The sequence below is a fragment of the Girardinichthys multiradiatus genome, chromosome 20, assembly GCF_021462225.1.
Source record: "Girardinichthys multiradiatus isolate DD_20200921_A chromosome 20, DD_fGirMul_XY1, whole genome shotgun sequence".
Classification (NCBI taxonomy): Eukaryota; Metazoa; Chordata; class Actinopteri; order Cyprinodontiformes; family Goodeidae; genus Girardinichthys; species Girardinichthys multiradiatus.
The window spans coordinates 51,944,155-52,083,340 of record NC_061812.1 but is presented as its reverse complement, the minus strand read 5'-3'; the positions used below and the strand labels follow the sequence as shown (position 1 = coordinate 52,083,340).

The 139,186-nt window shown below is 40.4% G+C and overlaps 1 protein-coding gene across 1 annotated transcript; it reads right to left on the bottom strand.

Moving 5' to 3' along the window:
* Window positions 1-27,234: 27,234 nt before the first annotated feature.
* On the bottom strand, window positions 27,235-120,572 carry klhdc8a (kelch domain containing 8A). Its single transcript, XM_047346645.1, has 9 exons — window positions 120,215-120,572; window positions 113,188-113,242; window positions 72,802-72,999; window positions 70,503-70,713; window positions 63,695-63,859; window positions 63,382-63,600; window positions 34,940-35,041; window positions 31,770-31,918; window positions 27,235-27,934 (listed from the first exon to the last, which is right to left on the bottom strand). Exons 3-9 carry the CDS (start codon window positions 72,964-72,966, stop codon window positions 27,881-27,883), a joined length of 1,065 nt encoding a protein of 354 aa, XP_047202601.1. The 5' UTR covers window positions 72,967-72,999; window positions 113,188-113,242; window positions 120,215-120,572; the 3' UTR covers window positions 27,235-27,880.
* Between the last annotated feature and the right edge of the window lie 18,614 nt (window positions 120,573-139,186).

The window sequence follows — 139,186 nt, the reverse complement described above, 5'->3', positions numbered from 1 at the left end:
AATGTGATGAGGCAGGGAAACCTAAATACAGGGCATAATTTAAAGAGTAAGTTCTTAAAAAGAAATCAAATGGCTGGAGGTTTTATAGGACAACAAAAGTACTCATGGCTCATTGAACTTTTGAACATTTTGTCATGATACAACCAAGCTTTGGACATCTTACGGAGCACTGTTCAATCCATCATCTGAAGATGGAAAGAGTGTGGTACAACTGCAAATCTACATAGATAATACTGCATCATCCCCACAGTGAAATGTGGTGGTGGCAGCATAATGCTGTAGTCATCTCATTGAGCACTGTTTAACTGAGAAATAGGAAATAAAAAGTTATCAGCAAATCTACCAATACGTGGCAATCTACCTAAACTGACAGACAGGAGTTCTACTCTTTGCAATGGTTGTGTAGGTGTTAAGCCCGCGACCATGTGCAGAGACAATAGTCCTCGATGCGACTGTCCCAGGTTCAGGTCCTGGACCCAGTGACCTCTGCCAAATGTCTCTCCCCCCCTTTCCTGTTTACGTACTGTCGAAAAATAAAGGCCTCTAGTGCTGCAAAAAAAAAAAAATCTTGCTTCAATAGTAATCTTTGATGGCACATTTCATTATCTGCACCCTACTTGTGCGTTCCTAAGACCTGCTGTAACAAGAGCTGCTGTAACAAGTTAATTTCTCCATCCCGTAGCTTATCTCATCTTAATGTCAATGGTATGGAAGCAATAGTTCAGTAAAAACTCTTAAGAATTCCAATGTGATGTTTGCCACAAGCTTTGTAGAGAAAATAGCAAATATCTCTGAAAACTTGCTCTGCTCAGATGAGACTAGATATTACTTTTGTTGACCTACATATTAATTTGTAGACATCATCTGGACTGTGTTGATAAGAAGACGGATGGACCCTACTACAGGGAAATCCTGGAAGAAAACCTTGACGCAGTGAACGACTTGAGACTGGGCCAGAGGTTCACCTTTCAGTGAACCTCTGGTGAACCTCATGAACCTTCAACATACAGCCAGAGCTATAATGGCTGAAAGTATATTAGTGTTAGAGCAGCTCAGTCAAAGTCCAGACTTAATTGGCATTAAAATAGGTAAAAATGAGATCAACAAGACTTGAAAGCATTCACACATTCTCTTCAACCAGTCTGACTGAGCTTGAGCTATTTTGCAAAGACAAATGTGGAAAAAACTTCAGATTAAAAATGTGAAAAGCTGGTGGGTCCACGCCACAAGAAAACAGCTCAAACTGCAGCAAAACATGGGTCTACAAAGTTCTGACACCAGGGAGACAGGAAAGAGGGGTAGACATTCGGCAAATGTCACCGGGTCCGGGACTCAAACCCAGGACAGCCACTTCAAGGACTGTAGCTTCTGTATATGGTCACCCGCTTAACCCCTAAACCATCAGCACTGTGCCCAAAACCATGTTTCATGTTGATATACTTATGCACTATTTTGTGTTGGTGTGTTACATAAAATCTAAAAAAAAAAAAAAGACATCAATGCTTATGTTTCTAACGTGACAAAATGTGAAAAAGTTTAGGTTTGGAAGGCTCTGTAAAGTTCAAATGTGACTCATCCCTCTTTTACTCTACTCTGACTCTCACTGGATTTCATTGCCTGGTGTTGTGTATCCTTTGCTGTTCCTTGGAGAGCATCTTTAATTGCTTCGTCCTCAGGGGACCAGTATCTTTCTGTTTGCTTGTTGCTACACAGCAGCCTCTTACTCAGTCTTAGCAGCTCCAACTTTACCCAGCAGGCACAGCATGCAAATCCATCCATCTCAGCCATCTGAGCTGAGCATCTGTGCACACAGCACTGACATCAGGTAAACAGTGGGGGAATAAGAGTCCACTTCTGAGGCTGGATGCGTCGTTATGGGTTTACCCAGAATCCGAGGGGAACAGGAAGCTGTAACTGACTTGCTCTCTGTAGTTTAGTACAGAATATGGCCTTTTTTAAGCTCTGCATGTTTTTCGGACTTCTTTATAGAAAACATTTATTGGAGAACAATGTGATTTAAATAATAATGTCTGGAAAAATTTCTTCAACCAAAACAAAAAATCTATTAAGACCAGGACTGAAGACCCAAAATTTAAGCACAAAGCACAAAGTTAAACGATTTATTATGGTCTTGGAAACAGGAACACTGACAACCACCAATCAGATTGCCGACAGACCCAAACTCACCGACCAGTGAGTTGATGCGGGGGCAAGAACCAGAAATGCCGGGACAGGCCACTTCACAGGGGACTGGGTGAGGACAGGGAGTCCGGGCAGGAAGGAAAGGCAGGTAGGCTCAGGCAGATAAAACCAGAGACTGGGCATAGACAAAAATCCAGGAACAGAAACAGGGTCAAGATCCAGAGCTAGAGACATCCAACAAGGGCCAGGCAAGAAGGGGAAATCCAAGAGACAAAAACTGTGGTCAGATAACGTGATCAGGCAGGAAGAAATGCTGAATCTCTACTCACTCAAATGGCTTTCAAAAATCTGGCACAGTCTGCCTGCCAGAGGCTGAATATAACTGCTGGTGCACAGGTGACAATGTAGAATGTATTTTTTATCAGTTACTGAACTTTGAATTTATAGAAATCAAACTGAATGGAATTTTAAAAGATCGTTTTTATAATCTGAGCCGATGCTCTGATAATTCATGACCCAAAACTTACAGACAGCTGAACTCAACCTTGTTATTAAGTTATTTTCTGTGAGCCACTTGTCTATAAGAATATTTAAAGAATATTTGCTGTAAGTCTAATTTCCGAATGAAAGAAAGTATTCTCTGACTGTGAATATGCCACCATTTATTTTAGCATAAAATTTCCATATGCAATAAACAGTTGCAAGGATCTCCTTACATCAGACAACTGCAAAATAAAACCAAGTGAGACTTGGAGCCTACCACTTTATGTAAGACCATGTTTTAGATTTGAGAGAATGTCTATATCATCTGAAACAAAATATACTTTATTCAATATTTCTCAAGTCTTCACATTACTTCCCACTTTAATTGATTAATCTATTTCCAGATGACACTTATGACACTTGGGGCTGCACGGTGGCGCAGTTGGTAGCACTGTTGCCTTGCTGCAAGAAGGTCCTGGGTTTGATTCCCAGCCAGGGGTCTTTCTGCATGGAGTTTGCATGTTCACCCTGTGCATGCGTGGGTTCTCACCAGGTACTCTGGCTTCCTCCAACAGTCCATAGACATGCCTGTTAGGTTAATTGGTCAATCTAAGTTGCCCTTAGGTGTATGAATGAGTGTGTGCATGGTTGTTTGTGTGTTGCCCTGCGATGGACTGGCAACCTGTCCAGGGTGTACCCTGCCTCTCGCCCATAGACTGCTGGAGATAGGCACCAGCTCCCCTGCAACCCACTATGGAATAAGCGGTAGAAAATGACCGACTTATTAAATATTTAATTTATGACATATTTATAATGTAATGTATTTCACTTTTATGAAATATGAACCCTGATTAAACAATAAAAACTATGAGTGACTTCCTGCTGGTAGGCGTTGTTAATTAATGGAGTCTTCTAACCACATTTCCCTTACACTCAGCTATGAGTCCATTGTAGAAAGTTGCTTCAAATCATTGGCTATCAACCAAGGTATGAAACATCCCTATGACATGCACGATTTGACACTCTGGCAGTAAGAAACGTCCAGTTGCAAATGGCTCTGTTTTGTTCCCGAATAATTTCGGTAAAAATAGGGGCACAAGGGCCCATAGCTTCCTGGAAGAAATATTAAGGCCACAGATTGTTTGCTCAAATGTCTGTAGAGATTTTGACACTATAACATATTGCAGCTATCCTGAATGTCATTTACTCTAGCCACAATCATACTTTTTATATCTTAAACATGATTCTTCCTACAATTAATCACATCAATACTCTAATTCATGTGCATCTGGCCATCAACCCTAGATATTCAGAAGTAATTATTTTCCTATTGGAATGAAAACTTTAAACAATATAAACCCTGTCCTGAATGGACACACAGGTATAGAAAATGGATGGTTGGATAAAATCCCAACTTAGAGACACCCTAATATACAACTGCTTCAGAATTTCCACAAAGAATAGTCAAATGTTAATTGTTAAATAATTATATGCTATGCAGACTCTCTGCCCGCACTGATGAAAATTCACCCACCTCAGCATGTCCAATGCTTGAGGTGATACCTCAAGCATTGGATATGTAATGATAGCCTTACCCCCATTCTGATTAATTTGGTTAATAATTATTTGACCAGCTGGTGGCGCTACATGCAGACTGTTTATAGAGCTTTGAACTTTCATCTCAGATGGTCAGGGGATCATGAAGGTTGTAAAATAAATAAAAGATATGTAATGGTAAAAACACCTTGTCCAGATTCAGCTGCAGACTTTTACTTTTAGAATTGTACATTCTTCATCCCCGAACACATGACAGGACAGGGCTTTCACAAAATGCTCTTCATTTATTCTTATTTAGGTCTACGTAAATTAACATTTTTAGATGCACCAACGTGGTATTCACATTTTTGAGATCTCCAAATTACCGATACTAATCATATGTTTCACTTTATATATCCAATAAGATAACCAATTTTAAATAAGAATAAAATATTTTTAATATCCAAAAATTGTTGTGACTGGTAAATAGTCATCAGGGATATTACGATAAATCTAGTACAAAGCTAGTATATTGATAATTCATATGTCAATGTGCCCCTGGGCATGGCACTTAACCTCAAGTTGCCTACCGATCTGCGTATCGGTGTATGAATGTGTGAGCGTTAGTGAGTGCAATTGCGTGAATGTGGCTCTAGTGTAAAACGCTTTGAGTGGTCTGTATCTCTGGAAAAGCGCTATATAAGTTCAGTCCATTTATCTTCAAAGAAAACGGTGAATGGAACTATGAGACCTAAAATGTTCATGATGATTTGGAAACCTCCTATGGATGTTTGAAATCTTGATTTTACCCAGAAATAATTCAATTACATGCAATGCAAATAATTCTGTTGAAAATGTGCGGAGCATTATTAGGAAGAGATTCCTAAGAATGTGTCCACTGTTGAGTGGCAAAGTTATTATATTTAGACCAGCAGTCCCCAATTGGTCAATTGGTACCAGGCTGCATAAAATAAATACAAACATACGTTTTATTTAATATCTGATTCTGAATGATTTATTATTTTGAAAAATTACCGGATTCTCTCTGCCACATGACTCACTCTTGACACATGTCAAGATTCTTGCATCGTCACATGGCTACCTTCTTAAAGGGGCTGCTCCTGCTGGTAACACATAATCCATTACCCCTCAAGCTAGCAAAATTAACAAAACAAACGTCTTTGGAAAGTTTCTTTGCACATGGTTAAAGAGCCAGTGAGGAGACAGAAGAAGAAAAAGAAATCTGCATTTAACAGACAATACCAGGAGTCCTACTTGAAATATGGCTTTATTGCGACAGGTTGTTCCCACGCACCAAGCCTGCTCTGCATAATATGCGGCTCTCTAATGAGGCAATGAAACTTACCAAAATTGCTTTGCCACTTGAAGACCAAGCATTCTGCATTAAAAGACAAGCCTTTGAAGTATTTTAATAGAAAAAAGCGTGAACAAGAAGGACAAAAGCAATTACTGAGGACCGCCACATCAACAAATTCAAGTGCACTGAGAGCATCATTCTTGGTGGCTAACCGTATTGCTAAGGCTAAGAAGCCATTCACTGTTGGTGAAAAATTTATCCTTGCCGCCACTAAAGGCATTTGCTGTGAAATTCTAGGAGAGGCTGTGGTAAAAAAGATAGCACAGGTGCTTCTTTCGGCTAGCACCGTTACTCTGCGCATTGGGGAAAGAGCAGAGGACATTGAGACACAATTGTTGGAGAAGATTAATACATCACTGTGGTACACACTCCAGGTTGACGAGGCTACGGATATTAACAACAAAGCAATACTCCTTGTTTATGTGAGATATGTTTATCAGGAGGATGTCCATGAGGATATGCCATGTGCACTATCGTTGACAACCAGAACCACAGTCACAGAACTATTCAAGTCGTTGGATGATTATATATCAGGAAAACTGAAATGGTCATTTTGTGTCGGCATATGCGCAGATGCAGCTGCTGCCATGACCTGACAGCTGTCTAAATTTAGTGCTTGGATTAGGGAAGTTGCAACTGTATGTGAGTCTACGCATTGTGTCATTCGCAGGGAAATGCTGGCTTGCAGAAAAATGCTATTGGAACTTTGAAGTGTATTGGATGATGTATTTAAGTTATTAACTACATCAAATCACATGCCCTTAACTCACGCCTATTTAAGCAGCTTTGTGAGGAGATGGACACGGAAGACCGACGCCTTCTCTTATACACAGAAATAAAATGGTTATCCCGAGGGAGATCGCTGGCTTCACATTTCATTGATGAGGAATGGGTCACAAAACTCGTTTACTTGTATAACATTAAACTTCCTTCTCTCTGCCTGCTCAGACGCTTTTCTCCTAAGCTCCATGCTTGCTCGCATTGTTTTACTCCTAACTTTTTATCTCTTAGCCAAAATTACGGAAATATTGGACTAAAACTACTTCTTACCAGCAACTCCCAAGGATTATTATTATTTAAAAAATTTTTTCTAAAGGATTTTGATGTTTTTCTAATCGAACTCGAAAGCAGGACAAGTTGACGCCGGCTAATCAGCACAAAATGCCTCCCTTCACCACAGAGGACTTCGACAAACCTTTACAGAAATTGGCTGTTTTGGAGATGAAAATCCATGGACTAGAAGTGAATGTGGAGGTGAATATGGGGTACAACGATGATTCAACTCTGCCTGTGAGAAAAGGAGACTTCGACAGCGAGCTGCTGTCACAACAACTGATAGGAGCGAGACAGCTGGAAATAATGGAGTTCCCTCCAAAACAGATTTGCTCCACTACTGAATGAAAACCAGGAAAATTATCCATCTTCTGAGAACAATAAAAGGTTTGAGAACAACCTTCATTCTAAACAGTCTTCTAAACAGCTGCCAGAGAAAAAGCGCCTCACCAGACCAAGAACCCTAATAGTGGACAACACAGCTGTGGATGGGATTAAAAACGTCTGCAACAAGAAAAACACAGAAGTTCTGATTGGTACCAGTAACGTGGTCTCTGATATCTCAGAGAATATTCTTGCAGTAACAGAAAAGCGCCCGCCTCTAGAAAACCTTATTATACACTGTGGAGCCATGGATGACGTAGCTAAGAAAAAATCAGAAGGACTGCAGGAGGATTTCACTTGTCTTCTGAATATTGTTGGAGGTCTCAATATCAAGGTGTTTCTCAGTGGACCCTTTGCACCGATTTTCTGTGGAGATGAGGTTTTTTCCAGACTTCTGATGATTAATAAATGGTTGAAAAAAACATGTGCCACCACACCTGTGAACTTCATCGACAATTTTAATATTTTTGGGGAAAAAAGCACACTCTTCAAGCAAGATGGTTTCTGCTTGAACAAGCCAGGAGCCAGACGTCTCACATCTAATCTCTTCTATTCAGTAAATGATCCGCCAGCTGCTTCGACCTTCAGCAGAGAACATGGAGTATCACCAACAATGATAACGCTGCCTCCAACAGCTCCAGCAGAGACAATCGGCCAGTTGGCTGAGAAAGAGAGGTCATCACAAATGGTCTCCCCGTCAAAATCCACAGGAGAAGTGGACCCCCACATTATACCCCCATCCCCCAAAACCCAGACCCAGATCGACACCCCCGGTAAACCCCCCTCACCCCAAACCCCAACCCAGACCACACAGAACTCTCCCATCTCCCCACTGAGCCCGCTTTTTGCTTTACTGGATTCTGATAACATGAAAGGAGCTCTTAAAATCGGGACCCAAATGGTTTTGACATCTTCTCCATTCAACACCCCCCGTGGCCGAGGACCTGCTACTAAACCAACATCTTCCAAATGCCACAGACCTCCACCACCTCCTAATCTATCTCCTCCTAATCAGGACCTTCAGTAAAGTCCCTAGTAAAGAGCCACCAATTCCATACTCCTGGAGCACCCCCCACAGGGCATCACGAGGGACACAGTCGAATGCTTTCTCCAGGTCCACAAAACACATGTGGACCGGTTGGGCAAACTCCCATGAACCCTCGAGTACCCTGTAGAGGGCATAGAGCTGGTCCAGTGTCCCACGGCCAGGACGAAATCCACACTGCTCCTCCTGAAGCCGGGGTTCGACTATCGGCCGGACTCTCCTCTCCAATACCCTGGTGTAGGCCTTACCAGGGAGGCTGAGGAGTGTGATCCCCCTGTAGTTGGAACACACCCTCCGGTCACCCTTCTTATGTAGGGGGACCACCACCCCAGTCTGCCAATCCAAAGGCACTGTCCCCGACCGCCACGCAATGTTGAAGAGGCGTGTCAACCATGACAGTCCCACAACATCCAAAGACTTGAGGTACTCAGGGCGGATCTCATCCAACCCCGAAGCCCTGCCACTGCGGAGCTTTTTAAGCACCTCAGTGACTTCAGCCTGGGTGATGAAAGAGTCCAACCCCGAGTCCCCAGCCTCTGTTTCCACCAGGGAATGCGTGATGGCAGGATTGAGGAGATCCTCGAAGTACTCCTTCCACCGGCCGATAATGTCCTCAGTCAAGGTCAGCAGTCTCCCTCCCCCACTATAAACAGTGTTGGCGAAGCACTGCTTCCCCCTCCTGAGGCGCCGGACGGTTTGCCAGAATCGCTTCGGGGCCAACCGGTAGTCCTTCTCCATGGCCTCACCGAACTCCTCCCAGGTCCGTGTTTTTGCCTCTGCCACAGCCTGGGCACGCTTGGCCCCACGGTACCCGTCAGCCACCTCAGGAGTCCCACAAGTCAACCACATCCGATAGGACTCCTTCTTCAGCTTGACAGCATCCCTTACTGCCGGTGTCCACCACCAGGTTCGGGGATTGCCGCCGTGACAGGCACCGCAGACCTTACGGCCGCAGCTACGGGCAGCAGCATTGACAATAGATGTGGAGAACATGGTCCATTCGGACTCTATGTCTCCAACATCCCTCGGAATCTGGTCAAAGCTCTCCCGGAGGTGAGAGTTGAATACATCCCTGGCCGAGGGCTCCGCCAGGCATTCCCAGCAGACCCTCACTATGCGCTTGGGCCTGCCAAGTCTGTCCGGCTTTTTCCTCCTCCAGCGGATCCAACTCACCACCGGCTGAGCTGGGGGGCAACAAGCAAACCCACCCCAGCACGCCGCCTCTCCCCGTGGGCCACTCCAGAGTAGAAGAGAGTCCAGCCCCTCTCGAGGAGATGGGTTCCAGAGCCCACGCTGTGCGTGGAGGCGAGCCCGACTATTTCTAGTCGATATCTCTCCACCTCCCGCACAAGCTCAGGCTCCTTCCCCCCCAGCGAGGTGACATTCCACGTCCCTAGAGCCAGCCTAAGCATCGGGCCTGTGTCTGTATCTGTCTTTATTTTCTTTGTGATTGTATTGTAATTGTATGTACAGTGCTTTCAGTGTCTCGTTGCTGAAAAGCGCTATATACATAAACTTACCTTACCTTACGTAAACCTGCTCAATGAACTCAGTCTGTCACTTCAGGGGAAAATGACAACTGTCTTCAAGTTAGAAGATAAAGTAGCTGCATTTAAAGCCAAACTAGATTTGTGGGGACGGCACATGAACAGAGGTATATATGACATGTTTCAAACAATAGTGAGCATTTTGGAAGAGACTGAGCCGGAGCCTTCATTCTCTCAGCTGATGCACGATCGCTTGTCTTTGCTTTTAAAAGAGTTCGAGCGCTACTTCCCAATCACAAAAGACCCACGAACTGCCAAGGAATGGATCCGCGACCCATTTGCCAACAAACCAGGGGAATCCAGTGTGTCTCTGCAAGAAGAAGATCAACTGCTGGAGATCGCAAATGACCTAAAAGTATAATTGAGACAACAACTCTGTTTGTGTTCTGGATTATTGTCATGGCAGAATACCCTGAGATAGCCACAACAGCACTGAAAATCCTGTTGCCATTTCCAACATCCTATCTGTTTGAAGCAGGGTTTTCTGCAGTGACAGCAACCAAAACAAATTTACAGAGCAGACTGGACATAAGCAACACACTTCGGGTGTCATTGTCTTCCATTACCCCTAGATGGGACCGTTTTTATAAAGACGCTACTAATAAAGTTGCATACACAGTGGATTCACGTTTATTATTATATTTACATTCTAGTTTTTATGCCGGTTGTATCAGTTTATTTAGTTGTATTTATCCGCCACACTTTAAAGGCAGGTCCGTGAAAATGTTGTCTGATATTAAACCGGTCCATGGTGCCAAAAAGGTTGGAGACCATTGGGGACTGATTTAGACTATACATAAAATAGAGGAAAAGCTGAAGAAATACATTTTTAAACCGCTATTTCTAGTGTGTCTCATGGGACGATGCAACGGAGGCGCACATCTGGAGAAACGAAAGCTCACAGGCGAACCTTTCCTCCATACGGCCATTCACAGAAGAGCTTGAAAGCTGGAAATCTGTCTGATACAAGAAGGTCAGAAGATTCATATACCGATCGAAGACCCTGCCAACACTCCGGCGCAGGTGAAAACACACAAGGGTTTGTTTCCAAGGAGATGAGTTTCCTCCTTGTTGATTCAGTCGACTGCAATGGTTTTTCATATTTTTCCCGTTTTAGGCGGATGAGAAGTTTACCATTTTTGAGTTAATCATAGACGCGTGTCCCTCTGGTCCCACCGAATCCCCGCTGTCTTTCTTCAGACCAGCGACCCATCCTCAACCGGTGAAGAGAAGAAATCATTGTCAAAGTAATTTCATTCTTTTTTTATATTAAATTGGATATGTGCATCTAGAGGTCTGGGCAGGATGAGGCATAGTTAAGGTGATTTAGAATCACCCGTAGTTAATCCAAAGTATCAACGTGTTGCATGCAATACTGATTGAAGTGTTTAATGCTGAGTGTTTGATTTGCTGTGCAAGGTGTGTGTTATTGTGTGTGTGTTGTCCAGCTGGTCCCAAATGAGCCAGGAGTTAGAAGTTGGGCTTTAAAAGTTTTCCATTCAAAGCAGCTGCAGTCTGGGCCTCGTGGCCTGATCACTCCTTTGTCCCAGTTTTATTACTGGCATTTCTTCACTAAGGTTCCCGCCTCAGAATTTTATGACCCTTTGTTCAACAGTTGAAGCAATCAGTTGCTAGTGGCTAAGGGCTCAGCCCACCACTACCCGCTGATCGCCGGAAATTGAGACATCAGCACACCATGAGGGCTTTTCCTTCCCAGTTGCACACTGTGTCCACAAAACTGCTGGTTTGATCTTCATAGACACTCAATGTGCATATATTTTATTCTATTATTGTTGTTGGGTAGTCATTTTATCCCCTTTGTGTAGAATAGTGCTTTGAGCTAGTTAGGTGAAGCTTTTTGGACCAGTGTAGTAATTATATCAGGGCTATATGGTTTCAATAAATGTTCACATATATAAAGAAGAAGCGTTTGTGTTTATTTCGTGCAAAAGGGATTTATCTGTCAAAATAAGGTCAAAGTTCCCCCACCTTCAGTGAAGCGGTTGATTAAACAGTGACATTTAGTGTGGTCTTGGTTAATAATTATTAATGATAATTAACCAATTGCAATTATTAAGCACTTTGAGACAATAATCACAACAAGAGATGACATCTCTGACTTCTATTCGTATCTAAGAAATTATTTTTCAGAATGGTGATTTTTAATTATAATTTCTGATCAATATTAATTAATCAATAATCATAATCCTGACAGTAGTAGGAAATTTTGCGATTTATATCCTGATCTGTTTCCTCAATCCATGTTTTCATGCTGAGTTCAAATTTCAATAAGTATTATTCATTGTCATTTTGAATTCTGCCTGGGATGTGGGGTTATGGTTACAATTCATTGTTGCAACTTGGAAATAAGCAGTCCTTACTTCAGAGGTCAAGGTGTACAATACATGGGCACAATATGCAATATGGTTGCTTTTGACAGTCTACACATACTATGCATGTACAGAGAAACTTTGTTCCTTTGTTTGAGGTGGCAAGAACAAAAACAAAGTTCTTTCATTTCATACTTCACAAGATCTCAAGTGGAGAACCGCTGGAAAGACTTTATGGGTCCCCCCCTGGAGCAGCTGTCAGTGTAGTAGCCATGCCTACCTCAAATTTCTGATCAATCACGCAGTATTTGTAAGACACATTCTGTCCATAATACGTGTCAAGAAAAAGCTGCAAGAGCTTCCCTGCCAGGGCTGTGAGAGCAGAATGGTGTTATTAGGCCCAAGCAGCGAAAGCGCTACAAAGGTCTGTTGTATTTCAAATGTTTATTATTCTTCTCCGAAATGAAGCGGCTTTTTGGAGGCTTTTACATATTCAAAAACTCACCAAACTTGAAAGTTGTTAACCATGTACAATTTTTGTATTTTAATGGAATTGAAAATGGGCGCTGCCAAACAGCTTTACAGCGCCCCCCATACTGAGAGAGGTCAACTGGTAAGTTGTAGAGATCCGAAATTTGAGGCATAGGTGGATCCCTCCAAACCATGAAAAAAGGGTCTTAGAGGTATGCTCTGAAACCAACAGGAAGTTGGTGATTTTGGGTCAAATGGTCATATTTGGATGTTTTGTCGAACTTTGATAAACTCCTATTTTGAGCTGTCGGCTTGAAAATTGTCAATTTGGAGCATGCTGAAGGGGCGGGGCCAGACCTCAATTTTTGCTATCTCGCCAAACAATTCGAACAGCTATAACTTTCATATAGAAAGGCTGAATTAAATCAAACTTGGTATGATGGATGCCTCTCAGGTGACCAACGATCTAATATGGTCAAATGCTGACATCAATAAAGCCACGCCCCCTGAGAACAGCAAGTCACTTTTTTTGCTTGGAGAGGTCATTCTTTGACCCTCTTGATCCAGTTAACTTGAAATTGTGTCACAAGACAAATAACAAATTGGTCTCACTTGGTTTGGCACACAGAGACTGTACACTGGAGGGTGTGGTGAACACCAATGTCATGCCATGCCCATATGTTTGCCTCTAATTTCCACATTTTTCATCCGATGTGCACCATCAATATGATAGATATTAATCCAGCCCCTTGAAGATATCCAGTCAAATAATTGGTGGGTGTGGCCTAATGCCGCCACAGAATCCCCTAGAAGCAACTAACAACCAGGCCCAACCCATGCATTGAGCGAGGATTATGAAATTTGGTACACATATGAAACTTCTCAAGACCCACAAAAAAGGATTTTGGAGCATTGGTCCACACCCCACAGGAAACCCCACAGGACAATTGCACACATTGTATCTGAGTGAACTCCTTACAGACTTCAAAATCTGACTTCTTGCCATACAAATACGAAACTGCAATAACTTCAACACACAAGCTCACAGCTGCACCAAACTTTCTGTGTCTTCTGAGACCAGCACTGATCATAAACACACGGTCATTTCCTGACATCAGTTTAGCCCTGCCCACTTAGAACAGGAAGTCACCTGCTTTACTGGTGGATCTCCTTTTACTCTCTGACTCTTACAAGTTTCAGGCATCCTACTGGGAAAATTTACTGTTGGTTGGACTGTGGGCGTTATGGCATGGCGAATTATTATATCTCGTCATTCGCATACGTTAAATTACACACGCATGGTCTGATTTACTCCAAACTAATATGGTTGATCTTTGTCAACCCCCAAACAGCTCTGTTGGATTATATTGGAATTTAGATCAACAGCGTCTCCTAGAACATTTCAAATGCTTTATCTCCCTCATACAGTACATCATCAGATCCAGATAAACTTTTGCGTGAATCATCGTGGATGAATGCTGAATACATTGGCATGGTCAATTGATGATAGCACTTTAGCCCTGCCAACTGACAACCAGTTTCATAGGTGATTGACCGTACTTGACAGTCTCCAGGAGTTTCAAACTTTGTCAATTGATACATAATAATTTTAGATGACATTTTCATAGCACAACAAGAAGTCTATATCAATCCTTAGCCACCAAACAGGAAGTGAGCGCAGCTTCCATTAGGAAGGTTGGATTTGGGCCAAATTTTGAACACTTCTCACCGGAGCAGAACTTGGCCTAACCGAAGACAACATGAAAACTTACTCACAGTACCACCTAGTGGTGACGTGCAAAATCGAGTGCCGGGCTCGTCAGTGTTGTGATGCAAGACTCCAGCAGTCCCGACACAGCGCTGCTAAGCTGTGAGGGCAACCCTATGCTGCTTACAGCTTCAATTTATACTTGCAACCCTAAGAAGGCAAACACATTTATCTTGCCTCTTGCAGATCATAGTTCCACAATAAACATGTAACCATGAAAACTACCTATGTTTTATAATATCTGGGAGTCAGATGTTCTTGATTTAGTTTTTGTGTCTTTTCCTTTTTTCTTCTATTTTACAAGAAGTTCTTGACCCTCTTTTTTCTTGTAATTATGCTGCCATCTTGCCAAGGACTCTGAGTGGGACATCCCTGCTTACATAAAAGCGAGATAAGTAAAACAAATGGATTTACTGACTGATAGCCTTCCCAAACTCAAACACACAGTACAGTAGACATCAACTGCAGTTATTTATTACCCAGGCTTCCAGAATAGGCTTTTCTAAGAAGTACCCAGATAAAAATGGACTTTTATCCCACCTGGAATAAAGAGACCTGATTTGTAACCCATTCTGGTCTACATTTGGCTTATAGACAGGGAGTATACTAATTATCAACACAAATGTCAGCTACAGGGTATAAATGAGGTTCAGACATTTTTTAAAATCACTTTTAGAAATTATAATGTAAGATGGCAAAGAGTTGCCTTACATACTAACAGGTCTTGCCTGTTCTGACTCATACAGCAATAAATGCTGCACTCCAGATGCAGTACAGCCAGGCTTGCTAAGGATCCATCATACCCTTTAGGTAACATTTCTTCTCTGCTACAGAGATTTCCTATGTGAGACTTTTTTGCTGCCATCAAAATTCAAATTTTGCACTACAAAGCACACATACACCTGTTTTAGACACAGAGTCTAAAAATGGCTGATTGCATTCAGGAAATGGTGGCTAAGTGTTTAACACCTTCATCCCTCGCTGTGCTTTTTCCACATTAACACAGTAAAAGTAATTACCCTGGCACTGCAGCAGAGAAACGTACAAGGGCACCTGAAATAGTTACACCTGTTTAACTGTTTAGGTAAGATTAACATTTTTAATGTACCTGACAAACGTAAATATAATTATTTATTTCAAACAAATGCATTCTCACTCCTGGGGCCAACTTTGAATCTCTGACAAGAGTAGAATAGAAAAGAATGCATGTGCTCTCCTCATGGAAAATCCTGCTTGTCGGGGAAGGACTGTGAGTCGGACCAAAGCGCAGACAAGAGCTCGGTAGCCGCATCATAATTTATTCCACACTCCAGGTAGTATGGCAAAACGTAGCATGAAACAAAACATAGTCATGGTACACGTAGCTTAAACGAAGCATAGACATAGAAACGTAGCGTAGCATAAACGAAGCATAGACATCACCGACATAGAAACAAGGAACCAGCGAAGAACTAAACAAACAGAACAACTAATATACACAGAGCACAGAGAGGGGAACAAAAGGCAGGTAATCAAAGAAACAGGGAACAGGTGAAACAAATACAAAGGCTGAGGAAGAGTGAAAGGACAGAAAACACAAACTAAGCAAGAGAATAAATCAGAGGAGGAAATAAAGAACTAGAATAACTATGAACTAAAGTAAACAGAGAAACTAGAGGGAAACATAGAAACAATAACTTAAGAAATAAACAAAGAGCCATAAGGAGAATCAAAATTACAAAATAAACCAACAAGTCCAAAATGTCACTCCATGACATGCTCCCAAGTTCAGTTTCTTGCTGTTGCAATTTTATACAGATCCATTTGGTTTGGTAAAAAAACCCACATCTGATAAGATGCTAACTGCTACCTATTTGTAAGTCACAAGCATTCAGCATGGTTACATCACAGTTCCTGAGTGCAACTTCAAAGGTCTTTTTATTTCTTCTTTTTATTTCTTTTTATTTGTCTGCAAAAGGTCATGTTTGATTTGAATTCAAGGTTTTTCAACATGTTTCATAATTTGTGGAGGCATGTCTGTTTGCACAATCAATGAAGTACCACAGTTATGTCAGTTCTAGTCTGTGAAAAGCATCAGGATGCTATAACATCATCGTGTACTGCTTATTTTCAAAAGACAGAGTTTGAGTATTTATCTATTTTAATTTCAATGTTTTTCATTGGGATTTTGTGTAATAGACCAACACAATGTAGCACATATTTTTGAAGATGAAGCCTAATGGCCATTATGCTGAGATCCATAGCTCAGTTTGAAGAATCTTTTAGGTGGACAGCTTTATGGAAGAGTGGCAACAAGAAAGGAATTGTTGAAAGAAAGCGGAAGTTCCATTTTTGGCTTCCCACAGCCCATGAAGGGTACACTGCAATCACGTTGATGAAGTTCCTCCGGTCATATCAGAATTAAATGTAATTTTTTGGTTTTCATGCAACCATATGTGTGGGGGGAAAATGACACTACCCATCATTCTGACATATCATTCCCACATTAAACTTAAGACTTTCATACAAGTAAGATGTTATCCTGTAAAAATACTATAACAAGATGCTTATTCAAAACAGTAAAATAAGACTTTAAAAAAAATAAGAAATAATGCATTAAAGGTACTGAGCAGTGTAACCAGTGTTTACATATTTGTATCTATTTGAGACATTTTTTCCACATCAGATGTAAAAGTTTTGTTTGATTACTGGTGGCAAGCTATTCTGAACCTGGAGTCCTTTAAATGAGAAAGATGATTATCCAAGGGATACTCCGCCTCTTACTGAATTGCAATCTCTATGTACAGTTATCCTCGTTATGACTGCTGCTGTGGTTGGCTTTGAAATCAATTGACTAATTACATCTAGGACATGGTTATTAACACATACATTTTAAGTTCAAGTTAATTTCAATTCATTTTATTTATATAGTTTCAATTCACAACACATACCATCTCAAGGCGCTTTCCAAAAAAAAGTCAGTCCAATTGAATCATTCCAAGTCTATTACATAGATTCCAAATTGATCTTTATTATCAAACAAAGCAGTCAAGTTAAGTTTAAATTGGTTTAAACGTTTTATTTTTCCTCATAAACATGACAAGAAATAACTGGTAAAGAGAGAATATATACACAGGTAATTAATCATAAAATGGAGGACACATGTGGATAGAAATCATGACCAGGTGAAAGCAGAGCAAAGAACAGACTGTTCAAACAAAATTGAAAGTAAAGATTGAAAAACAAAATCAAAAGTACATGGTTATAACATATGAAAGCACAACCCTAAAGGGTAAAACCCACAGATCGTGAGAGTAAACCCACCACTGTACCCTTGGTAACACAAAAATATTATCCAAGTTTTATTTTGATGGGTTGTAATGTTATGGATCAGTTGGAATTTCAAGCTACACAGTCAGGTCACCTGATGGACTGAACCCATTCAGTTTGGCTTAAGTTGGCCCAGGTCAGCTCGGCTCTAAGACATGGAGAAGCTCTAAGGCTGTGAGTGAAGGGACATGATGATCAGAGATGGTTACTTCTAAGTAGGTACTGAGCTCGTGAGACTTAAGGATGAACAAAGTGCTGAAGGTGCTGAAACTGAGTCATGGCTGGGATCTGGTGCTGGGCTGAAAGACCTGAGGGGTGTGTCTGCCACTCCTTTGGTAAATTCAGCTTGACACAAAGAGCATAAATAGCTTAAAAGGTAAAATTCCCTCAGTAGGATTGAGCTGTAAGATACTATTAAAGTCCCATGAGTCAGTCATAACCCTCAGGGTTTAACACAGTGCAATTTCTTAGGTACGCAGAGATCAGCCATGTGGTTGGAAACAATTCATCTTAACAAATCAGCAGCACTGCCTGCAGTTTGCAACACAAATAGGCCCTTCCTCTACAGTTTCATTGACAACTGCTTGACAAGTCTCTTTAAACACATTATGAACAGGGTAAAGGACAGAATGCAGGCTACCTGGAGGTTCCTCAACCTCTGCCAGGCAAGGCATCATTTCAGCTTTCTGCCGAATACGCCACCTAGAGGAAAATAAATTTACCCGCAAACTACATAGCCGGTTGCATCTTTCTGTCATAATTACTGTACTGTAGCAAGTACTAGATTTAATGTAATTTTAATAACACTTAGGCCTACTTGTGCAAGTTTAACAGACAGTTGCATTTACGCAGGAGTTTCCTTGCATTTTGGTAGGATTGGCAATAGTAAATAAAAGCTGCATGTGATTAATCCAAATTCATCCGCAGTGCCAGCAAAAGCTTCTAAGATGATTTGGCGAATACAGAAAATATAAAACAGACACTTCTATTAGTAGAAACAGAAGAACCTGCAGAAGAAGTAGAACATTTTCTCTGTTTTTCTTCATAAAGTATATTTTGTTTAATGGGTGAACTATGTGCTGCCTGCAGTAGGTTGCACCCATACAACCCTCCCACATCTGTACACATGGAAGTACAAGGCAGTTAATGGGTACAGCTGTTAGGTTTTTCTTCCACTTACTCCAAGATTATATTGCTTATGGCTAACAAACTCTAGAAATCATCGGACAGCTCCTCCCATGTTTAACATTAATTTGTTTCAACCCTTAACTGTGGCTCTGTGTTTTACTTTACTGCTGGAAGTTTAGCTCGTTCATTACCAGTTAGGGTTCGCAGGTCAGGACAAACACTTTCCATTCATCCTCAGCAGCTTGAGTCAGATTATTAATAACTAGCAGTAAAATGCTCTTATTAAATCTTTCAATATATTAAATATTTCACCTCCTGGCTTATTGGACATTGCTAGATTTAAGCCTGTTTCCGTTTTTTTTTAATTCTGCACAATTAAAAAAACATAATTACAACATTTCTAAACAAAATATAAGGATTAAAATGTACTGGGATAGGCAGTTGCTATCTATAGCAACTTTGATTCCAAACTTGGGTTCATAGCAATGATCAGGAAATAAAATAACACATATTTGTGTTCCAGCTGATAGACATGAATTGAATACATTTTTGGCAACATAGTAAAAATAAAAAGTTTAAAATTCAAATTTATTTTCAGGGTTTTGAAAGATAAATGTTTTGATAAATTGTACACCTTCATGTTACTAACAATAATCATCTGCAGCAGTGATTCATATTTTCTTCAGTGCCTGAGCTAAATGAAGAAACAACATGATGTTCTGCTCAAACTCAATAGAATTTGAGTTATGGAGTTTATAGTTGTAGTTAGTGAGTTCAGGACCCACCAGCAGGCCTTACTGAGATGCCAAGATACAAGTCAGGGAATTTCTTTGGTCATTTTAAATTCATCTACTTATTTAAGCATTGATTATAAGACTGGCATGACAGTAAGAGTAATCAGCAACAGCAAATTTGCACAACTGATAGATTTACCTCCCTGTACTATGTAATATGTAAGATGTACTTTTGTGTCACAATATAGTCTTCTTCTATAATAGGTTTCAGACCATAACACCACATTACAGGACATTTTAAAACCTGCTGTAAGGAATGTGAAAGGATGAGCCTCCACTGATTATTTTCTTGGCATATTTTGCCAAAAGACCTACAACCTACTGAAAATGGACTTTTGGGTTGGGACCCACCAGTTGAGATAGAGTGGTTTAAATGATGTGAACTACAGTGCAGGTAAACCCACTATGAGAAAAACAAAAAAACAAAGACAGATTAGAAAGTACTATGGTGAAATAATTGTTTGGAGAAAAGGGAGAAACGTTGTTACACTAATACTAATCACAACCAAATCCAAAATTAAAACAAATTGTAAAATAATTTTAGTTTTTTAAATAAATCTTCTGTCACAAGCAGCCAATCATCACTGCACTTATTGGAAGATTTTTCTGAAGTTACAAAATTACTTGCAGAGTACCGAATAACTATTGCAAGGGTAGCTATTAACGTGTAATATTAATAATAATACATTTCGTCTTATTATTACTATTTTATTATTTTCATTATAAAATCACAAGTAATTCACACGATTCTTAAGACTGTTTTAAAGCTTGAATGTTTGTTCCTCCGATCAATCGAATGGTGCAAAACGATTGGATGATGACTGCTGCACTTTTAGATGTAGCGGAGTGAAAACTCCAACCAACCACAGTTTTTTGTTGCTTCTCTGTGTGTAGATGAGGATACTTGGAGAGTTTGGGAGAAATTGCTGGGGACAGCCATTCATCCTGAGCTCAGGGACGGTTTCCAAATCTGCCCCCCTGACATTCTTCTGGGCTCAAAAGAGCCGTAGGATATAAGTGGCCCAAAACTGGCACAGACCGCCTTAGTGTTGCCAAGGGCAGCCACTCTGTTGAGGCGTTACTGGGGCCTAGATCTGATTTGCCTTTTTTTTCCTCACCTCACTTCCTGGTTTGGAAGAGGAGGCTAAGGGATCATTAACCTCCAGAGGCTCCAAATGGCCACATCCATGTCCAGTTTTGTATTTCTGTGTCACTAGACCTTAGTATTGTTTCCTATATTCATATTTGGCATATTTTATATTTATATGCTAATATTTAAAATGTATCATCATTCTATTGTATTGATGGAGAACAGCTGTGAGTAGAGTTACAATGCGGCATGTCCATGCTCTTCCTTGGCAGCTTATAATATAACTTTAAAATTGAACATGTTACATGTTCTTTTCCTAATGAAATCCACTGAAACAAAGATTGACTGATATTAATATCAAATGTTCTGCAGCATGTTGTGATCAGCTTTCTAATTGTTGCTAGGGAACATTTACCTGTTCAAACAACCATGAACATGAGTTTCTTGTGTAACATACCTCAGTGGTTCAATGATACACAGTCATGGAAAGCCAAAATTAACTGTACATATATATTTACAGGAAAAACGTAAGTACCTTGAAGAAGTACCTTCAGTCTCTCACATTGTTGTTAAGGAATTTTGGTTCAAACTTTTTTTGACAATAATGCTTCTGTTCATAGATGTTTGCAGATTTTTAAGCACACCACAACATTTCAGTCAGGTTGAGGTCTGGGCCATGACTAAGTCATTACAAGATCTTCATTCTTTATTTCCTGTTACATCTGGTGTGTCTCATGGCTCTGTCCTAGGAACCCTACTCGTCATTGGTTGCCTTCTTCTTCTTGGCAGTATTTTCCGTAGCTTTAACATTAATTTCTATTGCTAGGTGGATGACACCCAGCTCTACTTAAACCCAATTTTATACTCCAACTCACTTGCCTCACCCCCTGTTTGTCTGAAATAAATGCTTGGTTCACTTCAAAGTTCCTAAAATTAAATATTGATAAAACTGAGCTTCTTCTCATAGGAACGAACCAAATCATAATTATCCAGAGCAGACAGTTTTTCTCTCTTTATTGCAGCTCTACAGTCTCCTCAGCACCTCTGGTTAAAAGTCTGTCTGTCATCCTTGATAGCTCCCAGTCTTTCACCAGTCGGTCGTGGCAGATGGCCGCTCACACTGAGCCTGGTTCTGCTGGAGGTTTCTTCCTGTTAAAAGGGAGTTTTTCCTCTCCACTGTCGTTACATGCATGCTCAGTATGAGGGATTGCTGCAAAGTCAACACCATTGACTGTCCACTGTCTCTACATGTTCATACAGGAGGAGTGAATGCTGCAAGTCACTGACTGGATGCAATCTGCTGGGTTTCCTTAGATAGAAAAACTTTTTATCCAATTTGAATAAATAACTGAATCTGACTGAACTGTTCAATGATTAGGATTAATTGGAATGTATGAACCTGACTTTGTGAAGAACCTTGAGACGACATGTGTTGTGAATTGGCGCTATATAAATAAAACTGAATTGAATTGAATTTATAACCTCAACCTGTCTGCATATTTTCATCCAAGCAAAATTAACCATCTCAGTCCCTTCCTTTCCTCTCACTCCACCTTAATTCTTGTTCACAGCCTTGTCACCTCCTGTAAGTAGACATGTAGACATCCGTAACATCAACACTCTATCCCTGTTCAAATCCGAACTTAAAACTCACCGGTTCAAGACTGCTTACTCCTTGTAATTGTACTGATCCATAACATGTTTTGATGTTTTTTTAAATCTGGTTTTATTGTTGTTTTAGTTTTACTTTGTACAGAGACCTTGAGTGTTATGAAAGGCACCTTTAAACAAAAGGTATTATTTTGTTTAGCATACTGGCTAGGATGTCTTCTTCTTTATCAAACCAGATTCAGTGTGTTATAGTAGTAAATGTATGATACAGTCATACAAAATGTGTTATGGTTCTCCTCAAAAATTGGTATTAGGCCCCTTTAATATATAGTCTTTATAATAATGATCCCCCTAAAGACTGTCTTGATGCAATTGTGTAAATGTTTAAAGAGGACATGGTGCACAGGTAAAACTCTTCTTATAACGACTGACCAGCTTTTTGCATGTTTTCACTGGTACTTTTATGATTTGTCTTTGGTGATGAGCTACAAGTTTTGAATTTGGAAAGTCTCCTTGCCTTTTCCTTAATTTTTCAGGTCTCTGGATGGGTCACTTCAAAACTTTAATATTACTTCCAGTCCAAAGAAACATAAAAATAAAAAAGATGACTTTCAACATATGTGCCAGGAGTAAAAAAAATGGTGTAATGCAACTACATTTAAGGAAGATTGCTTACTGAACCAGGTCAGGTAATTATGAGTTAGAAAAACACTTATAGTAAAACAGGAACAGGAAGACACTGCAGGAAACTGACAGAATAGCTGGAAAAATATAAAGCTAACTGAGAAATTCAGAGATGATCATAAACCAACACAATAATGCTCCAAAATACAAAATCAAACATGAATAGAAAGCCAACACTGTCCAAGCCAAAATTGCTACTTGAATCTTTATTTAGGCATTGGTGGTACATGGACCATCTAGACTAATGAGACTTGACAGATGTAAAGATGATGACTGTGATGTCTTGCTTGGATCCGTTGCTACTGTTTAGAGCAGGGAGCAGGGCTGTGTTTTGGGTGGGGTTGAAAGAGGCATTAAACTCCAGCGTAGGGGTAGGAAAGGTGTTGAGCTCACAAGACAAGTGGTGCATGGAGGGATTTGGGGCCTGTGAAGAGCTGTGAATGTGTGAGGATGAATGTGGAACACTGACATGGAGAGTCATTGGGCTCAGTCATGCAGCATGGAGAGATGTACTATTTTGATGTGCACCATTGGAAGCTGTGGAGCACTGGGGTGTGTGGTGGAGAGGCATGGAGCTTGGAAGAAGAGGTTTGGGAGGGGCAGAACAGGGCTAAAAACAATGCTAGCTGGTCATAGTCTGAAGTTGTTGAATGCAGTTTGGTCACTTGAGTCGTGCCTCTTCGGCTAAATAGCCTCTCCTCATCCTCAAAGATAGATCCTGCTCCTCTTCCGACATTGGTCTAAAACTCTCCACATCTTTGTGTGGGATTCTTTGAGCCTACCACAACATACTCTACAGTGGAAGTGGATGTTCTCAGCTTGGTCTGATCCTAATGTCATTAAGGGAGTAAAGCACCCAAAGGCAGGCAGGAATGAGATTTAAAACAGTACATTTAGTATTTTAATAAAACTGAAAGTCAAAAATTCTATTAAATTAAGAAAACTGGAGAAAAATTAAGAAATAACTAAAACATAGGTAAGGGACAAGACGTGGTGACAACAGGAGGATCTGGCAAGGAAAACTAGTAGGGATTATTAAATGGTAACCAGACGAGTTGATTAACAGCTGTGAGGAAATCTAACTGGAGAGAATGGCTGAACAAGATAAACTCAACAAGGAAACACAGAAAGCAGAAAAAATCCGAACAGACGTTAAACCACCCAAACACAACACAAGATGTTGTCAGGCAGCTGCTAGAGCATCCCGCAAGTAATGATTGAATGTTTGGACACAGAGGAGGCTTTGTAGTGTTATCGGACCAAATCCTCAGCACTTGCAGGAGTTTAATTAAGGTTTGAATAGGATTACGGGTCTGTGTGCTGGAAAGAAGTCATGGTGGTCCGATTATGAAAACAATGAATACTGTACACACAATATGGCATCCACATGTTTTAGAGGCTCTGGTCTGTCAAGACAAAACTTCACCACAGTGCTGTTGTGTTGTCTTTTCAATTAATGTCACCTTCCTGTTGGATGCTTCGGGTACTGCCTGTAACACGATCACTTTGCTCATACAGCCACCATTTAGAAGACCCAATTAGTTTCTACTGTCTATGCCAGTTGACATACAGTCCCATCCTATGAACTCTGCTTAGATCAGAATATCTTTAGGCAAGGATTTCAGTGACCTATTTAGCCATAAATGTCAAAAGTTCCTCCAGGTTAAGACCTGGACATTGTTGTTGGTTAAAATATTGGCTTGTAAACACTTCAAAAACAATTTGATAGCCAGAAAAACTAACAAAAAAAAAAACCACAAAATGTTTTCAACAATGCATTATGTTTGAAAATATATTAAGGCTGTAAATGGATTCTGCACACAGTTGTGTTCATTCATCCCATTTAATTATTTATTGCTGTATGTTTCTCATGATTGTGAACTGCGCTTGAAGGTGCTTGCGACACAATTTGACAGATCCAACCTATGTTAGTTCTTTAGCTGAGATCTGAAATTCTAGTCAAGCTTAAATCATTGACACTGATTGTATAACATTTTGGTGAGGCTGTGAATCTTTGCTGATCATCTACCAAACTGACATCCAGTCTGATCAATCACTGACACAGATGCTCTGCTCAAATGTTAACTTTTATGTGGACTGAGAAGGAGAGGAAAGGTGCATCCACAAGCTTTTAACATCTCAATGAGCACTGTTGGACAGACTGCTGCACAACTGCAAACCTACAAATACATGACCGTCCATCAAAACCAGGGGTCAGCAACCTTTGCAATCCAAAGAAGCATTTTTGGCTCTTTATTCTTCTAAAACATATTTCGTATTGAACAGCAAAAACTGTTTTTGCAGTTTATAAAAATTACTATTTTTTTGGAATGTAAATTTCCATACTCATACTCGTTGTCTTCCGCTTATCCGGGACCGGGTCGCGGGGGCAGCAGACACAGCAGAGACGCAAAGACGTCCCTCTCTCCAGACACCTCCTCCAGGTCGAGCCCAAGGCGTTCCCAGGCCAGCCGAGAGACATAGTCCCTCCAGCGTGTCCTGGGCCTCCTCCCTAAATTTCCATATTTGTGAAGAATTAAGGGAAAAGGCATATAGGCTGAGGTATAAAGAAAAACAAATGACATGACAAAAAGTTATATTTTACTGTTAGTCATTCTGTTGTTTTAATTCTGTTGAATTTTAAGCTGATTTTGTATGAATCAGGTTTGTTTGTCCAGTAAATGCCATTGATGGCTGACTGGATTAAGAGGTTGGGAATTCTGAGGCATTTTCTGGAGGAGAGCTCAGAACATCCACATTGTCCATCCCGATAACACAAATGTAAACGTAATTCTTCAGACCAGGCCACCTTATTTCTCTGTGCTCCAGTTCGCATGTTCATTGTCGGTTCTTTCAGTGGTGGACAGGGTCAGTATGGGCTCCCTAAATGGTGTACAACCCCACATGCAACAAACTATGATGCACTGCGTGTTTTGACACTTATCAGAACCAGCAATAACTTCTTGATCCAATTGAGCTACATTTATTTGTGTATTGATGTGACCACTTTGTATGTGGATTTCTCCCTACATGCATCAGTGAGCCCATGACCTTGTCTCTATGCCTTCCATGCAACACTGTTGATAGCTTCTGACCCCTGCAGAATGGAATTCAGCAGTCGTTTTGGAGATTCTCTGACTGAGGTTTCATAAAATAAATGTTTCCTGCTTGTAACTCACCAACTTTGGGGGGAAAAACATCATTTGGTGCGTTACATATCCCACATATTAGCAGATTGCACAATAAAGAGAGGAAGATACCTGACAGATGTCATAATATAATGCCTGCTTGGTGTATGTACCAGTAGTCAGATGTATTACTTCAATGTGTACAGCCAGTGTGTGTTGGGGAGTCAACAAGAGCAGTTAGGACTTATATGTCTAACTGCTGCCATCTAGTGGAAGCTGAGTGCAATAAGAAACTTTAGTGTTGTATGACTGTGTAACAGAAGAAAAGATGGCTTTTTTGCCACACAAATGACGTTTCAGGATAATACATATACAACTAAAAATTCTAATTGTTTTTCTTTTTTAACAGCTGTATGGGCTAAAGGCATACACATTTGGCAGCAGACATTATGCCATTCAGTGGGAAAGTTATAAAGTTCCGAACAAATGGAAAACCCTGCAGTAATTTCCCACATCAATTTTTGCACAAAAGAAATTGCAAATAGTGTTGCACCCAAAGAACAGTGATTGTATTGCTGTGGGTTGAAAGCTGACCTGGAAATCGAAGTTTGCGCTTTCACATTTTGTCACATTACAAATACAGACTTTTTATTGGAATTTTATGAGATAGACCAACACAAAGTAGTTCAAAATGATGAACTAGAAGGAAAAGGTTGTCTGATTTTCAAGATTTCTACAAATACAAATCTGCACAGTATGGTGTGGAATATCGTTCTAATTTCTCAGATGCCCCTAAATAAAATTCCATGCAGTTAGTTCTCTTCACTGCTACCCCAACAGATGTCACTCCAGTGACTCTTCATAAAACGATGAACATAAAGTACTATCCTGAGCATCCTCTTCTTAGGACTGTAAAACAACAACAGAGTGTCTTCCACTATTATAAAGACTGCTACAGAAGATCCTTCCTGCCCACAGCCATCACCATCTTTAATGACTCTGAGGAAAACTGAAGGGATGGAGTTACTACAACAATTCATTTCCCTTTGGGATTAATATATTGTTTTAATTCAACTTAAACCGATTTGAGTTGAAAGGCAAACTATTCAGTCTCTAGATGTGCATAGATAGAAGAGACATACCCCAAGAGACTTGTAGCTGAAGCTGTAGCAAAATGTGGTTTCACAAAGTATTAACTCAGGGAGGATAAATGCAAATGCACACCACACTTTTCAGATTTATCCAAGTAAAAGATAATAAAGAGCATGCTTAGCTTTCCTTCTACCTCACAATTATCCACTGATTTGTTTGGGTTTAAGCACATTGAATTTCATGCTATAACATTAAAACAAATTTAAAATGGACAAAGCATTTTATTTCAGGCAAGGTTTTCTTTTTGTCTGCAAACATCATGTAAATGATCATACTCACAAACAGCCACTGCTACACCACAGAGGAGTCATATTATGGTTTTTCCAAATCCCATTATAACAAAACATTATCTTAAAAAAAATGAGACCATAATACTACAGTTAACAGTACTTGGCTGTGAGATAAAAAACCTGGATTATCTAGATGATTAAATAATCTACAAATATTGCTAGAACATCTTCACACTAAGATAAAAAAATCCACCTTCTCTACTGTTCCTAAATCCCATAAAATAAACACAAGGACACAAATGAAAAGATGAAATACATATATGCCATAGAACAGGACTTGCATGTCGGGTTGTCTGTAATACCAGGCATGACAGCTAGAAAACAGTCCACTTCTGTAAATATGCACTAAAATGCAGAGTAACTCAATCTCAATCCAAAGTGTCAGTTGTTCCATAACGTCCAGCAGGGGGCAGTGTTACCTGTTACATCGCATGCTGTAGCTTAAGTCAAATGTTTTCAGTGCTTTAAAAACACTGCACTAGAGTCTGCTGCAGGAGGGCCATCCAGGCAGGAAGAGGTTGAATCTGCAGCAATCACCTGCTGTCAGTCACGTCGGGCTACAGATACTCTTCTTCTTTGACGTAGAGGATCTCATGGGCTGAGCTGGGAACCTGAAGGCAGAAATGAGGAAAAAGACGGGAAGTGAGAGGCTGTGCATATTTCCCCACAGACACCAGAATCAATACTGGTGCTTTATAATGAATGAAAACTCGCACTAAGTCCCCAACAGCTGTTCAAACTGAAGTTAAAGGTTATGTGCTGTTGCGGCCAAAACGTTTGGTAGTGACACAAATATTTTGCTGCTATTTTTTTTAAAGTTTCTATGATATGCTGGAGAACAAATAGAAATGTTCACACATAAACATTACAATATCATTTATATAAAATATGTCAATATTTACAGTGCTGACCCTATATTACACATGACCCTTGTTGACCCTTGTAAGAGTAATTATACCTAACAAACTTCCACAATTGAATGTATTTTGTTAGGATTTTATATGCTAGGTTAACACAACATTATGCATAACAGCTCAAGCTCAGTCAGATCAGATCTGTGTACATCGCTTTGCAACAGATTCTCAATGAAATTTAGAAAAAACTATGCTTTGATCTATGCTATCCCATTGTAGCTTTGGCTGCGTGTGTAGGACTGTTGTGCCAGGGGTCTGCAACCTGCGGCTCTGGAGCTGCAAGTGGACCTTCCACAATGGCTCTTAATACCTTTGGCTAAAAATGATAAAGAACCAACAAATGTTTTTAAATATAAATTTAATAATAAATGCAGATTTTAGCAGTTTCTAATTTTTCCATGGAATAATTTCATTAAATTTCCAAACAGAATGACACTAAAAATACCACCATTTGTTTAGATCTATTTTTTTTTGCCATAAGTTAAAAACTATGTGCTTTGTTGTTTTTATTTTTTTATTTGACCTTTTTCTACATGACATCCACAAATATCAACATCCCATAGAAGAAAATGTATCCCTCCTCTTTTTGCAAAACGTCTGTTTCTCTTTATTTTAAATCGTAAATATAGAAATATAATAATGGCTCTTTAAAAATGGCAAATTTCCTATAGTAAATCAAAACTTGTAAGTTGTCTTTCTACAGACGCTAATTTATACAAGTTTTAAAAATGGCTCTTTTAATTATAAAGGTTGCAGACCCTGGTGTAAGATGGTGAATCTCTCTATAGTTTTTTGACCAGGATTGTTCTACCGTGTTTAGCTCCAAATATCTTCCCATCAACTTTGACCAGTTTCCCTGTCCCTGCTGAAGAAAAGCAGCCCCACAACATGATAACCATTGTGCCATATACCTGTCCTCACCTTCCTGCAGGCGTTGCTTGGTTTTTAAGATGCTGTTTGTTCATTAATGCTCTCTAACACACCTCTCAGGCCTTCACTGAACAGATTTATTTATTAATTAGGCAAATGTCTCGGATAAGGGACTGAAAACAATAACCACCACCCTTCAGATTTTTATTTAAAGAATAACATTTAACCTGTTTTAAAGGTTAAGCCAGCAGTCTTTAAACCTGCATGGAAAATCCTTTATCATTAAGCTTTCTAAAAAGTAAAAATAAAAAAAAATTACCAATAACCAAATATTCAATAAAATATTATATATAGCCAGAATAATATGTTTTAACATTTCATTTCTTTAAAAACAAGTCATCCTATTTAATTTTGAAGTAGCTTCAAAATGGCCATATTGGCACCTTTATGGGGAGGGGCTGATTAAGCATGATAAAAAAAAACACTCAAATATTATTTGCAAATATGAATTTATTTATGTAAAAAATGAAATCGAACCTGTAGTTTTTCATTGTGGTATTTTCTGGGGTTATTGCTGTTTGCCTGCTGATTTCTATTTTTTCACTCCCTTGCTGTAAATGAAAATGAAACCTCCCTAAACAAGCATTAAACATTGAGCAATCTGTCCTCTTGGAGCAATGTCTACCTCCTTTAAAACTCCACTAACACAAGTGGAGTAAAATGAATCACAGCAGCATTATTCTGCTGAATTTCTACAGCAGTTCTACTAGCAAGGATGACTTAATAGGACAAAATGCAAAAAGGTAACAAAGAGTTGGTGAAATTGACTGGAATGAGCTTCAAGTAGAAATATTTAAATTCTGTGTGTAGCAGTAGCAGGTTACATAGTGCTGGAAATGATACATGCACACAGCAACCGCAGGATAAATTCAGAAATCCAGAATTATAGTCAGAAAAGCCCAAAGCAGCAGACACCATCTGATCTGACCTCGGTGTGTGTCTCCTGTTAGGAGCAAAACCCGCAAATCAGGATATGAAAGCTTCTTTGTGCTTCAGTTGGGCTCAGAGAAATATTTGTATTCATCAGTGATTCTGTCAATTTTACTAGTTGTTCTTATATATACAAAATTTAGCAGCTATATTTAGATTACCTTTATTTAGAAAGCCTTTTTTACAATAACCAGGGTTGATCAATGTGATAAACAAGGCATCACCTTATAGGAAAAAGCAAACAAACATTAAATCATCTGGAAATGATAGAATATTACTACTACCAATAATAATAATAATAACAAATGAATGTTGCTATTCTCCAACCAAACATATGAAATTTGACAGAAAAATATCACTAAATATCAACATTTTAAACAGAATAAAAGTTCAGGCAACTGAAATAAATTTGGCTCGCTGATAATATCACAGCCGCCATCAAATAAAAGGCAAATACTTGTTTCTCATAAAGGATAAAAGTTGTAAATACAGCGGTCAATAATCTGAAAATTTACTGCTAAATAAAAACGTTTATGGGACATTTAACTTACTATTTGATCATAAATACATGAACTACAATACAATCCCCAGACTTAAATACATACCTTCTCCCTGGTGGCTTACTGGGGTTATCATGATGTGGATTTCATGCTTTGTTGGGAGAAAGTAGAAGTTTTCCATTGAATCTGTTAGAATCTGATGTTGAATAATGATGGAACATTTCTTTATTGTTATGATGTATTATCCCAACAGTCTGTTTGCCTAAATGTATTTGGTCCCAGAACAAGACAAGTTTATTTCTTTAGCACATTTCAGCAACAAGATAATTCAAAGTGCTTTACATGATGAAAAAAGTACTTTGGATTGACAAAAAAAATAAAAAGTACATTGCAGTGGATAAAGGAAAGTAAAGAAAAGTTGGACCACACATTAAAATTATTGTCCTCAACTTTTTTGTGAAATCGTAAGACTAAACAAACCCCTGCAGAAAAAAGTCAATTTTTAACCCATTCATTGATGCACATTGTTGAACAAAGCTCAGCTCAGATGAGCTCAACATCTACAGTACGTTAAATAAAAATTACACAATTCTCACTGCAGCTGCAAAAGCTGCCTGAGTCTCAAAATGAGCTGAAAGAAACCGGAACTTCGAGTGAGCACACAGAACTCGTCATGGCTGGACCTCATCACCACGCGTGGACATTTAAAGAAATCACACATGTTGAAGTATTTTTAGAATCGACGACATTCATTTTTCTTCAGTTAACACCTGTCTTTAGTTCATACTATTAAATATACTCCATCTGGTGAAATAAAGGTCTGCTGTTCTTGTTGGATATTAATGACATTTGTTCATTTACTATTTGGCTGGAGTCCACAGTCTGCAAACAGATAAAAAAGATAAAACTGACAGGTACCAGTCAGCCAAAGGGTCTAAGAAGATTTTCAGTCTGAGTTGCATTAAATTTTTTTATCCAGCTAAAAACCATACCACTGTCCAATTAGCTGCCAGCCTTCCACTGCTCTGTGGCTTTCTTCCCTTTTCCAAAAGAGTTTTCAACTACATGTAAGGGAACTATTACTCATAAAAACTTCACAGAACCTCAATAAAAAAAAAAAAATCCCAACCATCCCTTTAACACAAAAAATACTAAGTGCACATACACCTTACCTGGTTAACTCCTCCCACCACTAGGAGGCGGTCTCTGATGACAATGGACGATGCAGAACATCTGGGGAAGTTCATGGGAGCCAATCGTTCCCACTTCTTTTTATGAGGATTAAACGCCTCAACTGTGTCCAAAGCTGAGGGCTCATGACCTAAACGTGGCATTTTAGAGACAAGTCCACACACACACACACACACACACACACACACACACACACACACACACACACACACACACACTTATTAACTTGTCCAAGAATTATGTCAGTTTATTGCAGTTACTTGTAGGGGAGGGTTTTTCACAGCAACGTAACAAAATCATCACAATTTTACATAAAACATATTGGTCTTAAAGAAAATGGCCAAAAAACAGATTGCTTAATTATGCCAGTTTGTGTCGAGCATAATTAACATTTAACAGGTACATAATAACACTTTAAGTACACTCTGTCCAAAATATTATTTCAAAAAGTAAAAACAACGGCACCACTATAGCAACCTAACAGGAATGTCACAGTATAAATATATTGTATCATGAGTTTGTGTGTGAATGCATGACGGTTATCAGTTTACGAGAGGATTCAGTAAGCTATTTAGATTAGCGTTCAAATCTGCTATTCGAAGTTCCGAGTGCATTACATATACTTAAGGCTCTTATTGTGAAAGTCTGAAAGGAAGCTGTGTCATTTGCTGTATTGACTATCCACCTTATTCCCTGGAGAAATGATGCAATGTGTAAATTCTGTTGGAAGTTTTCCATGTTAACAAACGTACTCCTGAAAAGCAAATCACATTTCTGTTCAGTTCAGTTTAATTCGAAAAGACTTTAGAAAATGTTATAACTCAAACTACCCAAGTGTCTTCCAAGTCATTGTAGCTGGTAATTGCTGTGGGCAGTACATTCCACTCAATTCATTCCTATAGACAGCTTCTCTGTTGTTTCTCAAGTCCAGTCTGTTGTTTAGGTGAACACCGAGGTATTTATACCCTCCACCACCTTCTCCCATAAACGCAATGGTGCTCAGCATATTCCTCTTCTCCTGGAATCTAATATCATCTTCATTGTTTTGTTCACATTCAAAATGAGATGTCTCCACACCATGCCACAAAGTGGTCCACCGCCTTCCTGTACTCATCTTCTTGTCCATCTCTGATCCACCCCACGACTGCAGAATCATCTGAGTATTTCTGCAGATGACAGGAGTCTGTCTTGTACTGGAAGTCTGAGGTGTACAGAGTGAAGAGGAATGGTGAGAGTACAGTCCCCTGTGGTGCTCCTGTGCTGCTGACTACCTGGTTAGACTCACAACCCTTCAGTCTCACAAACTGTGGTCTGTTTGTCAGGTAGTCTTTGATCCAGGAGATTGTTGAGGCCTCCACCTGAGTCTTCTGGAGTTTCTGACAAAGCAAATCAGGTTGGATTGTATTAAATGTTCTGGAGAAATCAAAGAACATGATCCTCACAGTGCTGCTGGCTCTGTCCAGATGACAGCTGGTTTGCAGGAATATGATGGTGTCTTCAAATCCAACTCTATAGCAGTAAGGACACTAAAAGGGTCCTGAAAAAAGCTTGTTTGCTTACTCAGGTGGGCCAACAGGAGTCTCTACCGGACCTATATGATATGTGAAGTCAGGGAAACTGGTATGTAGTCATTGACTGATGGATGAACTTTCTTAGGTACTGCAACAAGGCAGGATTTCTTCCTTAGTACTTTTGTCTTTTGTTTCAGGCGAAGGTTAAAGAGGTGCTGCAGAATCTCACAGAGGTGCTCTGCAGGTCCTCAGGACTTCAGTCTCTCCAGTTGCCTCTTCACCTGACTTCTAGAGATGAAGGTACCACGACCTTCTAATTTCCATATTAATCTGCGTGGTCAACTACACTCCTCATAGATGAAGAACGGAGGTAAAACTATATGGTGATTTAATTCAGCATTAATTTGATGTTTTATGCTTTTAAAACACCAGAGCAGATTAGTTGTTGATTTGACTATTTTTAGGAGTTAATTATCATTAGGTTGAGAATATGAGCTGGGGAGAAGACACCAGGATGTCATGCACTAATGAATTATTACCAATCATAAAAGGACATAACAATGGTATGAGTTGCATCAAATTGTCTGTTATTTCTGAAACTTGATGCGCTCTCATCAAACCTGTTAATCCTTTACAGAAGCTAATGTGTCTTCTCTGGAGGTCTGTAACAGCTCAAGCACAACATTAGGATTTTCCTGCATTGTGGTCTTTGGTTTTTTTTAAAGAAGAAACAACTGCTGGGCTTTCAGTGGTCGCTTTTAACGTAGGGTCATCAGTCACAATCGACTGGATTCCTCATCTGTTGCTAACCGATGGAAAACAATCTAAACTGCAGAAATTGCAGAAATTACCCAGTTTTCAGGGCAATTAAGTGAATGTTAAACATTCACTCTCCTAACTGTGTAGCAGCAAACAGAGCAACAGGCAGTCATGTTTGGACTTTTCTGAGCGTCAAAAGGACTGGAGTCTGTAGGTGTGTGATTTTTGTAACAGAGAAAAGAAGAATCTTAGCCAGACTGCAAACAAGTTACTTCAAAAATAAAGCTCCTCACATATATTTCGGTACCAAACAAACTGCTTTAGTGCAGCTGGCGGTACCATACCGGAAGCAAGCAATAAAATCAATCCCACGGCAGTACCGCCAGGAATAAAGTGAATAAAGTAAACACGCATCTAATAGTTTCAGTCAATAAGCCTTGTGTCTTTATTTTGGTTGTCCTTAAATAAATAATAAATAAACATAAATACTAACTTAGCAGTCACTGTTTCATCTCTACTACATAAATGCATATAATGCTGAACTGTTAGATCTGAGCAAGAACATAGAACATAATTACATAGAATGAACCTTTAGGATTCTTCGGCTTTAGCAGATATTCAGCACATTCTAATCGTTCTCAACTCAAGAAAGTGGCAGAGAGGGGGGGGGGGGCGCAAGACATGGAGTAGAGGTCCCAAGTTTGGGAATCTAACCCCAGACTCTACCTCTACTCCACATGGCGCGCCCCTGCTTCTGCCTCTTCTAACTGGAATTCTTCTGCTTTACACGTGTGTCACTTGCTTTCATTAATTATGTTGCTGTGTTTCAAATGTGCTGCCATGATACTGAGTTGAGCTGCAGAACTTTGTTTCCAGCTTACCAAGCCCACCTGCGACCACCATCCTGCCGCGCAAGGAGGCGGCAGCAAAGTCTGCTCTCTTTGTTTTCAAAGCCACCGTCTCCTCGGACTTTAGCCAGTTGCCTGAAATGGAACAAAGAGAAAAAAAGACAGCTGGAGTGAACAAACATGAGGCAAACTGAGGCCACCTTCAGTCAGACAGAACGCTGCTGAGTTTTCTGAGTTTGACCTGCACAAACAGGTCGCCCATGAGGCAGCTGTAGTTAGAAGACGTATACACATTCTCTTTCTCCCACACACACACACACACACACAAGCACCTGTCAAGGACAAAGAAAGGTCACATCCAACACAGGCGAGGGAGGAAGCAGGTCAAGACAGAGATGGCGATGTTGTGTTGAAGCTGATGTTTGGCAGCCTGTTGACAGCTTCCTGAATATGTCAGAAGTCTCCTGGAGGAGCAACAACATCGAATAAAACCAGTGTGGTTTGTAAAGTCTTTCTTAAAGCATATGAGCTAGAAAATGTGACAGAAATGTAGGTAGTCCTATACACCATGCTACAATGTGGGCAGCTTTACTTTGTTATCATAACCTGTAGGCTTTGGTTTGGTTTTAGTCCTTAGTGGGAGCAAAATGAAAGGTTTCCATTCCACTGAATTTGACTAGAGGGATGTGTTCTGAAGAATGATTTTATTTAACTCTACAGGAAACAAACTGCAGAATTAAAAAAAGAAAGATCTTTGTCCTTTGACCCGAGTGTCTCTAAATCCTTACTGGGTCCGTGTAGCTCTATCATATTTCACATAGTTTCTCTGCTCAGCTCAACATGAGTATATTCAAAAGGCCAGAAACAACTTTTGTTGAAATCTTTCTTTCTGAAACCTGAAGAACCACCACTCTGCAATTTATCATCTGAGAATTAGGTGTTTTTTAAATTTTTTATAATTGTAACCCATTCAAATGTCATTGACTTAAAGAGATTTTATAACAGGATATTTCCTCTTTTCTCTTTTCCCCAAGAAGACAAAATTTGCTTTCTTAAGTAGGAACAACTCAAACTCCGTAAAAAAAAAAAAAGCAACATTATCTCTTTAGTTTCTCCATCAGACTATTGTTTATCTGCCCTGCATCTATTTGTCAGGATTTGCAAAGTTTCTTTGTCTGTTTCTCTGCAGTTCCGTTTATGTTCTTTAGTTGCTATTTTTCTACTTCATTCATCATAGATTAGGTTCTTAGTTCATTCTTGTGTTTAGATATTTCTGTTACTTCCCTAGACTTCTCTGTGTTCCTGCTCATCTCCGTATTCTCCCTGCCTCCAGCTGCTCCACTCATTTGATAAGCTCCTTTTGTTCATTGGTTATTTCTCCACCCTGCCTTTGTATTTATACTCTCTGGTTTTCATTGCTCGCCACTGGATCCTACTGTTTACTACCTCCTCCAGGTTCGTTACCTTGATTTCTTTGTTCCCTGCGTCTTCCCTTAAGATTTTCAGTTTTAATTCTACTCACTATGCGGCTCCCTCGCTCCTATCTACATGTTAGTCCTACAAAACCCGAGCTTCATATGACACTATTTGGTGTAAGAAGATAATCTGCTTTAAATGAACAATGCCCCTGCACTGTCATTTTCTATATCATTTACTATAGCGTAAGAAATGTGATCCCCCAGCTAAGCCAGGGTGACAGATTTGTTTTAGCGTGTCCAAATCTTCCATGGCTTCAACATTAGAGTCAAAGTCTTTTTATTTGTCTCTCTTGGGAGAAATTTGCTTTGGACAGAGGGGGTTTCACTGCACAGACACATGACACTCTTCCATACATCACGAAGATAATAAATACATAAATGAATGAATAATAACGGTGCAACTTAACACGTTTCCTCCAGAACTTTTTGTTTTCTCTTTATTCTGACAGAAATGTACTTGTCCATTTTGGGGTCCAAAACTGTTATTGTTATTACATCTCTTGATGCTGAGCTGCTGCAAGATTGTTGCTGCTTCAGTGTCAGTGATAGCCGCCCACCAAAATAACTGAATCAAGGATGTGATTAAAAACTGGGACATCAGACCAACGCAGGGTGATTTCAGATCTCAAGTTCATCCATCCATCCATCCATCCATTCCTGCTTATCCTTGCAGGGTGATGGGGGGACAGGTCACCAGTCCATGATAGGGTATATTAAAACTATACGATTATTTTTTCACAGTAATTACACTGTATACTTTTTGTAGAGTCACTCCAAATTCTTTGGAGAGGTTTAACTGTTAAAATGTTCATTAATTTTGCAGACTTTACTTGGCTTTGAAGCGAGAGGGATGGAGGAGATCCCTCCAGTCAACTACAATGTGTCTGTTAAATCAAATAGAAAGCCGGTTATTAATACACAATCCAAGAGAGTTGTGATTTAACTCTGTAAAATATTATATTTAAGTCCGTATAAAAAGACTTACTCCCTCAGTCTCAACAGATGCAGCAAGCGGAAGTCCTCACTATATTTAATTCGTATTTATACTAAGGTTAGCTGATAACATTAACAGACTCATTGCCGGGACTTTCAACCATTACCCAGGATTTTGAAACCCCTCTGTGCGTTTCGACGCAATTTTCCGATTTTATACTTTCCCGAATAAAATAACCTGGTCTTTTTAGATTATCCCAGGATAGTTAAAGGGGTTCTGTGCAGCAAGATATCCCACCACGCATTGCGCCACCAGGTGCTATAAATGAAGAAGGTGACTGCAAAAATGTATTTTTTTTTTACCATTACTTTGTCATCAAAAATAGTTTTAAAATGTTTTTAAACAAGAACGTAAACCTCAAAACTTTATCTGTGATGTCAGTTTATGCAGAATGTGCCTGCATTTAAAAATGTGCCTTATGTTTGGAGCAGCAGACTGTGTTTTTCCCCTTTAAGCGCAGCCTGACCTTGGCATGTCACCCTGTCATTTTACGCTACCTGTTATCTGTTTGTGGCACCTGAAGGTGGACCTAATCTGTTTATATCTCGAAAAAGAATATTCAATCATCTTCTATACCGCTTATTCCATAGTGGGTCATGGGGGAGCTGGCGTCTATCTCCAGCAGTGTACAGGCGAGACGCAGAGTACACCCTGGACCGGTCACCAGTCCATCGCAGGGCAACACAGAGACATACAGAACAAACAACCATGCTCACACTCATTCACACCTATGGGCAATTTAGAGAGACCAATTCACCTAACAGTCATATTTTAGGACTGTGGGAGGAAGCCGGAGTACCCGGAGAGAACCCATGCATGCACGGGGAGAACATGCAAACTCCATGCAGAAAGAAAGTTGAACCAAGGACCTTCTTGCTGCAAGGCAACAGTGCTACCAACGCGTCACCGTGCAGCCACCATAAAAGAATATTAAATATATTTTTAGAAATTGTTTTGATTTTATATTAATGTAGGTATTTCATAAATTGTGTCGCCACAGTTTTTTCTTACAATACCAATTAATTTTATTTGTCTTTCTGGTATGTGATCCTCTTCACCCTTGTGTCCTTCATCCTCGTCATCCTCTGCTCCACTGTCTATGCATCTTCTACTAAATATTTCCTGCTGATTAGAGAGTCAAGGCATCAATTCCCTGTACTTCTGGACTGATTATGTGTTTTTGTATTCTAATAAATATTTCTTTTACTAAAAACATTGTGTCTCTGTGCTGCATTTGATATGAGTCTACCTAATTATTATAATAATAAAAGAAAATAATCAGTGTTTAGTAGTTATTGTAAACAAATCATGCTGTTGTAAATCAACAACTATGGCCAGATGCAGATTGGTAAAACATTTAATGTAAAATAATGATATAAACTTTTCCTGCTCAAGGATCCAGAGTAATTTAAGGAATAATGGAATGAATGAATCAACTGTAAACTGCTAAACCTGCTCATCATCTATTATTATTTATCAGTAGTTAGAAAAAAATTATTTATTAGCTAATAGTCTTTTAAAGAGAGTGAAGCCAGTTGTGCATTCTCCATCTTGTTTTGTGAACAAATGATGGGATTTCACTTTCACATTTTATTGCTCATCATATTTATCCTTGTTTGGTCAAACAGATATTGTCAGTAAACTCAATTCTAACTTTTATGTTTTCGACGTTCCACTTATACTGTCTACTTTCTACTGGTGACACTTCAGCTGTATGGACCGGTCTGAGAAACCTGACTGCCTACAAGAGCCCCTCCACCCATCCTGAACAGAGTCGTCTCCTGGCCAACCGTCTGAATGGCTTCTACTGCAGACATGACAAGAAGCCATTCACACCTAAAACCATCTCCTCTACATCCCATTCAGGAACAAATTTGACACGTAAAACAACCAACCCCCTACCTTCAGATCCTCTACCTGCACTAAAGATCTCCGAGGAAGATGTAAACAGGCTCTTTCAGCGCATGAAAACAAAGAAAGCTGGAGGACCTGATAACGTCTCCCCATCATGCCTGAAAGCCTGCGGAAATCAACTCGCTCCGATCTTCACAAGGATCTTCAACAAGTCACTGGAGAAATGTGAGGTCCCCTCCTGCCTCAAACGATCCACCATCATCCCGGTTCCCAAGAAACCCACCATCCTAGGATTAAATGACTACAGGCCTGTAGCCCTGACGTCTGTGGTCATGAAATCCTTTGAGCGGCTGGTGTTGAAGCACCTGAAAGACATCACAGGCCCCCTGCTGGACCTCCTGCACTTTACTTACCGAGCAAACAGGTCGGCAGATGATGCTGTTAACTTAGGTCTACACTTCATCCTGCAACACCTCGACCACCCAGGGACGTACGCCAGGATCCTGTTTTAGACTTCAGCTCGGCCTTCAACACCATCATACCAGACATCCTCCACCAGAAGCTCACACAGCTCAAAGTCCCAGCCTCCACCTGTCAGTGGATCAACAGCTTCCTGACGGACCGACAGCAGCAGGTGAGACTGAGGAGCATCTTCTCCCGATCCAGATCAATAGGTACTGGTGCCCCCCAGGGGTGTGTTCTATCCCCACTCCTCTTCTCTCTGTACACAAATGACTGCACCTCATCGGACTCGTCCGTGAAACTCCTTAAGTTTGCAGATGACACCACTGTCATTGGACTGATCCAGGACGGTGGTGAGTCTGCATACAGACAGCAGGTGGATCAGCTGGTACACTGGTGCAGTCAGAACTACCTTGAACTGAACCCACTCAAGACTGTGGAAATGGTGGTGGACCTTCGGAGAACATCACCCCCATACACCCCCCTCACCATCCTCAACAACACTGTATCGGCCGTGGACCACTTCAGGTTCTTAGGAACCACCATCTCTGAGGACCTGAGATGGTCTTCACACATAGATACTGTTCAAAAGAAGGTCCAGCAGAGACTGTACTTCCTGAGGCAACTCAAGAAGTTCAACCTTCCACAGGAGCTGTTGGTCATCTTCTACACTGCCATCATTCAGTCTGTCCTGTCTTCATCCATCTCAGTGTGGTTTGGATCATCCACCAAACAGGACAGGTCCAGACTGCAACGAATAATCAGGACTGTAGAGAGAATAATCAGAGCTGACCTTCCCTCCATCCAGGACTTATACAGGTCTAGGGTCAGGAAAAGAGCTGCTAAAATCTCTGCAGACCCCACACACCCTGCACATAAACTGTTCAGAGTTTTACCTTCAGGTGGCGCTACAGAGCACTGTTCACTAAAACCAGCCACCATAGAGACAGTTTCTTCCCCCAGGCTGTTTCTCTGTTGAACATTTAATAGAGTACAAAACAACAGCATACAGATGTTGCAAATGCACCTTTTTATTATTATATATGTGTATATTGTAAATTGTAAATTTGTATATTCTGTAATGCAAAAACAGAACAAAAGAGCAAAGTGTACCGGAGTCAAATTCCTTGTTTGTATGTACGAACTTGGCAATAAAGCTGATTCTGACTCTAAATTCTCTATATTCATAAATCCAAGTACTCCTGTTGTAACCCAAATTTCTCTGGATGAGTTTTGTATATAAAACACTGTATTTTATCAATAACGGGTGGCAAGAATAAAAAAAAGCCTTAAAACCACGTTTTTAAACAATTTAATATTTTTTAAATAGTCAAAAGTTGTATCGTTTTCTGTTTTTTTTTCTTCGTATACCTTTCTGTGCTCGTTTTGTCAACTTGATGTGTGCTATGTTCTATTTTGTCGTTCTTAATAAAGTTTGAAAAAAAAAAGTTCTTCGTGATCGGCCTTTGCCTATTTGGCCTTTGGTTTTCTTATTATCGCCACCCGCTGGACAAGAGGTTTAGTGCAGTTATCTTCACAACTTCCCCAAACGTCACTGGAAACAGAAGGCACACAAACTACCTGGGATTCTTTAAAAAAAAAAATCCCAGGTATTTAAATCCTGGGACTTTCAGTGGAAAGGGGCAAATGCACTGTATATAAAATGCAACCTCTGGGGTGGATGGATATCCATTATAAAGGTCAGATTTGTCCCTGGTTCCTGTAGAGAAAGGCCCCAGAAAACTACAATAGTTTCTGCAAAAGCTTTTTGCAGCAACTATTCTGAACGCATGGAGTGGCTGACATGGCAGGGGAGGTAGATTTTCTGATTAATAATAATTTTCAGATCACCTTGGGACACTCATAGGCTGTGCATAGACCATTTAACTTTCAACTTAAGGTTTTCAAATAATAATTATTGAAAAAAGAAAAAAAAAACAAGGGTGAGGTCATAGTACACTGTAAATAACCCAATCTTCATTAAGTTGCATATTCTAACACCTTTTACTCCAATACTCTTTATATTAAAGGGGGTGCATCATTACCAAAATAACACATACTACATATACAAGACAGGTCTTGATGTTTCACACAAAGCATTTCATTTCTTCACATTTTAACTCATACAAACCACATTTTTATGACATTTTGTTATGACATACAGGGGTTGGACAATGAAACACCTGGTTTTAGACCACAATAATTTATTAGGATGGTGTAGGGCCTCCTTTTGCAGCCAATACAGCGTCAATTCGTCTTGGGAATGACATATACAAGTCCTGCACAGTGGTCAGAGGGATTTTAAGTCATTCTTCTTGCAGGATAGTGACCAGGTCACTACGTGATACTGGTGGAGGAAAACGTTTCCTGACTCGCTCCTCCAAAACACCCCAAAGTGGCTCAATAATATTTAGATCTGGTGACTGTGCAGGCCATGGGAGATGTTCAACTTCACTTTCATGTTCATCAAATCAATCTTTCACCAGTTTCATTGTCCAACCCCTGTATATCACCTCTTTTGAAGATGGGACTAAAAAGGTGGAATATTAGTCCTTAGTTATGTTTTCAGATGCCAGTTTCATAGACAGATATTACTTTTTAAATACCAACTATATATCTTAACTGGACATATGTGGTGGTATCATCCACCACAACTACAGTACCAAGAATGATTGGCAAGCAGACAGACCCACAATGGTCCAATTGAACCAGCTAACTTCAGCATGACGGCACATGAAACATGCCCCAAGGTACATTAATTACAGCATGAAGGCCGAGTAGTATTGTAGCAACTTAATGAATGAACATTATTATACAAGCACCCAATTCAGATCTGCAGAAGAAAGAAGTGTTTGTGCACTTTGTAGAGTGTTTAATGTAGACAATGCATTTAAAAGTCAGCTGTGTGAATGCTGTGCTGGCACATCACAAAATCAAGGTGATAACAGCACAATGTGAGGTTTACAGAAGGCAATTATGTGTAGAAATCAATTAAATAATAAAAAAAAGACATTAAAAAGGAATGTGAACAGATCAATCTCTATGTCCATGACAACTCATGTAGAATTTCTTGCAGTAGGATCTTTTCCTTCATTAGAGCTGTATTACTGTATTTGGAATGTGTCAAAGGTTTCTCAATCAGCAAAATGTTTATTGAAGATATGAATTCAGCCGGAAAGGAGAATTGTTTGTGTCATGCTTAGTTGCACTCACCAACCTTACACCCCTGTATGACATCTGACAATCCACATGTTCACTACAGAAACACTACTTTCTGAAAATTAGGTGAAATTCTACATCGGAGATTCAAATTTGTTGTCTCAAATGTACTGTTGTTGAAAAAGAAAAACACCTCTGGTGATTTTTGACTTAGTGCATGCAACTATGCATTTTCAGATTTCATCATCCCTGCTCAGGCATCCTGTAAAACCAGCTGAAGCAGCTACCATAGTGATTCTCATACGAACTTTGACCAGCTTTTTTGGTACACTGCCACAGCCCCACCAAAGTCACACTGATGGGAACAAAACGCAGGGGCAGTCATAAGAATGGGCAAATTCTGTCTTATACTCAAACAGCTATTGAAAGTTAAAATCTCAACATACCTTTAATCCCATTAAAATATTGAACCGAGCGACAAGTGTGGAAAATATTACACCTATTATTTAATCTCCTTAAATCTCAAACATTTAACAATGACAGAACATTCCATCTATGGCCACCTAAAATGGTCCAGATGAAAACGTACTGGATAGTTAGTGAAATGAGAATGTAGCCATAACAAGTACTCTTTTTCATAGGAGATTTATCAGAAAGTTTTTCTATCTACTTTCAGGCTTAGCTGCCAAATCTTGTTTATCTGAAGGAAAGTCAGGCAGGAGAAAATCATGACAAAGGAAGACAGATAACTTTATTAAGGATGTAGGGAGTCAGTGAAAATTAGAATGATGGAGCGATAGAGCAAGAGTGAAAAAGAATATTTTACACTGGGTGCAGTTGTCTTTCTTCTTTATCTTACTCATGGTTCCCAGTCCTTGTTTTTCTTCTAACCTCTTTCTGCTATCCTTTCCTTTTTTCTTTTGATTAATTTCTAGTCTACTCCTGAAGCAAGTCTACAAGAGCAGAAAACAAGTGTGGAGAAAATGAAAAAGAGATAAGAGACCAGATGGGGAGTCGTCTCTGGGATTTTTCCAGCAATTTCCTTTTCCAGTCTGCTTCAGTTACACTGAGAAGAACCAGGAGAAATCACAGCTGGCTGTCCTCTCTGCTTGGTTCTCATCTCAGGGGAAAAGCTGCTTCTCTTTGTGATGTCACATGCAATCAGTGTGTACATTTTAACAAATAGCAGCACTTATTAACTGCAGCACTGGAAGATGCTTTAATTTAATACATCTAAAGTTGGCAAACATTGTTTTAACTTTCTACCTCCATAATGCAGTTAGATTTGTTGATAGATATACAGACTGAAAAATAAGATACGGCAGGTGAAATAAATTACATTTCTCGCAGTTAAAATATTTCTTATTGTTCTGCCTTTTTTCATGTGTTCTGTCACAGCATGTCAGCGCTTACAACATGGAGAAGCTCGTTCCCTACATGTGCCAGGGCAGCTTTGCTCTGCAAAATGGGTCTCTGGACATGGTACCCTAATTGCTTGAGTAAAAATATTTCTAATAGATTCACTGACATGAAATTCACACCAGATGTACCAGAGGTAATCCACACTTCACATAGAAATGAAAGCAAATAAGTCCACAAACACAGTTATGAGTAAAATAAATTAGTGAAACAGGGGATATTAACACATGTATTAATGAATTAAACACTTTGTACAAATGCCTGCTTTATGGAGAAACTAGCGAATGTTCTGGGATTCTTCCGATGTACTGATGTACTCTGATATTGAGTTATTTCCTTATTAATTGGATACCAGTCAGCTGCAGGAATGTGGGCCATCCTAGCAGTTTCTTTATCTGAAATTTATTAAGAGTTTACTTGGCTCTGTGTTTTGGACTTCTGTCTTGCTTAGAAATCCACACTGGTTTTATATTCAGATTCTTAACAATAATCTTCCAGTAGATTTCCTCATTCCACCAAACTCCTGCAGTCTGCCAGTACCCAATGATATTCAACAGCCCACACCATGATGTTTCCACCTGCAAACCTCACTTTTGACATAGTGTTTTTGAGGTAATTTGAAGTAACCATTATTTTCCTAATATGTGTAATGACATTCAAAGAGTTTAGCTTTGCCCAGACTATGTTCTCCCAGTATTTTACAAGCTTGTTTAAATGATCTGCAGCAAAACATGCTTCATCGTTTTTTTTTTCTTCAGCAGTGGAGTCTTGCACAGTATGCATGCTAGGAGACCATTGCAACTGAATGCTTTAATAACCGTTCTCATGAGAAAACTGTACCTGCTATTTCCTGTTCTTTCTGAACATCCAGGAGTTTAGAAATGACTGTAGTTGAGGAGCAACAGGCAGAGACAGGCGAGGAACCAATTTAGATCACTCATTTTTAAACCAGGCTTGTAACACAACTGTGGTTAATAATTAATATGCAAAAGTAACCTAAGCTTATGGAATTTGTAATCATGTAGCCTATTAGTGGATGTGGAGGGTCTATTAATGGGTCTTAATAAAATTTTTCCTGAAGTTGTTCACTCGCAAAGCAGAATCTGCGGAGTACTTTGGTGAGGTCCAGGCTATCAGTCAAGTCTTTGTGAATGTGCAGGAAGAGGAGGTGATCATAACCACAGTTTACTGGATTGATCCAGAATCCAAAAGTTACTCTGCCATGTCTGTGGCTACAAGTCATCGTATAGGCGATAGGTCCTGGGACCTCATTCATAAAAGAGTGCGAAGCTTGTATACTAAATGTTTGCGGAGGATGATTTGGACCAAAAATAATTTTAATAAAATGGAAAAAGATTTTTGCGGTAGGGACAAAACTCGTGCGCACACATGCCACTGTACACTTTTCCTTCATATATCCCACTTTGCATGGAATTGGGCACCTTAAAGGCACCCACCACATGTCCAAATAACCATGGCAACTGTATTGTGGCCTTTACAGAGAGACATTGTCTACACACCATGAGACAATATTTTTGTGAATTACAGCTAACCAATAACTTCTTGAATGACATCAGCGACTCAAACCTGACGATAAAGCGTTTGTCGGCTCATATCAGTTTTGTTCTATAAAAAAGGAAGACTGTCACCACACACACTCTAAACTGGCCAACAAGCCAAGCATCATCATGCGGCAAGTTTTCGGGGTCTCATGACACAATGTTTGCTTCCCCTAGACCCAAAAAAAACAACTTCATTTTCATCAGTCCACGAAATGTTGCTGCATTTCTCTATAGACCAGTAAGGGCTTTCTTTGGCAAACTGCATGTAAACTCTTCAGCACGTCATTTGTTACACAGTGAGACTTCAAGGGGGCTTCTTACCAGTAGCTTGGTTTAATATTGGAATCTTCTTTTTGTTACAGTAATGACCTTCTTTGATCAACCTGGAGCTTAACATTGGCTAAACATTTGCCATTCTGGTTATTCCTACATGTGATGGTTGATAACTTTCTGTTTTCTTCCACAATTGTCAGGTTTAGGTTTTCATTTTAGAGTATTTGAGATCAGTTTAGCTTAGCATTATTTCTGTACTTCTTTATATGTCTTTGACTCCCTAATCAGCCTGTTGTCTTTAATGACACATTTTGCTCATTATTACAGAGGAATGCTCTACAACCTGCATGCACAACAGTTGTCACTTTCTGTGTTAACTAAGTGCCACCTGTTTTTTTACAGAATGAATGAGCTCACTGAATGTTATACACACTGCTTTTATTTTGAACATGCCCCTTTCCAGCTTGCAGCTTACATTCGAGGACTGTTGAGTGTTTTGGGGTTCTGTTACTCTACTGCATGGTAAAGTACTTACCATGTAGAAATACAATTTCTACCGAAAACAGTGATTGAGAACATAGGAGATTGTTGTTACATGAGCGTAGGTTAGTATTTGCCAGAAATTCCTGCAGCTCCTTCAGGCCTCTTGGCATCCTCCCTGACCAGTTTTAGTATAATCTTTTTATTAATTCTGAGGAAACGTTTCTGAAATCTCACTGTTGTTCAATATTTTCCCTCTTTTTAATATTTAATATTCACAGCCCCACAATATACATAAACAATTACTGGCCACTTTATAAGGAACACTATGTTAGTAGTGGGTTCATTTTTGCCATTAGAGCATCTGTAGGGGGTATAGTTTCAACAAGGTGTTAGAAACATTACCCTGAGATTTTGGCCCATATTGACATGATAGCGTTACACAGTTGATGCAGATTGGTCAACTTCTCCATTTCACCACGTCCCAAAGCTGCTGTATTTGAATTGAAATTTGGTGACTGTGGAGGCCACTGGAGTACAGTGAACCCACTGCATGTTAAAGAAACCATTTTGGGAGGATTAGGCTTCTGTTACATTATGGATTATTCTGATGAAAACAGTCGTCAGAAGATGAGTACCCTGAGGACGTAAAGGAGTGCACATGGTCAACAACAATACTCAGAGAGGCTGTGGTGTTTAAACAACGCTCAGCTGGTCCTTCGGGACCTAAAGTGTGCCAAGAAAATATTTCACACACCAATGCCACCCGCCTAAACCATTAATATAAGGCAGGACATAGCTGTGCTCTCATTTTGGTTATGCCAAACGTTGACTTCATGTTACCAGGCAATGATTTTCTAATTTTTTATTATCCAATTCTGATATGCCTGTGTGAATTGTAGCCTCACTTTTCTGTTCCTAAGTAACAGCAGTGGTCCCTGAAGTGGTCTTTTGCTTTTGTAGCCGATGTGCTGTAAGGTTCCACATACTGTGTGTTCAGAAATAGCATTCTGTATACTTTGGTGGTAGCAAGTGGTTATTTGAGCTATTGTTCTTTTTCTAAAATCTTAAATCAGTCCGCCCCTTTCTCATATGACATCAACAAGACTGTTCTCTATAAACCCAAGAGACCAGTTAAATGAAAGGTTTTTGACATCACAGAAATCTGCCGTTTCAACATGGAAAACCTTTACATCCTATTGAATATTTGTAATTTTCCAATGCAAACGCAAATATTGTATAGAGCATCCATGGGTAAAACTACTTTTGTGTGAATATATAGAACTACAGACTAATGGCCCTATCCTCTAAAACAAAGCAACTAAGCTCAACATGCCTGATTCCAAATTGCTAGCAGGATCAAGCATCACGCAAGTCTTCACATTAAAATCTTCTTTGTGGGATGCAGGACAAATAGAAAATATGCATTATTCTATTCTGACAGGAGACGACAGAGGAGAATAAAGAGATAGAGATAAAACCCAGAAAAAGGGGATGATGGCATAGAGAAGGTAAGACAAAAGCATGAAGGAGATGAGGGATTCTCTGAAGACTGGGCTTTGTAGTCTGTGTGGTGGTAATTTCATCCACAGCTCTCCTCTATAATTGTCCCTTGTGATTAAAACTAGAGAAGGATGGTGATTAGTTCTTGGGCTTTGATGGATTGTGTCTGTCACATGTGTAATTTCAAATACCTCTGACTGCAGAGAAGGTTCTCTTGGACAGAATGTATCTTACTTTGATTCTGCAGAGTTTTTATAAAGGACATAACGGTATTAGAGTGCAGACTATTTTACATCTGATTTAGATTGATTTTCCTGTCAAATTGCTGTTATCAGAGTTGCAAGTTGTTTTTGGATTAATTGTTTAGTTTTGAAGGTAGGGCTTGAGAAAGCAGACAAAAAAAACCCCCATCTGCACTCAAACAGAAAACCTGGGGGATCATTTTTGTCATCTGTACTGCTAGGGTGCCTCTTTTGGGAAGAAACGTGTGCCATCAGAAACTGAATTTGAATTGCTCAGACTGCATCTGTACTTGAGCAATTTGAAATTAAATTGCTCATTAACTGAATTTAATGGCCAGTCAGTCAGTCATTTTCTACCGCTTATTCCATAGTGGGTCGCAGGGAGTCTCCAGCAGTCTATGGGCAAGAGGCAGGGTACACCCTGGACAGATCACCCGTCCATCACAGGGCAACACACAAACAACCTTGCACACACCTAAGGGCAATTTAGAGAGACCAATTAACCTAACAGGTATGTCTTTGGACTGTGGGAGGAAGCCGGAGTACCTGGTGAGAACCCACGCATGCACGGGGAGGACATGCAAACTTCATGCAGAAAGACTCCCAGCCAGGTATTAAACCCAGGACCTTCTTGCTGCAAGGCAACAGAGCTACCAACTGCACCACCATGCAGCCCGTTTTTCATGGTTTGAAACTGAATTTGTAGCATTGGATAGCTTTGTTGTGTATTGAAAATTCAGTTTGATTACTTTCACTTTCAGTTCTGAAACTCAATTTTAGTTTCAAAACTCAGTTTTTTGTCACACATCCGTGTCCTTGAAGCCACACATTAATCAAATATACAAGTCCTTCTCAAAATATTAGCATATTGTGATAAAGTTCATTATTTTCCATAATGTCGTGATGGAAATTTAACATTCATATATTTTAGATTCATTGCACACTAACTGAAATATTTCAGGTCTTTTATTGTCTTAATACGGATGATTTTGGCATACAGCTCATGAAAACCCAAAATTCCTATCTCACAAAATTAGCATATCATTAAAAGGGTCTCTAAACGAGCTATGAACCTAATCATCTGAATCAACGAGTTAACTCTAAACACCTGCAAAAGATTCCTGAGGCCTTTAAAACTCCCAGCCTGGTTCATCACTCAAAACCCCAATCATGGGTAAGACTGCCGACCTGACTGCTGTCCAGAAGGCCACTATTGACACCCTCAAGCAAGAGGGTAAGACACAGAAAGACATTTCTGAACGAATAGGCTGTTCCCAGAGTGCTGTATCAAGGCACCTCAGTGGGAAGTCTGTGGGAAGGAAAAAGTGTGTCAGAAAACGCTGCACAACGAGAAGAGGTGACCGGACCCTGAGGAAGATTGTGGAGAAGGGCCGATTCCAGACCTTGGGGGACCTGCGGAAGCAGTGGACTGAGTCTGGAGTAGAAACATCCAGAGCCACCGTGCACAGGCGTGTGCAGGAAATGGGCTACAGGTGCCGCATTCCCCAGGTCAAGCCACTTTTGAACCAGAAACAGCGGCAGAAGCGCCTGACCTGGGCTACAGAGAAGCAGCACTGGACTGTTGCTCAGTGGTCCAAAGTACTTTTTTCGGATGAAAGCAAATTCTGCATGTCATTCGGAAATCAAGGTGCCAGAGTCTGGAGGAAGACTGGGGAGAAGGAAATGCCAAAATGTCAGAAGTCTAGTACCCACAGTCAGTGATGGTCTGGGGTGCCGTGTCAGCTGCTGGTGTTGGTCCACTGTGTTTTATCAAGGGCAGGGTCAATGCAGCTAGCTATCAGGAGATTTTGGAGCACTTCATGCTTCCATCTGCTGAAAAGCTTTATGGAGATGAAGATTTCATTTTTCAGCACGACCTGGCACCTGCTCACAGTGCCAAAACCACTGGTAAATGGTTTACTGACCATGGTATCACTGTGCTCAATTGGCCTGCCAACTCCCCTGACCTGAACCCCATAGAGAATCTGTGGGATATTGTGAAGAGAACGTTGAGAGACTCAAGACCCAACACTCTGGATGAGCTAAAGGCCGCTATCGAAGCATCCTGGGCCTCCATAAGACCTCAGCAGTGCCACAGGCTGATTGCCTCCATGCCACGCCGCATTGAAGCAGTCATTTCTGCAAAAGGATTCCCGACCAAGTATTGAGTGCATAACTGTACATGATTATTTGAAGGTTGATGTTTTTTGTATTAAAAACACTTTTCTTTTATTGGTCGGATGAAATATGCTAATTTTGTGAGATAGTAATTTTGGGTTTTCATGAGCTGTATGTCAAAATCATCCGTATTAAGACAATAAAAGACCTGAAATATTTCAGTTAGTGTGCAATGAATCTAAAATATATGAATGTTAAATTTTCATCATGACATTATGGAAAATAATGAACTTTATCACAATATGCTAATATTTTGAGAAGGACCTGTAGTGTGTCCTCCGTGGCCTACCCTATCCCATGATTCATTGCGGGTCAAAGTAGATTGTTCATATTGAAGCAGAAAAGGCCGGAGGAGAGAAAAAAGCTGTGAATGACATTGGATAGATTGCGCATTCTGTGAAACAAAATGAATGTTTACAATATTTATAGACGATAATGTAGTTGTGTAAACCTGAAATACCTGATCGGTTTATCAAGATAATTGCACTAGTGTGCTGACGTGTTCGGAAATGTCCGCTGCCCTAACAACAGGTGTTCTGTCCAGCCAGCTGCATACGCATACCACAAACCTACAGCTAAATCTGTCTAACAAGCATGCCCTGTCAGACCAGCATACACTTAGTGTTATCGGCCGTATGCATCCAGAAGTAGCCTAGTTCTGAAAGTGCTGACCCGACTCTCAGTGATACTAAACGGGATGGCCTATTTACATTTTTCCACTATCAACTACCAAAAGCAACTTGCATTTCTAACCTATTGCATATTTTGGTTTAATCGCCGACTATGTCCTCAATATCAGTTATGCTTTAAAAGTTCATTTATGTGTCTGACAGTTCCTACTTTCTTGAAATAACAGTACAGACAAAACATGCATTTAAATCTACACGCCTGGAAAAAAGCAGATCTACAACGGAGTATTAGGGCCATACTAAGACCTTTTTTTAATTAGGATTATAAAGTTGTAACATTACGAAAATAAAGTTGTAATATTACGAGAATAGAGTTGTAATAATATGAGAGGAAAGTTGTAATATTTTCAGGGTGAAGCTTTCTCTTTGTGTACATTAAAGTAGGCTACTTCTTTGATCTCGTAATATTATGGTATTATTCTTGAATATATATATATATATTTTTTTTCTTGACGCATGTGCACGCATGCACATTAACGCAAGGCATGCCAATCTGATTTGTATGCTGTTCGGACAGAACACTGGCTCGCCTCGCCAGCTGTCAGCTGACCGGGTGGTTGAGATGCGCTAAACCCAGAGAGGACAGCTGACTCCCGGCACATTGTTTTCAAACTCCCGCTGGGTTTCCCCAATGGGTGGAAGTTAAACAGATAGAATTCAGTGGGATGATATCTAATATTGTTTTGTTTGTGTATTATTATTATTATTATTATGTTCTAAAAATAAACAGATTTAAACTTTGTTCCAAAAAATAATATGTTAGTGTTTAAGTTGTTAAAAGCTTTACAAATAAATTGAACAAATGGTATTTGTCCTGCGATGGACTGGTGACCTGTCCAGGGTGTACCCAGCCTCCTGCCCATAGACGGCTGGAGATAGGCACCAGCTTCCCAGCGACCCACTATGGAAGGAGCGGTATAGAAAATGACTGACTGACTGGTATTGTCATTATTTTCGTAATAGATCTGACCCACATACAGAAGAACACTCCGGAGAAACAGAATAGGTAAAATGATGTTTTATTGTTCCACAAATAAAACATGAACGGACGAATCTCCAACTGTACGGGAAGAGGGGAAGAGAACCGGATGAAAACAGGGAACTAAATGAAACTGAGCAAACGACAAGTAATAATGATAATCAAGTGAACGGCTTACTAAGTAGGTGCGGTCAGGTCGCCAGGAGTAGAGGGATTCGGGATCCAGGTTGTTGAAGCAGTTTGTTCAGATGATTTCTTAGGTGCTGTTTGTGTGAACCTGGAGATATCTGGAGTAAGTTTGTTGTGCAGATATTTGCGTTGGAGGGTGGACAGGGTACGTTTATGCCTTGGTCCAGGAGATGGTAGAAGCAGGAAATTGCCAGCTTGGTCTGAGTCCAGATGGAAACAGTAGTTAGGAAACGAAGTCCTCAGAACTTAGATAATCTTGATCATCCAGAAACGTCCGGTCACGAAGTCTGTGTTCAATGATATGAATCCAAGGTTCAGGTTCTCAGCCAGCGAAGGGACATAAACAAAGTTACTCAAGACAAGATCGAAGGACAAAGCATTGACTTAGAGTTGGCTGAGCTTGTTACCACAGAAGGCAAACACTCTGGCGTCGAAGTGCTGGCAGCCTCCTGCTTAAGTACTCCTCCGTGCAATCAGCAGAATAAGTCGCAACTGTCACCCAGCACACCTGAGAACCTCAGCACCATCTGAAACACTGAGACAATGTTGCAAGCACAATATACACACACACAACCCAGATCCTGACAGGTATTGGTCATCAATGTATTTTAGGTACAGAGTTATTAGCCAGTGGCGGCTCCTGAAAAATTTCTTGGGGGGCAAATGTTATGAAGATGGCTAAGATGACCCGTTCAGTGGGTACAATATTAATAAATAAAAGTCAGATAGCTAACTTTTCAGTGTAACATTGCAATGTTTAATTTGGTTTCTTGTTCAACCACTAAATGGCAACAAAGCACATGAATTGTACATACTGTTCAGTATTTCTGTACAACTAACAAGTTGAATTCTTAAATACAATAAATTTGCTTCCACAACAGAAGAGTTACACTGTGGCCATGAAACAGATACAATTGTTATCTACTATTCTGGCCAAGAATTTACTGTTAGTACAGTCTGCAATACATAGCCATCACAGATGCCATAGCGATAATCAAATCAGACTATACTAAAACTATCATTATTTAAAATGTTTATATTCATTACATATTTGGCTGAAAAAATACAATCAACTATTTACAGTTTAACATTTGGAGAGTAGAGAATAACACAACTCACCATTTAAAAACAAACTCACTCATCACTTGTACTGAAGTTTTGCTCGTCTCTCTTTCAGAGTGATCAATAACCCTCTCATTAAAATCAGGCATGTTTTTGACAAGTGCTCTCTTCATGGAAAGCATGGCCAATGCATTCAGACGTTCCTGCCCCATTGTATTTCTCAGGAAGGTCTTGATTCTATTTATGGTGGAGAAACACCTCCCAGCTCCAGTTGTTGTCATTGGAGTGGTTATAAGGATGTTTAACAGCACCACACTCTCAGAGGTTTCTTGGAGGTTGTAGCTCTGTAGAATCTGGTACAGAGTCAGTGCACTGCAGCAGCCCCAGAAGACTGGACTTTCATATATGAGAGAAAGCTCAGTTCTGAGCTTCTCCTTGTGTAGCATAGGGTATGCCCTCAGAGTGTTTTTCAGAGTCTCTTCAGGGAATGCTTCCTGATGCCGGTCAAACAGTTCTCCATCTAGCAGCACAGCACTCAAAAGGTGGCTGGTGAAGGATAACCTGTCTTTGGCATGGCTCAGGATTGTGTCACAGGTCTGTTAAATAAAAAGGTATAATGAGTAACACACGACAGTAAACAAAAACACATTCTACTGCTGTTGGCATGAATGTGGCCATGGTTTACCGTATCTACTGTTTCAAAGTTCCAAAGTATGAATTTGGTTATTCATGCAGACACACTAAATTATTCTGATTTTAAAGGATAATTGTTGGGTGAGTAACATATGGACTACCATCCATTATTGAATCAAACTCAAAAAACAGAGCTGGAGATTTTTTAATCACTGAGTTTGCCTACATCATTGGTCAGTACTGAATACAGATACCTCTTCTGACAGCCTCTGCTCCTCTTATTCTCCTAAGGCCCTCCTTGATTTTGTGCTAGCTGGTGCTTCTTGCTGCTGCTGTTGAGAGGGGCTTTGGGCTCTGAAGAGAGACAGATCAAAAGTGTTTGAATATGATTGGGACAGTACCTCATCATCATTATCAATAATTCCTGTCTTAAAACCAGTGTTATTAGTAACAAAAAGGGTCTGTGTTGCATAACTTTCAGGATATGGCTGGAAAAATAAGACTGGATGTGATTAACGTACTGATGCACATAAATGCAGATGACTAAATTTGTTTATTACTTTTAAATTCCTATTCATTAATCCCATCATAACATGCAAACATTTATGAGTGAAAATGTGCATAATTATTATTATAATATCTATATTGTGTTATCTCACCTAATGGCCTGAACACTGTTGGTGAAGTTCTGCAGGGTGTGTTTGATGAACGCCATGGCAGTGTCCCTCTTCTGCAGTCGTTGGCACATCATGTCAACATGAGGCATGATTTGATGAAACAACTGCAGGAAAAAACAAATGGCAGATACCTTCCTCACAGTCGTGTATTCAAATGAGCTGTCTGAGGTGATGGTCTCAAAACACCGTATGAGGTCATCCAGGTTCTCATAGACATTACTTACAATCCTGCTGTTAAAGTTCCATCTTGTGAGTGATGATCTTGGCAGTCTTGCTCACCTCATCATTTGGATGACGAACAGCTATCCTGTAGCTCTCATCCAACTGTGTTGCGATTTTTACTCTTCCAAAGGCGGACAGTTTTAGGCAACTGTCCACATGCATCTTCGATCCTTCGTGTTTCTTTACCTTTTCCGAAAGATGGTGCATATCAATGACACCTGTCTTTGTCCAGGCGGTCTCTGTTTTGGGCGCCCGCACACCCTGCTAGCCATCTTTTCTGCTCGTACCAGCTCCGGGAAAATCCGCGACTATGTTTTCAAAGCTTTTGTCGACACCTGCTTGATATTTACATTTGATCTTGGTGGTCTCAATTCTTTAATAGCTAATTTATCAAACTCACTTTGGTGACTGAACGATAATTCCCTCAAAGAGACGATGGCGTTGCAGTTGCCGGCCATGTTGAACTTGTGGTCTCCCGAATTGTGCTCTGACTGTACGTATCGACCAAGTACGCAACACTGCGTGTGACGAGCGAAAAATAGACTCCTAACATGATAGTGTAAAGGAGCACCTGGGGTGACTTTAAACTCAACTGAAATTGGCCCAATTGTTCTGGTTGGAAGTGGCAGTCAGGCTGCTGATTGGACAATATTATTAAGATTTAGAACAGCAAAATAAACTCCTTTCTCTCTCTTTTTGTTCATGTGGCTTAGGGAGGGCGGTACACTATCGCCCACAATGGGCCGGCCGCCCCTGGTGTTATAAAAACACAAACTTTATTTTGAACATTTTAAATGGCTGAATAATGAACAAGGTCATAAAACAAGAACATTTTAAACAAATAGGATTATAAGCGATCAAAAATATGTGAAGGGGTAAAAAAAACAAACATGTAGTTATACACAGTGGAGACAGCAATATTAACCTTCAGGCTCTATTTTTTCAGTTCTGTACTTCACGCTAACACGGTTGCTAAGCAACAGAAGTTACTCTGAGGCAAGGGCAGGAGAAATGCAGACCGACGTAACATTGGCAGCACACTATGCTAATCTGGCATTTTTAGCTAATAGCTACAGATCGCATAAGTGTTACTGTCTGAACATCATTTGTTTCCATGACGCTTCTTATAGAAGCTCATTTGACCTGGTGATTAACATCCGCCAAGCTCATGTAGCTGTACTGCTCCAGCTCAACATGCCATAAAGGAAGTTTAACCTGATGTGAAACATAATTCGACAGACATTTTCAAAGCAAATTAATCCAGTTTTAAACCATTAAATTCAGTTTCAGTTTGGTGAAATTCATTTTCAAACCAATGCATTTAATTTCAAATTAAACAATTACAAATTCAGTCTGAGCAATTCAAATTCAGTTTCTGATGGCACATGTTTCTATCCTTATCCTCTGCAGCTGTGCAGCCCAGATTTGACTCATTACACAGAATATTTTAACTTCATACCATAATATATATTATAGAGTAAGACACCTAATATTAGCTGGGTATTAAGCCAGACTATTGACTCGATTAGCCAGTTTACACTTTGCTTCTTAATACAACTTAAATTCTAGCCTCTTCGCAAAATAACTGCACTTTAACAAAGCATTACCTCAATAACAGTAATGGGAGAAAAACCATAACATTCTAAACTGACAAATTTGTGTCTTGTAAACAACATAAATGTGTAGAAGAGACTAGCAGTGTGCAGAAACAGGCAAGGGAGGGGCGGCATGGAGAGGTCAGGCTCAATACACTCAGAGAAAACTTCACTTACTCCAAAACTTTCTCTAATGTTTTATGAAAGGGATATCTTTAAGATATCATAATATAATATAGACATTGTTGATGACATGTATCTACAATGTGTTCATTGTTTTTTCAGCTGATAGATAAGAGAAAGCAGTTTAGTCTCTGAATTGCTCAGCTATACCTGGCTGAATTTTCAGATTTTGTTTAAGCTTAACTAATTAAACTTTCAAGTTTAAGGTTCCAGGTTGGCAAGTTAAACATGTGTTGTGTCCCTGAAAAGTTGCTGTAGAAAAAATGAGCAAACTTTGCAACATGTTTATAGTTTATTATAACTTGTCTGAGTCGGGAGATACCCATCTCCTTCAACATTTTTCATCTTTAACTTCGGTCTTAAAAGCTAAAAAATCCTTCTCTGGCAATTTTCTTTAAACAAATATATTTTGGGTATTTTGGTGTAAGTCAGAATACAACTTCCGTTAACAGGTGTGCGTCTTAATACTGGAGAGATGGAACAGTAATACAATATCAATGTGTCATGGCAGATTGCATGACTATGTGGCTGTGTGGAGAAATATTGCTGCAGATGAATAATAAAGCAATCTGTTTCTGGATCTTGTAATTTGAAGCGCTCTTCATCCCCAGCCCTCCCTCAGCAGCACATCTCCCATCTCATCTCAAGCAGAATTAGATTGGAGAAACTGAGAACGACCTCCTTCTCCATATGTGTGATTGTGTGTGTGTCTGTTAATGTGTGTCCAGTTACGTTTCTGTGTGTTGGAAAGCATTTCCCTTTACGTTTTTCTCTCTTTCAAACACACAAGTCAATCTCTCCTCCTATTATCATATATTAACGTTATCGCCATCATGTTCTGCTTTATTTGGCTTCCATGCGAACGATCCCAAAGTGTGACTGCATGCCCGACTGTCTAGAATGACTTATTGATTTTTGCTTTCCTATTTCTTTTTCCATTCCCACCTCAATTAGTTCACCTGTTACTATGGGGTGTCTTGGCTGGATGGTGTGAGTCTGCTTTGTGGGACACAGAGCTTTGAGGGAACGAGCCAGTTTGAACAATAAACTCTTTCTTTACGATGAGGTCAATGCTAACGGGTACTTCACATGACAAATACCCTCAGCAAGAAAGCGTCAAGTCAAAGCAAAATGGTCAAATAATTTAGTCTTTACTGTTAGAAGCTGAATTGCAAAATGTGTTTGTGAACCACTTGAAACTTGAAATGGATTGTTTGTTAAAGTCCTTTAAGATAACACTGCATGCACAAGATCCCATGGGAGTGTGATTACTTGGGACAATGTGACCTGTTTAAGCGCCCTAAATACCACATTTTCAGCTAAACTCAATTTTCTTGTGGACAAGGTGTTAGTTATTTAAGAAAAGTTACAGACTACAGCTTTAATATCTGTCTGTATTTTTGTTAGAGCATAAATCAACTATTAATATTTATAATGGGTTAAATATTACATTTGATCATCTTTTTAAATAACGTAAACCAGCCTGTGGTAGTTTTTTGGATTGTGAAAATAAATATTAAAAGATTCAAAGGTAAATGTTTATAAATATTAATGTTATAATTTAGGCCTGAGGACTAACGGTACAGGGATTCCAAACCTACTGCGATGCAGGGTCAGATGTGACCTAAATGTGGATTTCATGACAAAATTTTCAATTCAGTCGTTAGAAACTTGACTCTGAAATGAGGTGAAAAACTTAAGACTTGACTTGGACTTGTTCAAATTGGTTGCACACACTCTCTTGTGTGTGCTCCGTCTGCTCCATGCTCACAATATCTGTTATTAACGATGATGGGAAAACTCAGTGTTAAAAGCTGATTACACTGGAGTAGAAGTGATGCTGATAGTGAACATCATAAATGCAGTTCGTGGTTCGGATCGGAGGAAAGGGAACATGTTTGAGTTACTGACATATTTCGCTAAATAATTGAACTAAGCACTGTTCCCTGAGTTTTACTCATTAATCAGATTTATGTGAGTCCTAATCAATGGCATCTCCTCTGAGATGTTCTCCTTATGGCATGTATACTGCAAATACGAGCTAAAAACCGTCTAAAGAGGAAAATGTCAAATGTATGTGTAAATATGCATTGACTGAACAGGATAAACAGGGTATCTTTTAAGGATTGAAGCTGAAAACAATAATCTGTAGCCACCTTAAACGCCCCCATTGCTCAACGAATAGAACTACAAAAGGAAAAAGATGCGTCTGCTTCAACCATCTTACTTCAGTCTTCTAATGCTTAGGTATCATGTGAAGAAAATGGCAAAATTTTGATCACAGAAAAAATGAGAATGACAATAAATCACATAGACAAAATAAAACAGGATCAGCCTAAACTATCAGGGAGCAGTATTTTTAATATCTGTATCATTTATGGTAACAGAAGATTCTGTATAGGTGAAGCTCTAATCTAAAAGTTAAAATTGTTTTACATTTTTCTTTGCAGAACAGCTATGCTTAGTCAGATTAGACAGAGAAAATCTCGTGCTTGATGTCTTCTTTTTATCCGGGACCTCTTCACCACAATGGACCGGTGCAGCATCCGCATTACTGTGGTGGCTGCACCGATGTGTCTGTCGATCTCCCACTGCATGCAATAGGGAACAGGTCCGACTTTACCTCTTAAGCCCCAGCCCCCCGGATACGGGGGAAGCTCCAGGTTTTTTTTTTCTTTCTATGTTTATTGCTCAAGCTTCCCTTACTTAAACATAGACATGTGTGGTATCCTCTGAAGCATCAGACTGTTGGCTAAAAGCTGATAAAAACAATTTCTACGAACACCAAACACAGTTAAAACTACAAGCAGTTGAATAAGAAAAATGCAGGAAGTAAACGCACTCTACAAAATGGATTCACCGGACGTCTCGGTCTCTGCTTCCTGATTGGTGGGATTTACGTGAAAGACGTGGAGATAACTTTATTCTAGTGGCTCTAAGGATGTAAAGGAGAGGTCATTTGTGCAATTCGGCCAATCCAAACTCGAGCTATTGGCATGCGTAATGCAGGTTGTTTGTGTAAACACTGAGTATTCTGTAGCGCCAGGCGCAGTCGCTACAGCTGTTACGCTCCGGACCTTCCTACCTCTGGCTGTTTATGTGCTGTGGTTATCATTTCACGTGTTCGAATGTTTGTCTTTGAAACACAATGGCAGTACTGTGGTACTGAAGTCTGTGCAGATGATTTCTTATCTGAAGAAGAAGACCTTATTTATCCCGACAAGGTCAATGATGAGCTGGATTTTACAGTTCTGCCACTTGAAAGGTATGTAATTATAATTTTATTTCGAAATACTTTTAAAGATTGATTTCGTGATGTCCCGTAATAAATGGATTTGTAATCCACACAGTGGAAGATAGCACTGAAATGTTTGCATCTGTAATTAACCCCGACACACCCACCCCCACCTGCCCAGTTTTTGCACCCATCCAACAGAACACATACATTCATTCCTAGTTGTCAACAAATTGATGTTATTTTATTTTTAGCGATGCTGTTACGTATTTTATTGTGAAGATTGTTTTTTTTTTTTTACATACACTGGTGCTTCCTGTTCAATAAATGTGTTCCAGTATGATTCAAAATAGCATTTTCTTATTCTATTGAAAATTACTAAAAAATAAATGTGGGTAATAAAAACTAAATAATCAAAAATAGGCTGTTTTATACATGTAAAAAGTAGTTCATTACATTTTTCAAGTAAAAACACAAGAAATCTCCACTTTGCAGATGGTGCCGAATCTTGTCGAAATGTGCCATATGATGCCAAAAGTAAAAACAGCTACGAATGTCTTTACCAAAAGCTCTGTAACTTTCCTTTAGTTTACCTCAGCTGCAACAAACCTTTCACAGGGAATGTCCACAAGTGAATTTAGGGTTTTTAAAGTTTGTAGCCTTCTTCATGATATTTCTAAAAGGTTTATATACTGTACAATGCAGGAAAAATTCTAGCGAGGGAAAAAATCATTTTTTTCCTGTGCGCCATCCTCATTATCTCTGAAGCAATAGCTACTACTGTGATATTTACACTTCTGATTGAATCTCCAGAGTGTTACCTTTAATTTGACACCAAGCTTATTTAAATAGAGTTTGTAGTTGCTGAGACAAATTCACATTTGGCCATGTAATTTTGAGCACAAACTTCACAAAAACACCTTGGGTTACAAGAGGTTAATGCCGGCAATATGAACCAAACTCCTGCTTCGCTTGTACAGAGACCAGATGGCCCCTAATAAACGGGCTCTGACTTCCACTTCCACACAAGTCACCATGGGGAACATGGTTAAATGCCGTTTCCAGGTCCTCAAAACACACGTGGACAGGTTGGGCAAATTCCTATGAACCCTTGAGCACCATGAGGGTGTAGACCTGGTCCAGAAAAAAAACCCAGAATGCTTCTCCTGAATCCGAGGTTTAACTATCGGCCAAACTCTCCTCTCCAACACCCTGGCATAGGCCTTCCAAGGGAGGCTGAGGGGTGTGATCCCCCTGTTGTTGGAACACACTGTTCTTCTAATGGCAAAGGACTGCTTCCCTCTGCTGATGTTCCCTCATGGTTCCCCCTGTAGGTGGTGGGCCCACTGGGGAATGGGCTCGTGTCTCTTGTTTGAGCTTGGCCCGGCCGCACAGAGTAGCCTGGCCGCAAGGAGCAACCAGGCACTCACTGACGAGCCACGACCCCAGGCCTGCTTTAGGGTGGGGCTCCAGCTCCACCATACCAGGCAACATCACGTACCTCAAGATAAAATCTGTGAACATCAATTTGCCAAAGTCTCTGAATTGGACTTTGGTTCAGACTTTGAATAGGGCATTATGAAACAGGAATGTATATGTTCAAACCATTTGCTTGTGTTTCTGTTTGTATTTTTAGAGATTTTTTTCCAGTTGAAATGTGAACTTCTGTCTTTTGCAGCCTCTAGCAGGCTGCCTTCTAGGATTGCCCTGTATCTAGGTAAATCCATCTTCACATCAACTCTGACCAAGCTCTACTTTTAGTCTCCTCTGATCAGAGCACTTTCTTCCACACGTTTTTGTATCTCCAACAGATCTTGTGGCAAACTGCAAAAAGAGTTTATTGCGCCTCTCTTCCTTCCAGATTTATGGAGTGTGTGGCTGATAGTTGTCCTGTCAGCAGATTCTTCACGCTGAGCTGTGAATCTCTGCAGCTAGAGTTACCAAGGACCTCTTGGCTACTTCTCTAGTTATAGCTCTCTCTGCCTGGCCTGCCACTTTAGGTGGATGGTCATACTTTATAGGTTTGCAGTTGTGCCAAACCTCTGAGGCCCTAATGGATTAACTATGTTTACTTTGAGGTTAAATTCGTTTTCAAGACAATTTAACTCTCTTTGCTTCTTATGTGGCTTCTGAAGGCAGTCGACCACATTGGATTTTATTTCGATGTATTACAGCAAAGGGGGATGAGTACATATGCATGGCACACATTTTTGTCTTTTGTTTCTAAAAGTAATTATTTGCCACTTCATTATGCAAAGCTACATGTTATATCAAATATCAAATAGTTTCCTTCCGAAAATATATACAATTTTGTGTTCAAAATTCAAGAGGGTTTGAATTTGCGACATAAATAACGCAGACCGATATAAATAAGCCTCTGACATCCTCAACCACTGCTGACATTTTGTCTACATTTCTATTATTCGTTGAGTGTGTGTCTCGCCTAAGTAAACTGAAAATTACAAACTAAAGTTGACATTTTCTGTGATTGGAGCACCACTGCAATTGTTCTTCTGTGGAACTAATACTGATAAATAAACAAGGGTCATTTTCAGCATTTTCAACAACAGTTTCAGACATTGCACAGCATAAAGTGTGGGTGAGTAAGAAGAGGAAGTCGTCATATTAAGCTTTTAGAGAAAAAGCTGAAGGAGACATGCAGTCACCCACAATTTCTCAGCATGGTAACCAACTCCTGGAAGTGTGTCCTACTGTTAGAACTCTCCTGCTGTAGATGTTTATCATGGCTGCTCACAAAACATGAAAAAGACTAAATACAATCTGACTTCTTCAATCAATTTGAACAGAAGATATGAGACATTTAGAAAAATCCAAAAATTGTTTAGAAAACATCTACTGTGTGGGGGAAAAAGTCAACAAAAAAAAATCAGTAGAGATAAAGGTGTAGATACCGTGGATGCTGTGTGGATACCAGAGATCATTAAAAGGACCCACCTGGTATTATCATTATTTGTGCTGGAAATCACAACAATGCAGTCCTTTTAATGTTTTTTTTCCCCAGTCTGTTTAAATTAAACTTTAAATTAACTTGTTAATTTAAGCACAGAGAGGATACGCTAAAGAGCCACAAGGAAAAAAAACCAACTATATTTATATAAAAATAATAATTTTTCTAGTTCTGTTTCTTGTGTATGTGTCCACTGGCACATCAGTTTTAATGATTTCGCTTTGGTGCTGAACTCCATGGCTTACTTGCCATAATCTTTAGCTCTCGCCATAGATTCTGTACTGAATTCAAGCCAGAGCATTTCTTCTAGTGAGGAAAAACATGTTGCTAAAATGAACGATTACTTTAAAACCAAAATCCGCCAGGGGAAGGAATCATTTGGGGGTTAACTGTACATGTGAATGATCTTTAGGGAATACAGTATAGTGTGCTTCTGTACCTTGATTTGTATCAAAAATATTGACGTTTTTAGTGAACTTGGAGCTTTGGTGTCCTCCGCCCTGCCGCAGTCCTCCCAGCAGACAGAGCCTTCCAGCGGTGTCCCATATCACACCCCCATACGTGCGCTTACATGGCAAAACAGGCAGGGAAGTCCAGGAGCGTGTTTCTGTGTCGTACACCTCAAAAGCTTTCACTGGTCGCTTACACTGTCGACCACCTTCAAGAAAACAATTGTGCATTTTTATTGTTAGAAAAATGTGCTGAAAGAAACAGTAAAAGCTCCAGTGATCCCAGCTGTGCTGGAGAGTTACCCGCAACATAAAGCTTATTGCCAAGTAAATGGCAGTTGGCATCATAGCGAGGAGTCGGCATGGGAGGAAGTAGCGCCCAGACATCCTTTCTAAGGTCATACTGCTGCAGGATGCTGCGAGGAAGGAGGTCAGCACCCATTCCTCCAACTGCCAGAGCCCGACCATCTGCATTTGGAGACAGACATTTTTGGAATTGTAACTTTAGCTAATTAGAACTGTTCCTGAGGGTAAAAAAGATACAACATACTGTATGTTTATGCAGCAATAATGTATAATCAAATTAGACAAATATGGCTGTGGTCTACATTATGGTCAGTTGCAATTTTATTTCTTTTATTTCTGTGATAAACAGGTCTCCAGGCAACCACAATGTTAAATAAGCATCACTGAAATTTTCCCACCAAACATAATGCTAGATAAGTTCTGCTTTTTTGCTTGTTTGCAGACCTGTTTTCTATCTGATGTTAAAAAACAGTTATGCTCTTTAACAAAGAAAAAGTTATTTTTGATTTTGGTAAAATATCTACACCTGTGGCAAAATGATACTGCAGTTCACTCTTCAGAAGAACCTGAAGCTTTGTTAGAACTCCTGAAGCGTTTCTAGAACTAATTAAACATCAAAATGAAAATTATTGATTATCCCAAGAACTGTTGTTTCTGGTCCAGTATTTATAGATCAAGGTTCAGACTTTTTTTTGTGACTAACCACAGCTGTCAGAAAACGACAGTTGTTCTAAGCACATCTACCCTTTTATTGTACCAGTCAGTCTGCTAATTAGATTGTTCCTCTGAACAATCATTTCTTGTTGGCTCCAGCAACCTCTGGGTTACTCTACTGAAGCTGGCTTGTTAGGTTGGCCTCCAGGCCTGAACTTTATCATTTTTCAGGCCTCCTTACAAGTACCCCTGGGCCTGCCTGGGTTGTCTTTGTTTTAAATAGAACCCAGACTGATACGGTGTCTGGATTATGACTTTAAGAGGAGCACTGTTTAATCATTTTTGGGTTTTGACACTTTTAATGTTGCTTATTTAGTTTATTCCTTAGGTTTTGGTTCCTGGCTTACTTGTTCTCTTACTTGCCCAGTCTGCTGTTGCCCTTGATTCCTGCCGTCTCCTAAGGTTTTTTTCCTATGTGTTTCAGTTGTTATAAGGTTTCAGTTAATGCATCATTAATCAAACTTTTTGTTTCAACTTAACCTGCATGTATTTAGTTATGCTCCACAGCCCCAGAACAAACTCCCTGTAAACTTGTAATGTGCAAAAACTGCTGGCTCCTTTAATCAGAACTGAAAACATTTTGATTTAATGCAGCTTTTGATCAAAGAATCTGACTAATGAATAGTTTGTTTGAAGAGTGAGATTGATGAATTGATAAAAAACAAATTAAACTGCAATTTAAATTTGCTCCACATGTCTGTATTTTACCAATTGTTTATTTTATGCAATGTTGTGTTTGACTGTTTAATCTCTTTTATCCAAATTCTGAAGTCTTTGTTATTTTCTTTTTGTTTTTCTATTAAATCATGTAAAATACTTTTAGTGAATGAATGGTGCTGCATAAATAAACTGGACTGGACTAAAATGAACTAATCAAGCCAAGCAAAAACCTCTCTTAGAGATGCTTCTTCAGGACTGACTGAAGGGACCATGAATTCTGCTATTTAACTCCTGAAGAAGGTCTGGCCAGTTTGTGACATGAAGCTCAAAAGCATTTGAATTTTGCAGCAGGACAATGATCCTAATCATTCTCAACTGTGACACTATAAATAGTAGCTGGTGGATGTCACTCAAGTATCCAACATTAGGATGTACTTCAGTGTTGCATTTCTTAGCTATTTTTGCATTTGAAAATGGAAACATATGACACCTCACATGAGTAGTCAAATTGTAATGTTTCGCCACTGAAAATTCATCTGGAAGAAAGACAACTAAACAGTCCCACATTGTGACTTAACAATCACCGTATTTTCTTGCTGGTATTCTTATCCTGTTGAAATTCTTGTTTTCATTATTCAACAAATTCATCCACTAAATGCAACGGTAACCAGAAACCAGCAGTTCAACTGGCCTCCGATAACCTATAACCCTATTGTATATCCAACATTTTTGATGTTTTTTCCTTTGTGTGCAGGGTCCTCAAGGCTTCTCACAGTTTTTTGACCGTAAACCATCTTGGTTACACTACAGATGGCTGAGAATGAGATTTTGAAACCTTAGGGCATTGTCTTGCAGCTTTTCTGTTGTTCTGTCTTTTTGATAATAGCATTTTTCGACACAGTAGGACAGCTGTATTGACTTGAAATATATTCAGTTCAGCTCCTATGAACACTAAAAAGTAAACAAATGAAATATAGCATTTATTTTCAGTAAGTTTCTCCTTGAATAAAAATTTACAAATAACTGCGCAAAACATTTTTGTCTGTTTTCTGTCCAGGTTTTTGTTGTTGTTCAATAACTCATTAAAATACTGATGTCACACAAAACCAGTTCCCTCCTTTCTATCACTTTCTAAAGTTCCGTGCTTTCAATTCTCAAGTGAAAATGATTACGACCACAGCTGTGGCTTCTGACAAAGCAGGAGCCTGTGACAGACAAGAGGAGGAAAGGCAGCTCAGCTGCAGAATAAAAATGCAACAGTCTACGCCTGGCACTTTGGAATGACACCTTGAGCATAAGAATAGTAAAGTGGGAGCGTGCTGAAGCAAGAGAGGATGCAGCATTAATCATCAGATAGTAGAGGTAATGAAATGTGTGGAAAGAAAATGTATTTTTATTATGTTTTTACTTTTCTCATCTTTTAAGGGCTTCTGTATACAGGGGAAACCTATTCATTATAAAGTGCAACCTCACACTATTTGCATAATAACAGAGTGGATGAAGTTTCCTAAGTACTTTATATTTATTTGGAGAAAACAATTGCTCATTACCTAAAGTCTGTTATCTAATGTAAGTAAAGATTCCCAAAATATCAATAACAAAGGCATCATTTAATCAATTTACTACCCGGCTACCCATTTGAATTCGAATATTTGTTTTCATTTGGCAGTATTGATCATTTTGTCAGACTGTGTATTGTTCTGTTGGTCAGGATGGGTTTGGAGGGGAAGATTGCTCTACAAATGCTGAGGATCGAAGACTGCTCAGGTAGATGGAGAGAAGCAGACAATACATTTGTGTGTAAACTGCATCTATCTATGTTCCAGCAGACACTGACAGATGTCCCGTTAAACAAAGGCTTGCTAGAGGCTAACGAGGAGTTCTTAAAAGACGTTTTACGCAGAAATCCCCAACCCTGAAGCTGCAGGAAAAACTAAATTATTGGTTAAAACCAAAGTAAACTATGCTTTGAATTTGATGTTATCATACCCACTATACACATTTGGTAATGGCCTTTGGTACTTTTTAATAAAAGAGACACTCTTGTTATGATGCATTAATAAGGAAAAGACCCAATGGAGCATCTCATATTTCACTTCTGAAAGTTAGCTTTCAAATTTTAGCCAAAGTACTTGCTAATAAATTAGAAAACATTTTGCTAAAAATTATATCTGAAGATCAGTTCAGCTTTCTCGAAGATCTTCAGTCCTTTAATATTAGGTGAGTTTTTAATGTTCTATACACAACAAACATTTGGCCTTGTGGAACAGAACTGTGCTCTCTGTGCTGAAAAGATTTAGTTTTAGTTCAAATTTGATTTAAAGGATTGAGTATCTTCTTCACTGTTTGTTATTTGGTACATATTTATTAACTATGTGTCATGATTTGAGGGTGTTTTGGTTTAGTTTGGGTTTTAGTTGTATTCATTCATTCATCTTCTATGCCGCTTATTCCATAGTGGGTCACGGGGGAGCTGGTGCCTATCTCCAGCAGTCTACTGGCGACCCATCCATGGTGTACCAGTCCATTGCAGGGCTCTTTTTATTCAAAGAACCTCATTTTTCACCATCAATGTTGTCAATACTTATCCAGTTCCGTTACTTTACAGGTTAAGAATGTATTGTTTTTTCAACTGATCCCTGATCAGCATTAGGGCTGGTCGGTAAAATCTTTTAAAAGTTTTCGAAATATTGAGATGAAGAACCGATTTAAAAATATCAACACTGGATTATGTTAATTGATAACCTGAGATCACATTATTTTAAGGAATACAAAAGTTACAGCTGGTACATTTTATGATGATGTCACATAGGGAATGCCAGCATCCTTGGCACTAATATTAAACTTAGAGCCACACCACATGCAGACCGTGTAAGCTAAATAATTTTTAAACACAACCAACATGAGGAACCAGTTACACAGTTCCTCCTGAAGGTAGAAGAAAAACTGTTGGTTGTACCCTGCCAACATCAGCCAAGGGACCACAGGGCAAATGATGTTGAAGTTCCTTAGTAACCATGAAAAGCAAAGTGATTTAAAAACCTTAGTGCAAATTTCACCACAAAGGAATTTCAACTGACAAGTCATTGAAAGCAGAGCTTTTGGGAAGAAAAACCTTGGAAACACAGCGATCCCCACACTCTTATTGTCTGTAAGGAAAGGTCTATGTGGCACACTGACCTACTTAAACTCAGTGAGGTTGTGTACTTAGTGTGCTGAAGCAAATCATTTTTACTGTGGTTTGTCCTAAGTTAGGTAGGTAAAAAATTTAGCAAATTTTTAATTGACCGTCGGTCCCCATGAGCCCTTCCCTTACCTCCTGACAAAAGAAGTTACAGCATTTTGTCTGCCTAAGCTAAAGGGTGATACACAAACACTCTGCAAAAACAGAGACATTTTTTATTTTACTTGATTATGCAAGAACAAAAACAAAATTATTTTAAGCCAGGGCATTTCATGCTTCAAAGAACTAGAGTGCAGAACTCCTGGAAAGTCCTCATAAGTTCCTTCAACAGAAGAATTTCCTAGGGTAGTAATTTTGCTCACATAACATTTTTGACCAATCAGACAATAGATGCCAGCCACCCCCAAGAAAAAAGTTCTGCCAAGATGATGTGTTAAAAACGATCTGGAAAGAACTTCCAAACAAGGGCAACAGAAACAGGATGACATCATTTTGGTCTTGCACCCAGTTCTCTGTACAGTCCTAACACGACAGCCCTCTCCTGTCATATGCTGGGCCACTATACATACTGTATTGTAGTTCTGTTGGACTCCTTTGGTATTTGATTGTCCAGAGATCTTTGGTACAATTTATATTTTAAGGTCTTAAAAATGATAAAACAGCAAATGTTTGTGTGTTTTGTTATATCCTATAAAAAAGGAGACGTCTTCGTTTTTCAGTTTGGTTTTATGTGTACAGATACCAATGTGAATACTAACCAGTGGGGCATTATTTGCAGATTTCAGTGACATAGGGATAAAAATGAATAATCTGATCCTGTTTCGAACAAAATGTAATAGTTTTATTAATACAAACATTTTAGAATAAACATTTGGCGTCACGTGCCGAGCGCTGCAAGGTCTTTTGCTGGATTGGATATGAGGGTGCTGCCTTGGGTGGCCGTGGTTTCAGCATAAGGGAGTTGTTGATGAGGTGAGTGTGGCTGCCGACAGTGTGCTGGGTGTGGATTACTGAGCTCTCTGGCTTGGTCTGCTGCTACTCCTAAACTGGTGTGTGCTTGGGTCTTGTCTGCTCGGCTTGATGAGGAGTCTCGTAGTAATAGTACTTTGTCCTTGGCAGGCTGGTGTGTGGGAGCATAGGGTTTGGGAGGAGGGTTGGCGGGATTTAGGTGGTTCTTAGGTGGGCCTGGGCTTGAGGTGGCCAAGAGGGGTGACAGGCTGGGTGCACCTGCTGGGTCCAGCTGGTTCCTGGAGTCCTGATTCAGGTTCTGGTCCACAGTCTTTAGGAAATGCATTATTTGTGTGAAAGTTCTGAGATGTTGAGTTTTTTTTCAGTATTTAGGCTTTTTATATGACATTTAAGTAATAAGGAAGTGATAAGTGAACATAGAGAACTACTACGAAATGAGAAGCAAGCATTTAGAAAGGCCCCTTCTGACACAATGGGTCTCTCAAAAAATTACTTCTGCAATATGTTTTCAACATGTGGGCATATTTAATTCTGCTTCGTCCCTGTTAAAGCTTCATTAGATGTCATGCCTATGCCTGCTTTTTTAAACCACATGAAAGATTTGTAGCGTTTGTATCTTTAAACCGCCCCCCCCCCCCCATCCAGGTCAGTAAACAGATGTTCCGCAGGAATTAAATCTGGGCTGTTTGGCTCAACTTGAATTGGAGATGGCAGTTCACAGGAGCCTCAAAATCCCACCTGACAGAGCTTGAGAGGATCTGCTGGGATGAATGGGATAAACTGCTGCATGCATGCAGGTGTGAAAAGCCTGAACACACTCATCCAAGAAGACTCAAAGCTTTAACTGCTGCCAACAGGGGGCTTCAAAGACTGCAAGCTCTAGTGAGGTCTTCCTTTGCTTCAGCTTCACCACTCCACAATATTTCATCCAATTCTTCCTATTTTATTGGTTGATTTTGTGTATTTAAAAAAAGCCTTTATATCTGTCTTTATAGTACGTAAGAGGCTAAACTTAAGCAAGTCAGTTATTTTTATGTTAAGAAGTTTATTTCTGATAAGCAATACAGAAGCCCATTGAACAAATTAATGATAATTCATTATGATTTTTGCTTGGGCCTAATTTTAATCACGTAAAATTAGACTTGATTAAAGCAGCTCCTTAATTAGACAAAATTAGAAAATTGTGGACATGTTTCCTTGTTTTCATTTGATTGAAGAGCTGAGCTCATTTAGTTCCTTTTTGGAAGCTAACAACAATTAAAATGTAACTCTTATTACCTTTCACAGTGATGGATACACCCATCAGTGCCTCCCGAAGGGCACTTCTCTTCCTCCATCTCCCTTCCTCTGTGTTGTACATCTCCACAACCTTAAGAGGGCTCTGGTCTTCTCCCACTCCCCCTACCACCAGGATCTGCTTCCCCAGCACTGCCACGGCAGCCCCAGCACGTGAGGTGGGCATCGGGGCCAAGCTTATCCACCGGTCCCCCTGCACACAGGCAGTAAAAAGAGTAAAGAATCTTTGATTTTTCTCATTATTACAGGCACAGTGGATACAAAAAGACTTCACACCCTTTCAATTTCCACATTTTTGTGAAGTAAAAGAAAAATAAATAGCACCCCGCATCTAGACTTATATTTGTTCACTTGAAAATATTTAATTTTATCATAATTCTGATCTCTAGCTAGGCCATTCCAAAACCAGTCTCTTTTAGCAATGACATTTTTTGTTGACATTTGTCATTTGCTTTCTTTCACTGCGATGCCTAAAAAGACCTCTTAATCTTCAGCTTTCTAGCAGAGACCTGAATGTTTTGAGCCAAAACAGCATTTAGAAATGTTGACAAAAAAAAAAACACTTATCACAAGAAAATGAACCCCAGATCATGTTGCTGCCACCATTATTTTTCACGGTGGGTATGAGGTGTGCTTGGGTAATGTGGGGAGTTGTTTTGTGCCAAACTTATATTTTAGAATCATGGCCACAGACAATAACACATTCTTCCAGGTAGATTTTAGCTAAGCATGGAAGTTTTCTGTGGAAGAAAGTGCTTCTTTAAACCCTTCTCCTTATACCAGACATACAGAGGAGTCAAATGTAGAACAGAATTTCCATTGCTTCAACATTGGTTTGTTTCTCAATCTAAATTGAATTAGGATACACAATATGTGACTTTAAAGGAAGTCCTTAGGTATGAGTGTGTGTGTGCAAGGTCGTTTGTTCTGTGCTTGTCTGTGTTGACCTATGATGGACTGGCAACCTGTTCAGGGCGTACCCCAACAGCCCCTGGAGAAAGGAACAAGCCCCCCACGACCCTGAAAGAATAAGTGGGTATAGACAATGGATGGATGTTTTGTGTCACAAAAACTGGCATTTTAACATGAGTGTGCATACTTGTTAAATTGTGTTTTAAACTGGACAAAAGGTCATTGCTTGTAGGTTAACAATTAGTTGATGCAACCTTATAGAAAGGCACATTAAATTATTCACATTGTACACTGCCGGTTTATTTTTGAATTAAACAGACTAATTTGATGGGGTCTTCACATTACATAATTCTTAAAAATAACTTCCTATAGAACGAATGCTTGACGTTTTTGTGTTCAGAACGAGCCAGATTATCTTGTCATTTTTAAGAACAATAATTCAGCAGACTTTTCAAAGTTTTGTTTAGGACAGTTTATGCCTTGTGTCCCAATGGTATAAGATCCGATGGTTTAAGTAATGTTCAGCATCACCTACCAGCATATTGCAGCATACACAATTTGATCTTCAGCTAAACCAGGCTGACAATCGATTTTCTGGGCCTGAAAAAATATTCTGTGCCATGAGCTGCTATAAGTACACATGAAGGCAGAATTGGTCAAGCAGTACTCAGATGTTGTAGCACTGACCCAGTAAAAACTATCATTACTTGATCTCATGCGAATACACTGCAGACACTCTGCATGCACTAGTGAAGATTCACTCACCTCCAAGTGCTGAATGCTTGGAGTGGCTCCAACTGACTGAGTGAATCCAGTAGTTCTACAATCCCACCCAGATGGTGACGAAACCTATGTTTCTTTAAGATGCCCATCATTTTCTATCATTGAGACCCACATAAAATGCCTTTTCAGTTCTCCAACATTAATCGTTCAGCTTATAAAATATTTCAGTACTTCAGCCAGAGTAACTACATACTAGAAAAATAAAGCAGTACAAAAAACAAAAGAGCGTTAACCTAAACAGCCTTAAATTTTTTTTCTTTTACATAATCATCCATCTGAAATACAGACTAATGCACGTAATCATAGCTGCAGCTCCGATTATGTCATCGCATTAAAAGAGTAAAAGTTGCATTGCTCTGGGGGAGATTGTTTATGTGTAAGAATGCTTGTCCTGAAGTCTTGCATAAAATTCACCAATGGCTTAGCAGAAGAAGGTGGATAGAATGAATGCCAACACTGTTAACCTATAGTATGCATTTGCTGAAATGCTGAAGTGTAAGCTAAGAAGACACAAGTACATGACCACAATATCTCTAGTATCATGATGTTTCATAACATCAGCTCCCAGGTTGTATTTGCTTCCTACCTCAGGAGAATACAGGTCCAGTCCGGGGCATGGCCTCCCTGCAGCATCGCAGCCACCCAGCATGTACATCTGCCCCCCCACCTCAGTCAGAGTGTGGTAGACACGACCACAAGGCAGTCGGGCCAGGCTCTGCCAGTGGAACTCGTTGGCACTGGGTACCGCCATGGCCTAAGCACTCGTGAGTTAGCTCACCGAGACCTGTGAGGTAAACAGGATGAGAAGAACCAGAACCAGGAAAGGTTTAAGAAAAAGGATTAATAGGGACTAGACTGATGTTGGCAGAAATCTTGATCTCAGGTTGAGCTGAGAGGTTGTCCTGTTTGAAGGTTCTTGCTTCTGTAGAGTTGAAAGCAGCAGTACTGTTGAATCAGGTACACTTCAGCCTAGGTCTTCTCTGAATGGTTTGCCATCTCACGCTGACGTGGATAACAGAGTATGAGACAAAAAGGCTTTTAGTATTCCAACATCCAACCAAGCACAGCTTGAACCTCTGAATCTGTTCGTTATGCAATGTGTGCATTTTCCACAGCCGTGCACTGTGGTTGCAAAAATGAAGACTCAGCGCTAACAGTAAAGATGAGGATCCACTTAATCTCTATTTGAATCTGTGCATTATCTGAGATCCAACATTATGCAGCATTCCTCTTCCAGTTCAATAGATTTCAGTGGAACATATTGAACTTACTTCATTTGAAGCAATAAACATCTATTTAAAAAGCAAAACAAGGATGAAGCACTGGTCCTTGCCACAGTATCACAGCATAAGGAGTCTATGTTTGCAGTTTCTTTCAAAAGTATTTACCCCCTTTGAACGTTTTCATATGTTGTAATTTTAAAACCACAAACCTCACTGTACATTATTGGTTTTTTTGTGATCAAGCAAGACAAAGCAGGGCACAATTGTTAAGTTTGAAGAAAATGATACATGGTTTATACCCAGCCCTACTGTGAAGGCATCAGAGGTTTTTATAAAAAAAAATTGTGAACAAACAATGCAGACCAAGGAACACAATAGACAGGTCAGGGTTAAAGTTGTGGAGACGTTTGATGCAGGATTAGATTTTAAAATAATATCTCAAGCTTTGAATATCTAACAGAGCTCTGTTCATTCCGTCATCTAAAAGAGGGGAAGAGAAGGGCACAACTCAGAACCTATGATAAGCCATTGTACATAGCAAAACAATGGTAGACACTCCTCTGGTGAGATTAGACAAAAAAAACTTTTCGTGGGAACACCTAACATTGCACGTCAAGCTGAACACAGTGCCCATTGTAAAAAATGGTGGTGACAGCATTATGCTGTGGGGATAGAGAAGCTGGTCAGAGTTGATGGGAAGATGTATGGCGATAGATACAGGACAATCTTAAAATAATGTTAGCAGCTACAAAAGATTTGAGATTGGGGCAAAGCATCTTCTTCCAGCAGTACAACAACCCTAAACATCCAGCCAATGTGAAATTGCTGTTCAAACATGCTGTCCATCCAATGTAACACAACATAACATATCTTCTGAGGTAGAAGAGGCAAAAATTTCAGTCTTAGGTATTTACATACAACCAAAGACTTCTGGGGCTGAATACAAACACACAGACTTTACTTCAGATTATTATTTATAAAAGAATTTAAAACCTTGCAACCTTTTTCTCTCCCATTTACAGTTATGCTCCAGTAGTCTAGACTCTCAATCATTGCACAAAAACCTATTCTTTTTTATTGCTCCTAGGAATGCTCAGTGAGTTCAGTCAGCTAGAGAAACATTCACCTGTGTCATCCAGTGACGTTTGTTATATGGACTTCACAGCTCACCCCAGAGACTGAGGCCCATCTCTCCACAGTTGATTGGAAGAGCACTTAATTCAGCTGGGATGGACTTGGGTGGCTGACGTGGGCTGTCAACTATCTGTCAGTAAAGGAAATTGTTATTTTTCTTGCTTTCTTCACTATCCACCAGCTTCTAGTTTTGTATTGTGCAAGATAATTTTAAAAAGCATGGCTGTGTTATTAGTTAAATAGAATTTTTCCACACATTTACATGATATGCTGATGAAGACTTTATATGGTAAATAATGTATCATGCAAAAAAAGGTCCATCCCTAAAATCATGAATGTGACAGTAATTTCTTAACTACAGACACATCCTCAGGACCCCAATTAACCTACTTAGATGATTGCAACAAAGTAAGAAATACCAAGGGGAAGCCAACAACAGATTTTTCCACAAAAACAAATGCCTTGGAAAAGTATGCACTCATCCTTTATTTTCATTTTCTTTTGCATCACAACAAATACTGCGTTTTCAGCAGTTATAGTAGCCAAAACAAGCATTATCCTTGTACTCCGCATTTCCAAGTTGAACTGTCCATCACTTTTTGCCTCTTTGTCAAGGTATTTTTGGCAATTTGACTGCTGACATACAGTACATTAAGGCTCTGGCTAACATTTATTTGTTACAGTTGTTTACACTTTTTTTGTGTACACTATCATCGTGACTGGTGCTTATTGGGATAAAGATTAGATTTTCAAGTGCAAGTGAATGCATCAAAATATGCTATGTAGCACACCTAATTCCCCAACCATCTTGTGTGTGTGGCCAGTGGCAGATCACATCATTGATGCATGAAACGATGGAAGCAGCCGTTTATTGATTAAACAGAAAAGAACAAACAGGAAAAATGCAAACTCCACACGACATTTGAGGTTTTATAGACTAACGTACCAATTTTCTACATTTCTGGTGACAAATACCAACAATTCCCACATTTTCTGCCATGACATCATCGGACGAGGAGGCAGAGCTAATTTGCCTTGTAGCTTTGGAAAAACAAAAATAAAAGAAGGTGGCATATAACGTCATTAAACCACACTAGGGACGAAGCAGGGGAATACACTTGTCAGTGTGGCGCAGAGAGTGGCAGTGACACTGCATATGCAGCCGTAAAAATTTAACTTTATACGGACATGTCCAGCCAACATCCACTTTGAGTCCACCACTATGCCAATTGTTTTTCTGTTCGTCTGCTTCATTTCTGATTATATCCCAGCACTCATACTGGATATTGATGCATCTCAGAAACATTTAATGTCAATAATATAAAGTCAAAACACGTCTTAAATGAAATGATGTTAATAATTGTGTTTAGAGTCAGGGTCAAGGGTTATCCAATGCTGTACCAGGAAACTTGCTATTTTTACCTTCCTCAACTAAATGAAGAATGTGTTTATTTTCTCAGGGCCAAACAGCAGAGTTAAAAAAAGGGAAAATGGCTTAGGAATTACAAAATCTAAATGTGTGAAGAATCTTTTCATTAGTGAAGATTTAAATAAAATCAAAATCAGGTACTGTCAGGTAAAGATAGACAGAAGAGCATCATGTTCCAGAAGGAGTTCTGGAGTGTATTTGAAAATATTAGGTGATACATTTAAGAGTTGCAAGGGTAAAATATTACACTTATTAATATAGAACCACATGGCAAAAATATTTTTGTTATAATATGAACTACTCACAAAACGTTTAGGATATTTGGCTTTCAGGTGAAGTTTATGGAAAATGAAAAAAAAAAATCACTCTACGGAGATAATATATCATAAAAGTACAGCATTTAAGTAGAAGCATGCAAAGGTGATTTCCTCATCTCAAATAACAGTAGTGGGTATACCACAACAAAAAATTCCAGTGTCTCAATAATGTCTCATGTACCCTTGAGCATCAGTTACAGCTTGACAATATCTCTTGCTGTTCACAAGTCTTCTTATTGTCTTCTGAGGCATGGCATCCCACCTTTCTTGAAGGGAGTAAGTTAAGAGCCTCTAGACGGTGACCCAGCTGATCCCATACGTTTTTCATTGGATTCAGGTCTGGAGAAAGCGCAGGCCACTCTATTCGGGGTACTCCAGTCTCCAGCAGCTGTTTTCTAATGATGAGCTGGAGAATTGTTGTCCGTGACAATGAAATTAGGCCAGCGTTGCTCTTGCAGGAGCAAAATGACTGGATTAATAATGTTATTCTGGTAGTATGGGCTTGTCACTGTACCATTCACAATGTGCAGAACAGTTCTGCATTGAATAGACACAGTGGCTGATGCACAGCGCTCTCCTTAATGTCTCCAACATCATTGGCAGCCATCATTTCTGCTCAATGTGAATAGATTTTCATCAGAGAACAGTACTGAGGCCCACTGGTCCCTCGTCCAAGGTAAGTGCTCTCCGGCCTGTGCAAGGCAATAACGCCTGTGCCTGGTGATGAGGTCAGGTACCCTTGTATCATATCATTTGGTTCTGCAGGGCACTGTTCTCAGTGAAGTGGGCATTAGTGATAGATGTAACCAAAGGACGTTCACTTCCTGTGACTCTTCCAGTCTCTCTGTTTTTCTGTTGCAACCTGCTGATGATACTGACACACTTGTCTCAGTGGCCAATTCCATCTGAGAACATTCTTTGAAACAAACAACCCTCTGAGGCCTTCACAAACCAGCTGAGTTTATTCTGAAATTAAACTCCACAAATGTGGACTCTACTAATTAGATAACATTAATGTGCAAGTGGGAGCACTGGATTTTATATTGGGGTTTTGGAATAAAGCGGACAGAATGCAAAGAATACAAATGCATGCCATTCCAACTTTACAATACAGGAAAATCCAAATTCTCAGTTTCTAGTTACATGTCTACTTCCTAGTGAAACTTCTATTCATTTTGTAATTATTAATTTTTCATTACATTCATATATCCAGCAGGTTTATGTGTGTCAATAACCGAAACCAACATCCATTTTAATCTTCTCACACAGAATTATGTTGACACACTGTAGTCGTTCAAAACACAGTCTGACATAATACTTTGAAAAAAGACTTCAGCAGCACTGTTTTTAACACACCTTTCCCTTTCATCATGCATCTTTTTGTCATTGTTCAACCTGAAGTCTTAATCTTCTCCTCTCATCTTAGAAAAACCAGTTGTGACTCTGATGTGTCATCTCTCATGTTACATTTTCTTTGTTTCTGTAATGTCAAGCTCTTGTTTTTTTCCCACCCTGTCATCCCTCAAGAGCTTTCTGTTTCCTGCATGTAACCCACTTCTCGTGCCTACATGCAGTTTTCATGGAGGAACGGGGGCGGAGGTTTATCACTGTTGAGAGAGGAAATCATCGAGAATAAACCCACAATGCATCGCAGGGCTCATTGTGACTGCTTTCCCACAAATGTGGCCATGAAAGCAACATTCTGTATCATACAACACTAACCACTACAGCCAGTCAGGTAGCATTTGAGGTCACATTAAGGACTTTTAAGTCACATTGGACTGCTGTGCTTTAAACAGTTTCTCAATAATTTGTCCTTTTGAGCCTATATCCACCCTCCACTACAAAAACTCCCCCTTTTCCTTTTGTCTCCCGTTCTGTTCCACTGCTCTGTCTGCTTTATTATTGCGCTTCATCTACTTGTCACACCTTTGATCACCTCACAGATACCCGAATAAAGAAAAAAGAGAGAAGACAAAGAAGACTGTCCTTCAAAATAAAATCTCCCTCATTTTTTTGAGTGCAAGGACAGGTTGCCATAGCAACAGTTGGGTTCCCCTCAAGAGCTTGTTTTTTCCCCACACGTCTTTTGCACATGATTGCTTATCGCTTGGATTGCTGTTGATAAGAAAGAAAGAAAGAAAGAAAGAAAGAAAGAAAGAAAGATGAAAAACAAAGAGCGGGCTTTCCTGCAGACTGATCCCGGCAGGAGAGAACTAACTAAAGAAGCTGGGTACTTCTCACCCGGACCGGCTCACAGGGTGCATTTATTGCAATCTGTAACCAATTTAGTTTGCTGTATGATTATATATTTTTTTCTTTTAATTAACTGCTTGAGCAGCTTGAGATCAACAGTAAGCCCACCAGCATCATCTGAAGTGATTCCCAATCAGCATGCCTCCAAGTTGAAACTTTTAATTAGGTTGTGTATCTGCCCTTCCCCTGCTCGCGTTCTAAATGGGAATCCTTAGTCTGTAAACGAAAGATAATGAAGAGAGTGTTCACATCGGGTCTCAATCAGGAGAATCTTTACAACCATCTATCCAGGTCTAAAAGACTACAAAACATCAGGCAGGGATAACAGGATGCCCAGCTGGAGGAATATCTGAAGTCATAGATGCTGGTGATTTAGCTCATCAATCAAATCTAATACATTTTTGTTGTAATTTCCTTGTAAAGCAAATAATTTAATTATTGAATGATCCCAGTTTCTCTGGAACCATTCAACAGGCTAGTCTAAGAAAATAATTAAACAGATAAAATACAAATATATAAAAAACATAAAATAGCTAAAGCATAGTCTTGTTAGGGATGATGCCTGACAGGAGAAGTGAGTAACATTAGCATTAAAAAAAACTGTAAAAGCGCTGAAACCCTAAATTACTTTAAATCAAGATTGAAAACATATTTGTTTAGTGGCCTTTGACTGTGCTAGCTAAACATGATTAATTAAGCTTTCAGTCCAATTTTTATTTTCTTATGATTTTATCTAAATTCTTTTAATTTTTTAGCATTTTTATTATCATCTTATCATTTGAATTATTCATTTTTATTTTCTTTAATTATGTGTTTGTTAATTATTTAATTACCTTCATGCCACTGTAATGTACTTTTCCTACTATGTCTTTCTCTTTTTATCATGTACAGCACTTTGAATTGTCTTGCTACTGAAATGTGCTATATAAATAAACTTGCCTTGCCTCATGTTTCCGTTGCTCAGAAAGGCCACGGACCATTTATTTCAATCAGCCTAATGACATATAGGACAGTTATGAAGAAAACCGCAGTACACCTTCAGTCTAGCAGTTGTCTATCTCAATTTACTCCCTTTAAAAATACTCTTAGATAATAAATAATTTTTTGTTTCAACTGATGAATGATAGTAGATGATTACTCTGATGATTTTTGCACTGGATCCATAACCAGGAAAAGTTAAAATGAAAATTTTACTTTAAATTTTTTACCAAGTTGCATCAGGCCAGAATTAACTAACATCAACACTTATTTTGTTCTTTTACTATAAACTAATTTCATATATCTACAGAATTTAATTTCTTAGAATAATAAAAAAACAAAACAAAAAAAACCATTTTTATTATATTTAACGTAAGAAATTTGTAGTCAGTGAAGTAGACTACACATGAGGGTGAAGAGGATCCTGGAGGGCTTCTGGGAAACCTCATCCAAACCTGGAACTGTGATCTCTCCTCCTGCAGAACCGTCTGCATAAAACCATGAAAAATGGAAAATAATAAAGAGTTCATACTCCACTAAGTTTGGTTTACATAAAAAGTCAGTCTTAGGGAAATGTGTATTTTTTATGTACAAGAAAAGTGAAAAATCTCATTTGAAATCATTAAGGGGTAATGTTTCTGACAGAACTGTGGCAAAATAGTTTATGATTAATTCCTACATTAACTTGAAATGTCAAAGATTTCCCAGGGAAAAATATAACAGTTTTTATTTTGGTACTTGCTGTTATTCACCTACCCCTGAGCTTCCTCAAGAAGTACAGTCTGCTCTGTCCCTTCTTGTAGATGGCTTCACAGTTGCATCTCCACTCTAGTCTGTTGTCCAGGTGAACACCGAGGTATTTATACTCCTCCACCACCTCCACTTCTTCTCCCATGATAGAAATAGTTTTTGACCTATTCCTGTTTCTTTTAAAATCTACAATTCTCTTCTCTGTTCTTTATTCACATTCAACATGAGATGATTGCTTCTACACCATGTCTCAAAGTAGTCCACCAGCTCCCTGTACTCAGCTTCTTGTCCATCTCTGATCCACCGCACAACTGCAGAATCATCTGAGTATTTCTGTAGATGACAGGAGTCTGTCTTGTACTGGAAGTCTGAGGTGTACAGAGTGAAAAGGAATGGTGAGAGTACCGTCCCCTGTGGTGCTCCTGTGCTGCTGACTACCTGGTTAGACTCCTAACCCTTCAGTCTCACAAACTGTGGTCTGTTTGTCAGGTAGTCTTTGATCCAGGAGATTGTTGAGGCCTCCACCTGAGTCTTCTGGAGTTTCTGACAAAGCAAATCAGGTTGGATTGTGTTAAATGCACTGGAGAAATCAAAGAACGTGATCCTCACAGTGCTGCTGGCTTTGTCCAGATGACAGTGGGTTTGTTGAAGCAGGTGTATGATGGCATCTTCAACTCCTACTCCACAGCGATAAGCACACTAAAAGGGTCCTGATAGTTTATTGTTTGCTTACTCAGGTGGGCCAACATGAGTCTCTCTAGGACCTTCATGATGTAGTGTTGGACCATGTGTTTGCTGAATACTGGACCATTTGCACGTTGCTGGACGCCACTATGCCCTTTTCAACGTCATCTGCCATTTTGTACCGCAGGATAGCCTGTTCCTACAAATCCCGGTGGGTACCGCGTCTGATATGACGGGGCGTCCCAAGTCTGACGTCACAAGACACTATATAGGAAGGTGCCCATTTTGAGGGCTCGCCTTCAGCTGAAGACCGTGATGCGGTGACCACGCAACTGAAGCATCATCTGGAGAAGAGTCCCGAGTGGATTTCATTTATTCTCCTTCGTTGGCCAACGAAAAATTCATGAACGAGGTTTCTGGAATGAGAAGGCCAGAAATTTCACTTTGCCGATCGAAGACGTGAGTTTAACACGTAACCAAAACCACGGAGTTTCAAGGAGACACAACTTTCCCTATGTGCTCGGTTCTAGTCGACTGCTGACGGTCAGATCATATTTTTCCTTTTGGCCAAGGAGGACAAAGGACAAAAATTGACTGCTCTTCCTGAAGTTAACTGTGGACGCACATTAACTTCCAACTTTTTTTTTCTCTCTTCAACTCTGCTCAGAAGGAAGACAATGACAAGTAAAACCCATCCTTCAATTTTATGTCTTTCTTAGAAAGTCTGGGCAGGGTACAGGAGGTTTTAGTGCGATTAGATTCGCCATATAATCTAAGGTGTTCTGAATTATATGTGCATGTAACCTTTTTATTGAAGCTTTGACGTGCCGTGTTGGATGTCTGGAAGCCGCTGTGCTACCCAGCTTTGTGTGTGTCTTGCAGGGTTATTTACCACCTGGGAGCAAGCGCAGGTGCGCTGTGAGACTGGACTGTTATAATAACCTCATGGTGAAATTCACCATTTCTTTGTCTTCAACTTTACTGCCTACTAGCTTGCCGCCAAAAGTTTTATAACGCTTTGTGTGCTCACCCCCGCCCAGAGTTGGGGGATGTTTTATGACTGAATTGCAGTTTGAGCTCCGCTCCCAACCTCCACTCACCACCACACCCCTTTGTCATATTATCATTTTGGCCATAACTACTGGTTGGATCCCATTCGCATCCACTGCTGTTTTGCTTTATTTTGTTTAGTTAGATATTTTAACCCCTTTTTGTGTAGAACTTTGCATGTTTGAGTAGGTGAAGATTATTAAATCGGAAGAGCGGATTGTATCAGGGCTGTAATTTAATAAATATTCACATAGATAAAGAGAAGGCGTTTTGTGTTTATTTTGTGCAAGAGTGATTTGTAAGTCAAAATAAGGTTGAAGTTCCTCACGTTTCGGCAGAAACAGTGACATCTCTGGTAATAGTTATGAATTATTACTGAGTATTTAACGGTTGTAATTATCAAAGGCGTTGAGCCACAATTACAACACCAGAAGACATCTCTGGTCTCGATTCATAAATGAGGATTTTGGTTAAGAAATTAATTTTGTCAAATTATGATTTTTAATTATAATTATTGATAAAGATTAATTAATCAATAATCATAATTCAAACAGTAGGATGTCAGGGCAACAGGTCTATAGTCATTGAGGACTGATGGGTGAGTTTTCTTTGGTACCAGAACAAGACAAGAGGTCTTCCACAGCACTAGAACCTTCTTCTGTTCCAAGCTGGAGAAGTGCTGCATAATAAACAGAGCTGATCTGCACAGACCTTCAGGACTCTAGGGCTGACACGATCTGGACGTGCAGCTTTTTTCCTGTTCAATCTTTCCAGCTGTTTCTTCACCTAATTTATTAAGACACAGGTGGAAAGGGGAGGCAAAGGGAGCTTAAATGATTTTATCCGTTTTTAATCAAGCCTGTAGGGAGTTGATCCAAGGTCTCTCTTCCTCAGACATCTTATAAAACTTACAGTTTGATAGTCGCAGAAGAAACATAGGTGACCAAATGAACGACTGTTATGATGCAGAAGATTCAGGACTAAATCCAGTTTATGAGTTTTGTAAAGCTCATCAAAAATCTGACATGAGTGAACTTCTCACAGTCACACTTGCACACTGTGACAAGACACCACCTGCATATAGACCGAGAAGATGAGCTGTCAAATATACACAACTAGACTGTTACCATAGCAACCAGGGGCAATAGAGCAATACATCTTACATGAAGCAAATCAGAGGAAGATTTTAAACACCCATAAGCCTGTAATTTGTAAACTGTCAGTAGAAGCACCATCAGTGGTGGACCCTATCAATGCACGTCTGTAATACACTAGTTTAATATAAAGGTGATATTCGCTCAGAGACACAATATTTAGAAACAGAAAGAAGATGACCATGGACTGTGTCAAACTGTGATGCAGTCACAATATTTATGTGTCTATGATGATAATTGACCATTAATGATTTAGAAAATTTTGAGAAGTCAAATCGTTATCTGTGTCTTGTGAAAGTTTCTATTACACTTTGTTCTCTTAAAACCTGTATTAAATTTAAAAAAAACTGATTGCAATTGTATTTTTGTGATACCAAACAAAAAAATGCTATTTCCAGTTATTGTGTTTTCTCGCAGAGGTTTTTCAAACAGCTCTCCAGTAAACTCTATTCAAGATCTCTTTTTGGAAAGTAGGACATCTAGTAATACTTGTAAATCCTGAAGAGCATTTGTATTGTTTTTGTAGGACTGTCTGTTGTAACAACAGTTGTTTTTTTAAACTTTTTTCCGTCTTTTCTTCCTTGCCTTACCTGTATGCCTCAAACTTTCTTTCTCCTCCAGATGAGTCCCAGGACCTCCCTGCATTGTTTTCTTATTCGTCTTTTATCAAATAAACATAATCATGCTGATCAACAGCCTATTCATTGATTAGTTCAGGCACCAAAGTCCAGAGTTGGACCCCAGAGGTATGACTAAGGACGCTGTGCAATGCTACAGCCTGGGAGAAATGTTCTGAGTAATGAGGACATGCCAAGTGAAGACATAACCCCAGAGACTTGCAGCTGTAAATGGGGTGAGGAAATAGCTTTACCTAACATTGAGTTTGTCTTCTCCAGTTCACAAAAAAGTGTTTTGCACCTTCAAAGAAACTGGTGTGCTTTCTTGATCAATACATCAGCCTTTACAAAAACCCATTTTACTAAAAAAATGCAAGCAAAAGAATAGTAAAAATTCCCTAAGGGGATTCATAATTTTTCAAGACACTGTACAAGGCACTACATGTGCCCATTTTGCTCCTGTTTAGATAAGGAAATTCTGAAAACAAAAAGACCATATTTTTGTGAACAGAATAAGGCCTGAAAGTGAAGTAGTTTTTTTTCTACTGTGCTGTTTAAAATTCTGCAGCAAACCTTAACCTGCTGCATGTTGAACATTGGTTCCAAACCAATAATCTCCAGTAATCTTCCTTTTAAGTCAATCTTACAGGTTTGGATGTGGGATATGCTTTGAGGAAAAAACGGCTGCAGTAACTTTCTCTGTCTAACTCTTTTAAATACAGTGACCTATTTTTTATCATACAGAGGTTAGATAAAACACCTGGTGTGCTTTATTCTGCTCTACTAATGACCTGCTTCTGCTCCCTCTTTCATTCTTCTTTTTTGGGAACACATAGATCAGCAAGGGATCGTTTATTGACTTCTGTTTAATTAGTCTGCAGTATTCAAATTGGGCATCTGTGCTGCAGTCTGTATCTGACCTCACTGCACAGCTAAACTTGCCAAAATCAGTTTGGGCCTGCATGTGTACGCAAGTGCACAGTTGCGTAGATGTGAGTGGACAAGTTTTATCACACAGACAGTCTTTCACACCAGCCTGGTTTTAATAATGCCACATTAGTCCCACTGGCAGTTTTGATATTACCAGGTCTGTTTTGTACTGTTTCAGCTCCTCAGCATAGGTCAAATTCTATTAATAAAGACTTCACAAGATGAAACTCCGCATACATAGAAAAATGAAGACAGCACATGTACAGCACTGTAGGGTATTCTGTATTTTTTCATGTGAAAACTCAGGAAATGTGTAGAATGAAATACCACTGTTCACTAATGCAGTAGGAATAGGAAAGTTTTCTAATTAATTAACTGAATTAGTGCTTTTGAAATAAATAAAAATGGATATTGTTAATTGTTGTCGTACATTATTGTCCTTTTATGACCTTCTGTTCTTTTTGGAAAAACAATATAACAATCTTAGACTTGTTTTTAAATATTCAAACCTTTCTTATTCTGAGTGAGGGAAAAATATAGAACCTGTCTTTTAGCCAGGTAACAGGTGGGGGAGGGGAAGCGCTGTGCGAGTCAACCATCCACACAGTGAGACAACTATAGTCACTCTGGCACGTTCCCTGGCATCTCACCTCTTGGTATTCCTTGATGCAATCTCAAGCCTATTCTGAAATTACAATTTACTCCCACAGACAAGAAACACCAAGATGAAATGGAGTAAATAAAATGAAATACGGTATTACACTTACAATATAAGATCAAAAGAGTAACAGTGTTTACAGAACGGGCACACAGCTGGTCCTATGTCATTAGTGTGTAGTAGCCACTGTATCCTCTTCTGTGTATAGTTGGTCCACAGTTGTTGTATGTAGCCCTCAAGATCTGGCAGACTGGGTTGAAACTGACAAACAAGCTGAATCCAGTATGTTAGTTAAGAGGAAATTAAGGGGACCTGTCTACCCACAGAAATCTAGGTTTGTAAAAACAGTAGGAGAACAAAGGTATTGTCTCACGAGTGGTAAGACATGCGGATGCAGGATGTCACAGATGCTGTCTGCACTGCACTCCTAATTACTATGGGTGAAGTAATTTAGTGCCAAACAATAGGAAATCATATCTCATGATTCCCAATGCCTTGATGGCAGGAGTAATGCCAGTGTGTCTCTCCACAACATTGACAGAATTAGTCCTCAACTCACCATGGTAATCTATGGTATTACAACACTGAATCATCTCTGAAACACCATACAATGCCACACATCATAAAGCTTCCCAGAAATGGCATCATGTCAAATACAGCCAACTCTGATCTGGGGTTAATAACAGCTATCAAATGGGATGGTGAGCCCGTAATATGGACATACCAGTTGTTACAAGCCAATGTTTGTTACTTTTTTAATTTAAAAAATATTTTTCAAGCTCCCAAGTAGAAAATCAGATCAGATAACAAGCTAAAAAATAATCATATGTCTCATAAGATTGCTTGCTGGAAAATGATGTCTTCTGTTCAAGTGGCCACTAAGAGAAAATTGTGTGGTATAAACCAGTGAATAGTACACTGAACTATATAATAAAATGCTGAATTTCCCTCAGTGCACCATGACGTCTGTTTCCAGTGTTCCTTACAATCACAGATGGTGTTTTTCCAAAGATGCTCTGCAGATGTTAGGAAATAACAGCAAATGCTTACGTAAAAAAAAAAAAAAAGGATTTCATCTTGTGTTATAAAACCATAAATTAAAAAGTCAAGAATGGATATTTCACAAGGCATGAACATCCTTCCTAAAACAGTTTTTTTCCCAAATTAATAGATTATCATCATTGTAAAAATATTTTTGTTAAAAAGTTACTTTTATTTAATTAAACCTGCTGGAAAAACTTGGAAAAACAAGTGCTGCACAAACTAAATTTAAACAGATGGCGCTTAAACATGAACACCAACTAAAATCTCATTACTCTGTACTTCTGGACCACCTGACTTTAGAAAGAAGCAGAAGAATTCAGTTTAAGATAGCTAAATTTCCCAAGACAACTCACAGCGGGATTTGCTGTGACAGCAGGGGAGTCCTTCTTGATGGTCATTAATTAACGCTTCCACAGGGAAATAATTTTTCAGACCGATCACTGGCGCTGACTGAAAGAACAGAAAGCGCTCTTCTTTCCTTGAGATAATTATCATTCATCTTAACACCTTTTTCTTTGCTTCCTCTCACAAACAAGGTGTCAAATATTCTGCGAGCAGTGCATCTTTTTCCTAATGTCCTGTCATAACTGTAGAACATTTACATAAAACTATGGACATCTAGTTTACACTTCAGTAAATTGGTATTCCTACTTGTTTTAAACCACAGATCCAAAAAAGCCATTATTTTAAAGCTACTGAAAGCTAGTTTTTCTGAGAACATGGTTTCAGAGTCCAAGGGTATGTTTTATGTTTAGAATGGAATATAGAGAAACAGGACTGATAGCCAAGGATACCATAGGTGAATTTAGCAAAAATCATATAAAAAAAAGGAAAAGAAGCACAACTCACTCCATTTCTTTTTTGTGGTGTTTTTTTGTTGAACAGATTGGACTACATCACTGCGTCGTGGGTTCCTGAGAACCAAAAGACCGAGATCCCGGATACAAGTGGCTGAAATGAGCTTCCTCCGCAGGGTGGCCGGGGACTCCCTTAGAGATAGGGTAATTTACCTACAATTAGTGTAAATTTAGGTATGTTGCAAATTAACAATCAACATTAGGCTCAAATTCTCCAATCTCAACTATGCAGATTCTTTTATCCATCCATCCATCCATCCATCCATCCATTCATCCATTGTCTTCTGCTTATCCGGGATCGGGTCGCGGGGGCAGCAGCCTAAGCAGAGAAACCCAGACTTCCCTCTCCCCAGCAGCTGGGGCCAGCTCGTCCGGGGGAATCCCAAGACGTTCCCAGGCCAGGCAAGAAACATAGTCCCTCCAGCGTGTCCTGGGGCTTCCTCTGGGCCTCCTTCTGGTGGGATGTGCCCGGAACACCTCACCGTCCAAGAGGCATCATAACCAGATGCCTGAGCCACCTCAAGAGGCTCCTCTCGACATGGAGAAGCAGTGCCCCCATTTCTTGAGCCTCAACGGTTCCGCTGCAGATCTACTGAGCTCCAGCGCATATCTGCTGGGCTCCGCCACGGATCTACAGGGTTCCGAGAGGTGGACAAACCCAATGTGAGCCTATAGATTATTTTGGAAGAACCCTAGGCTTTAGGGCCCTCTGAGCTCTTAGGCCCATGGGCAAGAAAGTTCAGCAATCCATACATACTTTTACCTAGTCACTTCACTGCCTGCCTATTGCTCTTAATGTGCATTCACAACAACAGCTACTAAATAAATAATTCACTTTCTATTGACAAGAGCTAGTAATCAGACTGCCAGCATTGGCTCAAACGGGAGGAAAGCCCGGGTGAATTAGCGGAGCACGAATATCAAATTAAAATTAACTTCACTGCAGTCAAAGGTCCCCGGTTTGTCCTTGTCTTCATTATTGCCATGGCTGAGACAAAAAACGTCCTTATAAAGCCCAAAATTGTAACTTCTTCAGGCAAACTTTGGAGCTTAACCATTCTAGACAACAGTTTATTTCCTCTCTGCATCTCCTGCCACACCTACTTCACATTAGAACCCCTGAGCCTTACTGTATAAGTTCTGGCTGGGCTGAATTCCAGATAATGATCCCAGTGGATAATTTAAAACATGAAAAAAAGACATGTCTGCATATACAATAATACTAACATTAGTAGTATTTAGTTTATTTATGTTTTTACTTTCTATTCATTTCTTTATTTTTTTTATTGTATCACACAGATTACTTTAATGTGACAATCTCACACAGTAATGTCAATAGCAGCACAGCGCACTACACCTACAGCTGGAGACGGGGCTTCAGCCGCCATAGCTCCAACCTTCAGTGGGTCAGTGAAAACACAACAGGTACCGTATCGAGCAAGGCTGGCTTTACGTAGGGACAAAAGGGTGCAATGCCCCCTCAAACAAATGCCTGTACCCCTCAAATCAATTCTCAATCACACAATCACAAGCCCCTGCCTTGCCTCTCTCTCCTCCTACTACACTTAAGGGCAAAACGTAGTCGCGCGTACTTGACATTTGGCATACGCGGTGTCCCACAATAACCGCGTCTGCTAAACATTATAGCACTGCTAACACATTACGTGGCTTCTGGCCTGATGTTCCTTTAAAAAAAGGGCCAGAGAGGGGGGGATTTCGGTGCAACACTTGCTGAAAAACGCTTGCATTTTCTTCCAATCAGCCTCCATGCATGGCTGCATAACGCATTCCCTACACATTTTGTACTCATAAAATCTGTGATTTTAACGCCTTGTCCAGCTGTTGCCCGATGTTTGTTAGGTTTAATGAAGAGGGAAGGAGAGGGAGATATACAACCAAACAGAGAGGTTAGACCATTTCACTAATTTCACTAATTTTGAGCTTAAAGTCTGACGAAGTAAAGAAAAAGCATGGCCACAACCATTTTTCTGAATGTCTAGTAGCCTAACTCAAACAATAGTATGCTGGCCAAAACTCTGTTCTGTGTGGATAAAAGTCATTTTTACCCAAGGAGCCCTTTTAGTGCAAGCATTTCTCTTTCAACAACTGAGGAATTATTTTGCTAAGTAATTAACATTACAGGCTAATATATGTCACAGGCTAAATATAACGCTCTATGATATAGAACAGTAAACAAATAATGATAGATAAATAAATGGGAAAATTTTACATAGCTGTTTGTCTGATTTTATTAGCATAATAATAGACTTATTGTTAACATTAACTACCTAAAGAAGGTTTGTGATTTGAAATGAAAGGTAGGTCTTAAATTGAGCTACATGAAAGTGTGGTGAGTTATATTGATATTGGTAATGGGTTATTATTAGTGTAATGTTTCAACACTGTCAGAAAACAGTCACATAATGTATACTGTTTTCTTACCTGATTCAGTGACTCTTTTTTGATTATGATGCTTAGCAGAACATTCATTTATTTCATCTACACATTTTGCAGCATAATGCTAAGAACAGCAAGGTTATAAACGCATAAATATTACCTGTTTTTTTATTTAAATTTTATAAATACATTTGGCAATGGATGCCCTTTTTTGGCTTAAGCACCTCCACCTCCAAAAATGTCTGTGCTTGTTCTGACCAGTACCAGATCCAATTGGGATCTGGTGCTAGTCTGGTTTTAGCTTTGTGGATATATTTTGTGTTTTCCTCCTTTTGCTTGATGCTGTCTCTCAACATCAAGTCAAAGCTTAATAAAGTAAACGCCGCACCCCAGTGTATTTTAGATAAACTCTTAACAGCATTTTGGGTGTTTACAATTAACCAATATATTTTCACAATGACAGTTGATTAACCAATGACCATCACTGATTGATGATGTCAAGTTTGACAGATTATCTTTTTAAAAATAAATGAACTATTGATATGAGTAAAAATACATTTATGAAGACATTTTGAGATGTGTAGTTTTTAACTTCTCTGCCACACAATGACAACTATTTTGAAATAATTTCCCTATGAATAATTTCAATAAATCCTCCAAATGTTGTGAAAACTGCCCAAATTTTAACAACCCACCCAAAGCTATTTTTGTCCAGCCCAACGGGTTCAAAAGAAGCCCAACCAGGGGAAACTTGCACAGCACTACACAGTTTACCTTAATTCCATAAATAAAACACTAATCAACAACAACAATAAACATGCCGGAGCATAATGTGTATGCATGATGATGCTAACCCTAACCCCTAACCCTTGAAACAGACAGGCACTAACTGATGAGTGGAGGAATAATGGTAAATGACAGATCTAGCTCAGCCATGAAAGAGCATACTTTTAAATCAATCACACAACTGGTCAGTGAGGGTAGGATGTCTGCCATGGCTGTTGTCCCCGGCAAATGTGAGGTGTGTTGAATGACTCAGACAGCTGCTTTATGACTAGGTTCTGACTCGTGCCATGACAGAACTTTTAGCTACCCACTAGCTTTAGTTGCTAACCACTACCTCTATCCAACTCCAGCGCCATTTATTCTCTCTGGCTTAATAAACTTGCGGTGCATGCTCATTGCTTTTTCTCAATATGAGCAACAGTGACATTCAGCAACAGACGGACTAGCTGCTGGATCTAAATCAAAGTTCTGCCAAGATCCAAGACCTGCCCCGACCCTGTTTCTGAGTGGTTAGTATGTTTGTCTTGCGTGGTTGGTAGTAAAAGCTGCGCCTCTGTTAAATCTAGAGGAATGTCTGTTTAATCTCTGGGCAAACCCCATTCTTTTTCCCACAGGTGTGCCGGAGTGCTATCAGCCCTGAATGTAGCCTACCACTGTCAGTGTTTGAATGTATGAATGAATGGGTTGATGACTGATTATAGTGTAAAGCATTTTAGGGACCTCGGACTTGATGAAGCACTATACAAGTGCAGGCTATTTACCATTTACAATGATGCTGTGAGGATGATTTTCTTTAACAGGGACAAAGAATCTGGTCAGAGTTTATAGAGATATTGATGGAGCCAAAAACAGAAGCTAAATACAAATTATGTGTTTATTTGCCAGACAAAGGCCAGAACCAAATCCAAATGACTTGAAAAAGCATGTTCTGCATCAAATGTTAATATTTTGTAAAGAAAAATGAGCAAATATTTCAGTCTGTGGATGGTGAAAGCTGGTAGAGACACTGCTGTAATTGCAGCAAAAGGTGGTTATACAAAGTTTTGACACAGGGGTGCTGAATAGAAATACATGCCACCTGATCTTATTCCTAAAACATTAGAAAAACTGCATATTAATGTCCTGCGCTTCCCAATTATGCACTAAATTGTGTTAGTCTACTGCAGAATATCACAAAAATAAATTTACATTTTCCAATATGTGAAATAGTTCAGAATGCACAAATACATTTGCAAGGCACTGTAGGTACTTAACAAATGGTTTTGAATTAGATCTTCAGGACAGTAGACTATTCTGTGCAGTTTGCAAAAATCCAACATGGTATATTGCACGACATTTAGACAGCCTCTTAGCAGTAATAGCTGAATGAGCAGGAGCCGTTCCTCTCCTTGTGAACACTCTTGCCGTAGCATATTTAGCTTCCCTGGCTGACAGACGAACAGCTCAGCTCCTCTCAGCCAGTTAAATCACCCTGTTCTCAGCCCCAGCTCAGACATCCAGCCTGAAGATAACACAAGGCTCTGGCTGCCCAGCTGCAACTGATCTAAGGATCCTCACAGTACTAGTCCAAAGTGCTGCGATAACAGAGTGGAAAAAAAAGCCCAAGTTTGAAGGCCTACGGGCTGCAGAGAGCTGCTCAAGTAAAACTCTCTAGTTAATCTCAGCTGGTCTCTGGATCCATAAGCTGAGAAGACAAACAATAGTCTCTGCTACTCTCGGCTAACCCAGTCTTTCATCTCAAAATACAAAAATGACACGCAACTTTTTTTACTAATAAAAATCTGAAAGGCTTCAGCTGCAATTACAGATGCAAGTCTCTACTTTGATGGACCATGCTATTCAACTGGTATGCTTTGACCTAGACCACCCCATTGTAATCTTGCCTGTATGATTAGGGGTGTTGTCCTGTTGGAAGGTGAACCTCTGGCCCAGTCTAAAGACCTTAAACCCCTCTAACAGGTCCAGTGTTGACCTGCATTTAGCTCCATCCATGTTCCCAAGAACTCTGATCAGATTCTGTGTTCCTGTTGAAGAAAAGCATCCCTACAGCATGATAATGCCACCAAGTTTCACAGTATGAAGGGTGTGTTCGGTGTTACGTGCACTGTTATTTTTCCACCTTACACCATTTTACTTGTAGGCCCAAATGTTCAGTTTTTGTCTCATCTGACCAGAGCACCACCTTTGTTGTTGGAGTTTGTTACCTAGAACTCCTGCGTGCTCGTTTGTTTTGGTAAAGCTAAGTCCTGCTATACTGTTTTAGTAAAACTAAATAATAAAAGAAAATAAAAAGACTGCGCAGTCAAGTTATTCTGGCCGGCCAGGAGAAACGCTGCAGCCCCGTTGCTGCTCACCACGAACGCTTCTGCCTTTCTCCCCAGCTTCAGCAGTTTTTATTGAAAAGCCAGGCATGTACATGCAAAACAAAACACACATTCTATCAAGTGTCAGTTGAGCTGTATGTCAGTTGGACTGACTGATATATCTAAGTTAAACACACACAGAAGGCCTGTTAGCCAGGCCACCAAGCCACACAATACATTTTATTTCACATATTATTAAACATAACTTGAGCATAACAATTCAGACCCTATCAAGTATTTTTAATGTTTCCAACAATGTTACGTGCACTGTTATTTTTCCACCTTACACATTTTACTTGTAGGCCCAAACGTTCAGTTTTTGTCTCATCTGACCAGAGCACCACTTTTCACATGTTAGCTGAGGCCCTTACATGAGTTAGGCAAACTATGAATGGGACATCTTGTGGTTTTCTTTGTGCTTGACACTCCATAAAGCCCAGATTTGTAACATGCATCACTAATAGTTGTCCTGCCAACAGATCCTCACCTGAGCTATGGATCTCTGCTGGATCACAGCTTATTGCCTGCTCCTCTTTCACACAAAAAAACAATGATAAACACTGTAGTTTGAGGTTGTAATGTGATAAAACAAGGCTACTCCTGGCCCATTTTCTAGGAATGCTGCCATTTGAATATCAAACATTAAAATGGCAAATGGACAACACTGCTGTTGTCCTGTCTTTATTGGTACCGATGAAGTGCATTAACAGACTTAATCTGATACTGCAGACTCCAGGTTATCTAATGAGAGAGCTGAGACCAAATCATTTGTGGCTGAATGTTGGCAGAGGCTGTTGTGGAGCAGTTGGTGTTTCTCTTATCTGCCTTTAAAAGGCAAACAGCTCAAACTGCACCTCCACCCCCCTTCCCTTCCTCGCCTGGCTACCCTTCTGCTGCAGGTCTAGTATTTGAGTGTGTATGGCTGTGCATCTGTGTGTACAGCTGGCAGACACTGTAAGAAGGAAAACACTGTCACCGTAGCAACTCCAATGTGTAGTACTTGGAAAAGAGAGAGCTACCATTTCTTGTGTCCTGCTCTGTTTTCACATAACATTAAGTTAGTCCAAAACAGATTTTACACCTGAAAGAATGACATTTACAATTTGTGGTCTGTCGTAACTTCCCAGGACATGTCAACACCTTGTAGTCAGCAAATAAGTTATCTAATCTTGGCATCTCAGAGTTCAGGAATCAACAATAGGAGAAAGGTGACAATCACAGACATCAGAGAATTCTAAGGCTAAAATGACTGCTGACAAATGCACATCTCATTTTTCCTAAAAAAACATCTTGATGATCCTTAAGACCTTTAGGAAAATATTCTGCGTACTGACAAGACAAAGTGGACCTTTTTAGAAGGTGTGTGTCCTGTTATATATGGTGTAAAAACAACATTTCAGGAAAAGAACATCATACCAACAGCTCAATATGTTGTGATGGTCTGGTGCTGCTTTGGCTCTTTAGCACCATGCTGACTTACCCTAAACGATGAAAATGAATTCAGTTTTTGAATAGAAAATCCTGAAGGAAAATGTCTGGCCTTTAGTTCATTAACCTAATCACACTTGACATATTCACCAGGACAGCAGTTTGAAGCACAGCAGCAGGTTTACCTCTAAATTGCCAAAAAAAACAAAAAACAAAAACAAATGAAGGCTGTTGGAGTTGCAAGTCCAAGTCCAGATTTAAATCTGACAGATGGTGTGGTATGATATTAAACAGGCCATTCATGCTCAAAAACCGTCCAATGTGGCTGAAACAACACAATTCTGTAAAGAAGTGTTGGCCAAAAATCGTTCTTTCTTACGTTTGAAAGCACTCGTTGCTAACAGTGGTGGCACAACCAGTTTTTAGTTTTAAGGGGCAATTACTTTCCAAGTAGAGCTAGGTTGGTTAGAATAATGCTTCTCCCTGTATTTATTCAGATTATCTTTGTCTGATATTACACATTTTTGAGAATCTGAAACATTCAAGTGGGAGAAAATTACTTAAAAACAGAAGAAAACCCTAATCCCCAGATTCCACATCCTCCGTGCTTGCTGTGTTCCGTTCACGTCCGTTCACACTCGACTGACGGAGCAACTCCCTTGTTATGTTTTTTTTTTTTTTACTGTGTCCTGTTTGGCAGAGTAGCGCTCAGAATTGTTGTCTAAGTGTCAAGAAAAAGCCTAACAGATTTACTTTCACAAGTGGAGCATTACAGCTAACGCTTTAAAGCTCTGCTTGATATTTATAAAAAGAAACTTTATTAGAAACAGATTTGGGATTATTTCAATTGTTACGGACACAGATACAGAAATGAAAAGGAAAAAAAAAAAAGCACGAAAGAGAGAAAGGGGGGCAAAAAGGAAAAGGGGAGAGAAGGAGAATAGAATGGAGGAAAGAAAGAAGGATGAAGAGAAGACAAGATAACACCCGGCTTGCTTCTACACCTGCAGAAATGTTCGTATTACCAGCCTTTTTACCGAAAGGTGCACTGTACTTATCAATGCAAGATGTATTTAGTGGTAAATGCGGCTCAATGTAGAACATCTGTGTATCTTTTAACACCTGAATCCAAACACATGTGGGTCTGAGTGTGAGCGTGCTTGTGTATACAAAGGTTCTCCAATATGCAATAGTGAGTGTGAGGAGCCACAGACCTGCTCCCCTGACCCAGGACAGATATGGAGGAGATCTGAGCCACAGACATCCAAAGGCCCCCCAGAGCACAGGAACGCGAGGAGAACCACCACCGGGAGAATCCCAAGGGAACCACCCAGGAGCCACAGTGCAGAAGCCCCAGGGAGCTGCAGTGACGAGCCCACAGGCCCCACTGGCAGCAGTCTACACCGGGACAGATCCAGCCATGGACCCAGGGACACGAGACCCCGTGACATATCACTCCCCAAGCAGAGGCCCGACAGAGCCCAGGGGTCCAGGCCCTGGCAAGCAGCCACCGGGAGTGAGCCAAAACACACCAAAGAACCCAGTGCCGGATACAGAGAACCATAAGTACACCAGCGGGCAGAGACACCAACTACCGGCAGGTAGTGTGGCGAGGAGGGAATAGGCCCCATATTGGATGGGGGGCCTAAACTGATCCAGAAGAGGGAGCAGCCCAAGACCCAACCTGACACAAAAAACAGGCACACACAATCACAATCACACATTCCCACCCTCATGCGTACACATAAAAACACTCACACCCAGGCACCCAAGGCAAAGAGAAACAACAATGGACGTCGTACAATCACTCACACTCCCCATACATACTCTATACTCCCAGGTCCAGGTGCCGATACCCCATAGGGACAACCAGCCCTCCGGTCCCGTTCCCTCCGGGGGTGGAGACAGGAAGACTGCCCAGTTCCCAACGACCCCCATCTTCATCTGGAGACAACTCCATTGTTATGTTAATGTCATTGCTTTAGTTAAATGTCTGACCCACATGCAAAACCTCACTCAGGAGCAAAATAGTTCTTTAGAAAAAAGGGTTACTTTAACAGCACAAACTAAGTTCAGGTCTTTCTCAGGTCAGTCAACCACAGGAGGGCACAAAGGCTTCTTGGCTTCTTGTGTTCCAGGCAGGTAGACAGTTCACGGAGGTTAAAGCGGAGGTTGGGAATCCGGGAGTCCAGGGGTCTTAGGGAGCTAAACCAGACAGCCAAAAATGAAGGAGATCCAAGGTCAAACAGTAGGTATGAAATCCAGGTTAGAACACGGTTTCGGATAAGTGGATATGCCCACATCTCACAGGTACTAAAAGGAAGCAGGGAAAAACAGGTACTGGTTAGAACATACAGTAGTGTCAAGCAAGAATTACTTCGGCTAGGGATTTACCACATGGGCAAAACACTCTGGCGTCGAAGGACTGGTGGCTTGGCTCCTAAGTACTCCTCCAAGGCATCCACAATCAGATGAAGATCAGGGACACCTGTGGAAGGAGTACACCTAGCAGCTCGAGGGAGACTTCTGGTGGACAGGATATTCCCAAGCCCCAACAGTTAATTATTGCGAACGGTTCCACATTCTCCGTTATCACTCCGAAAGTCACCATCGATGGACCCGCTCTTCGACATTCAACGTAAATTACTGAACTACAAATTTGTGTTCCATTCCGAGCCATCTGGCTCCAGCCAGGACAAGTTCCACAATTTCAATTGTAGCAAACAGAAAAAAGAACGCCAACAACATCTGGTTTGTCAAAGTTAAATAGAGTAAATAGAGATCGTTAACAACATATTAATAAATTTTTTTAATATTCACAATTAAGTTAACTGTTTTATTTAAATATTGGGTGTGGAATCTGGGGGTAAGGGTGCAGATGCTTTTTCAAAGCAATGTAGTTGCTGTGCCTTCAGTTTGGATGAGGACTCTCAGACATTCTCAACAACATACATGATAAATTAGACCTTGGCTCAATTGCGAAAACTATGAAGGCAATCATCACTCTGCTATGCTCTTAGCACTTGCACTAGAAGAACACAGAGTAGCCTCGACAGTAGACCTTCGTAGTCAGCCCCGGTTTAAAACCTCAACTACCAAGGCAGACTCAGACCCAAAGACATGAATGTGCCATTACTGCTGCCACCATCTCCTAATCAGGGACCTGATACTGCAACTGCAACATATTAACTTTCCATAACTTTGCTACAGAAGTATGTGTTCAAAATCCTTACAAACTTTTCACACTATCACTCATAATCTAAAGCAGTGATGTTCTGACAGTGTGTCCACGTGTTCCCCAATATCCAATCTCTGCCAACTGAGACAGCTTAAATAAAATCCTGCCTAGCCATAATCCTTAATAAATGAAGAATTTGGAAAAATTGTGAATTAATGAAATTACCAAATTACAATCTTGGGATGAAACCTCGATTTTCTATCCACAGTTTAATAGTGCCCCCAAGTGGTCAAATAATTACTACCTGGATTTACAGTTTAAAATAATCTTAATTTTACCAGATGGATCATCTGACTGGAAGTAGTATTAACACTGGAGTGGCCCAGCCAAAGTCCTGACATGAATCTAATAGTGGCAAAGAGGCTTTCCACCTTCATAGACTTGTCATTGAGCAGAGTTCATCTACTTAGCTGTCTTTCTCTCCTAGATGAAGCCCCTACAGGAGCTACAACCGTTAATGTTTTAATTTTCTTTACCATAGAAAGTAGTCCTGGAACAGTACTCTGTGTCTTTCTGCGTCTCTTCTCTATTCTCTCAAACCCCCAGTCGGTCGTGGCAGATGGCCGCTCACACTGAGCCTGGTTCTGCTGGACGTTTCATCCTGTTAAAAGGGAGTTTTCCAACTTGAATAATAAACTGAATCTGACTGCACTGTTTGATAGTTAGGATCAATTGGAATGTCTGTACCTGACTTGAAATCTGGATGATTCGATTGAATTGACCTCGTAAAGTGCTTTGAGAATGGGTTGTGAATTGGCGCTATATAAATAAACTGAACTGAATTGATCACTAGGGATAAATTGTCATAATACCAGTACCAGGATAAACCTAAAATGGACAACAGTCTTTACAGATGATTTTAATGTGATGTTCTCTAAACTTTTGCATGTCACTTCTCTCTGAGAACATCCTATTTGAAGCCTCGCAATGGTGGAGGTTCTGTTGATCAATGGTTAGATGTTGTCTGATGTCATGATTTCAACATGTGAACAGCATGATGAGGACTGTTTAAATACCATCTTGGATTTAACCAGAAAGTTTATTGTCTATTCATGGATCAAACACCTGTTGTGAATTTTGCTGTTAAGCTCCTTGTTAGAAAACAGCAAGTTGCGCAAAAAGTACAGAAACATTGATAAGTTGGACATGTGCAATCAAAAGAGAATGTCACATTAAGTTCACCGGTAAAGGTTACGTTTTATGAGTAGTCTATGTCGCACAGCACAGTATTTATATAGGCTTGCCTCCTCTGGGAGCTGAATTCATTGGAAGTGATATGCTGAAAGCCAAACAGAGCACAAGTTTTTATGAGGACTTAACAACATGAACTCTGTCTGGACTTTAGCCATAGAAGGACATTGAGGACCGTTCATTGGTACTATATAACTGTAAGAACATCTCACTAGAATCCTCATCTCAAAACACCTAACAGGGGAAACGAAAACATCTTAGTGAGGGCAGACTCTTGGATGTTCTTGCTCCACTAAGTTAATGAATTTTCCACCTGTGAGCTGTAATCATTTGTCAAGATGTCAAGCTGTTCATTGGTGTGTGGTGATTGCCTTTAAAAAAATCCCACCCTCCACTACAGAGAAATCAGTTTGATGGTAAATAATATTGGGTTTATGCAGAAACAGAATTGTAAACCATTTATAGTTCTGCCAAACTGAGCACAACTGAAACACCACAAAGTTGACACAGACAGGAGAAAATCACAAAATCTGTCGATGACATTATGTTTTTACTGTAAAGTTTTGTCACAAATAAGAGCCAGGATCACAGAGACTGGCTAAGGCAAAAAAATTAGAAATACTGTTTTCTGACAGATGACCACACAGCCAGTGGTAGATCAGTTGTATTCTAACAATAAACATATTTGTACATTAATGTGACATTTTCAGTTCATCTTAAATCGTAACTAAATGTGTTATTGAGATAAAAGCCATAAGAAGGCCTCCAATGTTTCAGTGTTGCACAGCTTAAGCTAAAGAGCTATGAGCCTTTTAATCCCTCCTTTTACACAGCCATCTTGGTGCAAATACAGAAGAGCTTCCTGAGCTGAAGTAAGACCTTCTGCATGGAAGTCACCGCTCTTCTGCTGAGCTTCAATGATCAGCTGCGACATGTCCAACTAGTTTTTGGCGACTTGGTGGTTCCTCACAGTGTTTTGTGACAAATTCCACCTTCCTTCCTCCTCCTCCGCTTGTAGGAGCATTCGACTGGCCTCCTGCCTTGATGGCCCCTTCCCCTCGTCTCAGTTCCGGGCATGTGGAAAACGCCTTAAGAACTCCTCCAATCCTCCTACTAAGCAGGTCTTACAGGTCTTCCTGTAAATTTGTCCATCAGCCTACTTTTACCCTACTCTGCTTATTCCTCTCTCTTCGCAATCTGCCAAACACTGCTGTATCTCACGTCTAGCTCTTTCTACTCTCAAACCTTATTCCTTCACCTGGCAAAACTTTGAAACAGCAAAATTTTACCTTGCTAATAACATGTCATTGTACCTGGTTTACATTCAGTCCTAGCTTTCATTACTCATTGTTTGAACACCATCGTTTTAAGCTCCCCTACAGCCGCAGCCTTTTAACAGGCATCAATTTTCATCGAAAGATCATCTTTCTGAGCCCACTCCGAGCCTTTTCACTCATTACGTATTATCTTCTCCTCAAAGGGATCTCAAAACATTGCATTCCGCAATGCGCATAATTCCCCAAGGTCGCTCCTTTATTTCTCGCCTTTTGGATCTGGCTAATTCCGTCCCCTCTCTGCTAGATTCGGTTTCTTGAGATGAGGTCGCCACTCTGACCTGTCTTTCTGGTCCTCACTCCTGCAGAACTGGAACGGTATATCTTTCTTTTATGATGACATAATCACGACAGCAGATTCCATTCAGTTTTCACGGACGTAGCTCCGTCCGTGGGTTTTGGGGGATTTCTTCAGGGTGCATGGTTCACTGGCATCTGGTCACCTTTCTTTCCCCAATCCAAATAATCAGCCTCTTATGAAATAATCCCCATCACTATTGCATGCTGCATCTGGTGCAACCAATGGAAAGAAAACGCATAGCGCTTTATGCAACAATGCAGCCGTAGTCGAAGTAATAAATAAAGGCCGCTCCTCTTCTAAGTCAATCATGCCCTTCATGCGCCGCATCACCTGGCAAGCTGTAACTCACAATTTTATCATTACTGCCCGCAATATTCCCGCTCATCATAACTCACTTACAATGCTCTTTCTCGTTCAAAATTCCAGGTCTTCCGTCGTCTCTGCCCTTCAGCCAATGTCCATCCAACACAGTTACCACCTCTCAAAGACCTGATACTGGACTAAACTCATCCCTCATTTCTTTACTCCAATCAGCCAATTATTATTGTAATTCAGGATTGGCTCCCTCCACTCTCAAGTTCATTTCAAACTCCCTTATATTTAGAGTATCTTTGTCGGCATAAATTTATTTTCTAAAGGCCACTTTTTGAACCCACTCCAATTCAATTATCACGTATCTAATCATAAACCTAAGATGTTTATTCAAAGCCACTTCATCCTCAGCATTTACGTCTTCCTCATGGGTCCGAGCACCAAAGAAATAATCTTTCATTAATAAACTCTTTAACTGTCTTCTTGTTGTTTCTCCGTTATGTGAGTCTTTCCAGGTTGAAATGGAAAAACAACAGAACAGAACAGTGATGACATGGAGGCTGCTGATTCTGTGCAACTGAATCATTAATTGAAAGTTGGCATGTTAAATATTATATAAGAATGTATTTCGATTAGTAAAATTATTTGTAATATATTAAAAAGACAGGTGTCAAACTAATATAAGGATAAATGGAGCAACTGTTGTGCATGCTGGTTATGGTGCATTGCTCTCACTAAAACCAGTTGTTTCTGGCAATGTTCAGGAGACCAGTACACATTGATTAAAAACATAAAGAGGTGCAGAAAATTATAAAATGCTCTACATAAACGTTTTAAAATGGACACCTAAACCAGAACAATGTGGAAGAGGATAGAAGAGTACAATTCGTCTGGCTCAGAAAATATCCAAAATGGCAGAGACTAGCTCCAGGGTGATCAAAGAATGTCTACAGTCACCTAAGGGGACGGTAAAAATTAGACTACATTTATATGAAGCTAAGAAATCCCCAAGAATCCCTCGAAAATGCCCATTCTTGAAAATCTGTTGTGTGCTGAAGAGATAACAGTTTACCAAAGACCATTGATTTGTCATACCTGCTTGTGTTTTTGTTATATTACCTGGTCTAGTCCTTTGTTTTCTGTCTCCCTGCACACCAAGCCCACACCTGTTCCGTGTTTCCCCTGATTGTCTTGTCACGTTTGGCATTGGACCAAGCAGGAGGAATGGTGAGGGAATTCCAGAGGGGTGAGATTCTGGTCAAGTTATTTTCCCATCTAGCTACCTCTCCCAGCTCCCCATGGAGGAGGCTGGAGATAGCTGGCAGCCTCCAAGACTGGCTTGAGGCGAAGAAGGATTTTTTTCCTGATCCTCGGATTCACCACATCATTGAGGCCGAGTGACAAAGGGCCCTGGGAGAAATCGCCGCTTCAGTGAGGAAGCCTCCTGCCCCTGCTTCCGACTCCTAATCCTGTTCCTGGTTTTGTTCCGGAGGGGTTCATGGATGAACTGCCTCGACACCCCAATCCTGTTTCTGGTCCTGTTCCGGAGGGGTTCTTGGATGAACCGCCTCCACACCCCGATCCTGTTTCTGGTCCTGTTCCGAAAGGGTTCCTGGAAGAACTGCCTCCACACCCCGATCCTGTTCCTGGTTCTGTTCCGGAGGGGTCCCAAGCTGACCGGAACAGACACACTTTGTTCCTGTCCATGAGGGGCTCGTGGATGGACTGCCTCCACTCCCTGCTCCTGTTCTCGGTCCTGTCCTGGAGGGGTCCGAGGACGAACTGCCTCCATCCCTGGTTCCCGTTCCGGGGGAGTTCGTAGAGGACCTGTCTCCACTTCCTGTTCCTGTCCCTGAGGAGTGCAAGGACACAACCTCTCTGTATGCTGTGCCGAAGGCAGCTCCGCCGCTCATCTCCACGGCCTCGCCAAAGGTCCCAGCGGTCTCTGCACCGATTGCCTGGGTTCCAGCGGTTTCCGCACTGTGCCTCTGAGCTCCACCGTGGGTTCTCCTGGTCTCACCGCCAGCCGTCAGATCAGCAATCTCTGCACCGCTCGCTTGGGTTCCGGTGGTTTCCGCACCGCGCCTATGAGCTACACCGTGGGTTCACCTGGTCCCGCCACCGGCTGTCAGATCCTCGACTCCTACGTCGCCGGCCGTCTAATCGTCTTCTCCTGCGTCGTTGGCCTGCTGATCGCCTGCCCCTATGTCGCCGGCCTGCTGATTGCCGTATCTGCCCGGGACGGCCTCCGAGCCGGTGGCCTGAACTCTTGCCCTCCTTCTAAAGCTGCTTCCACCCACCCTGGTCGGGTTGTTTTGTTTTTGGTTCTTGCCCTCCTTCCGAGGCCCTCTCCGCTTCAGGAGTTCTTCCCCGCGTATTGGTCCATCAAAAACCCAAACTTTAACATGATTGCCTTAATGTGATCCTCAGGTGTTTGGTTTTGATTTTCTTTTATGTGTTTTGATCATTTCTTTGCAGTTTATTATGAAAATAATACCCTGGGTAAACAGCATTGAAGAGTGCACACTAGAAAATTAGATGAATTCATTATTTCTTACTACTTACTTACTGCTTGGATACAGAGCCTTGCAAAAGTATTCATACTCATTGAACTAATGTACATTTTGTAACATTTCTACCCCTTAGATGTATTTTATTTAGATTTTATGTGTTACACCACCACAAAGTAGTTCTTAATTGTATAGTAAAAGGAAAACATTCCTTACTTTAAATAGAAGAATCTGAAAAAGTGTGGCTGGCATTGTATTCAGTCCCCCTTTCTCTTATTCTGAAATAAAATCTAGTGCTGCCAATCTTTTTCAGTAATTGTTCATGTGTATAATTTAATCTCAGGAAACATTCAACTGCTCTGTGAAGCCCTCAGAGGTTTGGTAGAGAACATTAACAAACAAACAGGATCAGGAGGACAGGTCAGGGAAAACACTGTTGAAAGATCAAAGCAAGATTATGTTATAAAACACAATCCCAAGTGTCAAACATCTCTCAGAGAGAGAATTTAAACACCAGTTGATCTGGAGAAAAATTACCTAAGGTCCAATACCTGATACCTGATTATGTCATACTTGGTGTGCGGAATGCGGAATGTAGTCAAGCAGGAAGCATAGGTGGTGAGTAAAGGATTTAATAAATGAAACTCACTTAAGCAGGTGGTGGCAAAAACAGGCATGGACAGGCAGGCAAGACAGGCTTGGCATAAACAGCATGAAGTTAAAACTGTAATAACAGAGCGAAGTTATCCGTAATGTTTCCGCGAGTAATAAACAGAATAAAGGTGTATAAATGGAGCATGGTACAGGTGATAAACATGGTACAGATGGACAGAATGAAGCTAATTGCAAAGGGACAGGAAAGAACAAAACGAGGCTGGAGCAAAATATATATATATATATATATGTATATATATATATATATATATATATATATATATATATATATATATATATATATATATACATACAGGGGTTGGACAATGAAACTGAAACACCTGGTTTTAGACCACAATAATTTATTAGTATGGTGTAGGGCCTCCTTTTCCGGCCAATACAGCGTCAATTCATCTTGGGAATGACATATACAAGTCCTGCACAGCGGTCAGAGGGATCTTAAGCCATTCTTCTTGCAGGATAGTGGCCAGGTCACTACGTGATACTGATCCACCACCATGCTTCACTCTGGGCATGCAACAGTCTGGGTAGCACGCTTCTTTCGGGCTTCTCCACACTGTAACTCTCCCGGATGTGGGGAAAACAATAAAGGTGGACTCATCAGAGAACAATACATGTTTCACATTGTCCACAGCCCAAGATTTGCTCTCCTTGCACCATTGAAACCAACGTTTGTCATTGGCATGAGTGACCAAAGGTTTGGCTATAGCAGCCCGGCCGTGTATATTGACCCTGTGGAGCTCCTGACGGACAGTTCTGGTGGAAACAGGAGAGTTGAGGTGCACATTTAATTCTGCCGTGATTTGAGCAGACGTGGTTTTATATTTTTTGGAGACAATCCGGGTTAGCACCCGAACATCCCTTTCAGACAGCTTCCTCTTGCGTCCACAGTTAATCCTGTTGGATGTGGTTCGTCCTTCTTGGTGGTATGCTGACATTACCCTGGATACCGTGGCTCTTGATACAAAGACTTGCTGTCTTGGTCACAGATGCGCCAGCAAGACCTGCACCAACAATTTGTCCTCTTTTGAACTCTGGTATGTCACCCATAATGTTGTGTGCATTTCAATATTTTGAGCAAAACTGTGCTCTTACCCTGCTAATTGAACCTTCACACTCTGCTCTTACTGGTGCAATGTGCAATCAATGAAGACTGGCTACCAGGCTGGTCCAATTTAGCCATGAAACCTCCCACACTAAAATGACAGGTGTTTTACTTTCATTGTCCAACCCCTGTATATACACACACACACACACACACACAAAGCTGTACTCATGGCAACCCACTCTCTTGCTCTTTGATGCTGAAAACTGGATTTTTCTTAAGCTTCTGATGCTAATCATCAAACATGGCTGGATTTTGCTGCACCAGTAGCCAAGTAGACAACATGGAAATAGATGGGGGGTTAGGAAAAGCTGCATTGCTCACAGGAAAATGTTTGATGCGGACTTAAATAGGCTGTACATTTACCAGAGAACACGTCTTATTACATAAGGGTTGTGTGTATTCAATTAGCATTATAGTGTACTGCATCCCTTCAGCTCTGCCCCCATTTGCAGCTCTAAACGCCTGTACGCTGCAGCCATTGTGCTCCTGCTCCTTTACACTTACTGCTGTGCAGGAGTCATGTCAGGCAGAGCCCATCCACTGTGGGACTGCTATGACAGCTCTTGTGAAGGAAAAAATCTGAGGGGGCAGAAGCGCAGAGGAAAGCAATAAAAAATGAAGGAGAGGGATGTAACGGTGAGGAGCAGCAGAAGAGTGCTCAGTTAATGGATGGAGGTTATTATATGGTGGGATAATGAGAGGGAGGGACAGCTCTATTAAGGTGGCGATAAAGACTGGGTAGCAAAGCTAAAGGGTTATATGGAACACAGGCTTTATTACGGCAGGGAGCAGGGGACATCATAATCCCTGTGGCCTTATAAATAATTACTATGTGATAGGGAGAGTGAATTGTAAAACCTATCTACTGTCAGCAGAATTGGAATTAACTCCCTAATGGTTATTTCAGCACACTGCATTCATGTGTGTGAATGTTGGAGTCTGTGTGTTTACTGGGCTCCTACCCTTTAAAGATTTGAGTGGTTAACTTTAGGAGTGAGAGTGTTTGTGTATATTGAGGGCATTTTTCTTTCTCCAAAGTTATACCTCCACAAGTGGTGTGTGTTTATGGGGCGAGAACACGACCTGGGTGCCTCCTCTGTGTCTGTGCGTGTTTGTGAATTCCAAACCAGCAGGAGGTCTGGACAGAGAATTCTGGCTCTTTGGGGCAGGAAGCAGGATGGCTTTCACAAACCTCTCCTGCAGATACACAGTGGCCTGTCTGCTCACCTGAAAACCTTCACATTGTTAAGAAGAAGATAAATCAAGCAATAGTGTGCTAGATTGCTAGTTCTTGTATCCCAATGATTTAGTTTGCAGTTTGTTGTGCACGTAAAGGCAATTTTTACTCTTTAGACTAAGGAAACTAACCTGAACCAATTAAAGTTTGTTTACCTCACTGTAATTTGTTATTAGCTGAGCCAGTCAGACCCAATTTTATACCTGCTCAGCAGTTAGGAATTCATTAACCATGAGGTGTTTTAGCAGCATACATCCCCTACCATCTCTTTAGACTCTGTATATCAAGGAAAAATGGTTAATGTAACAAAGGACGCACTTTAACGCAGTCTGTACATAATGTTCTTAGCACTTGTAGGACCAAAAAACACACATACAAAACAGAAAAGCTGGATTGGTTTACGTATTTATGCTTTTACTTTTACAAATCTAAGGCATATCGTCTTAGTTTTTAAAAAAAATCAGAACTGCTACGTGGTTTCCCTAATTGCAAAATAAAAACTTTCCCAAATCGATACAATATCATACTATCTACAAATCTACAAAAATAAATGCAAACTGCAACTATAGTAGGGCTGGAACTAACGATTATTTTGCTAATCGATTAATCGGTCGACTTGTTTTTCATTTAATCGATTAACAATCGCATAGCAGAAGGTGCCTTATAGGGGATTTTCTTTTCAGATTTTGAACCAGGTGAAGTTAAAACTATGCTACTTGAGAAGTCCTGGATAGAGCATGTTTGCACATATATATAGTCAGTCAGTCAGTCAGTCATTTTCTACCGCTTATTCCATAGTGGGTCGCAGGGGAGCTGGTGCCTATCTCCAGCAGTCTATGGGCGAGAGGCAGGGTACATCCTGGACAGGTCGTCAGTCCATCGCAGGGCAACACACAAACAACCATGCACACACACTCATTCACACACCTAAGGGCAATTTAGAGTGACCAATTAACCTAAAAGGCATGTCTTTGGACTGTGGGAGGAAGCCGGAGTACCCGGTGAGAACCCACGCATGAACGGGGAGAACATGCAAACTTCATGCAGAAAGACCCCCTGGTCGGGAATCGAACCCAGGACCTTCAATCTGCTACGACCCGCAATGAATCACGGGAAATAGTGGGTCATGCACTACACTACTCTGCCAGGGCTGCTGCCGTAGTTTGATCTACCAGAAGTAACAAAAATTATACTGTGAACGGCATGAAAGATAAAAGGGGCAGAAATGTACGCCACACTTTTAAAAAATTTCAAAAGTGACAGTAGCTCTGTGGCAAAAAGCTGCACTCTTCTTTATTTCTATGGACCCAGCCAAGCTGACAGTATGGTGGTAGAGCAGAAACATAACCAAAAAAAACTCCTAGTTCACTTGACCTGACTTTGCAGTAACACAAAGGAATACGATAGTCTTTCCCAAAAAGCACATTCATCTAAACTTAAAAAATATTTCAAAAGTTTTACTTGGGAATGAAATATCGGAAGGCTGACTAAAGTTGCAGAGACAATAAGTGCATTTCAGTTTTGTTTTTTTCTGATGGAGACAAAAAACCGAAAACGTGTTGGTCAGATTTATTCAGGGAATATTCGAGATAGACGGGACCAAAGATAATTCATATCTATCCAATAATATGTATTTATAATGTCAATATATATACCATCAAATAAAATAAAAGAATATTTTACTTTTGAAACAGGTCAGTCTAGTAAAATTGTATATATAAACTGCAAAATTATATAATGAATGAATAAAAAAAACCATAAGATCTTCACCTTGTCTTTATACACGCGCACTCAAGTCAAGTCATGTTGGCAGAAGCTGATATGAGTAAAACATGAAACAGGACATAATGAGGCTACATGCAAACAAGGAAATAAAATGTTTATTATCTGTGTTATGCAAGCACTAAAAATCAGACAAAAATGTTCATCTCAGAACACCAAAGTCTTATTCAGAAATAAATAATATAAATAAAAAAGAATACTCATACTCGTACTCGTACTCGTCGTCTCCCGCTTTATCCGGGACCGGGTCGCGGGGGCAGCAGACTCAGTAGAGACACCCAGACGTCCCCCTCCCCAGACACCTCCTCCAGCTCCTCCGGGGGGAGCTCAAAGCGTTCCCAGGCCAGCCGGCAGACATAGTCCCTCCAGCGTGTCCTGGTCCGTCCCCTGGGCCTCCTCCCGGTGGGACGTGCCTGGAACACCTCCCGAAGAAGGCGTCCAGGAGGCAACCAGTATAGATGCCCGAGCCACCTCAACTGGCTCCTCTCGATGTGGAGGAGCAGCGGCTCTACTCCGAGCACCTCCCGGATGGCCGAGCTCCTCACCCTATCTCTAAGGGAGTGCCCGGCCACCCTACGGAGGAAGCTCATTTCAGCCCCTTGTATCCGGGATCTCGTTCTTTCGGTTATGACCCAAAGTTCATGGCCATAGGTGAGGGTAGGAACGTAGACCGACCGGTAAATCGAGAGTTTAGCTTTTCGGCTCAGCTCTATCTTCACCACAACGGACCGACACAGCGCCCCCATCACTGTGGCGGCCGCACCGATCCGTCTGTCGATCTCCCACTCCATTCTTCCCTCACTCGTGAACAACACCCCATGATACATAAACTCCCCCACTTGGGGCAGGAACTCCCCTCCAACCTGAAGAGGACAAGCCACCCTTTTCCGGTCGAGAACCATGGCCTTGGACTTGGAGGAGCTGATTTTCATCCCTGCCGCTTCACACTTGGCTGCGAACCGCCCCAGTGCATGCTGTAGGTCTTGGCTAGAGGGGGCCAGCAAGACCATGTCATCTGCAAAAAGAAGAGACGAAATCCTCTGGTCCCCAAACCAGATCCCCTCCGGACCTTGGCTGCATCTAGAAATCCTATCCATAAAAGTTATGAACAGGACCGGTGACAAAGGGCAGCCCTGCCGGAGTCCAACATGCACCGGGAACAGGTCCGACTTAGTGCCGGCAATGCGGACCAAACTCCTGCTCCGCTTCTACAGAGACCGGATGGCCCCTAATAAAGGGCCCCCTGATTCCATACTCCTGGAGCACCCCCCACAGGGCATCATGAGGGACACAGTCGAATGCTTTCTCCAGGTCCACAAAACACATGTGGACCGGTTGGGCAAACTCCCATGAACCCTCGAGTACCCTGTAGAGGGTATAGAGCTGGTCCAGTGTTCCACGGCCGGGACGAAAACCACACTGCTCCTCCTGAAGCCGGGGTTCGACTATCGGTCGGACTCTCCTCTCCAATACCCTGGTGTAGGCCTTACCAGGTAGGCTGAGGAGTGCGATCCCCTGTAGTTTGAACACACCCTCCGGTCACCCTTCTTATGTAGGGGGACCACCACCCCAGTCTGCCAATCCAGAGGCACTGTCCCCGACCGCCACACAATGTTGAAGAGGCGTGTCAACCATGACAGCCCCACAACATCCAAAGACTTGAGGTACTCAGGGCGGATCTCATCCAACCCCGAAGCCCTGCCACCGTGGAGCTTTTTAACCACCTTGGTGACTTCAGCCTGGGTGATGAAGGAGTCCAACCCCGAGTCCCCAGCCTCTGTTTCCACCACGGAATGCGTGATGGCAGGATTGAGGAGATCCTCGAAGTACTCCTTCCACTGCCCGATAATGTCCTCAGTCGAGGTCAGCAGCTCCCCACCCCCACTATAAACAGTGTTGGCGAAGCACTGCTTCCCCCTCCTGAGGCGCCGGATGGTTTGCCAGAATCGCTTCGGGGCCAACCGGTAGTCCTTCTCCATGGCCTCACCAAACTCCTCCCAGGTCCGAGTTTTTGCCTCTGCCCCCGCCTGGCCCGCGGCACGCTTGGCCCCACGGTACCGGTCAGCCGCCTCAGGAGTCCCACAAGCCAACCACAGCTGATAGGACTCCTTCTTCAGCTTGACAGCATCCCTTACTGCTGGTGTCCACCACCGGGTTTGGGGATTGCCGCCGTGACAGGCACCGCAGACCATACGGCCGCAGCTACGGGCGGCAGCATCGACAATAGATGCGGAGAACATGGTCCACTCGGACTCTATGTCTCCAACATCCCTCGGAATCTGGTTAAAGCTCTCCCGGAGGTGAGAGTTGAATACATCCCTGGCCAAGGGGTCCGCCAGATGTTCCTAGCAGACCCTCACTATGCGCTTGGGCCTGCCAAGTCTGTCCGGATTTCTCCTCCTCCAGCGGATCCAACTCACCACCAGGTGGTGATCAGTGGACAGCTCAGCCCTCTCTTCACCCGAATGTCCAAAACATGCGGCCGAAGGTCTGATGATACGACAACAAAGTCGATCATTGACCTCCTGCCTAGGGTGTCCTGGTGCCAAGTGCACTGATGGACACCCTTATGTTTGAACATAGTGTTCATTATGGACAATCCGTGACTAGCACAGAAGTCCAATAACAAAACACCGCTCGGATTCAGATTCCTCCCGATCACACCTCTCCAGGTGTCACTGTCGTTTCCCACGTGGGCGTTGAAATCCCGCAGCAGAATAATGGAGTCCACGTTTAATAAGACTGCCTAAGATGTATGAAATAAATTAATGTTTTATTGTAGTAGATTAATCTCACACTGAAAGTATTGGAAGAATCCAGCCTTTAATTAGTGGGAAAACACATTTCTAGTCATACTCCCCACTCAAAGAGCTTCTACACAACAAATCTTAGACCTCTCATCCCTATCATACATTAATAAACTTACCTAACTTGGGGTCAAGTGCCTTGTCCATGTTGTATTGTTGTTATATAATGGAAGAAACTAGAAATAACTCACAACCTACTGATTGGCAGTCAATTTTTCCCATTGAATGCATTACAGCATTGCTACTGCCTTGTGGTAGCATCAAAACATTACAGCCAGTTGCCATTAAAATGGCGATTATAAATAAAACAAATTAATTTAAACTAGAGATACAGCGAGAACTCACCGGGTGACCGAAATCAGAAAATGATCCTCTTTACCAGCCCCTGCATGGTGACCAATCGGCTGAAAACTCCATCTAATCTCTTTCTGATCAGACACAATGCTAAGGGGTAAAAGATCTGAGCCGATGACAGCACTGGATGCTGCTAACTGAGTGAAAAAGATTTAAAGTTAGCTATTTTCAGGGTCAATGAGGTGTTTAAAAATGAAGGCAGAGGAAGTGGATGTAAGAAGCTATTTAAAAGAAAACTATATTTTATACAATGTGTCGATCCATTTCTGCAGTTCAGTCAGGCAGTGAGAGAGTTAGACATAACAAATCTTTTAGAAGATAACAGGAAGCCTTCACAGAGTTCATGAAAATTGTCTGTTTTATCCTTCTGAGCTTTCAACCTCTCCCTGTCATGATTTACTTAGAAATGTCAAGATTTACTGATATCCTTGTTGGATATCAGTTAGTGGATCTAAGCAGACTGATCAGATACATCACAACAGCACTGTAATATTATATCTCAGTGAAGACATTTAAACTCAAGTATCTCACTGCCAGGTTTTATAATTTATCTGTTTTATGATTCACCATCTAGTTAAAGAAGTGATTACTGTCTAAACAACCAGATAACCACAAACAAGTTACTTTCATTTTCTTTTCATGATCTGTTAAATTGTAAATACCTATCAGCACAGAGCTACCAGATAACAGTAATCTGTCATTTTAGGTGTGTTGTGATATTAAACATATCATGTACACATGCACAAACAGCTGTTAAATACAGAAAATGTCAACAAAAATAATATTTTTCCCACTGCTTTTGCGCCCTTCTAGTGCAGTGCCCCTATGCGCAGCATATAGTGCATACCCACTTTTTGCACCACTGGCTAAAGACACTGTAAAATATCTATTTCATAATCATTTTCTTTTATAATATTGGTCAAATCTTAGAATGTAGATCAATTAGCCTAACCTGCCTGGTTTTAGTGGGAGAAAGTCAGAATACCAGGAGAGCATCCATGCATGCACCGGGATAACATGGAAAATATATGCAAAAAGACCCAATGATTCGAAATGAGAACTTTATTAATGCAAGGTAAAACTGCCAACAGTTGCAGCCCCCCAAATGTAATTTTAGTTCAGTTTATGTATATAGCACCAATTCCCCAAAAATGTAATCTCAAGGCACTTTATTTTTCAGTCAAAACTTTACACAATATGGAGATAAAAAATTAGGCACAAATTCTAAACAGTGTATCTCTAGTTTGAACTCTTCAAAGTCAAAACAACTGTTCAATTATTTAAAATGAATATCCTTCTCTAGCATGCACATAGATGGTGTAAAGTTAAAAAGTAAGACGGTTGCTGAAGTTGGTGACAACTGGCCACATTACTGAATGTGCTGTAAAAACTTCTAGTGACAATGCGTCTACAACAGACAACAAGTTGGCTCAGGTTTTGGTATTTGATAATGTCATGTTGTCCAACTGAGCAATAAAACCAAAGATGACCCCACAAAATGTCCCCGAAATTTGCCCACCCTCAGCACATATGGATAAGGTGAAGGAAATTCACAAAGAAATACACAAAAAGAAAAACATGTTGTAATGAACTTAAATAAAAAACAAAAAACAAAATAAACAGTCCAGCCTAGAATGGTTAGTAGTCAAGAAATGTCTGGTGTGTCATTTTCTGTTTGCTGATGGGATGAAACGCTGCCACCAGCTGTCAAACAAACTGTTACTTTGGAACACTGCTGCCAATCTGAACATTTAAATGACATCAGCATTGGCAAGAAGTGATGGTCCATCATCTCAACAACACACACAGACACAGCATTGCTAATAAACGTCTTTCAAAGATTGACAGGAAGAAGCATCCCATGAGCAAATGAGCAGGATAATGTTAGAATGAGGCTGTTAGTGATTTATCACCCCAAACCACTGGACACTATGCATAGTAATTGGCTCAAATGGTGTTCATGTTTGTGTGGACAAAGGTAATCAATAAAGGTTGAAACAATGGAGAATGAGGGGAGGAAGGGGAAGCAGGGTTGTTGGACGTGGAAGAAAAATAAGCAGCACTATACCTTCAGGGTTCAATCCAGCACAGGTAAGCCTTGATTATTCCTTTTTCTTCTTTACCTATAACATCAGAAAATTGCTGTTAAAATTTTGAGGCCACATTGTCTTACATGTTTAAAAGCTGGATCACATTTTTCATTTTTTACTTACAATGAAAAATTTCATGTGTGGCAGACTTATTTAATACAACAAATAAATACAAATGCCTCCCTGCTGTATAGCTTTGTAACATTTATTTTCCCCACAGTTTTAGTGCCTTGAGGTGGATGTCAAAGCCCAGTTCTGTTTTAGTACCAAGACAAATCTAAGTGTGAAACAACACAATGTTTTTCCCACAACAGAAAATAGTGGACATAAAATACAGAAGGAACAATAAATATTGAACATGTCAACAATTTTCTTGCTATAAAATATTTCTAAATGGCTTCTTGACATAATATTTTAAAACTGATGTAAGAAACAACCTAAGTAATCCACCCAGACAGGTAATCTTGAATGTTCTGGGGCCTCTTTATTGCACTATGACCTTCCGTTCTTCCCAAAGATGTCCAGATGGATTCAACTCAGGGGAATGGCTGGATCATTCTAAAAACTTTATTTTTGCTTCCTTGGGTGAGTGTGACCAACATCTTGCTGAGAGGTCCAACTGGTTTTAACTTCAGAATTTTATCAAGAATCTCCCACTACATATCTTCATTCATCCTTCCTTCAATTAAACAAAGCCTGCCATTACAACATATGCTGATATGCAGTCCCCTACCATGATGCACTCACCTTCAAACAAAGTTGGTATGATTTTTAGGGGGTTGTACAGTGTAATTCTACTTCTAAACATGGTTTGTTGAAAAACTTACATTTTGATCCCATGTGAGCAGACTATACAGGTCCTTCTCAAAATATTAGCATATTGTGATAAAGTTCATTATTTTCCATAATGTCATGATGAAAATTTAACATTCATATATTTTAGATTCATTGCACACTAACTGAAATATTTCAGGTCTTTTATCATCTTAATACAGATGATTTTGGCATACAGCTCATGAAAACCCAAAATTCCTATCTCACAAAATTAGCATATCATTAAAAGGGTCTCTAAACGAGCTATGAACCTAATCATCTGAATCAACGAGTTAACTCTAAACACCTGCAAAAGATTCCTGAGGCCTTTAAAACTCCCAGCCTGGTTCATCACTCAAAACCCCAATCATGGGTAAGACTGCCGACCTGACTGCTGTCCAGAAGGCCACTATTGACACCCTCAAGCAAGAGGGTAAGACACAGAAAGAAATTTCTGAACGAATAGGCTGTTCCCAGAGTGCTGTATCAAGGCACCTCAGTGGGAAGTCTGTGGGAAGGAAAAAGTGTGGCAGAAAACGCTGCACAACGAGAAGAGGTGACCGGACCCTGAGGAAGATTGTGGAGAAGGGCCGATTCCAGACCTTGGGGGACCTGCGGAAGCAGTGGACTGAGTCTGGAGTAGAAACATCCAGAGCCACCGTGCACAGGCGTGTGCAGGAAATGGGCTACAGGTGCCGCATTCCCCAGGTCAAGCCACTTTTGAACCAGAAACAGCGGCAGAAGCGCCTGACCTGGGCTACAGAGAAGCAGCACTGGACTGTTGCTCAGTGGTCCAAAGTACTTTTTTCAGATGAAAGCAAATTCTGCATGTCATTCGGAAATCAAGGTGCCAGAGTCTGGAGGAAGACTGGGGAGAAGGAAATGCCAAAATGCCAGAAGTCCAGTGTCAAGTACCCACAGTTAGTGATGGTCTGGGGTGCCGTGTCAGCTGCTGGTGTTGGTCCACTGTGTTTTATCAAGGGCAGGGTCAATGCAGCTAGCTATCAGGAGATTTTGGAGCACTTCATGCTTCCATCTGCTGAAAAGCTTTATGGAGATGAAGATTTCATTTTTCAGCACGACCTGGCACCTGCTCACAGTGCCAAAACCACTGGTAAATGGTTTACTGACCATGGTATCACTGTGCTCAATTGGCCTGCCAACTCTCCTGACCTGAACCCCATAGAGAATCTGTGGGATATTGTGAAGAGAACGTTGAGAGACTCAAGACCCAACACTCTGGATGAGCTAAAGGCCGCTATCGAAGCATCCTGGGCCTCCATAAGACCTCAGCAGTGCCACAGGCTGATTGCCTCCATGCCACGCCGCATTGAAGCTGTCATTTCTGCCAAAGGATTCCCAACCAAGTATTGAGCGCATAACTGTACATGATTATTTGAAGGTTGACGATTTTTGTATTAAAAACACTTTTCTTTTATTGGTCGGATGAAATATGCTAATTTTGTGAGATAGGAATTTTGGGTTTTCATGAGCTGTATGCCAAAATCATCCGTATTAAGACAATAAAAGACCTGAAATATTTCAGTTAGTGTGCAATGAATCTAAAATATATGAATGTTAAATTTCCATCATGACATTATGGAAAATAATTAACTTTATCACAATATGCTAATATTTTGAGAAGGACCTGTATTAGTAATAAGTACATTTTATTTATATAGAACCTATCACAGACATAACATCACAAAGTGCTTCAAAATAAACTAAAAAAGAAGAAAGAAATTACATATAGTTATACAATTAAAACCTCTGCCAGTTTGGCAAAAAAGATATCAGCCAAACCATCAAGGTGTTCATTCTTTTCCAATACTTTCTTTTTACATCTATACAGGCTTGAGCATGCATCACACATACCATAAAAACCTCAGGGTTTTCTGTTTCCAAAGCCATTGTCTCTAGAACCTCACAAAGCAGCTTTAACAGCATAGCAGCTGCTTCTTTTTAGCAAAGTCTGAGTTTTTCAACAAGTAATTAAGTTGGTTATTACATTTTATTTATATAGCTCTCATCACAGGATAAAAACCACACAAATTAAAATAGAAATGACATACAGAAAAAAGTAAAACATGAGACTTAAAATAAACTATTCAAAAGAAACCCTGCAGTTCAGTTCTTGTTCTATTTATTACTTGGGTTAATAAAGTGTCTTTAGCTGTGGAACATGTTTCGCAACCTGAGAGCAACAGATTGAAAAGAGCTCTAGCTTCTTGCTTAAAAATTTGAAAATCAATTATAAAATGAATGGAGAGCTAGTGTAAGAATGTTAAAATAGAAGTAATGTGCGCTCTCTTTCTCTTTTTGCTTGATAGCCTTTCAGCGGAGTTCTCGACCGGTTAAAGCGAGAGTTTTATTATTCCAACTGTTTTTGATACGCACCAAAACGATACATTTATTTCTTTTTAATTTAGTAATTACAAGACTTTTTTGTAATCCAAATGGAGCTCAGAAGTTTGTGAAAAAAAAGGAATCCACGAGTCTGGGAACAGGGTAAGAGGGTTGGGACAATCTTCCTCAGGGAGATGGGATGCAACAGAAATGTCATTCTTGTTCTGTCAGGTCGACGCCACGCTAGAACCTTGGCACATTGGAGACAGGCATGTGTGGTGAATATTGAGTAAGTGACCTTTCTGATAAGGCTTGACAGGTCTTTATATTCACAGTCATCACTGTTAGGAAGACTGCGACAATAGGTCCATCATCATCAATCATCATTTCATGAGCTTGGGCTGCAGCCTAAGGAGCTAGCGAACTATGACAGATGATGTAAACCAACCAGCTTTAAACTTCTAGAACTAATGTTACGTAACAGATTAACTTTCCAGTATAGTAGTCCTTTACGGAAGCTGTAATAAAATCAAAAAGAAAGTACATCATTTTTTTAATTGGAGACTTTTATGTATCAAGACAGACATTTATGATAATATGCTCTTTACTTGATTCCAAACTGATTTAAACCTTACGTCGACTGAACAGAAAACAAAACACATTTCACAATCAGTATTTACTGAACCAAACTAAAATGAGAAAGCTGTGTGGCAAAACTAAGTACATCCCAGTATTGGCAACACCTTTATCGTATGACTGCGAGTTTCTCACTGTGTTGTGGAGGAATTCTGGTCATCAGTCTCTTAAACATTGCTTTATTGCTTGCATGATCCGATTTAACCCAAGCTTCAGTTGGAAGACAGATGGGTTCACATTTGACTCTAGAAATAATGTGGGACACAAAGGATTTTATTGTTGACTAAGTGATTGCAAAACAGGTCCAAATTATCACCCCCCACCACCATGCTTCACAGTTGGTACAGGTGTTTTTGCTAATAGGAAGTGTTTGGTTTTCCTCAAACATGGTGCTGCACATTATAGTCACACACCTCTACTTTAGTCTCTGCTCTCCAAAGCACATTTTTCCACGGGACTTATGCTTTAATCAGATGTAACTCTGAAACCTTTGCTGCCAAATTCTTTTTAGAGAGTAAAAGATTTTTCATGGCAACCCTTCCAAACATTAATGAAAGTCAAGCTGCTTCTGGTAAACTGATCTGTGTGCATAGTACAAGCTGAGATACACAACATTGCCTTAAGTTTTCACTCCCCCATCCAAATGACTGACAGCAGGTTTTCCTGTCACTTTCACTTTTTAACCATTATTTTAGCGAGAAGAACTAAACTGAAGCACCTGGACATTCTGACTACTTCTACAAACATTTATGAACGGATGGGTCACTTTTGGACATTCAGTGAATTCCAGCAAATTCACTTTCTGGACTAAGTTTACTGTTTGACTGTTTGGCTGGTATGGATCTAGCCCCATTAATGAATTTAATTTTTATTTTCTAAAACGATTAATCGTTATACTTTTGGTGCAGTTTCTTCTGTATTTCTGCATCCTTCCACCACTGCTGCACACATTGCTTACTGCACAAAATAACCCTTTGTCAGATTGCTGGGGAGTAACTATTGTCTACTAAAGTAATTGTTTATGTCTTTCTGTCTTGGGATTGTTTTAACACACACCTGTATGTCAACCAGCATACTGCCGTTTAGCAGCACATGGCTGCTATTTCCCTTCTTATCATATAAAGGGCATGCTCAGGTTTTAACACAGAGTTTTTCAACTTCAGTGTCATTTTTATTTAACAAAAAATGACAGTGTGGAATATGTTGTGTATTTGTGTAAAATTAAATTCATATTTTATATCTGAAATCCTACAGCTAAAAGAGAGTGCACTTTCTTTCCAAGAGCTTTTTCACAAATTATCACATCACCACAAACAACTTCTCGCCCTTCTTTCTGACATAAAACATGCATGAGTGTTAAATTCTCAAAGGCTTGCAGTGTATTGACAAACTATTCAAAACTCTTACATTTTTTCACATTGTTATGTCACACTTCCAAGCTTTATTGCATCTAATTGGGATTTTATGTAATGGACTAACACAAAGTAATGCACAGCTGTATACTGCAATGAAAATGATGCATGGTTTTATTTTTTTATTTTTACAAATGAAAATCAGAAAAGTGGTTGTAGAGCTCCTGTCCAGGGTGTACCCCGCCTCTCGCCCATAGACTGCTGGAGATAGGCACCAGCTTCCCCGCGACCCACTATGGAATAAGCGGTAGAAAATGACTGACTGACTGGTTGTAGAACCCTAGTCCGTCAACTCTAGAACCGCCTTTCACTGCAATTCCAGCTGCAAGCCTTTAGGGGTGTGTCTTTGCCGCCAGCTTTGTACTCTAACCCAAACTCAGTCAGATCGTATGCAGAGCATCTGTAAACAGCGACTTTCAAGTCTTACCACAGATTCTTAGCTGGACCTTGACTGAGTCACATGAATATGTTTTGAGATATGTAGATATGGCTGTATGTTTAGGGTCACTGTCTTGTTGGAAGGTGAGCCTAAGCTCAGAGTCTCATGTTTTTCAGGCTCTAATAGATTTTCCAGCATTTGCCCTATATTTAGCTTCATCAGCATAGGAATTAACTTTGACCAGATGCTGAGGAATAACATTCCGACAGCATGATGCTGCTGAGCTGTTGTTCTCTGCAACTCCTCCAGAGTTCACATAAGCATCTTGGGTTCTTCTCTGATTATTGCTCTCCTTACTTTCCCTGTCATTGGCATTCAAGTTCTGGCGGGTTTGCAGTTGTGCCATACATTTTAATAACATTACTCTGCTTTACACTTCCCCACAACGTTATCTCTTACCTGTTTGAAATATCTATTTATACTGAAATTGATCTACACACTCTCTTCACTAATTTCTGACTTCTGAAGACAATTGGTTGAAAATTAATTTATTTTGGGGTACCAGAATAAAGGATGCTGAATACAAATGTGCAACACACTTTAAGAATTTAATTTGAAAGAAAAAAAAAAAATATATATATATATATATATATATATATATATAACAACAATTTATCTTTTTCTTTCCACCTTACAAACATGCAGTTCTTTTGAACTTTCACTTAAAATCCTAACAAACTCCAATAAAGTTTAGGGTTGCTACATACTAAAATGTGAATCGGATCAAGGGGCGGAAATATTTTTACTATGTACTACATGCAAACAGCTTCATTTACCTTCACAGTGTTTATGAAGGCATGTTTGGTTGTGCAAGTCTGCATCAGTTGTAGCTTAACGCCTATAATGAAATTGGCGGAGTGTATAATGCATTATGAATGTGCAGCAACTTTCTGCCTCATGTTGTTTGCCCTGCTCCCTTATGTTTTACTGCTTAATCACTGAAGTGCTTAGCTTTCTGCTTTATTGTTTCATCTTCTTGGTGACTTTCTCTTTTGTGTCTTATTTTGTTATTTTCTTGATACAAAAATCTCTTTATATTAGGGTTACCAGTGAACCAGCATGTAGCAAAACTTTGAGTAGATGATAAATTAAACCTGAACTAAGTACTTGGTTTTATAGTTTAAGATTACGTCTCTTACGTTTAAACAAGCAAACACCAAAGCAAAACCATTTTAGGGATCTTCTTTCAACTAGTTGGAATGTTAGCACACCACAGCTTCCCATTATGTCAGTTTCTGCGACTAAGTTTAGAGTATCGCCTCCACTGACCTATACTGCTGGCTGAAGTAGCCATAACAACTAAACCTTATCGGGGTGAGCGATAACATTTCCATTTACTATCCCTCTGGAGCTACTTACTTTTTCCGTTTCCGTCGCCCTTTCCCCGACAGAAGTCCCCTCTGTTCCTCCCTTCTCTCTGCCTTCGGAAAGCGAGATGGAGAGAGGGAGAGCAAAGGAGAGGCGAGTCGGATCCAGGCGGAGGAAGATGGGAGACGAGGAGAGGAGAGGAGAGGAGAGGAGAGCAGCGGCTGCACTGGGAGCGCTTTACCGAGCCTCATATATCGCCATTATGTGGGTCAGGGATGAAGTATTTATCTCCAGCTTCCATCACACAAGTTCACGTTCAGTCCCTGCCTGCGATGGTACATCCCGCAGAGAGAGGGAGAGAGCGGGGTTGTTTGGATAACCTATATTTGGAAAAGAGGAACCCACTGACACTATTTTAGGATTGCAAATTGTGAGAGAGATTATTAAATTGAGCGAGTGATTGCTGCTCTGCAGAGGTCACAAAATCCACATTCTTGGAGAATCTGGCACGTATTACAGTATTTTTCAAAGACTTATCTTTTAAATAAACTATATATATATATATATATATATATATATATATATATATATATATATATATATATATATATATATATATATATATATATGGATTTGGAGTCACACAAAATTAAAGTGGAAAAACACACTACAGGCTGATCTAACTTTGATGTAATGTCCTTAAAACAAGTCAAAATGAGGCTCAGTATTGTGTGTGACCTCCACGTGTCTGTATGACCTCCCTACAACGCCTGGGCATGCTCCTGATGAGACGGTGGATGGTCTCCTGAGGGATCTCCTCCCAGACCTGGACTAAAGCATCCACCAACTCCTGGACAGCCTGTGGTGCAACGTAACGTTGGTGGATGGAGCGAGACATGATGTTCCAGATGTGCTCAATCGGATTCAGGTCTGGGGAACGGGCGGGCCAGTCCGTAGCTTCAATGTCTTCATCTTGCAGGAACTGCTGACACACTCCAGCCACATGAGGTCTAGCATTGTCCTGCATTACGAGGAACCCAGGGCCAACCACTCTGGCAGTGCTCCTCCTGTTCTTCCTTGCACAAAGGTGGAGGTAGCGGTCCTGCTGCTGGTTTGTTGCCCTCCTACGTCCTCCTCCACGTCTCCTGCTGTACTGGCCTGTCTCCTGGTAGAACCTACAGTCTCTGGACACTTCGCTGACAGACACAGCAAACCTTCTTGCCACAGCTGGCATTGATGTGCCATCCTGGATGAGCTGCACTACCTGAGCCACTTGTGTGGGTTGTAGAGTCCGTCTCATGCTACCACGAGTGTGAAAGCACCACCAACATTCAAAAGTGACCAAAACATCATCCAGAAAGCATCGGTACTGAAAAGTAGTCTGTGGTCCCCATCTGTAGAACCACTCCTTTATTGAGTGTCTTGCTAATCGTCAAAGATTTCCCCCTGTTGTCTTTTCCATTTTCACAACAGCTGTGAAATTGATTGTCAATCAGTGTTGCTTCCTAAGTGGACAGTTTGATTTCACAGAAGTTTGATTTACTTGGAGTTATATTGTTTTGTTTAAGGGTTCCCTTTATTGTTTTGAGCAGTGTATATATCTACATATATATAGGGGTTGAACAATGAAACTGAAACACCTGGTTTTAGACCACAATCATTTATTAGTATGGTGTAGGGCCTCCTTTTGCGGCCAATACAGCGTCATTTCGTCTTGGGAATGACATATACAAGTCCTGCACAGTGGTCAGAGGGATCTTAAGCCATTTTTCTTGCAGGATAGTGGCCAGGTCACTATGTGATACTGGTGGAGGAAAACGTTTCCTGACTCGCTCCTCCAAAACACCCCAAAGTGGCTCAATAATATCTAGATCTGGTGACTGTGCAGGCCATGGGAGATGTTCAACTTCACTTTCATGTTCATCAAACCAATCTTTCACCAGTCTTGCTGTGTGTATTGGTGCATTGTCATCCTGATATACGGCACCGCCTTCAGGATACAATGTTTGAACCATTGGATGCACATGGTTCTCAAGAATGGTTCGGTAGTCCTTGGCAGTGACACGCCCATCTAGCACAAGTATTGGGCCAAGGGAATGCCATGATATGGCAGCCCAAACCATCACTGATCCACCCCCATGCTTCACTCTGGGCATGCAACAGTGTGGGTGGTACGCTTCTTTGGGGCTTCTCCACACCGTAACTCTCCCGGATGTGGGTGAAACATTAAAGGTGGACTCATCAGAGAACAATACATGTTTCACATTGTCCACAGCCCAAGATTTGCGCTCCTTGCACCATTGAAACCGACATTTGGCATTGGCATGAGTGACCAAAGGTTTGGCTATAGCAGCCCGGCCGTGTATATTGACCCTGTGGAGCTCCTGACGGACAGTTCTGGTGGAAACAGGAGAGTTGAGGTGCACATTTAATTCTGCCGTGATTTGGGCAGCCGTGGTTTTATGTTTTCTGGATACAATCTGGGTTAGCACCCGAACATCCCTTTCAGACAGCTTCCTCTTGCGTCCACAGTTAATCCTGTTGGATGTGGTTCATCCTTCTAGGTGGTATGCTGACATTACCCTGGATACCGTGACTCTTGATACATCACAAAGACTTGCTGTCTTGGTCACAGATGCGCCAGCAAGACGTGCACCAACAATTTGTCCTCTTTTGAACTCTGGTATGTCACCCATAATGTTGTGTGCATTTCAATATTTTGAGCAAAACTGCTCTTACCCTGCTAATTGAACCTTCACACTCTGCTCTTACTGGTGCAATGTGCAATCAATGAAGACTGGCTACCAGGCTGGTCCAATTTAGCCATGAAACCTCAGGAGAAAATCTGTTGGGATGTCCACTCCTGGGAAAATCAGTAACTGTTAAAAAGATGCCACTTTTGAATGATCACTGTAGAGTGATGCATTTAAGGAGTGGCCTTACAACCCTTTCCACAGTGAAGGGCAGCAACAGTACCTTTTCTATGTTCTTTACTTATGACTTTTGTTGGATGGGTGTGAGGACTTGTTATCACTCATGTAAAAACCTTGGGTTGCAAGGCACCTGCACTATGCCTTCCTCCCTGTGTGTGTGAGATCATTGTTATCTCTGTGTGAACCAGCCTCCTTTCCGTCTCACACACATACACCCTGTCTGAACTGTCTGTTGAACTGTGTATATAAATAAAGAGATAGGGTGTCAAAACTTTGTAGTTTCACTGCAAAGTGGGCTACCCTTGTCACAAGTAACTCTGACTGTACCGTTCTTACCTCTGAGTTGACTAAATAATACCTAACATTTATTGGTCCTTCGAAGCCGGATTAATTCAATAACCTTATTTCTCTTTGCTTTAACAGTGACTCTGGGATCCGTGGGGGAAGCCTGACGTCGAGCGAAGCACCGCTGCACAGCCTCCTTTAGCCGGAGTGGCTGAAAGTCCCGGTGTGTGTGAATTCACACCTGGCCAGTGGGTTATTGCCTTCCTCTGCGCGGGGTGACTGTCACAGGGTCCAAAGAGTCACCAAGAAGTCAACTCCGAGGTGAGACAGTTTTAAAATACAGTTCATAGGAAAAGTACTTAACAGTCGTTGGTAGTGCGTCGCCGGTAAGGACGCTGCATTCGAATGGTTTTATTCCACCGTGAAAGGAATAGTGACAAATTTGGTACAATCCCGCCGTGAAGGGGATTAAAGAAAACGACTGAGGATTATTCCCCTGTGAGGGAATAGAGTAAGCGCTATATAAATAAAAGAAGAAAAGTACTTAAAAGTCGTTGGTAGTGCGTCACCGGTAAGGACGCTGCATTGGGATGGTTTTATTCCACCGTGAAAGGAATAGTGACAAATTAAGGTAGGGCCCCGCCAAGAAGGGGGCCAAATAAAACGACTAAGGGTTATTCCCCTGCGTGGGAATAGAATAAGCGCTATAAAAGTAAAAAGAACGGAGTAAATTGAGCTCATAAAATAACACCAAGTTAACTTAGAAAAATTACAAGGTACCTGAAACTAACTGTGTGACTGTGTTGTGTGTGTATGGAGGACTAAGCATTTTAATAGAATCATAGCAGGATTCTGCTAGTCCTGTGTTTTCTTTTGCCCAGATTAAAACTACGTACTGGTGACTTTGGAGATTCAGGTCGGATTTCATTCCAGAAAATGAACACCGCTGCGAATTAGTCGCAGTAGAAGGGCGTGTTAATGTCCTCTCCTTAAAGTCTCATGCCAGTGACCTTTTATCTGGGACATTTATACTATAATTAAACTAACATAAAACATAATGGGGAAGAAACAAAGTAAACTAATTGACTTAGAAGGGGAGGTAAAGTTTATGGAGAACTATGTAAAAGGAGCAGGTATGATCTGTCATAGATGGAATAAAAAATAAAAAACATGGGTTTTTGGGCAAATTAGATACAAAGGATGTCTTAAAATTACAAGGGGATCTAAAATTAGCAATAATGAAAACTAAAAAGAGAAAAATAACAAAGAACAATGGGGGAAGAACAGAGAAAAAGCTCTGATTTAACAGAAATATGTGCACGATGGCATAAAAATACGGATTTTCAGGTAACTTAATTATCACTGAAATCCTAAAACTACACGGGGATCTTAAACTGGAGATTATGCATTCAAAAGATTCAAGAGACAATAAAAAACCTTGCCAGATTATAATTTCAAAGGGGACTTTTCAGTCCCTGAGTGCTCACAGTTGATAAACAGATTAAAACAAAAAGATGAATTAAAAAAACAACAATAAGAGCAGCTTTTAACTGACATAGCCATAATACTGAGGCCTTAAGAAAAGCACAGGAAAAAACTTTCAGCTTAACTGAAAACAAATAAAGGGGGGGGGGCGGACCGCCACCCATCCCAGGTTAGATTATAAAGACTAAGAGATGGTTTTAGAGGACGTGGTAAAAGAAGTTAAAAGAGGAGGTGACAATGTGGACAACATGGAAACTGTCCAACTGGACAACCCAGTGAACAATGACTAGAGAAGAGAGAACAGAATGTTGTTAAAGAAGTAATCTGAGAGTAAAAGATTTTGTAGGCAAGCATTAGTGAGAAACAGGTGCTTTAAAAATCATTCTATGGTGTTATACTACTAACAATATCATGATAAAATGCAAAAGATTCATTTTACAGGGAAATAATTCCATATTTGGCTCAGATTGTGTGCATTCTTCATTTTTCCTCTTTGAGAGAAGTTAAATTTCAGCTCTGTGAAACGACCTTGACAAAGAGATGCAGCTGCCTGAAAACAAAGATAAAACTTCTGCAAACAGCAGAAGCCTGTCTCTGCTGAAAGGTCTGAAAAAAAAAAAAACATTGTAACTCTACCCTGCATGTGTCAAACTCAAGGTCCGCGGGCCAAAACCGGACCCCAGAAGTTTAGTGATTCTCTAGAAGTAGAGCCTTTTAATATGGTGATTGTGTGCTTGAATGTTATTTTGTCAATCAATAAGCAGTTTTGTCTACATTCTGCCACAATCTGCCTTTTGAAAATGTTTTGAATCTTGCTCTTTATGTATAAAAAAAAAAGAAAGAAAAGAAAAATTGGCTAAAGTCTGCAGACACAAAATGAACTTGGATTGAAGCTCTAACTATGTTTATTTAATCTGAGATCCTCTCCAAATGCAACAGTATATGTCTGTCTACATGAGATACTAACAACTTCACCTACTGGTATAATATAAAGATCTGATTGAATATGTGAAACAAACAATGATGAAAGTTTTTCAACAGGTGATGCTCATCCAGGAGGAAGACAGTGTTCCTAGGAAATGCAGCTCATTCATTAACAATCAATTTTTCTCCTATAGGTGGAAGTTTTGCTGACTAATCATAGGCTGGATCTATGAAACATTATGTGCACAGAACAAATGACCAAGGTTCTGACTGACTTATGAACCTCACTGACCTGACAATGATAACATGACACCCAACAGATAACACCTTTAAGGTGGACCCACTAAGACCACCTTATTGATTCTTGGTGAATAAAAAAAAAAAAAAGAATTGAAGCGTTCAAAACAGACCTTGTGGAAACAAAAGGGGTTATGAGGAAACAATGTGCATTTTAAGAATAATAGAAGTCAAATTATGTTCAAATCTTTGCAAATAAAAATTACTCTGACAGAGAAATAAGTAAGTAGTGTGTGAATGTGTGTGAATGGGAATGACTGATTTCATTGTAATGCATCTTTGAGGGACATTAAAAGCGCTAATAAAGGTCTGATGTTCTGATGATCTTTGTCAAATTTATATCTTAATAAGGTTTCCAGAATCTTTTTCGAAAAATCATATAAAGATGGCAAAAGTTCTACCTGTATTGAAAATACTGATAACCATAAGAAAGCTCATAGACCCATCTTCAATTTTTCACAATTCTTTTACAAACAGGGTATTTAAACTTTAATGTGGCCAAATGTCTGTGTTTGACTTTCTGTTTTTGTGAAATAAATGTCTGTTTCATGTTATGTAAAAATTAGAGTCCTCAACATTACCATAATAATATTAGGTCAGTTCTCTATGGTAAAACAAAAAGATTTTAACAGATGTTTAGACTTTTTCCAGTCAGGTTCAAAATGATTGAATTAGACTCAAACTTAACATAAGATGAAATGAACCTTAACAGAACTGGACTGGACTGAAATAGAGAAAACTTGAGTTAATTGAAACAAACTTTAGTTACTTGAACTAAATACAAAGCTGACTGAAACTGTATGTTGTATCTATAAAACTGGGTAAGATAAACTAAGATTATAAGATATAATATGCCCTTCATTTTTTGTGTTCATCAGTGAGTGAGTTTTTATTTTTTATTTTTAATAAGAACTAAACCAAGCATTATTTATAATAATAGCAACTACCAAAAATAGTGATCTCATTTTTAAATGTAATAAGGACTTACTTTATAAAATATGGTAAAAAAGAATAATAAGAATTTGGAAAAACAGAGGCTTTAAACCTCTGCAGGAACAGCACTGACACTGTCAAAAGTGGATCCTAATACAGGAATCTGGAAGCTCATTCTGGCGTGGACAGTCAAAGTCCATCCAAGGACACATTTAGATGAGGCAGAGGGACAAATACAGGGCTTAGCTGAGAGCAAAGAGAGCAACATGCATCCTGCCCTATCTGCTGTCCCACCTGAACTATGGTCCCAATCATCAACTGATGTAGGGCTTATAAAGGGGTTCCCACCATACAAGGTTAAACTAATATCTGAAAAAAGGCCATTAGTCCGTCAATACCCCTTAAAGCCAGAAGCTGAAGAAGGTACTAAGCCAATAATACAAGATATGTTGAAGTCAGGAATATTAAGAGAAGCACCTGACGCTACATGCAAGGCATATCACACTGACATCGCTATTATTATCACAGCCAAACACAACTCTAAAAAGATGTGCCCTTTAAATCCAAGTACTCTAATACCTACTGCAGAAGATGGAAAACCACATTCTTATAAAGCAAAAGTTGAAGAAGACACCAAACCCAGACAAGACATTTCTCAAATCCTTATACCAGATTAATGTGTTGTGTTTGTAGATGGCTCAACATCTAAAGATGAATATGGAAAGAATAGAGTTGGTTATGCAGTAACAACCATCGATAGGATAATAGAAGCTAAATCTCTACCCAATACATGCTCAGCCCAAACAGCAGAATTATATGCTGTAGTAAGAGCATGTGAATTACATGAGGGACAAATACTTACTATATACACAGACAGCCAATACGTTTTCGGATCAGTACATCACCATGCTAAGATTTGGCAAAATAGAGGTTTTAAAACATCATCAGGGACAGAACTAACTCATTTCAACCTATTAAAGAGAAAATGTCAGATCTGCTATTTATAGACACAGACGTGCTGAAAGACGCCCAACAGTCAGCACCCAAGACAGAAATAAAGGCCTGGCTAAAGAAAGGAGCACAGAAAAAAGATGACATCTATCAGATAGAAGATAAACCAATCCTCCCAAAAAATGTATACAACACAGCGGCTACAGTGACACATTGGGAAGACCCACGTGTCAAGGGGGGAATATGTCACATCTGGTAAAGCATTAATGCTACACTATAAATATTTCTGACTATGCAAATCATTTTTGCAGATCATGCATAATTTGTTGCAAACACGGGGAAAGAAATATTGCCTAGTTGTAATAGATGAACCTAGTGACACATTTCTTCCCCACATATGGTATCCCACAGATTATAAGGTCAGATAATGGAACTCATTTTGTAAATAAATTAATAGAACTAAGTTCTAATGCATTAGGGTTTCAGTTAAAGATTAAGGAAAACAATGGAAGAAACAGGGAGGCCATGACCCGAATGCCTATCCCTGGTTAAATTATGGATGAGAATAACTCCAAATAAAACTGGTCTTACTCCATTTGCCACCTACTGTACATCATTGTATAACTCCACCCACTGTGTTCTGAGCCTGAGATCACGTGGCACCAAGTTGCTGATGTGAATTTGTATTCTCAAAGAAATAGTACATGGCAGACCGTTTTCTCTGCCCTCTGACATGAATGAAATAGAGAAAGCACAACAGGAACCTTCATTAGCTGAGTGGATGAATAAAATGTTGCAGACAAAAGAAGAACAAATGTCCAGTGGTCTGCCGATAATCTCTGCTCCTATCCCACAGAATGAGGCCTGGAGACCTGGTCCTGATTAAGACACTCCACCGGAAGGATTGGAGCACTCCTTGGTGGAAAGGGCCGTTTCAAATACTCCTGACAACGCCCACAGCTCTGAAAATAGCAGAGAGGCCTTCCTGGATCCATAAAAGCCACTGTAAGCCAGTTTTGCCGTTACAGGAGCCAGATCAACCGACGGGGTAGCAGAGGAAGTCCGGGTTCAAAGATGGCCCAGCGTCTCAAACCGGTGAAGAAAACAGCTGATCTGCGCCCAATTATAAAATGGCTCTCTGTAACATGCGGACAGGACTGATAAGCCTGAGCTTAATTCTGGTAGCAGGACTCTTTCTCTATCTAAAGCAGGATCCACAGGAGGTGATACCGAACCAGGAGAGATGGACATCCGTCTGATGTCCATCTCAGAACACTGACGGAAGAACATGACGCACATCCATTCCTACAGAATTTCTGGTATTGTTCATGGTGGCATATGCAACACTGAACTAGGTAGAAATGCACGAAAATGAAGGGGACGATTATGATGACATGTTGTAAATAAATCACATCAAAAGCCTGAATGTACTCATACATTGTATTTCATAAAATAACCTTACAGCAGAAAATCGGAAGAAGTTGTTGCTTAAGTTAAATGAGAAAAAGTACAATGATGACATAAACAGGGCAGATTTTTTAATTCTTTTATTTTTATGATTTCAAGTATTATTCTTTTATTTTTATGATTTCAAGTATTATTCTTTTATTTTTATGATTTCAAGTATTATTCTTTTATTTTTATGATTTCAAGTATTATTCTTTTATTTTTATGATTTCAAGTATTATTCTTTTATTTTTATGATTTCAAGTATTATTCTTTTATTTTTATGATTTCAAGTATTATTCTTTTATTTTTATGATTTCAAGTATCATTCTTTTATTTTTATGATTTCAAGTATCATTATTTTATTTTTATGATTTCAAGTATTAATCAACATTTAACTTTTAATGGTCGCCGAGGGCGGCGGGACCGTATGAGTATTTCCCACAAAATATAATCTGTTTACCGTCCGTGGGTTTTCGCTCATACAAAGTATTTTTCTTACTCGTTTTTATATTAAATGTTTTTACTTGTGATAAAAGGAGGGACTGTTGGATGGGTGTGAGGACTTGTTATCACTCATGTAAAAACCTTGGGTTGCAAGGCACCTGCACTATGCCTTCCTCCCTGTGTGTGTGAGATCATTGTTATCTCTGTGTGAACCAGCCTCCTTTCCGTCTCACACACATACACCCTGTCTGAACTGTCTGTTGAACTGTGTATATAAATAAAGAGATAGGGTGTCAAAACTTTGTAGTTTCACTGCAAAGTGGGCTACCCTTGTCACAAGTAACTCTGACTGTACCGTTCTTACCTCTGAGTTGACTAAATAATACCTAACAACTTTCATCCTTGGTGTTATGCAAAACCCACCTTTATGCTCCAAACCAGTAAATTGCCAACACCTCTGCTTTTATAGAGGTCATCACACTTGCTAATGATCAGTTATGGAAGTATATTTGCTTAGCAACACATAGCTGCTATTTTCCATCTTAATCTCGACGGGAGCAGCCAGCCCTTAGTATTTCCACACACAGCTACTTTATTATGGCCTCATTTTGTTTAATAAATAATGCTAGTGTGGGATCTTATTATATTTTTGTAGGCTTGAGGTTAATTTTTAGGAGTCTTAGAATCTAGTTATACCAGAACACCAGAACTGACATTGGGTATTCTCTTTTTTTACAGTTTCCTCATTTAATACCATCCTCTGGCAATAAATCGAAATACTGCACTGATGTAAAATTCTTAGGAAATTAGGTGTTATGTTTTTGCCCCTTTCCTTTTGTTGGTACTTGTACTATAATCATATATAATTCAACATACAGGATTGGTAATAGAGCAGTAGAATATCAGTGCAGTGTAAAATCTATAACCAGCATCAATCCAAACACTCTAACAGGGCTTGATCCTTTTCATCATACCATTATATAATAGTCAGTATTTAGTTATATAACTATAATAAACCAGACAACTTGAGTTCAGACACAAAGGAGAGGGGTTAAAGTACATCAAAAGAAAAGACAGAAGCAAAACAGAATATATTTCAGAATGAATTTTATTACCAATTTAGCAAATTAGGTTGCATTACTCATGGGGTCATTAACTGAAGTATTGTTTGTCATTTTGTATAAAGTCAGAATCCCAGGCCATGTAGAGTAAAAACTGGCACATGAGAAAATTTATTTTACATGAAACAAAATCAAATGATGTAATTAATTAATTTAGACTTTATAAGTCCTTAACTCACATCTACGTGTGTTCGACTCTCTCCTTCCACCCCATGCTAAAATAGATACAAAAACTGTTCATGTTCTGTGCTTTGTGGTCGATATATATGTAAATCTTGAAAGCATATCATAAATATTGTAGTAAAAGAGGTAGTTGATGTTTATAGTTTCAGAGCTTCTGCATTTTATACAGTAGTTACCTCACAGCAAGTAGGTCATTGGTTCAGATACCTGCTGGAGCCATGTTTCTATGTTTTTCCCCATGCATTCTTGGATTTTGCCCAGGTACTCCAGTTTCCTCCCACTGTCTAAATACATGAATGTTAGGTTAACTGAATTTGTCTTCATGTATGAGTGTGTGCATGGTTGGTTGTCTTGTAAGTCTCTGTGTGACCCTGTGATGGACTGGTGATTTGTCCAAGATGTGGCTCGCTTCTTGCTCAATGCCCACTGGAGACAGCTTCTAGCACAGGATTTATTTCAGTTTGGCAAATTTTTTATGTTGGCATGTATAGCAACTGGATAATGGATGGATGCCTAGAAGCCCTTTGATGTGGAGCAATACAGGAACCGATGAAAGTTTCTGCAATGGACACACTTTGGATCTACAACAGATTTGAACTTGGCTAACTTTTACCTTGGTACAAAAAAGATAGTGTAGCAAGGACAGCCATTCCTGTTACTCACAATCTTGTAATCTTGTAATCATCAAGATGGCGCCGACGATGGCAGCCTCGGAGCTTCGCTCTCTCTTTGTTTTTGTATTTTGTGTGTTTTTATGTTTTTCGAGCCACAGTTCTGTGGTCTCATTCAGTAGAGAGGATCTTCTCAACATCAGAGAGTTCTCTCTTGGGTTTTTTTTCACCATCTTTCATCAATCCGAGGTTCACTGAGCTCCTGGCAAGCGGAGCTGCGGCTCTATATGAGATTCTGCGCTGAAAACGGCGGAGGGGAAAGCGTGCTGGCGCACTGGTAAAGCTCCGCAAAAGAGGACTTCGCACACCACTGCCTTCAATCCATCTGGCAAATGTCCGCTCTCTAAACAACAAGATGGACGAGCTGCTTCTCCTCACCGGTAAAAACATGGACCTCCACGGATCAGTGGTTCTCTGCTTCACCGAGACATGGCTGAATGAAAACATCCCGGACCGAGCACTGCTGTTGCCGGATTTCCAGCTGCTCAAAGCGGATCGCAGCGCGGAGCTATCGGGGAAGAAGCGAGGAGGCGGAATCTGCTTTTATATAAATGAAGGTTGGTGCAGAGACGTAAAAGTGCTGGAAAAAACATGTAGTCCTGATCTGGAGTTATTTTCCATAATCTGTAAACCGTTTTATTCACCGAGAGAGTTTTCCTCGTTTATAATAATTGGCTCATATTTTCCACCGCATGGCTGCACTTCTGCTGCTGAAAAACATCTTGCTGAGCTGATTACAGACCTGGAGAAAAAATACCCTGACTCTTTCATCATAATACTGGGAGATTTTAACAGAGCAAATCTCTCCCATGAACTCCCCAAATACAGACAGCATATTAAGTGTCCCACCAGAGACAAAAACACACTGGACCATTGTTACACAGCTTTAAAGGACTCATATCATGCTGTTACCAGGGCTGCTCTGGGTTTTTCAGATCATTATCTAATCCACCTCATCCCAACCTACAGACAGAGACTAAGAGCTTCCAAACCCAAGGTTCACACTGTTAAGAAGTGGACTGAGGAATCAAAGCAGATGCTACAGGCCTGCTTTGAATGCACAGACTGGATTGTTTTTGAAACTTCAGCCACTGACTTAAACCAACTAACTGATGTGGTGACATCATACATCAGTTTCTGTGAGGACATGTGTGTGCAGACCAAGACCTTCTGCACCTTTGGGAACAATAAGCCATGGTTTACTCCACACCTCAGGAATCTGCGCAGGGAAAAGGAAGAAGCTCCCAGCAGTGGAGATTGGGCGCGGTACAGGCAGACCAGGAACAGACTAGCAGAGGAGATCAAAGCAGCTAAGAGAAGCTACAGTGAGAAGCTTAAGAACAGCCTTTCTACTGGTGACACTTCAGCTGTATGGACTGGTCTGAAAAACCTGCCTGCCTACAAGAGCCCCTCCACCCATCCTGAACAGAGTCGTCTCCTGGCCAACCGTCTGAATGGCTTCTACTGCAGACATGACAAGAAGCCATTCACACCTCAAACCATCTCCTCTACATCCCATTCAGGAACAAATTCCTCCCATAAAGCAACCAACCCCCTACCTTCAGATCCTCTGCCTGCACTAAAGATCTCTGAGGAAGATGTAAACAGGCTCTTTCAGCGCATGAAAACAAAGAAAGCTGGAGGACCTGATAACGTCTCCCCATCATGCCTGAAAGCCTGCGCAAATCAACTCGCTCCGATCTTCACAAGGATCTTCAACAAGTCACTGGAGAAATGTGAGGTCCCCTCCTGCCTCAAACGATCCACCATCATCCCGGTTTCCAAGAAACCCACCATCGTAGGATTAAATGACTACAGGCCTGTAGCCCTGACGTCTGTGGTCATGAAATCCTTTGAGCGGCTGGTGTTGAAGCACCTGAAAGACATCACAGGCAAACTGGTTGGCAGATGATGCTGTTAACTTAGGTCTACACTTCATCCTGCAACACCTCGACCGTCCAGGGACGTACGCCAGGATCCTGTTTTAGACTTCAGCTCGGCCTTCCACACTATCATACCAGACATCCTCCACCAGAAGCTCACCCAGCTCAACGTCCCAGCCTCCACCTGTCAGTGGATCAACAGCTTCCTGATGGACCGACAGCAGCAGGTGAGACTGGGGAGCATCTTCTCCCGATCCAGATCAATAAGTACTGGTGCCCCCCAGGGGTGTGTTCTATCCCCACTCCTCTTCTCTCTGTACACAAATGACTGCACCTCATCAGACTCGTCCGTGAAACTCCTTAAGTTTGCAGACGACACCACTGTCATTGGACTGATCCAGGACGGTGATGAGTCTGCATACAGACAGCAGGTGGATCGGCTGGTACACTGGTGCGGTCAGAACTACCTTGAACTCAACCCACTCAAGACTGTGGAAATGGTGGTGGACTTTCAGAGAACACCACCCCCATACACCCCCCCTCACCATCCTCAACAACACTGTATCGGCCGTGGACCACTTCAGGTTCTTAGGAACCACCATCTCTGAGGACCTGAGATGGTCTTCACACATAGACACTGTTCAAAAGAAGGTCCAGCAGAGACTGTACTTCCTGAGGCAACTCAAGAAGTTCAACCTTCCACAGGAGCTGCTGGTCATCTTCTACACTGCCATCATTCAGTCTGTCCTGTCTTCATCAATCTCAGTGTGGTTTGGATCATCCACAAAACAGGACAGGTCCAGACTGCAACGAATAATCAGGAATGCAGAGAGAATAATCAGGGCTGACCTTCCCTCCATTCAGGACTTATACAGGTCTAGGGTCAAGAAAAGAGCTGCTAAAACCTCTGCCGACCCCACACACCATGCACATAAACTTTTTAAAGTTTTACCTTCAGGTGGTGCTACAGAGCACTGTTCACTAAAACCAGCCGCCACAGAGACAGTTTCTTCCCCCAGGCTGTTTCTCCAATGAACATTCAATAGAGTACAAAACAACTGCATACAGATGTTACAAATGCACCTTTTTTTAAATATATGTGTATATTGTAAATTGTAAATTGTAAATTTGTATATTCTGTAATGCAAAAACAGAACAAAAGAGCAAAGTGTATCGGAGTCAAATTCCTTGTTTGTATGCACGAACTTGGCAATAAAGATGATTCTGATTCTGATTCTGATTACACATTACATAAAATATACTCTACATCAAACCCATCAGTGTTCTTAAGATACTAGCAGTATGCTTAATAAAGTCACTCCCAAAGTCAAGTATCTATTGTTGCCAGAACATCTGTGTTTCTCTGTATCAATGCTGTTCAGTCTTTTATTGGTGATCTTTAACCTAAAAAACACTTTCAGTAGAAGGAGGCACAGTAAGACACTGGTGTAGATTCTCAGTCATTCAGGACACAATTCTAGGTACTTAAAGTGAAACTAAACCTGATATAAAAGCATTACCCTGCACCCAGATAAATCTTTAAAAAATGCTACCAAAGTGGGAAGTGCCAAAAGACACTCAGGGGCATAGCCAAATGTGGGGATAAGCGGATGGGGGTTGAGCGGGGATGGGTTTAGGATGAGGGAAAGTGGCAGGTAGCTCAATTTGACATTTTGAAACATGGAGAGTGAGCAGAGCAACAAGGGTAGTTTCAACATGGGATCGATTTTTTGAGGTGGGGGATTTTTCACCCCCTCATCACCAGAGGTTGAGGGAGGCTTTACGAAGCCCAGCAGGCCTGAGCCTTATCAATTCGAGCCACTGGCTCAAGGCGGTAACTCAACGATGCCCAAAACTCTCTGTAGATATGGGAAGAGTCGGCAGTTGAGCCGGCCGGCCCAGCCGAACTGTACGACAAAAGTGGCCACAGTGCAGTGGGTAGCTCTCTCTACCTGGACGTGCTCGCAGAAAGGTGTACAGTGCAGTGGTCCCTTTGTCTTTCTTCAGCCAGGGGAAAACTGCTTCAATTAGGGATGCTGTGCATGAGGACTTCCCTGGAACTCAGGCTGCTTCTGTAGGCCTCAAGGAAAAGTCAAGGCAAGCTTGTCATATTCACTCCCTTTTTGTATGAATTCTGGATTATGTGAGCAGCAGATCAATACATGACAAACAGTTGGTTTGGATCCAAAGATTTTTTAAAGTAGAAGCCTTACACGCCCGCGGGTTTCAAGGCCTTCAGCTGACGCTGGGTCTGGTCTCTTCATTAGCTGCGGTGTACACAGTCGGATTGAGGCTGCTATGTTGGAAAATAGCGTTTTTGTCTAGCTCTGACTCCTCCTCTTCCTGGGCTGAGCAGGAATTAGGTTAATGTGATTTATTTTGAAAGTTCCATAAAAGTTCACACTTCCTTATGATTACGCACAAATCAGAGTCCACGTTCATCCATGTTGTAACCATCCATCCATCCATCCATCCATCCATCCATCCATCCATCCAAAAAAGATAGTGTAGCAAGGACAGCCATTCCTGTTACAATCTTGTAATTTATTACATTACACATTACATAAAATATACCCTACATCAAACCCATCAGTTTGTAGGCCTTTGTAGTTCAACTCACTACATTCTTCTTCCAGTGGGTGCAAACCTAGTCTGGGTCAAGTTGGTCTTGTAGCAACTTCCACTGCATCCACTTTAGGTATGCAGGTGAAAATTGACATTAAATAATGCAAGCATTACCCCTGGTGCCAGACAAGGAGAGATCCACAGTAATACATAAGGAAGTAGTATTACTTTGATTGTTCTGACTGCAACTCATTAGTCTTTTACTTCCAACCATTGTTCAGAACTGAAGAAGCCTTTTGAATGAGGCTTAAATGTCCTTAAGACACAAGAGAAAAAGCAAAAACATTTGTTAAATGACACGTTTGTTGATTTTAGGCATATGTCATGGGAATTGATTCCAGAGAGATGCAGTAAGGCCAAACCAGGGAAGCCATCAAGAAGCTTTGCCCAACTTAACCAGTAAGAATGGATCACCCTGTCGGATGTGGTTGCAATGAACATTTTTGGTCTATTTTAGTCAATCTGAGCAATATTATAAATTCCCTCCATCCATGTCTGATGTGTCTCCAGCACTGCTCAGTAACTTTTTTTAACAACGTTTTTCTTTGCATTCAAGTCGAATCCTAATACAAACTTTTTCAAGAACCAAAAGCCTTGCTAGTGAGAGTGACCTTTGAACTGAAACAACAGCTGTCAGTGTCAAGATTTCAATTCCAGACCAAAGGCACTCAATTCTTGCATCTGTGACAGTTCTGATGCTGAAAGCTGATGGGTCAAGGCAATTACGAGACTTTGAATTCTTTTTTTCCCCCTTTTTTCTGCCCCTTTCAGACTGACTTTAGACATTTGAAATCAGAACTAGTACGCAAATTCCTTTCCATAGACTTCTGAAAAACGTTTAATAAATGTCAGATCTTTAATACATTTAGATAAGACTGATATTTGAGATTGTAAAGCTACTTGGTTTAGGAACCTAGTAGCTCAGTCACTTGACATTTATTTTGTGGTGTTGACAAGATGATGCATTTAAAAAATCTAGATACGTTTGTTCTTCAAACATACTCTATATGTTTCAGTCAAATATGTAATTTTTAATAGTATAATATAATGTTTTTGAAAACTGAAGCACTCCTCTTAGAAATCTTTTTGCATCTGGTGGTGCACAACTCGACCTTCACTCTTCTTGTTTACTGTAATTTCCTAATTAGATAACAAACTCTGGAGACTGCTTCGCTTGCTTCCTGTGGTGTAATCATGTGTTGCCAGGCAGCTGCTTAGAGGAGCTATTGCCTGCTGATTGTTGGGTCATGGTTCGAAGAGTCATGAAGCTTTGGTATTTGCCGCACCTGGCCAAAGATAATTGGAACAAAAAAGATTTGTCCTAACTAGCTTGTTAAGGTTACAGACATTAAGTAACAAAAGACAAATAGTTTATGAAAATAAATTCCATAAATATTCTTGAAAGTATCTACAGAGGATGCCATAATTTCACCATTAAGCTTCACATTTTAGGCGAACAAATATCCTGTAATGATAAACATGTGTGTCCACCTGATCAGTTGAAACATTCAATCAGTACAAAGCTGTTATTTTTTTGGGAAACAGACTTTTTGTCCTGACGCATTAGGAGCGACTGCTTCACTGAAGCAACACAGCAGCTGTGTCGACAACCCCGCAAGGCAGTGGTCAGTAAGGTGCCAACATACAGGTCCTTCTCAAAATATTAGCATATTGTGATAAAGTTCATTATTTTCCATAATGTCATGATGAAAATTTAACATTCATATATTTTAGATTCATTGCACACTAACTGAAATATTTCAGGTCTTTTATTGTCTTAATACGGATGATTTTGGCATACAGCTCATGAAAACCCAAAATTCCTATCTCACAAAATTAGCATATCATTAAAAGGGTCTCTAAACGAGCTATGAACCTAATCATCTGAATCAACGAGTTAACTCTAAACACCTGCAAAAGATTCCTGAGGCCTTTAAAACTCCCAGCCTGGTTCATTGCTCAAAACCCCAATCATGGGTAAGACTGCCGACCTGACTGCTGTCCAGAAGGCCACTATTGACACCCTCAAGCAAGAGGGTAAGACACAGAAATACATTTCTGAACGAATAGGCTGTTCCCAGAGTGCTGTATCAAGGCACCTCAGTGGGAAGTCTGTGGGAAGGAAAAAGTGTGGCAGAAAACGCTGCACAACGAGAAGAGGTGACCGGACCCTGAGGAAGATTGTGGAGAAGGGCCGATTCCAGACCTTGGGGGACCTGCGGAAGCAGTGGACTGAGTCTGGAGTAGAAACATCCAGAGCCACCGTGCACAGGGGTGTGCAGGAAATGGGCTACAGGTGCCGCATTCCCCAGGTCAAGCCACTTTTGAACCAGAAACAGCGGCAGAAGCGCTTGACCTGGGCTACAGAGAAGCAGCACTGGACTGTTGCTCAGTGGTCCAAAGTACTTTTTTCGGATGAAAGCAAATTCTGCATGTCATTCGGAAATCAAGGTGCCAGAGTCTGGAGGAAGACTGGGGAGAAGGAAATGCCAAAATGCCAGAAGTCCAGTGTCAAGTACCCACAGTCAGTGATGGTCTGGGGTGCCGTGTCAGCTGCTGGTGTTGGTCCACTGTGTTTTATCAAGGGCAGGGTCAATGCAGCTAGCTATCAGGAGATTTTGGAGCACTTCATGCTTCCATCTGCTGAAAAGCTTTATGGAGATGAAGATTTCATTTTTCAGCACGACCTGGCACCTGCTCACAGTGCCAAAACCACTGGTAAATGGTTTACTGACCATGGTATCACTGTGCTCAATTGGCCTGCCAACTCTCCTGACCTGAACCCCATAGAGAATCTGTGGGATATTGTGAAGAGAACGTTGAGAGACTCAAGACCCAA

Coding starts and splice junctions, on each gene's coding strand:
- klhdc8a (XM_047346645.1), bottom strand. CDS start 72,966: ATGGCGGTACCCAGTGCCAACGAGTTCCACTGGCAGAGCCTGGCCCGA. Junction 70,714..72,801: donor TGGACCTGTATTCTCCTGAG/GTAGGAAGCAAA, acceptor GCCTGTGTGCAG/GGGGACCGGTGGATAAGCTT. Junction 63,860..70,502: donor TGTATCCATCACTGTGAAAG/GTAATAAGAGTT, acceptor CTCCAAATGCAG/ATGGTCGGGCTCTGGCAGTT.